Raw genomic sequence first — 144,179 nt, forward strand, 5'->3', positions numbered from 1 at the left:
TGTATGCCCTGGCCAATCGTACTCTCTGTCAGTATATATGAAGAATGCGGACATTCAGCAGCATTTTCTATCCGTCCATTTTCCGGTTACAAGGAAGCCACCTAGCGAGGGGACCCGATTGATATTTGATACTAAGATGAATCCCGGGGTTTCCGTGCCTGACTGAACGGATGGGATTTTTTACGCGTGTGAAAATTTCGCACATGTCTCTATGCGGAGCAGTGGATGTAGGGAAGTGCGTGTAGGATTATCAAAACTCGATCCGACTTATCAGGTTTCCTTCGGCTCTTGGGCGGACTCTGGTAAGGCGGCAGTTTCACCTGCTCATTTCAGCCCTCTCTTTCTCATCTCAGCGAGCCCTCGTCTCTTCCGTGACTCTCAGTAGCACTCGAAACGAAGCTCCATCACAAAGAAGAAGAAGAAGAAGAAGAAGAGAGAGAGAGAGAGAGAGAGATACACACAAAGAAAGGAAGAGACGAAGCCACAGCAGAAAAGGTAAGTTCTGAAATCCCATGAAAATTCTTAAATTTGTATGGGTTTCTTCTTTCCAAGAAGGAATTTGGATTTATTTTCTTGTAATTGAAATAACCCAATGCTAGAATCTCGTATCTTGGTTGGTATTAGGTTTTCGGTATTTGATTTTTTTTTTTTTATAGTCTCAAGAACTAGAAATCCAAGTTCAATACACTTTCTTTCCGATTCTCCATGAGACGAGGTGGATGAAATTCATCTTGGGATTGATTTCTTGGAATTACAGCAAAACATGGCTTCTTCTTAATCCCGAAAGTGGTTTGCGCGTGAAAGAATGGCAAGGAAATGAGGCGATCTTCGGAAAGTAAGAAACCCAAATGGAATAAGTTTCGACCGGCATTTGTCCGTGTGGTGGCAATTTGTAAATAGAATTCTAAGAAACTGGGCAGTTTATTTTCTTCTTCCAGAGTACAGAATGCCAGGGGAGTTTGAGGATGCCAGTTGTGAGCAAAATGAGGGGATTGTCTCTTTAGGGCAGTATCATAATAGGCGAGTAGAGTATGTGGGAGTTCAATAGGGGGATTTTCTTTAACTTGGTAAATTACGACTGTGTTTGGATACTCAATCAAATCGAATTGCAAAACAATCTGATGATGGCCAGTATTGGGGCTGGCCCTACTATGTTCATATGCTGGACAAGCCTCAAAATTTCAACTATGATTGTTTCCTCTCCAACTTGAAATGTGGGGGATTGCAGTGAGGAGTTTGTTTTATTATTATAATTATCAATGGTGCCATCACGACTTTTTCATTTCCTCAATGATGAGTGAGTCGCAATTCAGTTCAGTCTATAGCTGTACTAAGCTCGAAGTGAAGCGACAACGGATTTGGGTATGGGAGCAAGAAAGCGTCTGTTTCAAAATGTTAGCAAGTATAAATGGCTAAGAAGCGGGATTGGGAATGGAATTCTGAAGTGTGATTTGAAGCGGGAGCGGCACTAGATTCAAAGGATCATCCGACTAAGTTTGGTTGAGCATCCAATAAGACCCTATATGCATTTTGGATGTGTTGTCTGCCACAGTCTGCTATCTTTCTCTATCTCTCTATTGTGATTCATGCATAATAGTGCATGTTGAAAAATGTGGGTGTGATGGTTCGCGTGGTTAGCTTTGAGGATTGGTTGAAGAGTAACTCATAGTCTCTGAATATGAATATGAAGCACTACATCTATTTTATAGGTTTCATACATTCATGATTTAAGAATTATTATTCACAATACAAATGATGATTTTAAGTACATACAAACAGCCCTAAACCTTGCTGCCATTGATTTTCTTAGGTTGATTCCTACTCGTCTATAGTATCTTTGTTCAACAAAGTGGCTGTTGTTTTTGATAAAATATGTCAGTGTGCTAATCCTTTCTAATGTTAGCATGTTGCCAATTATCACTGTGCTAGATTTGGAACGTACATTTTTCTTTTTTAAATGGATAATGAAGAATTTTTATCGAAAGAAGATTAGACAAACAAGGCAGAGAATGAAAGGGTCACTCGTGCCTCAAAATGCTGATTAGCACACCTCCCATCAACCTATATGACAGTGTATAATGATAAGATAATTCCTTTTGACTCCTTTGGTAAGGTTGTCAACTTCTCAATTTGCTTCATGGTGCACATGAGACCATGGTTCTGAATATCGGTATCGGGGAGTGTATCGGTCTGGCCAAAAAACAATACGATACGGTGTCGCGTATCTATATCAGTCCTTATCAGACAATATCAGCCTGTATCGGTCGATTTTTTTAAGCCAAAGAATTAAAGAAAATAGCAGAAAAAAAAGAGAATGATAGGATATTCAAGACTCAATCTCTTTTATTTTTTAAAATATTTTGGACATGCATATGATGGTGTATCGGAGCATTTTTTGATGAGAATGTTGTCTGTTTGTTTGACTTGTTGAAGGTCAACTAAATTGGTGTAGGATGTGGCACAAATACATTCCTAGCATATGATTGGACCAAAAAATGGCCAAACAGAAGCGGGAGTAGTCCTTCAGGTTCAAGCCCAGTCTTACGTAGGGCATGATGTAATTGGGCCCTTGACGCGTCCAGTTCGAAGAAATTCAATCTAGATAGAGAGAAATTGCCATTTTAAGTGTGGATCGTAAATCAGCCATATCTTTTGATATGGGCATTGTTATGGGACATACGACCTATCAATCTTTACCCTAATAAGTGATCCGGGGTCAACCTACCCACATAGTGGGTCGCATCTGTCCGTTTCGCGAGAAAAAGCATGCCTCCAGTTCAAAATCGAGATTTTACCAAAAAATTACTATTTTTAGCAATTTCGATTTTTGTTGCATTTCCTTATTTTTAGAGTTTTAGATTTCCATCATTTTTGGAAATCACTTCTGATCTTGCTAAGATTCCTCCGCTAAGGTTTATTTGGACCTTTTATTTTTGCCAAATTAGGCTTTAGATGAATTTTACTATTTTGGGTAATTTATATTAGGGTTAGAATTTTGCTATTTTGGGTAATTTCAAATTAGGTTCCCCCCCGCCCCTTTTATTAGTGGTGTAATCGAGAAATCATAAAATTAGACATTAGATTTTTTTCAATAAAACTATTTGAGTTTTCTCTCTTTTTTCTTGTTGATTCAAGAAACTATCTTGTGGATTCAAGGCCTTTACTACTCAAGTAGGACGGTAATATTCTTCATTGTATTTTCACGCGCTTCTTGGTGTTATAAATGGGCCCCAATTGAACGAAAATCAAGCATGATTTGGTGGACTAGGGCCCATTACATTGAAATACAACAAAAGAAGAAAATATAAAAAAGAAAGTGAAGGTTTACCCCTCTTTTCGATTTTTCACATAATGGTCCACTTCGTTCAATTTGTCCAATCCTATTCAAGTAATTTGTTTTGATCCCAAAATAGGTCTTGATCTAAGCTTCAAATGAGTTTTGAAGCTTCTTCCGTGATTTAAATGAAAAAAGAAGAGGAGACGAGTGAAATTTTGGAAAACATTGAAAATTGGGCTTTTCGTATAGGTGTCGATATGGCTCGAATTAGCCAATACAGGCTGATATGGGTTAGTTGTTTCGTATTGGGCTGATACCAATGTTTGAAATATCGGTATCACTTTATGTATTGCACCATTGGGATACGGATACGTATCGGTTATCACATGGGATATATCGGCTGTATCACATAATGTATCACTATTGTTGGAAACATGGGGAAACATTGGGTAATTGGTTGAATTTTTCAATGAAACTTCAATGATTGTTAAAAAAGACACCAATACACACTTATAAATTAAAACATTACAAAAAACAAGTGCACATGATGGGTTTTCTTTGTATGGGGTCCTAATTTATGCGTTGTCTAACTGAATTAATGCAAGTATATTCAAAGTCTATTCATATAATTTATAAATGTAAGAAGACATGTGGAAATAAAAGCAATACATTTAAAAGCAAAAGAAGAATCATTAGATCATGTTACATACATGTTTGATTTTATGTTTGGACACAAAGATTGCAACCGATTTGATAGAAATTGGGATTTTTTTTTCAATTTTCCGCAATTCGGCCCATCTCCTCCAAATCTCAAAATTGAAGCTCTTAATTCATGATTTTCCATGATTTTTCATGTTTTATGAAAAATCATGGATTTGTAACAATTTGACACTAATTTACCATGATTTACAGAAAAAGGGATAAAAAATCCTCACCAGATCGAACATGTGGGATATATCCCACTGGTGCATTTTGTATCGCATCGGTGGGATACAAGATATATCGTGGGATATATCGGCCGATATCGTCGATACTTAAAACACCGGCTAATACAACCTCGTATCACGTGTCGTCTTTTGCCAATACATATATGATAAAGCTTTGTCGACCGATACGATTCCGATATTTCATATCTATGCATTAGACAAAGACTTCGAGATTGGCACTTAGACCCCTTAACTCGGCTAGTTTACGACCCTCCATGAGAACATACCGGTCTTTGCCCACTGAATGATATCAATTGGATCCCCGTCAACTACAAGTGGGCTTAGCTGAAGATAATGATTGTAGCTCTTTTAAACAAAGTGGAGCCCTCTGCAAAACAAGAGTCATAATGGACAATCAGTCCTGAAAATTTGAGGATATGTGTGTAAAGCTTCCTTGAAAATCACCAATTTAGCTTTCATTTCTGAAAAAAAGAAGCTATTGTCCCTTTCAAGTCAGATGCATTACAACATTCTGCTTGAAGAGAGTTTTCAGATCAACTTGTCGATGGAGGAAGTGGCACCATTTAATGCATGGGCATTTTCACACTGGGATCGAGTGGGTTGGCCTGTGGGATGCGGGAGCACACTCGGAGTGGGTGGCCTGTGGAACCCATGTGAGGCGGGTGGCTTGTGTGAGGTGGAATTCATGTGATTTGGGGCTCATGAGGGTACGAAATCCATGGATTTGTAGCCCATGAGGAGGGTTCGACTGATGACCTAACCCATGGATGAGGGGCCTGGGCTATATGAGATAAAGGGATTAATTCGCCATGCTCTATCAGTTTGAGCTTTTAGAGCAAGTGGTTAATTGTCATTCATCAAATTGGTATCAGAGCAAGAGGTCTCGTGTTCGAGACTCCTCACCAGGGTGATTAATGCAGGGGCATTTTCACACTAGGCTCGAGTGGGGTGGCCTGTGGGATGCGGGGGCACACTTGGGGTGGGTGGCTTGCGGAACCCATATGATATGGTAATGCGGGGGCATTTTCACACGGGGCTCGAGTGGGGTGGCCTGTGGGATGCAGGGGCATGCTCGGGCTGGGTGGCCCGCATAACCCATGAATTTGGAGCCCGTGGAGGTGGGTGGCTCGTGTGAGGCAGAGCCCATGGATTTGGGGCCCATAAGAGGGCAGAACCCATGGATTTGGGGTCCACGGGGAGGTTTTGGCAGAGGACCTAACCCATGAATTTGAGGCCTGGGCTATGAGATCAAGGGATTAATTCGCTATGCTCTAACAGTTCGAGCTTTTAGAGCATGTGGTTAATTGTCCTGCATCAAATTGGTATCAGAGCGGGAGGTCTTGTGTTTGAGACTCCTCACTGGGGGTGATTAATGCGTGAGCATTTTCACACCGGGCTCGAGTGGGGTGGCCCGTGGGATGCGGGGGCACACTCGGGCTGGGTGACCCGCATAACCCATGGATTTGGGGCCTGTGGAGGCGGGTGGCTTGTGTGAGGCAGAGCCCATGGATTTGGGGCCCACGAGAGGGTGGAACCCATGGATTTGGGGCCCACGGGGAGGTTTCAGCAGTGGATCTAACCTATTGATTTGGGGCCTGGGCCATGAGATGAAGAGATTAATTCGCCATGCTCTAACAATTTGAGCTTTTAGAGCAAGTGGTTAATTGTCCTGCATCATATAGGGCCTGTGTGAGGCGGGTGGCTCGTGTGAGGCATAACCCATGTGATTTGGGGCCCACAAGGGGGCGGAACCCATTGATTTGGGGTCCACAAGGAGGGTTCAGTCGAGGACCTAATCCATGTATGTGGGGCATGGGCTATGAGATAAACGGATTAATTCGCCATGCTCTATCAGTTCGAGCTTTCAGAGCAAGTGGTTAATTGTCTTGCATCGTCATTCCACCATCCAAATCTTGGAGTCTTCATAGAACTTGGGATCACCCGCTGAATACGCAAAAAATTAAAAAGAGACAGTCTCTTCCTCCATGAGGCATGTTGAGCATCGGTTGGGAATATGGTGATGCTGTGGGGGTGAGCCCTACTTGCAAAGTTGCAGTTTGGTTTTTTTCTTTTGCATGGCCATTTATATTTAAAGCATGGTTGACTTGATTAGTTTCTCTCTCTCTCTCTCTCTCTCTCTCTCTCTCTCTCTTTAATTAAAATTTTTATTTTCTTCATTGCCTTGCTTTGAGATTCTTTGGAACTTTGTTTTGGTAAAAACTTTTGACTAAGCTTTTGTCTTTGGTTGGCAGCAGGGCAGCAAGGACAAACTGGTTTTTTCTCGTCCTATATTTCGTTAAAGAATTTTCAATGGCCATTATACCATTTGGAGGCACATGGGTTGCACAGTGGGGGGTTCAACCTCAAGTAATGTCAAGACCATCTCCACGAGCCATGGCATGTTGTGTCACAAATAAGTTCCTGACATCCCAATTTGGGTGAGCATTTCTCTCACTACTTTGCCACCTAATATGTTAATTTATATTGCTTGATTCCGCCCCTAATTTGCAGTTATCTAGATGTTGTATATCTGGTTTGGCCTTTTTATGGTTCATTTTCTTGGTTTTTGTCCTTCATGCCTTGTCTCATTGAGCGTGGTAATACAAGTTTACTGGTTACCATTTCTGTAGTGTGTTCTATGCAGATATCCTTTTTGGTCGTGGATACTTTTAAAAGTAATGCTTGCTTTTGTAGTTTCTCGTCGTTCTAGGTTATTGAAACATTTCGAGTTTAATCATCTACTTAGTACTTGGGTCTTATTTGGGTGTTGTTTTTAAACATGTTCACTAGTTCTTTTTTCGGTAGGTGTGTCACTTTTCCTATTGCATTGTTTTCGGGCCTATTGGTATGATATCTAAAAATAATTTAGTTTCATTATGGTCAATGGTGAGAAATTTGATAGTCCGTGTTGGAAAAGTTGAGCAACTGTTCAGATTCACACCATTATTGTGGTCCACCTGAAAAGTGGACAGTTTGGATCCTCTGCATCTGTGAATCATTCGCATTGTGCTAGCTAGAAAATATTGCCTCCCCAAATTGCTTGTGCACAAAAGAGTTGAGAGCTATTTATATAGACAATGCCAACTGTGGATTCAAGGGTATCACTCACAGTGTTTAAATTGTTTCATTTTCTGTTTATTTTTATTTTTTACTTTTGAGAGGTAACATGAAAATTTTTAAAAGACTCGCGGAAAGGCGAGAAAAGAATAAAGCCCAAGACTAGACAAAAAACGGAGGAATGATCAACAATTTTTGCTGCTTTCACGTATGCAGCCCATTCCACCACTGCTTACAAATAATCCCTTCCACAGAGAAAGCCTTGTTCTGAAAGTACCGATCATTCCGCTCCTTCCATAAAAACCACAGAATTTCCATCATAATAAGCCTCCAAATTGCTTTAAGAGACTTTCCCATACTACTTCCGTGCCAAGCCCATAAGAGGTCAGCAACTGAATTTGGCATAGCCCAAGAAACATGAAAGAACGCTATGAAGTGATCCCAAATAGTGGAGACGAAGGGGCAATGAATGAAGAGGTGGTCGATCGTCTTTGCGTCTTTTATACACATCAAACATTTATTAGGGAGGATGAGAGATCTCTTTTGCATGTAATTGATGGTTAAAACCCTTTTCCTACCCACGAGCCAAATGAAAGCTGCTACACTAGGAGGAGCGCCATAAGACCAATGGTGGTACTGAATAGAAGTTGAGTTGGGAGGCTTGGAGAGCAGTTGTAAACAGATCTAACCGAAAAGATACCTGGACTGTGAACTCTCTATACAATCGAATCTTCATCGAGAGGCAAAGGAGAAACAAATTTTAGATATGATTTGGAGATTTCGTTATGTAAAAATGTGTTTTGGTAATTTATTATGTAAATGTGTTTTGATAAGTTATTCCTTGTTGAGTTGCTTTTCTATATCATTTGTTGTCTTAGTCACCAACATTCAGAAATGGAACAGTAAATATTGGATAGTTTAAATCTTTGAGACAATGATCTTGTTGATTTGCCCTCGTCCTTTAAAGGTTATGTTTTATTTCAAGTCAATCTCATTTTCTAGATGAAGTTCCATACTATAGATTTTATCTAAAGTTGTGCACTCATTATTGTACTATGTGCAGCTTCTCAAGCAAGGAAAAATATTTGGCATCATCGTTTGCGAGCATATATACTCAAGATTCTCTACATGCCTTGTTTAATATGGGATCATCTCAAAATTGTCATCGCCGTAGGGGAGCAAGACTAGTTGTTAGAGCTGACAGTGTGAGTAAATTTGTTTTGTTTCTCATATGCCTTTGGATGGAAACCTTGATTGTGGTGTTGTATGTTTAATACGGATGCAACTCGGTGGGTTGCGTTGAGGCTTAAACCGACCTAAAGAGGACCCAACCGCAACCTGACCCAACACGAATTCCAACATGAGGTTCCTGACCTGAACCCCACCTGAATTCCTATATGCTCAACCCTAAACTGACCCAACCCGACCCAGATACATGTGATTATTCCAAACCCGACCTAACTTGACCCGAATTTGCTCAACCTGTACCCAACCCGATTTCAAATTGAGTTGGAGTTGTCCAACCCTAACCCAACCTGAGCACCGTGACAACCCGACCAACCCTACTGGAACTCGGGTTAGCTTGGTTGGGTTCGGGTCAACCCGAACCCAAGTTGCAGCCCTAATGTTTAATAGTCAATATATTTGTTGTTTCAACTTTGGATATTGGAATGCTCACTGTATCTTACAACTTGTGATCTCAAGTAGTATTGTTTGCTTTTCTGATGGGCTGGAGTTATCCGACCCTAACCAGTGCGAGGATCCTGATAACCTGACCATAACTTAGGTTGGGTCAGTTGGGTTCAGCTTGACCCAAACCCAAGTTGCAGCCCTAATGTTTAATGGTCATTGTTTGTGTTGTTTCAACTTTGGGTAGTACTGTATAGGAATGCTCACTGCGTCTTACAACTTGAAGTAATGTTTGAATGCTCACCGCGTCTTACAACTTTTCTGATCTCAAGAAGTAATGTTTGCTTTTCTGATGCACAGGATTACTATTCTGTCCTTGGTGTGTCAAAAAATGCTAGTAAATCTGAAATAAAAAGTGGTAAGTGCTTCCCCCCTCCCCCCCTTTTCCCTTGGTTCTTTTATGTTCTTCAAAGGTTTCATCTATTTTCCCATGTTATTTCTACATATTGAGTTATTCTATTGCCAGTTAGATTTATTACTCTTATTTCCACTAGTTAATTGATCTAAAATATTTTCCTGGGGAGAAAATGCACAGTTGTATCAACAACAATATGGTGCCCACTTGCTATCTAAAGGTGCACACATACAGTTGTACTGTTTGTGCACATTTTTCCTCTACTTCAACTCTCGCTTTCTAGATTATGTATTACTTCTTACATTCAAGTCTGTGTGTGTGGGTGTGGGTGTGTGTGTGTGTAACACCCCGTACTTTCCAATAGTCGGGTGTTACCTTTTAAACCCACGATTATTGAAACTCAAGACCAGTTAACCACATTCAAGTCTGTGTGTGTGGGTGTGTGTGTGTGTAACACCCCGTACTTTCCAATACTCGGGTGTTACCTTTTAAACCCACGATTATTGAAACTCAAGACCAGTTAACCAAAATGACTTAACACGCACAGGGTAGGATTTCCAAGCGACGTTGAGACAATCCGCCATGACCCTGGAGACTCAGTTTACACTCCACACCAGTCAAGGAGGTAAGCATGATCGAATCACTTAGGTCCAATCAGTTTCTAAGACGACTTGTGTTAGCAATATTCTAAAAACTCAATCCACGGAAGTCAGTGGGTAACCAACAAAGTATCCCCGTGTTTTAGACACGTATTTAACCATTGGAAACAAATATCGAACCCATCTGGCCGTCAGATCGCGTCATATGGGCCAAATACAGCCCCAAGAGGTGTGTAGCGGCCCACTTGGGCCTCACATGTGCCCCAAACTGGGTCGGGGCCCCTATATAGGGACCCCTAAGTAAATAAACGGTGTAGATTTATCACGAACATCACAGTAGACCCCACATGCGATGCATGTGCAACATGTACTACCACGCGTGAGGTGCGCCTAGCCAAGCTTACTCGGTCAAATAGCTTTGACCGAGCAACAACACAAAAAGAAGAAAATTTTCAAAAATCCTCCCGCCATTTGAAATTTCAAACCGGGAGATTTTCAAACCCCAAAGTGGACCACCTTGGCCACTTTCCAAAGGATCCAAACCGTCCATTTTACTCACGTGGGTCCACTGAACAAAATGGTATAGGGTCCTTGACCCATGCATTGAAACAACAAAGATCAGCCCCAACCGTCTATTTCCTTCATGTAGGGCTGAGATTTAATAAGAGGGGCCATCAGATGGCTTGTTGGGCAAGCCAACATCCCATGGACCAGAGGTTATCAACACTTCTCTTTGCTAGCTGAGAAGAGTCTTCTCACAGCCCAAAAATGGCTGACAACTAAGAAGGAAGAAAAAAGAGAATTTCTCCTTTTGGTTAGCAATGGCCGTCACGCTTGTGACCGTCCAATGGACCACGTGGCTTCATCTCAGCCCTCCCAAGTGGAAGGTACGAGATGACATAAGTAACTCTCTCATCTCATGAGATAGAAAGGAGAAATCGGAAGATTCTCATGAGGTGGAGCCAAGCATCTCTTGGGTTCGAAAAGTGGACCCCACACCACTTATGGGACCCATCCAGACCGATCAAACGGTCTGGATTACCCTGAGAACCCCTGAATAAAAATCCAGCATTGTTGTGTGAGTCATCTTCCTCAAAAACCCACCCAACCACCAACTTAAGATGGGCCCCACCTGGCCTAGAAGTTGTACCTATAGGTAGCCCTGGATGCCACCAATGCATCCCCAAACGTGGATGGGCCCCATGCAAGCTCTCTCTTCAATCCCAACCATTGAGTGTGGAGAGTTTTTGCCAACCGTCGGCCTCTCCTCTCCCTGCCTATAAAAGGGGAGGTTCAGCTCTCCCAGATTTACTTAGAAAGTGAGGGGAAGGAGAGAAGGAAAGAAAAAAAAAGAGAGAAAAGAGAGAAAGAGAGTGAAGGAGTGGATGTGATCAGCCAGGTAAAACAGCTCAACTCCGTTTGTGTTCTTCTATTTCTCCTTCATTTTTCTTATGAATGCCATCCATGATTGATGGGCCACGCACGCGTGGACCCCACGTGATGTGTGGGATTTATCTTGACCATCCATCTGTGTGGACCCCACGTGAAGTGTGTTATATCTCAACCGTCCATTCTGTTAACGCCAGCGAATTCTGTGGGACCCACCGCACGATGTATATGCTTCATCTATACCGTCCATCAATGGACCCTATGACGTCAGCAAGTTCCGTGGGACCCACCAGATGTATGGGTTTCATCCACGCCTCCCGTCCATCTGGACGGTGGCCAGCAGGCTTGGACGCTATTAAAAAAAATGATATTAATAATATATATATATATATATATATATATATATATATATTATATTATATTGGGTCCTACGTGGAACCCACCTGTGAAGAGGTTGGCTGGTGTACGTATACACCAGCTATATAGCAGCTATGGTGACGTCCCAAGTTCTGGGGGTCCCACGTATGTTGTATATGCTCATCCCTGCCACTTGGGGCCACCTTGAGGTGTGTGTGAGACCAGTGGGCCACACCGTAATGTATATGTTATATCCAACCGTCTATCAGGTGGGCCGCACCACAAGGCTGTGGGCCACACTGTATAAGCAGGTGGGCCACAACATACGTGTTGGTGGGCCACACACTAACAGTAGGCGGGCTGCATAAAGCAGTAGGCCGCACCTGAGTTTTGAACCTCAGTGGGCCCTGCTGTAAGCCACAGTGGGCCTCATCTTAGGTCAGCATGGGCCGAACCAAGCCCAGACTTGGGCCAGAGACGGCCCGGTCCGGCCCAAACACTTGGGTTTAATTTGGACCCAACAATTGGGCCAAAACAGGCCCAATTCAGCCCATAGTTGATGATGAGCTTGAGCCCAGTAGGGCCACCTTGTTTGGATAAGTATATGATGGGCCTGGTCACTTTAATTCAAGCCCAAATCTCCCCCATAATGAACCCTATAAGTCTTATACACTTTCAATGAATTAGGAACCTTGAAACACTTATCTGATATGGGCCGTTAAATCGAAAATGACAACCAGGAAATTCCTTGCTTGGTGTTGGGCCGCTAGACGCACAAGAGAACTTGGATCAAGAACGCGAACACAACCCTACAAGTGATGATTCTTCCCCTTGAGCTTTCCATTTTCCCATTAGCTTAAGTTATAGTTTTTATTTTAATTTATAGTTGATATCTCCATTTCATAGTCACATGTGTTAATTGTTGGAATTGAATTGCTACATTACATGCTTAATGTTTATCCTGCATATTTATTCATGCATGCGGATTATCTGTGGATTGCTTATGGAACTTGAACTGGTACATCAGTGGGAAACCCCCACTTATACATGTACACCCATACTTGAGATGTAACCCGACTGGTTGTGACTGAAATGGACCTTCGGCTTAGTGGTTATTGAATGGTGGTTTAAATTGACCATTGATGTGGGCCTACTATCCAGGGTTGTTGTGTCTAAGTGACTTTCAAGGATGGTCTTTTATCGCATGGTTTTGATACTCGCCCTATGTGACCTATTTTGATAATTGCCTTATGAGGCTTTGTTCTGGTATTTTCCTTATATGAGTTCGATGTTTTTATCGTGTAACCCTGCAATGGTAAGCCCCATATACTGTAATATGAGGCTACCATCTTAGGATATTTAATGGAACCCGTCAACTAGTGGCCAATCATATTACAGTATATGGGGCTTACCATTATAGGGTTGCACGATAAAAACATCGAACCCATATAGGGAAAATACCAGAACGAAGCCTCATAGGGCGATATCAAAACAAGCCACGTAGGGCAATTATCAAAATAGGCCACATAGGGCGAGTATCGAAACCATGCGATAAAAGACCATCCTTGAAAGTCACTTAGACACAACAACCCTGGATGGTAGGCTCACATTAATGGTCAATTTAAACCACTATTCAATAACCACTAAGCCGAAGGTCCATTTCAGTCACAACCAGTCGGGTTACATCTCAAGTATGGGTGTACATGTATAAGTGGGGGTTTCCCACTGATGTACCAGTTCAAGTTCCATAAGCAATCCACAGATAATCCACAAGCATGAATAAATATGCAGTATAAACATTAAGCATGTAATGTAGCAATTCAATTCCAACAATTAACACATGTGACTATGAAATAGAGATATCAACTATAAATTAAAATAAAAACTATAACTTATGCTAATGGGAAAATGGAAAGCTCAAGGGGAAGAATCATCACTTGTAGGGTTGTGTTCGCGTTCTTGATCCAAGTTCTCTTGTGCGTCTAGCGGCCCAACACCAAACAAGGAATTTCCTAGTTGTCATTTTCGATTTAACGGCCCATATCAGATAAGTGTTTCAAGGTTCCTAATTCATTGAAAGTGTATAGGACTTATAGGGCTCATTATGGGGGAGATTTGGGCTTGTATTAAAGTTACCAGGCCCATCATATACTTATCCAAACAAGGTGGCCCTACTGGGCTCAAGCTCATCATCAACTATGGGCTGAACTGGGCCTGTTTTGGCCCAATTGTTGGGTCCAAATTAAACCTAAGTGTTTGGGCCGGACCGAGCCGTCTTTGGCCCAAGTCTGGGCTTGGTTCGGCCCATGCTGACCTAAGATGAGGCCCACCGTTATGTGGTGTGTCCTACACTAAAATGCACAGGGCCCATTGCGGCTTGCAGCAGGGCCCATTGAGGTTCGAAACTCAGGTGCGGCCTATTGCTTTATGCAGCCCGCCTACTGTTAGTGTGTGGCCCACCTGCTTATACAGTGTGTGGCCCACCTGCTTATACAGTGTGTGGCCCATAGCCTTGTGGTGCGGCCCACCTGATAGACGGTTGGATATAACATATACATTACGGTGTGGCCCACTGGTCTCACACACACCTCAAGGTGGCCCCACGTGGCAGGGATGAGCATATACAACATACGTGGGACCCCCAGAACTTGGGATGTCACCACAACTGCTATATAGCTGGTGTATACGTACACCAACCAAACTCTTCACAGGTGGGTTCCACGTAGGACCCACCATATATATATATATAGTATATATTAATATCATTTTTTTTAAAATAGTGTCCAAGCTTGCTGGCCACCGTCCATCTCGTGGATGAAACCCATACATCTGGTGGGTCCCACGAAACTTGCTGACGTCATAGGTTCTACTGATGGACGGTATAGACGAAGCATATACATCGTGCGGGGGGTCCCACAGAATTCGTTGGCGTCAACGGAATGGACAGTTGAGATATAACACACACTTCACGTGGGGTCCACACAGATGGATGGTCACGCGTGTGTGGCCCATCAATCATGGATGGCATTCATAAGAAAAATGAAGGAGAAATGGAAGAAGAATACAAACGGAGTTGGGCCGTTTTACCTGGCTGATCACGTCCACTCCTTCACTCTCTTTTTCTCTCTTTTCTCTCTGTTTTTTTTTTTTTTTTCTTTCCTTCTCTCCTTCTCCTCACTTTCTGAGTAAATCTGGGAGAGCTGAACCTCCCCTTTTATAGGCAAGGAGAGGAGAGGCCGACGATTGGCAAAAACTCTCCACACTCAATGGTTGGGATTGAAGAGAGAGCTTGCATGGGGCCCATCCACGTTTGGGGATGCCTTGGTGGCATCCAGGGCTACTTATAGGTACAACTTCTGGGCCAGGTGGGGCCCATCTTAAGTTGGTGGTTGGGTGAGTTTTTGAGGAAGATAACCCACCCAACAATGGTGATTTTTTATTTAAGGGTTCTCAGGGTAATCCAGACCGTTTGATCGGTCTGGATGGGTCCCATAAGTGGTGTGGGGTCCACTTTTCGGACCCTAAGGGATGCTTGGCTTTATCTCATGAGAATATTTCGATTTCTCCTCTCTATCTCATGAGATGAGAGAGTTGCTTATCTTATCTCGTACCTTCCACTTGGGAGGGCTGAGATGAAGCCACGTGGTCCATTGGACGGTCACAAGCGTGACAACTATTGCTAACCAAAAGGAGAGTCTCTTTTTTCTTCCTTCTTAGTTGTCAGCCAATTTTGGGCTGTGAAAAGACTCTTCTCAGCTGGCAAAGAGGAGTGCTGATAACCTTTGGTCCATGGGATGTTGGCTTGCCCAACAAGTCATCTGATGGCCCCTCTTATTAAATCTCAGCCGTACATGAAGGAAATGGACGGTTGGGGCTGATCTTTGTTGTTTCAATGCATGGGTCAAGGACCCTATACCGTTTTGTTCAGTGGACCCACGTGAGTAAAATGGACGGTTTGGATTGTTTGGAAAGTGGCCAGGGTGGTCCACTTTGGGGTTTGAAAATCTCCCAGTTTGAAATTTCAAATGGCGGAAGGTTTTTTAAAAATTTTCTTCTTTTTGTGTTGTTGCTCGGTCAAAGCTGTTTGACCGAGTAAGCTTGGCTTGGTGCACCTCACGCGTGGTGGTACATGTTGCACATGCATCGCGTGTGGGGTCTACTGTGATGTTCGTGATAAATCTACACCGTTTATTTGCTTAGGGGTCCCTATATAGGAGCCCCGGCCCAGTTTGGGGCACATGTGAGGCCCAGGTGGGCCGCTACACACCTCTTGGGGCTGTATTTGGCCCATATGACGCGATCTGACGGTCAGATGGGTTCGATATTTCTTCCCAACGGTTAAATACGTGTCTAAAACACAGGGATACTTTGTTGGTTACCCACTGACTTCCGTGGATTGAGTTTTTAGAATATTGTTAACACAAGTTGTCTTAGAAACTTATTGGACCTAAGTGATTCGATCATGTTTACCTCCTTGACTGGTGTGGAGTGTAAACTGAGTCTCTAGGGTCATGGCGGATTGTCTCAACGTCGCTTGGAAATCCTACCCTGTGCGTGTTAAGTCATTTTGGTTAACTGGTCTTGAGTTTCAATAATCGTGGGTTTAAAAGGTAACACCTGAGTATTGGAAAGTACGGGGTGTTACAGTGTGTGAGTGTGTGTAAGTCTCTCTGTGGTTTACTTGCATTAATTTGTTGTGTGTGTTCATGCTGGGGTATTTTGGGCTGTCTTTTTTTTTTTTTTTTGGGTGCATTCGGCTCGCTTCTTGTTAAGTTTTGCTTTGTCTTTTGTGGACGTTGTGTTGGTGTTTCAATATCCACCTTTTTGTTTTTCTATCCTTTTCGTTTCTTTAATAAATTTTCATTCCTCATAAGAAAAAAGAAAAAAATTTAAAAAAAGTGCACCATGAAGAATTTGCTCCATTTAGCCTAAGCCATTTGATTTTTGAGCACCATCAATGCTTGAGGAATATCCTAAAATGTTTTTCTATTTTGTGATAGCTCTCACCATATCACTGCTACTGCCTGTTATTTATTTGTTTTTCTTTTTTAAACTTACTCATGCTAAATAGCCCTATAAGGATTTTTATCTCAATGCATTTGTCACGAATCATGGAAAGCTGCTATCTGCTCACTTCACAGCAGTACTAAAGTTTTAGCAAGAGCTTCTCAAATTCCTTACATAAAGCAATGGGATCCTACATATTGCGTTTTATATTCCATTTTTGGATGTGCATATTGCCTTAATGTGATTGCTTGTTACATTCACTACTATTTTTTTCTTTTCCTTCTTTCTGGTTTGGTTTATTTATTTATTTACCTTATTCACTTTTAACTTAGAAGGAAAAAAGCTATTTTCAAGCTACAATATTCATTTGATTAATAAAATGTTGATGATATTTTATCTTTTGTTGGATCTTCAGCTTATAGGAAACTTGCGAGGAGTTATCATCCAGATGTCAACAAGTGAGTTGGAATTTGCAATATTACAATTTTTGCTTAGATCCATGCTATGGCTTTCTAATCATGTAATAAATGCTGGCTTAACAATGCCAATAATCTCAGTCTTAAAAGAGGTTAATTCTCATGCTTCTTTATATTAGGAACAAATAGACTAAGCAATTCTACTTCACATTTTCTGTTTAGTTGAATCTGCAATTTTATTTGACACATTTAGTACCTGTTTGGTAGATGCAAAATTGTGTTCATCTCATTTTAGTTAACAATAATTATGTATTAGAGATTGTTGTCTATATTACATAATCACTTTTAACATGAACTCATTATCTATTAGAGATCAAGATCGCTAATGCATAGTTACTGTTAACTAAAATGAAATCAACTCATTTTTTAGGTGTCTACCAAACAGGGCCTTTGGTGAGTTGATATTGTTTGTTTGGAGCAGTAAACAGTATGCAAATATCTTTTTCTATTTTTAAATTAATCAATTTGAAGCTTTCTTTGTGCAAATATCTTAATGGCCATGTTACACTTTCCTTTCGTCCAGCTTTTGCATGGGTATTTACAGATTTCCAACACTTCATCATTTTTGACTTGCCATCTGCTAGTATCTTAAACCGGTGAATCATTTTTTATGTTTATTAGGAAGGCTTATGTTCTAACCATGATTGGTTTGGTACATCCTCAGTAAATTGGTTCCATTTTCTGCTTTGAATTTCTATCTGATGGTGAAATACTTGTCTTGGGTTTCAACCGACATCTATACTTACATTACATTAGTTGGTTCTGATCAACTGCAATGTTGATCCAATAGTATGCTAGAAATTTCCACAACGGATTAATAGTTGCAGGAACTCTACCATAAAATCAGCAAATAAATTAAAAATCTAGCGGCTTTAACCAATTCCCTGCAACTTTATCACGATTTTTAAGTATCCCAATGCAAATCCAATACCTCAACACAGGTTCTGGCATCTATAATGGTTTTCCTGCAATATGGAATAATTTCCAGCAACCATGAATTGATTCCCAAATCCCATTGCTCGAAAGTAGGATTAGTGATCAGATTTATCCATTCCACAAATAGGAAATGCACACTTGATTATCATGTGCTTACACCTAAGTGGATAGAAGGATCTTCAACAAAGAAATATGAGGGGTTTACAAAGCCTGAACTCCCAAAAACGTCTGAAACTGTCTTCCAAGAGGAAACTTCGTAAGATTCTCTGGCCTGTGGCTGCAAACCAATCCTTTTATATCTACTAAAACTATAATTTCCAATATTGGGTTGATTTGGTTTTAACGCTTGGCCGAATATTGTCAGCCCTTATAATTCCCTTTAAAATCAAGACCCTAATTCAAGCTAAATTAACCTCAAGTAATTCTTTGCCAACACAGTGGGATCCATGTGTTAACCAATGAGGAGGCTTAGAGCCTTCTAGAAGACTACCAAACAAGCTCCTCTTTCTAGAAGACTGCCAAACAGGCTCCTTTCTTTTTTGAGATACTGATGTCAGCACTATCCGGTGCTTCCAATTGATTGTACCAGATGTCATTTTTTTCAAAGCTATTGATATACCTCTGCTCTTGGGCTGTGTGGTCTGTTTTGGGCCCACTTCTGTTCCACTTTCTTCTCAGATTTGGGCACTTTCTTACTACCTTGTCTCTTCTTCTTCTTTATCTTCACATATGCAAGATCTCCTCTTCAAAAGCTAGATATTCACCCAGGGCAGTCGAAGCATGCAGAGCTACACGAGTTCATGAATTGATGGCATGTGTTACATACATACAATTGGAGAACCAAGCTGTGGTGAGGGAAGGGGGTTATGGTCAAGACTCCCAATCATGGAGGAGTGGGCCTTGGTTGTTTCAAGTGTAACATATTTGGGCATCATTTGCACTGGGTCATTGGGTCAGGATAACCATTCCTATCCTGGTCTTGGTCTGACTTGGGTCACAAGGAAGATTAGAAGTCTAGTAGGAGGATAAATGGAAAAACCATGCTCCCATCCCTAGAGATGAAATCTAACTAGAAGCATGAAGATTTGAATGCCACAATGTACCTCCAATCAACTCAATAATCAGCAAAATAAGTAATAACAGTAAAAGAAAAGAACAAATATGCAGAATCACTCCACTTGAAACCCAATGGAGTAGGACGAAAGGGGTTCTAGAGGCATTGCACCACTAAGGTTTTGAATCCCATTGCAGGAAACAACAAAGAAAAAAAAAGCCCTTTCAACATTATAATCATCAGAGTCTCTGAAATCAATGCACATTGGCTATGTGTATAGCCTTTGTAATTTGGATACACGTCAAGAAACCAAGGCTTGAACCTATTAGTTCTTAACTTTTTGACCCAGCAACTGTGTCAGGAGCAGTGTTCGAGTTGTCGGTATCGCTACAAGTTTCGCTCGCCGGAGATAAAGATATAATATCATTATCGCCGATAACCAGAAATGCAGGGAAAAGGGGGGAAATATGGGAAAAATGGTGGAATTTTTCAGTGAAACTTCAGGACATGCCTAAATATACATATTTACATATTCAGGAATGAAAATTTTACAAAAAGAATGCATTAAATTAGACGTTTCCATTTAATGGGGGCCAAAAAGTATGCGTTGTCATAAAAAATTACTCAAATAGTAATCAAAATTAATTTATATAATACAAATGCAAGCTTACAACAATTAAGACATGCAAAAGTAAATGAATTAAAAAAATACACATTTCTAGCCATGTTTCATCCTCACATAGAGTGACGAGGTGGCTCGTAATCATTGTCCGGATCTCGTGGCAGTTGAGAGTAGTACTGCTGCCCAACATATTGGCAGCACTGTTCCCAGGTCATCCTCTGCTCGTACCAATTGAGGAACTCTCTTATGTACCTCTGATAGTCATCCTCCCCAAACTGTATGAGTACGCCTAGAAGTGGGAATTGCGTGACATACATCGATGGCATTTCCTGACCAGGGTACTGAGGGAATAGATCAAGTCCAACCCCAACTCCTTGATAGTATTGCTGCCAGTCATACTGGTACTCCGAATATCCTCTTCTCAAAGGGTCATGACTCGAAGAACTATCTTCCGGCTGCCTGTACCCATGAGTAGATGAGCGTGACTGAATGTTAGAGCTGCTATGGTCATACCCGTGATATCCCCCATGAGCATAAGGTGGGAGAGAAGTGGAGCTCCCCTGATCTGAACTTATGTCCATAGATGACAAGCTGCGTGTGAGAGTATCAGTCGCGGCGCGTCCGGCTTTCTTCTTCGAACGACGCTTGAACATATATCTGGGCTCTGATGCTTTCGCCCTGGGTGGTGTACGAGATCCATGATCCTCGTCCTGAGTGGCATGGTCAAAGCTCTGCTCCTCAGTGAACTGGCCAACGGATCGTTGGCTCTGAGCCGTCGTGTACCCCCCACCACTGCCATCCCCACCCCCACTAGTATCACCTATACTAGTGTCGGTGCCTCCGTCCCCTCCCTCATCAACGTCATCGTCGTCGTCGTTCCCAGGACTAGTGTCAAGTGGGGGTTGAGTCTCATCATCATCATCACTCATTACGACTTGATGATGAGGAGGGGGTCGTGAAGATGCTTCCTCACCCTAATCGGAATGTGCCGAACTCCTCACCAAAGGATCAAAGGAGTCTGTATCCGCCTTCTGTTCCTCTACTACTTGATCGACATCGATACCCAGAGCCGCTGCTCCCTCGGCTACCTGTGGAGCAAGGCCTCCCTCCGCATCATCTAAATTAGCTGATTTGACCCACTCATAAAGTGGGTCCTCATCATCATCACCTATCTGTGCCATGTTACCTATAAACAACAGGTTTAATGGGTCTTGATTTTCGTCCATGTCTCGGTCTACCCGCAATTGCCTCTCTTAACTTCATATTGTAATGGCAGTAAACGAGCTTTTGTAGCTTCTCATATGCTAGTCTGTTCCTCTTGCTGGTGTGTATGAGTGACCATGTGATCCAATTCATCTCACACAGTGAGGAGGATTCAGTCTGTACGAGAACACGGACTGCCAATAACTGCAGCGCGGGCGTGTCGACTCCGTACATTGCCCACTACTCACCTATATATCCATGAGGAGCTTGTTTTAGTTTGAAGTTTAAACGAAAAATGCAATTACCTAATTATGTTACCATACTCACACGACATCATCGTTTCAGTTGATGCTTTTGCTAGTGCGGATGAGAACGTACCCCTCGCATCCCTAAACCGCAACAACTATAAACACGGATTCACAAGTCATTATTTTTAATCACCCATATTTCTAGAGGCTATAAGGAAGAAATTTTATTGCATTACCTGGTAACCAAAATCTGCTTACGCTGTTGATTCTGAGAACAATCGTTCAAACGCCTCGTGGACGGCCATCGTCAAATCTTGATTCTCATGGAGCCGACGTTTATAATGAAATTTGGGATTCAGGTAGGATGTTGAAACCCAAATATTAGTTACTCAGTTGTATTAACATACAAACAAAAGTGATGCTTAAAGTACTCAGTTGTATTAACAAACTTACCAGCTTGGTGGAGTGGATGCTCGAGAGTCTTAGTCCATCGACGATCGATGATATCGATCACCCACTGATACGAAGTGGGGATTGCAATCATTATCCCGTCTCATAATTCTCGTAAGTTCATATATTGACCCCATCGAAGGCCACATCTCATTATCTACGGCTCGTAAGACCCTGTACATCGGATGCAGGAAGGAAACGACGTTGTGAACTTTATCCCAGAAGGAATCGGAAAGTACTATATTCGAACAGGTCTTTACACCCTCAGTCTTCTTCTGATTCCACTCCATGTATCTCTCAGATCTGAACAAATTTCTGAGACCCACGCGGTGCCTGTATAAGCTGTTAAGTGCAATGAAGTTCGTGGCGAATCGTGTCGCGTCTGGTCTAACGATGTCCTCTCCACAACACTCACGCATTGCAACCAACAACCATGAGTAATTGTATATAAAGTTTGTCACTTTCCTCGCATCGTGGATGGTTTTCCTGACAGAATCCCTCTGTCCTATCTCCTCGAGCATTAAATCAATGCAGTGTGCCGCACACGGGGTCCAATAAAGATTGAACTTCTGCATCAATTTCTTCCCCGCCTTAACGAACGCACTGCCATTGTCCGTCACAACTTGGACAACATTCTAGGACTCAACCTCTCTAACCACTCCTTTTAGGAGAGCATATATGTATTTGTGATCTTTTATTCTGGCCAATGCATCAATGGATTTGAGGAAAACCGGTTGTCCTCTACAGTACACCATGAAATTGATAATGGACAATTTCGTGGGTCCTGTCCACCCATCACACATGATTGTTACCCCATACTGCTTCCAGTTCGGCTTGAGTCCACGTACCCAAGCCTGCATCTCCTCGTGCTCCCGATCGAGGTAGGCACTAAGAATCTCCTGTGGCGTGGGAGGCTTCACGCCGGGCCCGGCACGCTGCACCTTCTCAATCATATTTTTGAAGTGAGGACTGGCTGCTCCATTTGCTGGTACATGACTCGAGATGAACCACCTAGATATAGCGCCACCCACTCTCTCTGAGCCCTTTGCTCCACATATTTTTTAATCTTTTTTGATTAACGCCTGCGATGGGTGCATCTGGGACACGAGTGCTTTGCGTGCGTTGTAGGCCATGCCCGCTGCCTCCCTCAAATTGTTTGCTGTTCCCACCAGCCTTATGTCGGGACGTCTCAAACGATGGCCTACTCTCATCAATCTGTCTTCTTTGCTCCCCCTCCCACTCTAAAGCCCGAGACTCATGAATCACTTATCTAAAATCACTCCTTTCTCGAGTTATAATACAGTCATTGGGGTACACGATCCCCTCATTGTCGTCATCATCGTGCTCGTCGATAGCACCTAGGCCCCGTCCAGTGCCTCGTAGCTCCTCCCTCATATCCCTCTCCCAATCCTTTTGCTGCAGCTTGCGTGACTTTGCTTCAGTCAACACTCTTCTCATCTCCTCTCTCACTGGCCTTGTTACACTTAGACAGTCTTTTACATTCTTGTATACCCTTGCCAAATGTTCCTTTAGCCTAGACACTCCCCCACTTCGTATCACTTGGCCACAATAGTTGTATATGGCCCCATATTTATTCCCCTCCACTGGCCGTCCATGTTTCTACCCAATGTCCCTTGCTCCTCCTTTTCTCGATCCAGACGACATTTTACTCCCTAGTAGTATACAAATTTACAATAATCGACAAAAGAAAAAAGTGCATCGGCTCGTATTCAGTGTAATAAGCCCAAATCATTTCAAGGGCTAAGATGTTAGATCAAATCAAAATTTCATATAAATTACAATTGAGGAAAGAGTTTGCAGATTACATAACAAGTAAACTTTATGGGGCCTATTGTGATTTATACGTACAACATGATGGGCCATGTAAATAAAGGGTGGACGTTATCTCCCAACTTGTTCCCTCTGGTGTGGCCCATTTATTTAACTGATCATCCTGATTTTTGGGAATTTGATGTATTTATTCTACATCCACCCCATTCATCTGTTTTTGTATTTAATTATAAAATGATGTAGGTTGTCCACGGTGTATATTTTGTATCCATGCCGTCCATCCATTTGGATAGATCATTTTAGGGCAAGATCCAAAGAATGAGTTAAATCCAAATCTCCAGTGGACCCAGCACAGAAAATAGTGGGGCAGTAACGCCCACCATTAAAAACTTCTAAAAGGCACAAGAGTTTTAGATCAACCTGATATTGGTGTTTTCCCTTCTTTCATTGCTTTTTTAACTTTTGAACAGGTTGGATTTCAAATAAACATTATGGTGGGCCGTAGGATAGTTTCAACGATGGGAATCACTCTCCCCACTGTTTTCTGTGGTAGGGTCCACTACAGATTTTTATCTGCTTCATTTTTTGGTTCATACTCTAAAATGATATCTCAAAATGGATGGACAGTGTGGATACAACACATACATTATAGTGGGGCCCACAGAACTTGGTGACGTCACTTTAGTAGCCAACTCGCTACTTAACCTGTCAGTATCTAATCCGCATCCGTAGTTAGCATAGGACAGATTATGTACTGAGTAAGTCAGCGTGCTGTAGCGTGCTGAGTAAACTCTCTAGGGCCCACCGTGATGTATGTATCTTATCTACGCTGTCCATCCTGTTTTACCACTTCATTTTAGAGTAGAAGTTGAAAATTGAAGCATTTTCAAAGATCGAATGGACCACACCACAGGAAACAGTGGGATGATGACGTCCACCGTGGAAAACTCCTGAGGGCCATGGAAGTTTTGGATGAAGCTGATATCTTATAAAATGATGTAGGAAAATAGATGGACGGCATGGATGAAACACATTCATCATTGTGGGGCCCATAGAACACAGACCACTAGCCATTAGCGGGTGGCAGGGGCCGTAGCCAGTCCGTTTCTTTTGGCTACCGCTCTTGTTAGTAGCCAATCCACCCCAAATCGCATTACGTACTGTGTACGCTCTTATTGTGCTGAGTAAACTCAGTTGGGCCCACTGTGAATTTATCTGGTTTATCCACACCTTCTATACGTTTTTCCATCTCATTTTAGGCGTTGAGCCCAAAATTGAAGCTTATACAAATCTCAAGTGGACCATACCACTGGAAACATTGGAAATAATGATTTCCACCGTTGAAACCTTTCTATGCCCTAGAGTGATGTTTATTTTTCATCCAAACTGTTCATAAGATCAAACAAACATGGATGAAAGGAAAAAACAAATGTAATCTTGATCCAAAACTTCTGTGGCCCCTAAGAATTTTTCAACGGTATAACTTCAATTCACACTGTTTCCTGTGGTGTGGTCCATTTTAGCCCTATATATCCTTCGGTTTTGATTTAAGGCCCTAAAATTATCTGGTAAAATGGATGGACAGACTGGATAAAATACATAAATCACGGTGGACCCCACAGAGTTTACACAGTACGCTGTACTGAGTACGCAATCCGCTTCCATCCACCCCCTTTCGACAGCAATGCGGGACTCTTCCTTCCTGCGCTGCAAGCTCAGGCGGGGCCCACTGTGATGTTTGTGAAAAATCCTCCCGTTCATCTGTTTTGTGAGTTCATTTTAGGACCTTATGCGAAAAACGAACTGTATCTAAAGCTCAAGTGATCTTAAAACGTGATAATTAAACGTCCACAGTTGAAATATTCGTGGGGCCACAGAATTTTTGATTCATGCCAATATTTTTGTTTTCAGTTCATCCCAATAGTAATGACTTTATTAACGGTACATATGGCTTCTAAACATCATTGTTGAACCCAGGAAGGTTTCAACGGTAGGAATTTCCCTAGCCACAATTTCCTTTAGTACGGCTCACTTGGGCGTTGGAAACGGATTGGCTACTCCCTTGCCATGCTTTGTGGGCCCCACCATGAGGTATGTGTGTCATCCATGTCGTCCATCTATTTTTATAGATAATTTTATCTTATGGAAAAAAAAAAGAGGTATATCCCAATCTCAATTGGACCACATTACAAGAAACAGTGTTGAATGAACTTTGACCATTAAAAACTTTTTGGGGGGCCATAAAGGTTTTGGAACAACCTGATCTTTGTTTTTTCCCTTAATCTGGGTCTATATGACCTAATTAACAGATTGGATGTCAAATAAAGTGTACAGTGGGCCTTAGGAGGATTTAAATGATGGATATCCAATTACTATTATTTTCCTGTGGTGTGGTCCACCTGAGATTTTTATCCATCTCAATTTTGGGATAAACCCCTACAATGATCTGTAAAAATGGATGAACGGAGTGGATAATATACATACATCATGGTAGGGCCCACATACATCATGGCTGGACCACACCGCAGGAAACAGTTGAATTGCACGTCTACCGTTGAAAAATTGTTGGGGGCCACAGAAGTTTTGTATATGCTTCAATTTTGGGCTCATCCCCTTGAAGTAGATGGAAAAATAGATGGACGGCTTAGATAGACCACATACATTCAAAGTGGGCCCCGTTGAGTTTAGTCAGAACGATAGGAGCGTTCTTCGCACCAGTGCATCCATACCCTTTTCCTCCCACGGCGAGAGAAGCTTTCGCATTCGCAGGGTTTTCGCGAGAGGGATTTTCATGCGGCGAAATCCGATTTCCCGAGAGCAATTTTCGTTCGGTACGAAATCCGATTTCCTGGCGTGAGAAGGATTTTCACTCGAAGAGGGAGATGGTGAAATTTCTCTTACCTTTGGCATATGCGTATCGGCTTTGTCGATCGAGAAGCTCCGGTTCCGACTTCCGATTAACCAGGTACTCTGAAATTTATTTTCCCCGATATTCCCGATATTTATCAGAGAAAAGAGGGGTAGGTAGCTACAGTTTTCTCGTAGGGTTGGTGGCTACAGTCGAGATTTTGAAAATATTGGACGGACGCCGATAATATCTCCCGATATTTCGTCGATAATGGAGTATGAAATGGCTTTCGCCGATAATATCGCCCATCTAAAAAAAAATTGCCGATTTTTCGCCAACAACTGGCAGAGAAACGAATTTAGGGGGTTTGGGTGTCACAGCGCTGGCGACACCGATATTATCATCGACATTATCGAAATTTCACCGATAACTCGAACACTGGTCAGGAGTAACTCTGAATGTATACATAGCAGGTGTGAAAAAAAAAACAACACACGGAAGCCTTGGCGGAAGTTAATAAGAATGTACCGGATTTGAATCCAAATTCCCACAGCTAAGCCACATGATTGAAAGATAGTATGGAAATAAGGGAATGTTGGTGTAAAGTGAACAACCTATGAGTACAAAACTAGTACATGTAGGCCATAGAAACCATATTCATGAAGAGAAACGTCTAGATTTTATTTATTTCAATAAAATCAAATAGTGATAGAATTCCATCATTTAGGAGTTGGTTTGAGTTGAAGGCTCTATAAGGGCAAGGGGAAGGCCCAAAAGGACATGGGAAAAGAGTTGATTACCTATGCTGTAACGGAGGATATGGTCATTGATAGTGGCATGGTGAGACATGATTCGTATGGCGGATCCCAATTAGTTGGGATAAGGCTTAGATGATTATGACGGTGATGCAGGACAATTAACCACTTGCTCTAAAAGCTCGAACCGTTAGAGCATGGCGAATTAATTCCTTTATATCATAGCCCAGGCCCCACATCTCATGGGTTAGGACCTCGGCCGAACCCCACCTCGTGGGCCCCAAATCACATGAGTACTGCCTCACACGAGCTGCCCACCCTGAGTGTGTCCCCGCATCCCACAGGCTACCCCACTCGAGCCTGGCGTGAAATGCCCATTAATTACTCCCGGTGAGGAGTCTCGAACACGAGACCTCTCCCATGGGTCCCGCACACCCCAAGTGTGCCCCTGCATCCCACAGATGACCCCACTCGAGCCCAGTGTGAAAATGCCCCTGCATTAGACGGCAGTGATGAATCATCAAGTGATCCATAAGTTTGGCCACCTTGCTTAATATAGGCTATAGACTCTCCCTTGAGAAGATTCTAGCTCCTGCGCTCTTAGTGCATCTATAAATGTTTGTCTAGAAGAATCTAAATCTTGCTCTCTTATTACATGCATAAACAACTAACGGGCTATAAAGAAACAGTCTAAACAAAGAAACTAAATATTAGGATATAAAATGTTTGGGTCTTATATTTTAACAGAACAAGTGATGTTCATAAGAACTGCAATTTCCTGATTTTTTTTTGAGAGACTACAAATTCTTGGGATGATTATCCACATTTCTTGATGTTTTGCTAATCAATTATTTCTTAATTTAAACTACTAGTAATTTGTTTCTATTGGAACTACGTGAATGTTCTTTCCAATTTCCTTCATATGTAATGTTTCATTGTTTTATTGATTTAAATTATTATTCATTTGTGTATGGAAGTGTCCTTGTGCCTAGATTTTTGAAGTTTTCTTGCCAGACAATTTAGGACACTTTGGCACTTTGCACCCGTGCCACGTGCATAGGTAACATTGGTGATGCAACCAAGTGGCCATACATGCTAGTTGATCTAATATTTGATCAATCCAACCGTTTAAGTTGTCTTGATTGATGATCTGGACCAAATCAAGGGTCTTAATGATCAATTAGATGGGATTGGCGGTCAACTTAAATTGTGGGGCCCATCGGATCAATCATATGATTATCAATTTCATAGGTTTTATTTATTTAATTAGTCTTTAGAGTGAGTTTGATTCATGATCTAGTTAATAAACTATCTTTTATATTTTCGTCACTTTCTTGGCGGGCCACTTTTAGGGCACCAAACAATGTCCGAATGACACAACATTGGTCCCATTTGATAGCTTATTGAGTAAGCTTTTAAACGAGCTCAAAATCATGCAATTCTGGGGCCATTTGGGCCTATTTACATAAGACCCATATGGTAGCGATAGGATTTAGTGCCACTTTAGTTGTTTTCTATTATTAATGATTCTCCTTTTAAGCCCATATAAGGCTATGTCACGGAGGTGTAATGCATTTTGATTATGAAATAAAAAATTCAGTTTTTATGTTTCTTTGGTTTTATTTGGTAGAAGATTTGGAGAGGGAGTTTTTTTTTGCAGTCTTTACCATTCACCTAGAGGCAGTGTTCGAAGTATCGGTATCGCTACAAGTTTCGCTGGCCAGGGATACGGAAACAATATTGATATCGCCGATTATATCGCTGATAATCGGAAATGCGGGGAAATATGGGAAAATGGTGGAATTTTCAACGAAACTTCAGGAGATGTTAAAATGGACATATTTGCATATTTAGAAATTAAAAAATTGCAAAAAGAATGCATATATAACAAGTTTCAATTTAATGGGGCCTTAAAAGCATGTATTGTTGTAAGAAATCAGTCCAACCATCCCATACGCCATATTTAACTATCCAATCTTCCATCCAAACGTACATTGATATTGCAAAATATCAACAACACATGATATTTCTTCGAGAAACCATCAACAATTGGAAAGGAAACGAAAGATTGTGGTCTCAATATTGTGCATGTTGCGATATCGAGATATTATCAATGACAAATTAAACACTACATACAACCATGTGCCCATGAAAAAAAAGTTGAAAAAAAAATTTACTATTGAAATATCGTCAATACACTTATGATACAAGCATTACCTAGAATTTACATAGTCGAAAATATTGTCGATTACATTAGTGAAATTGATACGTTGGCGTTACTTAGCGATGCATTGCTAATACCTGGAATTTCTGATACTACCAGCATTATCGGTATCGCTACCAGTGTTATCGGTATCACTGAGCTGGAGATAAAGATAATATCGGAGATAATTCGAACATTGCCTAGAGGATTGTTTGGTTCTTTCTTACAATCTCTCTCTTTTTCTTTGTTCTATTTGCATCTCCTTTTGGGGTTTGCATTAATTGGTATCAAAACAAGTTTCTTCTTTGGGAAACTAGGATTGGGTAATTTCTGCATCTCAATCATTCCTTTTCATCTTTCCATTTTTTCTCTCTCTGTTCCCTTTTCTTTTCATTTCCTTTCATTTTCCCTTACTTTCTCAAATCACCAAACCCTAAAGTCTTTGAACCCTAATGGTACCCGGTTAAAATAAGAAAAAAATAAAAATTCAAACACCTCAAACCTCAACATACCCACTTCCAACCCTACCAAATCCTATTCTTGTTCCAACCAGTAACTGCTAGCAAATCCGAAGAATAGGATTTGGTAGGGTTATGCACAAGTTGCTTGTCAGTTGTGCAAGTCTCTACTAGTAATTGCTAGCGAATCCGAAGAAGACGCACTACAAACGATGATCATCACAAGAGATTGTGAGTACCAATTCGAACTTGAGGGAGAATTCTTTTCGAAGCTAGGGGGAATTAATGCAACCAAGTGGCGACACAAGCTGGTCAATCTGAGATCTAATCAATCCGACCGTTCAGATTGTCTTGATTGATGATTTGGATTAAATCATTTGTCTAATGATCAATTGGATGGATCAATGGTCAACGTAAACTGTGGTGTCCATAGGATCAATTGTATTGTCATTATAGGTTTTATTTAATTAATTAATCTTTAGGGTGAGATTGAGTCATGATTTGGTTAATAAGTTTTCTTTTGTATTTTAGTCATTTTCTCGGTAGGCCACTTCTAAGGTAATGAATGATTTCTGAATGGCATGAAATTGGTCCTGTTTGATAGCATAGTGAGTAAACTTTCAAATGAGCCCACGATCATGCAATTCCATAGCTATTTGGGTGAGTTGTTATCCATTTTCGTAAAGCCCATATGGTAGTGACAGAATTTAGGGACAATTTGGCCATTTTTTACTATTAGGGACTCTCTATCATGGTGTGCCGTAAAGGCCGTTACGTAAAGGTAACGGTAGCAACTGTTACATGTTACGGGGTTGTAACAGCCATAACAATTGTTATGGAAAAAAATGACCCATAATTGCCGTTAATAGCATGTTACATTCCCTATAAAGGCCATAATAGCCCTGTAATGGTCTATTATGGGACATATACAGGTTTTTCATACTTTTAATCAACATTACGGGGCATATATAGGTTTTTCGGGAGTTTATTCAATAAAATAAAAAAGAGAGACCGTAATGACCGTTAAGGGGCCGTAACAGCCGTTATGCCCCGTATCGTAAAGGTAACGGTGGTGGCCGTTACGACCACTGTTACCATTATGGAACACCTTGCTCTCTACTTGGTTTCAAGTCTATATATGGCTATATTATGGAAGTGTTATGCACTATTATTATGATTATGAAATAAAAATTCAGTTTTCAGGTTTCTCTCTTTGATTTTATTTGATAAAAGATTTGGAGAGGGGGTTTTGCACAGTCTCTAGCATTCAACCAGAGGATTGTTGGGTTCTTTCCTACAGTCTCTTTCTTCTTTTCTTTGATTTATTTGCATCTCCTTTTGGGTTTTGCATTAACTGGGTAAGCTGGATCTTAAACTTGAACGGTTTATGGGTCTAATATGATGTCTAGTCCTTTCGATGGACCTAATTTGGTTTGATCACCCAATCAGCCATATTTGGACCTTGATTGGATGGTCAGGTGGCCTGGGTGCATTAGTGTTGATGATTCATCTTTCACATGGATAGGAAGTGCGGAATAAAAAGGAAAACTAACTTGACTTTTGGGTGCCTAGGTGCATCACTTTTCCTAATTTGACTTCAACTCGCATGGCAAGTGGTAACAAAAACCAAAACAGTCGTAATGGAGCTATCCAATTGAGAGTCTTTGAATTCTATTGCTACGTGCAAATCTAACCTCTCCAATTGTATGGCTCTTATAAGTTGTATGGCCGTATAACTCCATAGAATAAGGGCCCCACAGTCCAATTGGTTTCAGTTTGGGTCATCTAAATATCTGATTGGATTTGTGGGTCCCACAGCCCAGTCAACCCGTTGTTTTAGTCCTGAATACCCATTAGGACTGTTGATATGTACCTAATCTTCCATCAGTTCAACTGGACCTTTGATAATGTAGGGGTATTTTCATACCAGGCTCGAGTGGGGTAGCCCGTGGGATACGGGGACACACTCGGGGTGGGTGACCCATGTGATTTGGGGCCTACGGGGGAGGTCTCGTGTTCAAGACTCCTCACCGGGGGTGATTATTGCGCATTTCACATCGGGCTCGAGTGGGGTAGCTCGTGGGATGCGGGGACACACTCGGGGTGGGCGGCCGATGTGATTTGGGGCCCACGAGGGGGGTTCGGCCGAAGTCCTAACCCACGAGATGTGGGGCCTGAGCTATGAGATAAATGGATTAATTCGCCATACTCTAACAGTTCAAGCTTTTAGAGCAAGTGGTTAATTGTCCTGCATCAAATTGGTATCAAAGCGGGAGGTCTCGTGTTCGAGACTCCTCATCGGAGGTGATTAATGCAGGGGTATTTTCACACCGGGCTTGAGTGGGGTAGCCTGTGGGATGCGGGGACACACTGAGGGTGGGTGACCCATGTGATTTGGGGCCTACGGGGGAGGTCTCGTATTTGAGACTCCTCACCGGGGGTGATTAATACACATTTCACACCGGGCTCGAGTGGGGTAGCCCATGGGATGCGGGTACACACTCGAGGTGGGCAGCCCATGTGATTTGGGGCCCATGAGGGGGGTTCTGCTGAGGTCCTAACCCATGAGATGTGGGGCCTGAGCTATGAGATAAAGGGATTAATTCGCCATACTCTAACAGTTCGAGCTTTTAGAGCAAATGGTTAATTGTCCTGCATCATTTGACGTGGTCTATATTTCGATCTTGACATTTGATGTCTATTCTTCAATTAGGATGGTTTGATCTTAAATTAGGACCCTTGGATGGGCCAGATCTTCAATCTATCAAGAATGGAGCCACTCTTGCTCTCCAATCGGATGATCATGATCATGATGAGCCGCCGATGATCTGTTGCTATGATCTACTTTTGTCTCACTCAATGGAATTTTGATAGAAGCTGCTGATGAAGGGCTGTGTTTAGATCGGCATATATGAGCATGCATTTGTGTGCAGAAATGGACACCGTGGGAGGGGAAATTGGAGAAACACGCATTCATATTACTCTCGTACAATATTATAACATGGTAGATACATGCATATGCTATTGTGAATGTAACAATGAAAGCACACTTCATTTATACGTATGTATTTACATGTATATTCATAAGGCATCATCATGATCATCATAGCCTTGAACAAGCTATTAGGGGGTTGGGCTCATTTAAAACATAAATGCCCAAAATATAATACCTTTGGTTGTGTCTACATTGTGTGTTAGAATAATGTGAGGTGATCAAGGTCATCATCATCTTAGTCCCAGCTTTGGTGCTGGCTGTTTTTTTTTTTTTTTGAGAGGAAACTTGCAATTTCATTAAAAGGAAGAAAACAAAACAAAACAAAACGGGGAGAGAAGAGCCGCTGAGAAAGCGGCAAAGCAAACTCTCGCCGTGAAACAAACTACCAACAGCAAGGAGAAAAATAAAAAACAGCCCATTTGGTGATGTAGAAGTGGACTTTGGCCACTATAGATCCCACTGAATTGGAGGTTCCTTTGAAACATCTCTCATTGCGCTCTTTCCAAATTGCCCACCAAACTGCAAGCAGGGCCAATCTCCAAAAATCAGATTTTTGCTTACCAATGGAGACCCCATACCACTCCTTTAAGAGCATACCCGTAGAGTTTGGGAGGCACCAAGAAACGTCGAACCAGGAGAAGACTGAGGCCCAGATCTGAGAGAGGATGGGGCAGTGACTAAAGAGGTGGTTAACTGATTCAGCGTCGCCCATGCAGCAGAGGCAAATGTTGGTTATCATCATTCCTCTTTTCTTCAAGTTGTCAACTGTTAACACCTTAGCCTTTCCTACCAACCATCCGAATGCGGCTATTTTCGGGGGAAGCTTGTATTTCCAGATCTTGTCTGTCATGGAAGGAGTTACGGAAGCGTGCGCACTTCTGATAGAATGGTAGAGGGACTTAACTGAGAGCCTACCCGATTTGTCGAACTTCCAAAGGAGGCTATCAGCCGCAGAGAGATCAGGCTTTACTGTGCTGAGACGATGGAGGAGCTCGATGTACTCATCAGATTCTGGCTGTTGAATGGTATATTAGCAAAAGCTTTAAGATTGGCTGCCAACGAGACATCAACCTTCCTGTTTAAGCTCAAAAAAATTTCGTGTACTGTGATTTCTGGAGCAAAGCTCGGGTTCCATGTTATGTGATAAATTAAGGCTGCATCTGTGCATGCCACAGTTCTAAAACTCAGTGACTTGACTCAAAACACGGCCAAGTCAACTCGACTTGATGAGATTTCAAGCTGTGTCATCGGGAAACTTGCCGGCTAGCTCTACTCGGTTGGGACTCGGCCGGACTTGTTGATTCGGCTCGCTGACTCGGTCGACTTGAGTTGAGTCACCTGCTGGGTGATCGCTTTTCATAATAAAATATGAAAGTTTTTTAGAGTGAGATTTGGACCCCTGAACTATTTGGGAGAGTCAGGCAACTCTCCCAAATAAGCCATGCACTTCCATGTTGATTTTTGTCAATTTTATTTTTATATTCATAGCCTACTAAATAGCTATTGCCCAAATATTCTTATTAATTTAATAATTAAATATCAAGTTGAGTTGAGTCGAGTCGAGTCTTTGAGTCAACCCGACCTGGCTGGACATTGATTCTACTCAGGTTTTTGGTTTTTGAACGATGTTGCATACTGCATACTCCTATTATTTAGTAGATGATCTAGCAGGGTATGTAGTGTACCTTTCGATGTCCTATGGTCGAACTGGCAAAGTGACTAATGAAATGAATGATGCTTGCATGCTCCTTCCGAAGAATCCGATAAGATGGTGTGGATTGGAAGGTTGACAATTAGGGGTCTGTTTTGGTCAAATCCTTCTATTCCCTTTTGCAAAGGGGTGGGTTCCAAAGTGAGGCCGGGCCTACCAAATTTGTTTGGTGTTACGAAGTCCCTCCTAAGATTGCGGCATTTGGGTGACTAGTGGGAAGAAAGAAAGTCCTTACGGTTGATAATATCTGGAAAAGGGGTCTGGTGATTCCCAACATTTGTATCTTATGCATGAGGGACGAGGAGACAGTGGATCACCTTTTCATCAATTGTTCTTTTGTGGAGTTGTGGGCTGATCTCTTGGGTTGCTTCCAAGTCTCGTGGTCTTCACTGGGATCCATCTGTCATTTGGAGGATGGCTTTGCTTTCAGCGTGGAGGGCTGTTTGGGAAGAAAGAAATGCTAGTTGTTTTAATACTGGGAGGAAATCGGTGGAAAACACGTCCCAAAGGGCTTGGACGCTCATCATCGAATGGGCCTCTTGTGTATCTAAGTTGAGAGATTGTAATCTTGATTTCCTCGGATAGTTGTTGGGTCGCCCTCTTGGCGCCCCCATCTTTTGTATGTTTTGTTTCTTTTTAATAAAATTTGCATGATCTCTCCCAAAAAGACCGAAAAAAAGAAAAAGAAAAGAGAATGATGCTTGCAACCTCACACTGCATCCTAGCTTTTTTGCAAGGTATGGGTGAACGTATACAGGAGGCTAAGGTAGGGGTGAACGTATACAGGGGGCTGGGGGGCTCCAGCTCATATTCCATTGACAGTAAAATCACATAGGGAGGCCAACGTGTGCCTCTCTCTCTTGATTGCCTTCTTAGCATTCTCACTTCTGATATCTCTAGCTGTTGTCACCAAAACCCTTCCAATTGACAGGGCCCAGAAATCAGGCTAGTTAACTCATCTTGTTGTCATTTACACGAATGGACAGTAAAAATAAAAATAAAAACTGCCGATGTCCGCATTGAACCCACATGTGGCCTGCCCGATGAGTTGAATGGTCTGATATTTGGGCCAGGTCATCTACAGGGGGTCCACCCGATGCACAGATATCCCACAATTATGCCAGATTAGCATGTGGCTGTCTTTCAATTTTGGTTGTGATGAGATGCATAATTCTCAATTATTCATGAATTGAAACTTGGGGTGAGGACTCAAAATCTGTTCATATTTTCTGTTTTCTAGGGAACCTGGAGCAGAACAAAAGTTCAAGGATATTAGCAATGCCTATGAGGTAATGAAATTTCGTGATTACTGTTTTTCAAATCATGATTGAAATGGGCAGTTTTATAAATAGCGAGCTCGCTACATGCGTCTTTTACTCATGCCGCTAATGGGTGGTATTTGTGCAGGTGTTGTCGGATGATGAGAAGCGATCCCTATATGATAAGTACGGAGAGGCTGGACTCAAAGGTGCTGGTATGGGAATGGGGGTGAGTTCCTAGTGAAGTAAGAACAGTCTGTTCTCAAAGTTGGGTAATGCTTGGTGTTTGGAGGTCAACATTCTAAAATGCTTGGTGTTTGTAGCAGCATGAAACCCCTGATCAAGAGGGCTAGCATTTTCCAACTTCTGCTCCAAATCATGATTGAGATAAAAACTCGATAAGTCCTGTTATCTCACCATGATTTTGATGCCATGCATCATCTTACCCTCCATCCATTCTTCAAATTTTGTATAACAATCACAACTATTTAACTGTAGAGATTATCTCCATATGGCAGGATTTCAGCAATCCGTTTGATCTCTTCGAGTCGTTATTTGAGGGCATGGGTGGAATGGGCGGCATGGGTGGTGGCCGAGCTGCTAGAAACAGGCCGATTCAAGGTGAGGATGAGAGCTACAATCTCGTTTTGAATTTCAAGGAAGCAGTTTTCGGCGTGGAGAAAGAGATCGAGATCACCCGGCTTGAGAGTTGTGGCACCTGTGATGGGTCGGGTGCCAAACCTGGGACCAAGCCGACTAAATGTAGCACTTGTGGGGGCCAAGGCCAGGTCATCACATCTGCAAGGACTCCATTGGGTGTCTTCCAGCAGGTGATGACATGCTCGACTTGTGGTGGGACCGGGGAATCAGCCACACCTTGCAACACATGTGGTGGGGATGGCCGTGTGAGGAAGACGAAGAGAATTAGTCTCAAAGTTCCAGCTGGCGTGGATGCTGGTAGCCGACTGAGGGTCCGATCAGAAGGGAATGCTGGTAGAAAAGGTGGCGAACCTGGCGACCTGTACGTTTTCATTGATGTCCTCCCTGACCCAGTGCTCAAACGGGATGGGACCAACATCCTCTACACGTGCAAGGTGTCCTACATTGATGCGATCTTGGGAACAACGATCAAGGTCCCAACGGTGGATGGCACAGTAGATTTGAAGATCCCAGCTGGGACACAGCCAGGAACGACACTGGTGATGGCAAAGAAAGGGGTACCATCGCTCGACAAGCGGTATCCTAGGGGAGACCAGTTGGTCCGAGTGCAGGTTGAGATTCCAAAGAGGCTGAGCGGCGAAGAGAGGAAGTTGATCGAAGAGTTGGCCAACCTCAACAAGGCAAAAACTGCAAACAGCAGAAGGTAGTTGGGACAGGTTGGTGCCTTTGTGGTAATCTGAATCTTCTTTTGGCATGCCTTATTCTTTCTATAATTTTGTGGGTGTCATATTAGACTGTTAATTGGCAGCATCACGATGGGGGAAATATGAGACTGATTTCTCTCAATCAGGTTTGTTAGGGGCACTTATCCTTGTAGTAGTCTACAACTGTGTATTTTTCCCTGTTGAGAAGGAATGGAGAGAGGAAAGAAGAAAAATGATAGAAAATAGATGCCTCTCCCTATTTTACTTGCCTGCGTTTTTCTTGTTTGTTTCTGGTAGTTTCCTGGTGGTGAGCGCTTGTGTGGCCAACTTGTACAGCTGAGGCTGGTATTATATGAATCGCAGGAGGGAAAAAGAAGAAGAAAGTGCCCACATCCATTGCAGCTGGACGATGATTGAGTACTGCCCTTGCCTGGACCGAGCTCCCTCTGCCCCTGACGTGGCGGGATTTGATTGGATGGTAGGTTGCTGTTGGAGATGTCAGGAGCCTAGCCAAATTCGTGTTTCAAACATGCTTTGCGGGGGCTATTTTTTGACAGCAGCCTGCTGTCGAATCAAATCCTGCCATGGCAGGAGCAGGGGGAGCTCGGTACCTAATCCGCCACCATTGGAGCTGTATCTGGATGTGTTGGTCCCACTGACCATGTCCATCAATCAAATGGCGTACATGCACCTTTTCCCCTGCACGTGCTTTCAAGGAGAGTAAATTTATATGATCCTTTTGGGTGGGTTTATATCAAGAAATTTGATGATTTTTCTTCATGATATTTGGTTCGACCAAACACACCCTTAGCCAAGAATGTGTACATTATACATTAATTTTTAAGCGGTATAAAATGTGACCATAAACATTAATTTGTGAGCTTTACAAGTGTGGCCCATGGTCCAGTTATCCAGATCCAAAATATTTGGGTTCTTAAGATGATGGACCGTGCCTGAAGAGCTTGATGGGACCATACTAGCTTTTCAAGTTGAGGCCAACTGATGGTTGGGTCCTTCCAGATCAATCCATTTAGTAACCATGTCTGGGTTTCAGCCACAGACCCAATGCATAAGAATGTATGTCTAGACCGGGTTCCAAGTTCAGTTTTTGCACGGGTCTACCTCAGTTTTTGCAATTTTATTTTATTGTCTTAATTATATTAATTTATAGAGTCCAAAATTAGTAAATAGGAGCAGCAACGAGGAAGTATTTAAGATTGTTTGACAATAAGTATCATACCAAAATCATCACTTTTGGATATTTTGGATCGATGATTCATGTGTGTAGAGATTGAAAAAAGATGTTGCCCATGGAATTCAAGCTAGGTCGAAGCAATGAAGATCTGGGTCTAGAGTTTTACGTGATCAGTCAAACTGAGAGAGAGGAAATTTTATAGGATAGCTTCAACACCAGCCATGCTTGATCTGATGTTAGACAGTTATGGAATAACATATTTATAAAATGAGTGGAGCTAGAATAAGGATGTTGAGATGGATGAGTAGCAAGATGAGGAAGGATAAATTTATAAACGGAAACAAGGGAAATCAAGAATAACACTAATAACTAATATGATGGAAATTAGACTTAACACAGAGAGAAAATTGTGCTGGTTAGGAAGGAGTGTGTGCAACCTGATGGCTATTGAAAGGCAAAGAAAGGCTAGAAGGGCTTGAGTGGAGGTAGTAAGAAAAGACTTTGATGGCTGATGGTCTAACTAAAGTCATGTCAGAACAGGATTCAGGTAGCCGACCTTGATTAGTCGGGATAAGGCTTATATGATGACGATGAAATATGTTAATTGAAAGGAATTTAAGGATCAGTCACAAATCGTTTAGGCTTGGGTTGAGCCTCCTTTTGAGTTGACAAATCTGACCCATTTAACAGTCCGATTGAATTGAGTCCAGTAAAAGTTGGAAGGGTTCTTGACCTGACCCATTTCATAGATGGGGGCGGTATCTCGGACCCAGGGTTCGGCTCCAATCACCTCTTTGTATTCAGTGTGAGGGATTTCTCCAATTGTATTGTTTGCCTCTTATGAAGTAGAAATAGAAAAATGTGTCAAAATAGGATACAGGTGGACCGTACCCCTAAACAAATAGATTGGAGGGTATGATGAAAAGTAAAAAAAAATTTGGGGTGAGAGAGGCTCGAACTCTCGACCTCAGGATCACTCAGAAGCTATGAGACCTACGCGCTAGCCAACTGCGCCACCACCCCTTGATTTTACAACAACTTATATTTGCATTAAATATATGATTCCATCTCAGCCTTCCTTTTTGTGGCCTTGCTTTAGGTTGTGCCATCCGTTTGAATGTCACCATCAAGACCTATCCACAGTATGAACCACTTCTTGAATAGCGAGGAGTTTAATTTGGGGCAAATCATCAAAACTTCAAAGGTAGTCATTCCCTTTCTCATTGTTTCCTTGTTGTGGCCCACCTGACCAGTGGATCGGTCAGAGTTTTGGATTCCAGAAATAATATCAGGTGATGCACCAGATGGGCGGATTGGATGACACACACACATACACACAACATGGTGAGTCCCATAGAGTTTGGGCCTTGTACCGTGCCTGGTGTTAGTATTTTGGTCCTTTGTAAGTTGGGCCTTATCAGGTGGGTCATCAAGGCTCGAAATTCAGGCTCAGGTACGTGTGCAAACAGGTGGGGACCCGACCCAACCCAACCCATTTAAAAAATGGGACAGAATTTTGGACCCATATCCAACCCGCTAAAATTTGAGTAAGGTCTTGGACGTGTACCAATAAAAAAATAGCTGACCAATTTATTTAACAGGTCTGGTCTGCGTATATGAGTAGCCAAACCCAATCCATTTATTGCATTGTGGTTTCTAGGTATGTTAAAGAATTACAATTGATTTTTTTTTTTCAAACAAACAATATTTCAAGTCATTCAATTGGTGGGGGATATCAATTCTGATGATAAAGAATAAAACGACAAGCAGTCCAAATTGATAAAGAATAAAATGGCAAGCAGTCCAAATTCAATTAACAGAATCAGATAGGCTAGTCATAACACCATCATCTTTTATATATTCTCCACTAACAATAGGGTCCACAATTTGGTTAGGCTAAATTATCATATGTAATGAATGAATGATTATGTTTTAGAAAAAGACTGGGAACCGGTGTTATAGTCTAAGTCTAACAAAGAACAAGAAAACTAAAAGAAAAAAGATATAAAATCATATCATCGACAATGTTGGATAGAGACAAAAGCATTAATAAATAGACGAGTTAATAATTAATTTGATATACATCACTTAAAACATGGGCTTAACCATCTATGAAGCAATGGTTAGGATAAAAAACCTCTCGACCTGATTTTCACCAGGATACATCCATTCAAATGATTGTTGTTGACGACCCTGTTTGGGCATCCTATCTTCATCTATTCTTCTATTTTTGAAGTTATACTTTAACTATATTTACCTAATTAGATGATAATTATAACAAAAGCGAGCTATGCAGATACATCCAATGGCTCGAAGTTACAAGACAATGTGTTTAGCCAGATGGGATGCCCTTTTTTTGCCAATTTTTCTACCATGGTTGATGAAAAAAGATTCATCATTATATATATATATATATATATATATATATATATATATAGAGAGAGAGAGAGAGAGAGAGAGAGAGAGAGAGAGAGGCACCTGCGCACCTTTGCAGACGTGTCATATATGGGTGTCTAATCCGAACTGTCCATGTGATGCGGCATCCCATGAAACCCAAAGTGAACAATTTTTCACTGTGATCCAAAACTCTGGCGAGCCATAGCAAAGAGATGCAAATCAAAGGAGGAAACTGTTTTATTTTTCCATAGCCCACCAAGTTTTGGATCAAAGTATAAGTTGGGCTCTAGGGTTTCATGATGTGCTGCATCACGTGGACAATTCAGATTTGGGACTCACATCACCTATAATGATTTCTCAAAAAGTTCACACGAGTTCAGAGTAGCCGAGCATTTGGATATATATATGTGTGTGTGTGTGAATACTTCATTTGAATTGTGTTTTGTGGAGCTTAAACCAAAGTGGGTGGTCGATGAATGTAGTTGAAATATTTGTTTAATAGTTATTTATCTGCACCAACTTTTAAATAATCTTAATAAAGGATGGTTAAGCTTGTCCTTGTACTCTAGACCGGCTTCAACAAACAGCAGGCATGCCCTTCACGGATTAATAAGGCTTTAACAAGTAGAGGACTTGTCTGACCAAGACAGCATTGACCTAAGCAGACAAGACTAGGATTATTTAGGCTTCAACTTTTCCTGCTATCGAAGTGGCCCTTGGTTAGCTACTTTTTGTTAGGTTTGGGTCCTTTTTTATATGGCTTAAAAATTGGACCCATTGAGAAAAACTGGGTATGGATCCTTTTAATAATTTGAGCTGTACCTTCTAGGCCTAGATCTGTCCTGTGGGTCCAAATTGTGGACCTTGAATTACCTGTTTGTTGCAATGTGATTGGCTGGCATCCTCATAGACTGCATTTAATGTAGCAGCGGCAGCAACATCAATGATGATGAGTACCAATTACAATGCAGGAAAATAAAAAAACAGCAAAAACATGTTGGTGGCAAGTAGGGGATGTATCTTTTTTATCTACCTTGTCTATTTCTTTTATCAAATCATGTTAAAATATGGTCCCAAAAACTGAGGCAGATCCAACGCTCCAGTGGACCACACCAAATAGTAAGCTCAGGTTGTAAGAGTCTCCCCGTGTCAGGATTGGGTAATTTGCGTGCTGCTTCCTTCCTTGAATGTGGTAGTCGTTTCTCAGGCTCCCTCTCCGAAATCGAACGCTAATTCTCTGTCACCCATCACCGCCATAGTAGGCCACTATCCTACGATCAAAAGTTGATAGGGCAGAAATTTGAATGAAGCACGAGGGCTATGTAATCCATCAAGTTATCATGAATCATCAGAGCGATGGGAAAGCCCACTTCGACCTTTTATCTTCTATGGTATGGTCCATTAGAGCGTTGAATCTGCCTTATTTTTGAGCCCATATCTTAACATAATCTGAGAAAAGGAATGGACGATGTGGATAAATAGATACATCACGGTGGGCCCGTAGGACGTTGTTGGGTCCTACTGGAGTTGGACGCAATCCACCTCCGTTGACCTGACGCATTTGCATCCTCCGGCACAGGTCTGGCATGTGACTGTTTAGTATAGGCTCGCAATTCAACTCAAATTCGAGTGAACAAGGAACTCAATACTTCAGGATCACAGGAGGCACACCTTTGGGGAGGAATTGATACTTGTAGATGAAGAATGTGGTACACTTGGGAAATCAGGGCCGTCCACTAGGTGGGCTATACCACTAACATTCACAGGCACAAAAAATCACATTTGGAGGCTAATCAGGGCCGTTCACTAGGTGGGCTATACCACTCTCCCTATCCCTCAACCTCAGATTCAGTCATATTCTAAGGGAAGGTAACTCAGTGGTGAATTGTCTTGCCCACACAGCCAACAGCGACGCCCTAGATCAAGTCTTCTGACGGGGTTTTTCCCTATGCTTGACCGGTTGTGAGCCTTACACGATCGGTCGAGGGCTGGTGCACGACCAGTCGTGGAGTCGAGTCCTGACTCGACTCAAAGTCCAGCGACCGTGGACTATTTTTTCCGGGGGTGCTCGATTGGTCGAGGGTGGTGCTTGACCGGTCGTGGGTGGCATTCGACCGGTCGTGGTCTCGACTCGACCGGTCGTGGTTACGCAGATTCGTTCCGCAATTTTGCGGATTGCGGAAATCTGAGTCCTTTTGCAAGGAAAAGAGTTTTCTAAAACTATAAATAGGGGTTCCTAGGATTTTTCTGTACATATGAAAAACACAAGAGGGCTATCAAAGGTGTGAGGGAAAGAGAGAAAGAGAGAGAGGAAGCTTGTAGAAGGGAGATTATACTCGTGGAGGTTATCTACTGTGCAACTTATATCTCAGCGCTTCCACATCCTCGTAATCGGTGAGATCTTTTCGTTTTTCTTTTATTCTCTCATTATTTATCCACTCCTGCGTGAGTGAAGACGGTTGTAATGTTCTACTTCATAGTGGATTGTTGATCTGGACGAGGTCCCATGGTTTTTACCTCTTTACGGGTTTTCCACGTAAAAATCTCTTGTGTGGTGTGTGATTTATGCTTTGATTTATTTCATTGCTTTATTATCCATAATTTTGGTTTGTTTCGGGAGGCTAGATCCTAAGGTTTTGTGCAAGGCCCCCAATAAAGTGGTATCAGAGCCAGGTTCATTGAATGGGTAGGATCGGTTTTTTGAATTATGGAAGGTGGCTCATCAATGATGATCAGCCTCAATGGTTATAACTGGACCATATGGAAGGCTAAGATGGAGGACTTGCTTTATTGCAAGAACGTATATTCTCCAATTTTAGGCATATCAGTAAAATCCAATGATATGTCTGATGATGATTGGAAGAAGATAGACCGAAAGGTGGCGGAATTTATTAGACAATGGTTGAATAATTCTGTGTTCTACTATATATCTACGGAGACCTCAGCCGCTAGCCTATGATTGAAATTAGAAGGGCTGTATGAGAGGAAGACAGTCGGTAATAATTTTTTTTTGATAAGGCGACTTGTGAATTTCAAGTTCAAGGATGGTGGTTCTGTGGCCGAGTACATGAATGAGGTCAGCAATATAGTGAACCAGCTCTCTGCTATGAAGATGGTCCTGGATAATGAATTGCAGGCTTTACTATTACTTAGTTCATTGCCTGACAGTTGGGAGACATTGGTGGTGTCTCTAAGTAACTCCGCGCCAGACGGAAAGATATCCATGGAACAGGTGACCAACTGTCTCTTCAATGAGGAGACAAGGAGGAACTCTCAGGGGTCTACACAGCAAGAGGTCCTTGTGACATAAGAACAGGGGAGAGGAAAGAATAGGAAGGGCGGGAAGGCCCGAGATAAATCAAGAGGCAAGTCGAGTAACAGAAAAGATATTGATTGCTGGAATTGTGGCAAGAAGGGTCACTACAAGCATGAATATCGTGGTAAAAAGAACGATAAGAAAGGAAAAGTAAAGGAGAAGGAAGATGAATCAGATTCCACTGCGGTCGCTTCAGATGGCGACATTGTAGTTATTCTTTCAGTAGATCACGATGTATGTCTAACGACTACGAGTCAAGACACCGACTGGGTGATAGACTCGGGAGCCTCATTTTATGCGATTCTACATAGGGATTTCTTCATAAGTTACAAGTCAGGTGACTATGGGACCGTGAAGATGAGAAATTCTGGCGTATCAAAGATCGTAAGAGTCGGTGATATTTGTGTGAAGACCGATGTGCGCTGTGCATTGGTTCTCAGGGATGTGAGGCATATCCCAGACCTTGGCCTCAACTTGATGTCGACGGGAAGGTTGGATGATGATAGCTATGAAAGCCGGTTTGCTGGTGGGCGTTGGAAGCTCATCAAGGGTTCATTCATCGTAGTCAGAGGAAAGAAGTGTTGCACCCTTTACAAGGCAAGTGTCAGTGTGTGTAAGGGTGGGTTGAACGCAGCGAAAGATTCAACTATTGATATGTGGCACATGCATCTAGGCCACATGAGTGGAAAATGACTTCAACTACTAGCGAGGAAGCGACTCCTTCTAGACGTGACATGTATGTCTCTCAAAACCGGTCTTGATTGTTTATCAGGGAAACAATATAGAGTTTCATTCATCAAAACTGCTTCTTATATTAATAAAGTGCATGTATTAGATATGGTTTATTTTGATGTTTGTGGTCCTGTGAGGACAAAAACCTTAGGTGGGGCATTGTATTTTGTCACTTTTATAAATGATGCATCTAGGAGGGTTTGAGTTTATGCTTTAAAATCCAAGGACGAAGTCTTTGGTGTGTTTAAATTATTTCATGCTATGGTCGAGAGAGACAGGTAGATCATTGAAGTGCATCTACATTGACAATGGTGGTGAATGCATTGACGACTTTCATGAGTACTGCAAGTCTCTAGGTATATGGCATGAACAGACGGTTCCCAAGACCCCCCAGCATAATTGTGTAGCTGAGCGAATGAATCGCACCATTGTAGAGAGAATCAGATGCATGTTATCCCATGTGAAATTACCCAAGATGTTTTGAAGAGAAGCAATGCACATGGTAGTGTATCTGATAAACAGGTCTCCATCAGCCCCGTTGAATGGAGAAGTATCCGAGAAGGTGTGGACTGGACAAGATCCATCGTACAGTCATCTCAAGGTGTTTGGATGCAGGGCATCCATTCACGTACTAAAGGACGAAAGGTCCAAGCTCGATATGAAGATCAAGCAGTGTGTGTTCTTAGGGTACAGTGATGAAAAGTTCGGTTGCAGATTGTGGGATCCGACCGAGAAGAAGCTCGTAAGGAGCAGAGATGTGGTTTTCTTTGAAGATCAGTGTATAGAAGACATTGGTAAGCCAGAGAAGAACCAACCTAGTTCAGGTGAGCTAGAAGATATGAATTCGATTATTCCTCCCCTGGTGCCTGATGACGGGGGAGTACAATAAGGTGCAGAGGACGAGATAGTTCCTTCAGAAGATGGACTAGGGGAGCAGCCCCTACTTGATCCATCTATTGAGCCACAGGTGAGGAGGTCATCTAGGGACAGACAACCGTCCAAGAGGAACTCGCCGCATGAGTATATTATGCTGACTGATGGGGGAGATGCAGAAGATTATTCTGAAGCCCTAGCCGACAAGCATAAGACGGAGTGGTTGAAAGCTATGCAAGAAGAGATGAAATTCTTGCATAAGAACCACACCTATGATATGGTGAAATTGCCTAAGGGCAAGAAAGCTTTGAGCAACAAGTGAGTGTTCAGAAAGAAGGTTGAGCAGAAGAATTCACAAACAAGGTTCAAGGCCAGACTTGTGGTGAAAGGGTTTGGTCAGAGGAAAGGTATAGACTTTGAGGAGATATTCTCACTAGTGGTGAAGATGACATCCATATGGGTGTTGCTTGGGTTGATGGCTAGCATAAATCTAGAGATAGAGCAGTTAGATGTTAAAATTGCCTTTCTCCATGGTGACCTGAAAGAAGAGATCTACATGCACCAACTAGAGGGGTTCGAAGTCAAGGGCAAAGAGCATATAATGTGTAGGCTGAGAAAAAGCTTGTATAGGCTGAAACAAGCTCCACGACAATGGTACAAGCGGTTCGACTCGCTCATGTTACAACATGGGTATGACAGAATGGAGTTGGACCACTGTATGTTCACGCGCAAGTTCTCAGATTGTGATTTCTTAGTTCTGCTGTTATACGTTGATGACATGCTCATCATGGAAAAAGACATTAAGAAGATCGACAGATTGAAACAGGAGTTGGGCAAGTCTTTTACGATAAAAGACTTGGGCCCGGCTAGACAGATCCTAAGAATGAAGATAACTCGTGACAGAAGTAGCAGGAAACTTTAGCTGTCACAAGAGCGGTATATTGAGAAAATCCTAGAGTAGTTCAATATGAATGCAGCGAAGCCGGTCAGCACTCCATAGGATGGTCACTTCAGATTGAGCGACATGTAGTGTCCTAAGACGAAGGCAGAGGTGGAAGAGATGCAGAAGATACCCTACGCGTCAACTGTAGGAAGTTTGATGTATGCTATGATGTGTACACGCCCAGACTTAACATATGCGGTTGGTGTTGTCAGCCGGTATCTTGCTAATCCTGGCAAAGAACATTGGGTAGTGGTTAAGTGGATACTGCAGTATCTAAGAGGCTCATCTAGGTTGAGCCTATGCTATGATGATGGAAAACCTGTGTTAGAGGGCTATACAAATGCAGATATGACGACGATATAGACTCTAGGAAGTCTACCTCGGGGTTCATGTTTACGTTTGCAGGGGGAGTAGTTTCTTGGCAGAGCAAGTTACAGAATGTCGTAGCATTGTCGACGACAGAAGCCGAGTAAATTGTAGTCACAAAGGCATGTAAAGAGATGCTTTGGATGAAAATGTTCTTATAGGAACTTAGCTTGAAGCAGGAGGAGCACGTGGTCTATTGCGATAGTTAGAGTGTTATAAACTTGAGCAAGAATCCATGTCAGCATTCCAAGTCAAAGCACATAGAGATTCGGTATCACTGGATCAGGGATACTTTGGAACAAAAGGTGTTACAGCTTGAGAAGGTTCACACGGACGATAATGAGTCAGACATGATGACCAAGGCTTTGCTCAAGGGCAAGTTTGAGGTTTGTAGAAACCAGACTGGCTTCAAGAAGGTAAATCCCTCCTAAGTCAAAAAAGGGAAGATTTGATGGGATTTTTTCCCCGTGCTCGACCGGTCGTGAGCCTTACACGATCGGTCGAGGGCTGGTGCACGACCAGTCGTGGAGTCGAGTCCTGACTCGACTCAAAGTCTAGCGACTCGACTCAAAGTTGGACTATTTTTTCTGGGGGTGCTTGATCGGTCGAGGGTGGTGCTCGACTGGTCATGGGTGGCATTCGACCGGTCGTGGTCTCGTCTCGACCGGTCGTGGTTATGCAGATTCGTTCTGCGATTTTGCGGATTGCGAAAATCTGAGTCATTTTGCAATTGAGATGCGAAAAGGAGTTTCCTAAAACTATAAATAGGGGTTCCTAGGATTTTTATGTACATATGAAAAACACAAGAGGGCTATCAAAGGTGTGATGGAAAGAGAGAAAGAGAGAGGAAGCTTGTAGAAGTGAGATTATGCTCGTGGAGGTTATCTACTATGTAACTTATATCTCAGCGTTTCTAAGTCCTCGTAATCGGTGAGATCTCTCCGTTTTTCTTTTATTCTCTCATTGTTTATCCACTCCTGTGTGAGTGAAGACGGTTGTAACGTTCTACTTCGTAGTGGATTATTGATCTGAACAAGGTCCCGTGGTTTTTACCTCTTTAAGGGTTTTCCACGTAAAAATCTCTTGTGTGGTGTGTGATTTATGCTTTGATTTATTTCATTGCTTTATTATCCATAATTTTGGTTTGTTTCGGGAGGCTAGATCCTAAGGCTTTGTGCAAGGCCCCCAACATCTTCCTCAACTTCACTGATCTCCCAAGGACTGCTAGAGGCTCATTGGTCCTAGACACATCAGGGGTGGGCCAGATTCAGCACTGTCGGTCCAAAAAAGGGATTGGTTAAGCTATCCCTGCCTTGCCTTGTCTAGCCACCTCCCGGCCAGCCTATGAGCAAGTTCCCTCTTTCATCTAGGCCATTGTCCTCCCTGGCATTGTTGCCGCTGATCTCGCTGGCTCTTCTATCGGCCAGAGCGCTTTCTCAGCTGCTGCTTGCTTTTTGTGGCTGCAGCTGGCCCATGCTGCTGTTGGCCTTCCTCGGCCCCTTGTCTCCTCTCTCAGTTTTCCTTCTTGTCTCCCTTCTTTTGTCTTTCATCCGATAGGCTAGCCCGTTCTTTTTGTTACTGGGCATGCCCGAATGGTTGTATATTTTGTCCATCTAATATACAGTTGGTGGCATGTTCCACCTTTTGCCCAAAAAAAAAAACAGAAAAAAGGCCTAAGGATGTGTTGTACTCCAAAAAAAAAAAGAAGGTAGGCCCCACATATGCATCAGATGTTTGGTGTAGATAGTAGCCGTAAAAAATGTGGGCCACACATGATCAATGTGCCATTAGGTGTAATGTAAGTTCCTCTTTACACTTCAGATAATACAATAGTAGAAAGTAGTATAATTGTATATTTAACAGGTATGCCCATAAATACTAGCACCCATGAAGAAAACACTTTCAAATATAACTTGGAATAAAAGCTGGTTTTGTTCTCAACAATATCAAATAAGAAAATACACATTAAAAAAAAAGAAGCAAATAGCTAACGTTTCATAACCAACAAATCATTCACCAATGTATCAAAACTAATGTAAGAAGACCCTCCAACTTCAACAGCTTTTCTAGCTTTCTTCTTCCATTTCATTGCATTCTTTCTCATCTCCTTCCCTTTCTCTCCTTCCATCAATTCCTTAATAACACCCTCTACTTTCTCTCTCTTCACATCACCATCAATCTCCATTCCATTCCCCCAAACAGTGCATGCGTAGCGGCAATTCATCTGTTGATCTGCAAAGAAAGGCCAGCACAGCATTGGAACACCACTATGAATGCTCTCCAATGTCGAATTCCATCCATTGTGTGTTAGAAACCCGCCCACCGAAGGATGATCTAACACTTGCTTCTGTGCACACCAACTCGCTATCACACCCCTTCCTTTTGTTTCCTCCAGGAACTCTGGATCCAAAATAGCTGATCCCCCAGATACAAGATTGGGCCGGATGATCCACATGAATGGATGGTTGCTATTAGCCAGCCCCCATGCGAACTCTTTCAACTGTTCCGGTGTCACAATAGTAACGCTACCGAAATTCACATAAACAACTGTACCATCACCTCTCTTGTCTAACCACTTAATAAATTCCGTCTCTTCTTTCCATAGATTCGACTTAATGGAATTCAACTTGGGATTTGGAATCTGATTACAGAGTGCGAATAAAGGACCTATAGCATAAGTTCGTTGCAGCTTAAATTTATGCTTGGCGGCATCAATTATCTCATTATCCAATTCTTCAAATGTATTGAGAATGATTGCTGAAGCCTTCAATGAAGTCTGAACCGCCTGTCTGCAGACGTCGAGCAAGAAATCATTGGGGTCCACCGTTCTGATCATAGTTGGAAGATCCTTAAGACGTATGTCTGGCATTGCCGGAATCCAGTCGATATGAGTGTCGAGATATCCGTTGGTTGAACAATTGGCATCTATGGATAATAATTTTAAAAAAATGGCATTAAGACTATCTAACATTGGGTTAAGGTAATAGAAATGTAATGGTAATGTTTATTATGAAATATAAAAAAAGGGCCACATTCGTTTTTAAAACTGAAGTCATCGGTTCAAGTGCTCACGTGGAGTGTGCTATTAAACACTGATGTCATGGGTTCAAGTGCTCATGTGGAGGTGTTGTGCAAGTCTGTTTAAAAAATTAAAACGAAATAAATACAGTAGGGAAAAAACATTTACCATAAAATAAAACCATTGACATTAAAAGAATGGGGATTCATATAGTGGGCCAAATGTAGGGGAACCTTCCCATGAATATAGTTGCATTGCGACTCATCATCGTCCACATCACCAATCAGGGCTGCCCATTAGTTTCAATCCACTTGTCATGGGCTGCCTTGAAAATAATCATATCAGTCAGATGTTCACACCACCCAGTCGATGGAATGCAAAAGTGGATGGCCAAGATCATTCACAAAAGATAGTTTCAGTCATGGAACCATCAGATCACCTTATTTTTGCATGGTAGATGAAGCGGACCTAATGGACGGTATTTTCTCGATCTTTCCTTCTCCAGTGTGTGCTTAATAAAGTTCAAGGAAATAATATCGTAGTAACATCTTAGAATGGATGGCCTTTGATGGTCAATGATCTATCGGTCAGGATTATCTGATAAGTGTAGCACTTTACCCATGGCCCCTGCCCAAAATTTTAAGGGATGGATTGAACTATATGAATGCTATGTGTACATCAGGTGTGTGCATGAGCATGATGCAACCTAAACCCACCATACATGAGGTAAAAACAGGAACATACAATGCTTTGTCGAGCTTTTATTAGGCCCAACAAATTGTACATGTTGGTCCCACCTGATGGTCCAAATCATTCACGGGATGGCCCCCTCAGTGGTTGGCGACCACCACAAGATCCTCCATCAAGCATTCCCAACCATCCGATTTGGCCCCTTGCAGATGGCTAGGATCAACAGAGGTCCTCGCTCTTGCTCCGGTGGTAGACTCTCGGGAGTTTCAACACCTGGTCCAGGGTTCGAGTACCCATAGGTGGTAAAATCCCACTAGAGTGTAGAGCTGGGCAATCCTAACCTGATCAGGTGGATCTGACCCGTTCTGACCCGATCCAACGGTCTGGATCAGTACGAATGGGGTTGATTAGGTTAGATCCGAAATCTTTTCGGGTCGAAATCGGATCCACGCCTACCCGACCGACCCGGCCCATAAACCGATCCGATTGGATCCGAACCGACCCGATTCGGATGTATGTGTTTCATTCATTCTGTTCATTCATTTTTAAAGTTTAAGTTATAGCTTGGTAGCAAAAATGAGAGTAATATAGATCTCAGGTGGACCACACCACACGAAAACAATAGGGGTTGGATATCCAACATTAAAATCCCCCTAAGGCCTACTATATTGTTTATTTGATATCTAAGGCCTACTATACTGTTTATTTGACATCCATTCCGTTGATTAGGTCATACAGTCCCAGATGAAGAGAAAAAACAAAGAACACCTAGATCCAAAACTTTTTTGGCCCTCAACATGTTTTTAATGGTCAGCTCTCATTCAACACTGTTTCCTGTAATGTGGTCAACTTGAGAATTGGATATACCTCATTTTTAAAATTATATTGTAAAATGATCAATAAAAATATATGGACGGCATGGATGAAACACATACATCATGGTGGGGTCCACTTAGCACCGACTTATGTCATGGAGAGTAGCCAGTCCGTTCCCCTCTCCGTACGCTCAATGATCTGACATCCCCTCTCGTCTCCAGCTATATTTAGTTACGTGTCGTGAGAAGACGAGCACTAACGCTCCTCGAGCTCCCACTTGTATGAACGGTTCAAAGGATATCAAAGTTGCGTGGCCCACTGTGATATATTTATTATATCTATACCGTTCATATATTTTTAGACATTATTATAAAACATTATCCAAAAAATAAATAATATCTAAAGATTATCTGGACCACGCCACAAATAGCAGTAGAGAATGATTTTTACCATTAAATAATTCGTGTGGTCCCCACAATAGTTAGATCTGTCTTATTTTTTTGTTTCAAGCATTAAGATTAACTCGCAAAATGGATGGACGGTTTGGATATAACACATACCCCATTATTAGCAGGTGACGTGCTTTCATACGGCAAGTGTTATAAACAGCTGGCGTGAGAAGTACGGCACTGCACTTGCCTCAGTGCAGGTAAACATGGTAATACACATGGGAAAGCACCCATATCATTTTTTTAAAGTTACGTGGGGCTCACCTGGCTGTATATGTTTTATTTAAGCCGTTCATCTATTTTAACTTATCATTTTAGGCGTTGTGCAAAAAAGATGTAGTATATTCAAAGCTGAAGTGGGCCACACCACATAAAATAGTTAAATTAAATTTAAACTATCCGAATCCTGTCAAATCCAATCCGACAAGGTTTCTCTAACCGAGTCGGAATCGGTTCGGCTCAGTCCCACCATCTATCAGACTTGTCCGAGTCAGCTGACTCGGACTCGGTCCCGGATCTGTCCGAGTTGGCATCAGGGCATAGAGATTCGGGTCTGATCGGGTTTTACCCAATCCGATCCAATCCCGACCGATGCCTAGCTCTACTAGAGTGTGTGGTTGTGTGTGTGTGCGCGTGTGTAAAAAAAATAAAAAAAATAAAAAAAATAAAAAATAAAAATAAAAATATGAAGGAATGACCCGGACAGGATCAGCTCGCTCTAGGACCCGACCCGACCCATATAGACTGCTCTAAAATCATCCAAGTGAGCCAGTTCATTCACGTTTTGGTCAGGTGTTTAGACCCATGGATTAGCTTTATTTTCAATTTGTACAAGTTGGGTCCTTGGTTGAACAATCCAGACCATTGATAGTTCGGGCCCATATTGGATGGGTTGTTATCCTGAACAGAACAATCATATCCTTTCAATATATGGCCAGTAACTTCAAAGTGCAAACATATGGTTACAGTATCTTCCAGTCTTGGGAACTTGGGGATGGGTTATCCAGATGGGGCAATACAAATTAATGGTCTGGATCACTTAGACATAGCTCCATTGGTCCAAACTGAAAAACTCAAAAACAAATGTATATCCTATGTGAAGGAAACTACAATATACCTGACTGTTTGGGAGCTTGGAAAATACTTCCCAAGAAAGAATTTTTCTTGACTAAGCTTGCTCTCTGGCGCAAAACATTTTTCAAGAATATGTTTTCATAGGAATAAGATCTATAATTTTTCCCAGCGTTGCTTTTTTTTTTTTTTTTTTTCTTCTCTAAATGTTTTCTTTTTGTAAAATTACTTCCAAGACAAAAGTCACTCTTTCTTCTTTATTTTTGAAGCTCCCAAACAAGTCCTGAAGAGATAGGGAGAAAGATAGTACCTTTGAATAAGTACCCTCGCTGTATGAGCTCATCAATATGGAAGAATCCCATGAAACTGCCACCGCACATGGGCCAAAATGCTACATCAGGGATCCCAAACTCGTCTCCGATTGGCTGAGCAACACTCACGAATGCATCTCTCATCATGCAACTCACTGGTGGGCCACCTTGAGTGTCCCCATTGATTCTCCTTATAAGTTCAGCCAAACCGTGTTTGGATATTGCCGAGGTGGATTCCGTAGGGTCTGGGGCTACATTGGCATCCTCAGGCACAGGTAGGCCATCAGGGATGGCCTCAAAACAGAACCCTTCAATCTCAATCGCTGGATCGATGGCACCGGTCCGGATGAGACGTAGATGGCTGAACTCGGTGTGGACGAAGGTGATATGGAAGCCTCTTGAGTGGAGTAGCTTAGCAAGGTGCATCATGGGTATGATATGGCCTTGGGCAGGACATGGGATGCAGATTGCGTGTGGCTTTTCCATTTTCTCGGAAGCCATTTCTTTCTAATTATCGCTTGCGATGAAATAATGTTGCAGAGACCACATATTTAAGTAGGGCTGCAACTTGAGTTCGGGTAAAGCTGAACTGATTGACCCAAATGGAGTTCGGGTTGAGAAATGACAGCGTTGAGCAAATTTGGGTCCGGTTAGCTTAGGTGGGGTGGGGTTGGGTGAGTATAGAGGAATTTGGATTGGAATTTGGATAAGTTCAAATAGTGGGTTAGGACCTCTTGAAGTTGGGTTGATCCTCTACCCCACCCAATCTACTCAAGTTGCACCCTTGAAAAAAAAGAAGCATGGTCATGAGACTTGGATGAGTCTGGTTCGGATATTCAGTCAACTTGGACATTTTAATTAGTCAAATTAGTCAGATTTTATATATTTCAATATTTCCTTTAATATGTTTTTTCAGCTTGTAATTTTCTGCAATTAATTGCCTTACATCACTTATGTAATCTATCTAATTTTCAAGTCATGTTTTTATGCGGTGCTTTAATCTTTTCCTCCATGGATACTCTCCACTGGCTACTAATTATAGATTCACATGCCTCTCATTACGAATAAGGCCGGCAATACTCTTCTATCATGCAAGCATAACCCGTAATAAAATTCTTGATTTAAACAGCATGTTTTGTATCTCTCTTTGGCTGACTTTTATTACATTGAATTTCAACAATTAGTATTTCATAAAGAGTAATTTCTCCACATGTCATGAAGGTATGCATGAGCTTGTGGGGTGGAAAGTATGGCACTTTGCTCAATTGGCGGGACTATGCATGGTTTTTATGGTTAGAAAGAAATAATAAAACTTTGAGGAATTAGTCGGGTCAAGTTGAGGAAGTGTTTTCTAAAGTTAAATTTCATGTAATACAATAGGCAGTTGCCACAAAGATTGTAAATCGATTTCCGGCCAGTTGGGTAGAGCTTTAAAGGCCTTTTCGGTGGATGTAAATTTTTTCTTTTTGATATATTCTACCTTTGACTTAATTTGCAACAAATTTTGTTTTAATCGCTGAAAAAAAAATAGTATTTCATCTTCAAGTTGTTTATCAACTTCATCTTTAATGGTATTATTAATTTGTACTTATTCTAAATTAGTAAGTTGATTTTAAGCATCGTATGAAAATTTCAAAATTTCAAAATTTCAATTATTTCTCATGACTCTGAGCTTAGTATTTCCTTATCTTTCTACATTGAATGTTCATAGAAAACCACATATCAATTGATCACTAATTATGGGAAGTAGATCCCACAATTTGTATCCAATTATTCCATTTACATAGTTAAGAAAAATGCACTTTTTGGACCTCGCATTTACTTTAATCATTTGCTATTTAGAAATTCACACATAAGTGTCATAATTAAAAGTACAAAAGAAGGAATAATTAGAAATTCACACGTAAGCGTACAACAAAAAACACAAAGAATGAATAATTAATAGATTTTTCAGATAATACCTCTTCAAAGATCTTGCAATCTAGTGCAATCGTAAGAAAATCATTTACCAAATAATAAGTCACGTTAATGGCTTTTGCCCAAAAACACCACTCAAGCATAACTGAACTCATGATGCTTCTAACATGATTCATAAGCATACAGTTTATATATTCAACGATTTTGTTCTACTATAAACTACTAGGGTTTTGTAATTCCCTTCAATGCTATATTATAAATTTTTTTGAATTCGTTTGAAGTATGCCTTCTTTCATTGTTAGTTTTGAAACACTTAGTTTTTATTTTCTTTTAGTTTTCAACCAACACTTTAAACATGATAAAAAAAAGATGAAACATCACTCTTCGTTTTCAACACTCAAACTCATATATTTTTGAAAAAAATCATCAATAAAAGAAAATAAAAATACTTCAAACTTTTCAAGGATTCATCGCGAGCCTTATAAGTGCCAAAATGAATTAAATTTAAGACATCATTATTTTTAATAGTGAAAAGGAAGAATTAAATTCTATAGAGTTTTTCAAATAAACAATTCACATTAAATTCTAAATTAGTAAACTTTAAATTAGAAAATATATTTCGATTAATAAGTATCTTTTGTCATTACTTTCTTATAATGTATATGTTATATCCATGCTGCTCATTTATTTTTTCAAATCATTTTAGGGCATAACAAAAAAATAATACAATGCAAAAGCTCAAGTGGACCACACTACAGAAAATAGTAGGTTCAATGGTGGATCACGCCAGAGCCAAAGCTTTCTCAACGGTTGGAATCTTGTAGATGGGACCATGACATTCTCCAACGACAGTCCGACATAACTGACTACACTCTTTAGGTGAAAAAGAACAAAATAAACCGTTTATTTTGCTTTCAGTGATCGATTGTGAGTTTTTTCTTTTGTTTGATTTGCACCGATATTCTAAAAGTCCTTTCTTGTGAAAGGCATTAAGTAATCCATCTTCGGAGGAAGAACCTCACTCTTCGATTATCGCCGGATCATTATAAACATTTGTAAGTGGCTGAGTAAGTAACCTGTCTTCTCATAATCTGGTTATATACATTCATATTGGACCTATTTACTTATTTTGGCGCTTGGGATCAAAGTTAATCGATTTGGATTGAGTTGCTATATTGATTCTCGCACACAACATATTCGTACCTCAACCATTTGATTGTAAATAGATGGAGTTGGTGAAGACATACACCGGATAGATTTCCTCAGCATCCTAAGCGTACTCACTCTCCCTCTGTCATGTGGACAATTTGCTTGCAAATGTCTCCTACAGTCACGGACGTGACTTGCCGGTGCCTCTTTGCCACAGGAAGTTGCCGTAGTAGGAAGCTATGTGGGGCCCACAAAGATGCCGGTTACAAACTATTCTATCCATCAATTTTTCAAGATCACAATAGGAGGGGAAAAAAAACAATTAGATAGATCCACTGATGCATTTTTGTCATACACTCTCAGATCCCATGAATTTTTTTGTCTTGCATGGCACTCAGGTCAGTCTAGCAGCAGGAGATGGGGTCCCATTTCTGACCGCAGCACATGGCACAATAAATCCTGTCACATTGAGTCATTTAGGTAGTCAATGGTGGCATAGTGACCGCGTTCCGACCGCAGCACATGGCACAATAAATCCTGTCACATTGAGTCATTTAGGTAGTCAATGGTGGAAATCTTGTCACATTGAGTCATTTAGGTAGTCAATGGTGGCATAGTGACCGTGTTCCGACCGCAGCACATGGCACAATAAATCCTGTCACATTGAGTCATTTAGGTAGTCAATGGTGGCATAGTGACCGCATTCCGACCGCAGCACATGGCACAATAAATCCTGTCACATTGAGTCATTTAGGTAGTCAATGGTGGCATAGTGACCGCGCAATCTGCATTGGTTGATCTCATGACTCGTACTGAGTGCCAATGGGACAAGCATGCATCAGATCCACCCCATCCATCAGGCACGGCATCACCTTTTCACCATGGGTCCTAACTATCAGTCTAATAAAATATTAGGTGGGCCACATCATATGGCAAAATGTAAAATCATGCTTAAAACTTCTAAATTCACGTGGTGTGATCCACATGACTCTTGTAATGTCCTTATTATTATTATTTTTTTTAAAAGAATCCATTAATCCTTGTGTAGCACATTAAATGAGTGGATTAATTGGATCGAATATTAAAACTATGATGGACCGCACACACTATAAACAATTTTAATTGTGGGACTTCCTACCTCAACTCTTTCCCATGGTGTAGCCTACTTTGAGCGTTGAATCAGCCTGAATTTTGTGCCCTATCCAAACACAGGTGGGGGTCCTTCATGAATGGGCGCCACCTGAAGGTCATGCATGCACGGTTCTGCCTAGCTAGCCACGCAAGTGTTTTGGCAGGGAACACACTAGTGGAAAGCTCTTGAGCTTGGGTTGCTTTGACTAGTGCATTGTAATGAATTTAACGTCTATAAAATCTACAAAGTCCATCAGGTTGACCACATCTTATTTGGCTTTGATACTAAAATTCAAGTTGATTCAACACTCAGGTGGACCGCGCAGTGGAAAATTATAAAAATGAAAACTTCTAAATTCTTGTAATATGGCCTACCTAAGTCATGAAATAGTGTGTTTTTTTTTTTTAGTAGTTCTTTAATCTGATATGACAATTCACATCATATGAATAGATTGGATGGCATGTAAACACCAAGGTAGGCCCTACACAAAACTATTGTAAGCATTACATCTCAACTGTTTCCTATGGTGTGGCCTAATGGTGCTTTGAATGATCATGATTTTTGAGTTCAATGGTTAGCATAATACAGACACCTAAACTGGGCGTTACAATCCCACTGGGTATGCTAAAAACCTGTTAGTGCTCGACTTGCAGTTCTTGTCACATAATAAGAACTGCAAATCCAGCACTAACAAAGAGCTCATTTAGTCATATAGTCATATGTAAAATTGCTACCAAAACTGCCAAGTTCAAAAGGTGTAGTCAGCCTGACCTAATTTTCAAGCTTATTGTTGTAATTTTGTATTTATCATAATGAATAAGACCTGATTAACGGGTTTGATAAAGTTACACACCATAGGAGCCGAACACACAACTACGGTTGGCATCCCATCTCCATTACTCTACGTTATATGGCCCATCTGAGCTATGGATCTATTTGGTTTTGGAATCAGGAAATGATATGATCACGGAAGCTTAGATGGGTGGATTTTACATATAAAACATGATGGGTCCCACATGCTCATGCATGTTTACGCACTACTTAAAATAGGCGTGTACATGATTCCAGGCCCACCACAACACATATGGGTGTCAATGGGCCGGGCTCCGGCCTGAAAAATGAGAATTCTGATTAGGCCCGGCACAAAACAGCCCAAAATCTGGCGGAGACCTACCTCAGGCCCGGCCCATTGACAGCCCTACCAAGACAGCCGTACCAATACCATTCCTTCCTGAGGAATGTTTTAGGGTTTCGGCATTTAAAGGAAAGGAGGAGCTCTTGATTGATCAAGCCTCAGCATAACTCAGAGGCTATGAGACTTAATTAGCCATTTTCCAACAGCCCCTTATGTTTGGTTTTCAAGAAATAATAATTTTTGACCACTCAATCTCAGCCATCCCATTTGTGGCTTTGCAAGTTTTAGCCATCCGTTTGAAGGTTGTCCTAAAAATCTATTCACTGCAGGAACCATCATAGGTGGGAAGGAGTTCTATTTGGGGTAGGTCATCAAAACTTAAAGGTTAGCATCACATCTCCCATTGTTCCCTGTGGTGTGGCGCATCTGAGTAGTGGATCAATCAGAATTTTGGGTCCATGATGTAATATAGAGTGATGCACTTGATGGATGGATTGGATGACACCCACACAACATGGCGGGGCCCACACAGCTGGGGTATTGACACTCGCTTAGAACAGGTGGTGTAGAGGATTTTTGGTCTTCTATCAGGCCCGGCCCATTGACAGCCCTACCAAGACAGCCGTACCAATACCATTCCTTCCTGAGGAATGTTTTAGGGTTTCGGCATTTAAAGGAAAGGAGGAGCTCTTGATTGATCAAGCCTCAGCATAACTCAGAGGCTATGAGACTTAATTAGCCATTTTCCAACAGCCCCTCATGTTTGGTTTTCAAGAAATAATACTGAAATTCAACTCGGACGCAAGCGAGCAGTATGTTACAAACCCTTTGGGGAGGAATTGCTATACGTGTACAAAATCAGAGCCGTTCGCCAGGTGGACTCTACCATTAACATCCGCACGCACAAAAATCAGACTTGCCTGTTCATCAGGTGAGGTAGAGAGGCAGCCTCCCCAACCACCAACCACTAGCAGCACAGCTCTTATAACAAGCATACAAAAACGCAGCCCAAATGATGTTTCTTAGCACATGACTTTATTCAACGTAGATCGTGGTTCTAAAAGGTGGGCCACACAGCTGGGGTATTGACACTCGCTTAGAACAGGTGGTGTAGAGGATTTTTGGTCTTCTATAAACGGGGCTTTATCGATGACCATTGGTAGGTGGGTCCATGTCTCGCATAGTAGCATGGACCAACCGTGATGATAGGATGTAAAGGAATGGTTGGATTCGTTCCAGGCCCAGAAAAGCCCAAGCTACTTACTTTTGGGCCCAATACATCACCATCAATCTCCATTCCATTCCCCCAAACGGTGCATGCGAAGCGACAATTCATCTGTTGATCCCCAAAGAAAGGCCAACACAGCATCGGAACACCGCTATGAATGCTCTCCAACGTAGAATTCCATCCATTGTGTGTTAGAAACCCACCCACTGAAGGATGATCCAGCACTTGCTTCTGTGCACACCAACTCGCAATCAAACCCCTTCCTTTTGTTTCCTCCAGGAACTCTGCCTCCAAAATAGCTGATCCCCCCGATACAAGATTGGGCCGTACGACCCAGATGAATGGATGGTTGCTATTCACCAGCCCCCATGCGAACTCTTTCAACTGTTCTGGTGTTACAGTCATAACGCTACCGAAATTCACATAGACGACTGTAGCATCACCTCTCTTGTCTAACCACTCTATACATTCCCTCTCTTCTTTCCATAGATTCGACTTAATGGAATTCAATTTGGGGTTTGGAATCTGATCACAGAGTGCGAATAAAGGACCTATAGCATAAGGTGGTTGCAGCTTAAACTTATGCTTGGCGGCATCAATTATCTCATTATCCAATTCTTCAAATGTATGGAGAATGATTGCTGAAGCCTTCAATGAAGTCTGAACCGCCTGTCTGCAGAAGTCGAGCAAGAAATCGTTGGGGTCCGCTGTTCTGACGAAAGTTGGAAGATCCTTAAGACGGATGCCCGGCATTGCTGGTATCCAGTCGATGTGAGTGTCGCATTCTTTCTCATCTCCTTCCCTTTCTGTCCTTCCATCAATTCCTTAACGGCACCCTCTACTTTCTCTCTCTTCACATCACCATCAATCTCCATTCCATTCCCCCAAACGGTGCATGCGAAGCGACAATTCATCTGTTGATCCCCAAAGAAAGGCCAACACAGCATCGGAAGCTAGCAAAAATAAAAAAGTAAATGCAGATGGTCGGGAATTGCTGCAGATTACTGGGTCTGGGTCTGGAGGAATCCTACTATGGTACTCTGTCTCTGGCATAGAATGTTCTGCATTTTGGGCGGCACCAACCCGCTATCAAACCCCTTCCTTTCGTTTCCTCCAGGAACTCTCGCTCCAAAATAGCTGATCCCCCAGATACAAGATTGGGCCGTACGACCCAGATGAATGGATGGTTGCTATTCACCAGCCCCCATGCGAACTCTTTCAACTGTTCTGGTGTTACAGTCATAACGCTACCGAAATTCACATAGACGACTGTAGCATCACCTCTCTTGTCTAACCACTCTATACATTCCCTCTCTTCTTTCCATAGATTCGACTTAATGGAATTCAATTTGGGGTTTGGAATCTGATCACAGAGTGCGAATAAAGGACCTATAGCATAAGGTGGTTGCAGCTTAAACTTATGCTTGGCGGCATCAATTATCTCATTATCCAATTCTTCAAATGTATGGAGAATGATTGCTGAAGCCTTCAATGAAGTCTGAACCGCCTGTCTGCAGAAGTCGAGCAAGAAATCGTTGGGGTCCGCTGTTCTGACGAAAGTTGGAAGATCCTTAAGACGGATGCCCGGCATTGCTGGTATCCAGTCGATGTGAGTGTCGAGATATCCATTCGCTGAACAATTGGCATCTATGGGTAATAATTTTAAAAAAAGTGGCGTTAAGATTATCTAACATTCGACTAAGATTTTGGAAATGTAAGGGGAATGGTTGTTGTGAAATAGAAGAAAATAGACGAAAACGGAATGCATAAGCTAGCAAAAATAAAAAAGTAAATGCAGATGGTCGGGAATTGCTGCAGATTACTGGGTCTGGGTCTGGAGGAATCCTACTATGGTACTCTGTCTCTGGCATAGAATGTTCTGCATTTTGGGCGGCTATACCGAAAGTAATGGCTTTTTGCAATAGTGGTGGCAGCTGGAGTTACGGGTCTTTGGCGTCTGATGTAGAGTGGGTCGCGGACAGTTTCATGGTCAAGTTGGATCAGAAAAGGCCCGGTCGACGATAGAAGTGATCTGGACCGTTGGACTTTAGATCGGGCGTATCTCACAATCCGGAATGAGTTATCAGGCGTAAAATATATGATTTTGGGTAGAACGAGCTACTTTAGCCAACCAACCCTGCTACGCCGGGTTGCGCAAGCTGGATTTGCGAAATATCCCTGGATCGACGGCCGTTTCCCTGTTTTAATTTCATTTTTATTATAAATAGTAAGTTTTAGTTTGATTATAACTCTTCATCCGTCAGGCTTTAGGAGTTGCGCCCAACGTGAAAAGAGTTTAGAATAATTAGGAGAACGGTTTGGTGAAGCCAAATAGGACACTTACTATTTTTGGCTGAAAACCTTGCGCACTAGTAGACACCATGACCGTCTATAAATAATAAGTTTACTATTTATCCATTGCTTGGTACTCCTATTTAAAGGGTTGTGAACTCGTTTTTATTGATTAATTAATCAATTTTGAATTTATTAGAATTTATTTTTATTTTCTACTTTCTTTTCTCGTGGATTTGAGAAGTCTCTGTGAGGAGTCCAGAGAAGCTCTGTGGATTCGGAGTAGCTATCTTCATCACGTTCATCCCTGCGTCCGCGTCTAGTGGTGTTTCTTGTTTTCCCAGCCTTCTGTGTTCTCTCTTCTCACATGCTATGTCGTGCAGCTCTGAATTTCGATGTGGATTTTTATGAGCTGTGGGAAGTCTCTGTTTATTTATTTATTTAATTGTATTTTATTTCATGGGGACATTTGATATACATCATTTAGATTTTGATGTTGGGTATATGATAGGTGAGGCACCCCTTCTTGGGGGGTGCTTGCCCAAATCTGATGTAGATTTTATATTGAATGATAACAAAATTACAGGTGGGTGTACTATCACTTTTTTTCAAAAAGATAAGAAAATTTATTAAAAAAAGTATGCAACATGAATAAAACTATTGACATTAAAAGGATTGGAGTTGATATAATGGGCCAAGTGTATGTAACCTTCCCATGAACATATATAGTTGACTCATCGGCTTAACATTGTTATTTGCACAGACAATCCTACACTATCAGTCAGGATTATCCGGTGACCGTAGCATTTTACCCATGGCCCATGCCCCAAATTTTAAGGGATGGATTGAACTATATGAATGTCATGTGTTCATCGGGTTCTTACTCTTACTCCAGTGGTACGTCAGTGTGTGGTGGTGTGTGTGCGTGTGTGAAAAAAATAATAAAATGTCACGTGTTCTTCAGGTGTGCAAGAGTGTGGTAGAGAGGCATGAGACGGAAAAGCAAGACCATACAATGCTCCGTCGAACTTTAGTAAGGTCTAATAAATTGTATATGTGGGTCTCACCTCATGGTCCAAATCATTCATACATGGTGTGCGCATGCGAAGTGCAAAGTGTCTCATAATACTATAGCCACAATGTTCACATTCGAGCCTGAACATGCGCACCGGAGCACACAATTCGAACATCTCAACCTCCAATACCTGAGTAATAATACATCCCATTATAAAAGATAAAACTTCTTTCATTCTTTTATACTCAAGTACGAATACTATACACATACAATTATAAAGCACAAAACTTCTTTCATTCTTTTCAACATGGGACTAAAGAAAATCGCAAACTTTCATTTGAAAATTTCAACATCATTTTGATGGGAAAATAAAATTTTCAAAATATTATTTATTGTTAAAAACCAAAATTTCAACACCATCTGATTTGGCCCCTTGCAGATGGCTAGGATCATCTGAGAGGGGATATTTGAAGGAATGACAGGACAGGATCAGCCCACTCTTGGACCCGACCCAACCCAAGAGAGCCAGAGCTGTGTCCAAGAGCAGCCCCACTCACGTTTTGATCAGGCGTTTAGATCGCGTGGATTAGCCTTTGTTTTGATCAATTTGTACAAGTTGGGTCCTTGGTTCAACAATCCAGATCATTGGTAGTTTGGGCCCATGTTTTGATGGGTTATTATCCTAAGCAGGACAATCCTATCCTTTCAATTTATGTCCTGCAACTTCAAAGTGTAAACATATGGTTACAGGATCTTCCAGTATTGGGAACTTGGGGCATGGTCATCCACGGTGGGGTAAAACAATTTAATGGTCTTGATCACTTACACATGACTCTATTGGCACAGACTGAAAAAATCGTGTATATCCTGTCTGGGAGTTTGTAAAATAATTGGGATTTTGACCGTACTCGTTTCTTGTATGGTAAAATTCCTGAAAGAGGTCGGGGCCTTCGAAATATTATGAGAGTGGACTATTGACAAGCTTTTGAAAATTATTCAGACCAAAATACCAAAATAATATCCAAAAAGGTTAGTTTTTCTTGACCGGAGGATTGCTCACTGGCCTAAAACATTTTTCAAAGATACGTTTTTATAGTAAGATGGATCAGAAAAGGCCCGGTCAACGACAAAAGTGATCTGGACCGTCGGACCTTAGCTCGGGCGTATCTCGCAATCCGGAATGAGTTATCTAACGTAAAATATATGATTTTGGGATAAAACGAGCTACTTTAGCCAACCAACCCCACTATGCCAGGTTGCGCAGCCCGAAATTGCAAAAAACCCCTGGATCGATGGTCGTTTCCCCATTTTAATTTCGTTTTTATTATAAATAATAAGTTTTAGTTTGATTATAACTCTTCATCCGTCGGGCTTTAGGAGTTGCGCCCAACGTGAAAAGAGCTTAGAATAATTAGGAGAATGGTTTGGTGAGGCCAAATAGGACACTTACTATTTTTGGCCGAAAACCTTACGCACTAATAGACATCACGACCGTCTATAAATAGTAAGTTTCTATTTATAGTAAGTCATGATTCTAAGAGTTTGAGTTGTAGTTTGATTAATTTCTTTCCCATTGCTTGGTAGCCCTATTTAAAGGGTTGTAAACTCGTTTTTAATGATCAATTAATCAATTTCGAATTTATTAGAATTTATTTCTATTTTCTGCTTTCTTTTGACAAGCTTTTGAAAATTATTCAGACCAAAATACCAAAATAATATCCAAAAAGGTTAGTTTTTCTTGACCGGAGGATTGCTCACTGGCCTAAAACATTTTTCAAAGATACGTTTTTATAGTAAGAAGTTATAAAATTTTATTTATTTATTATTTATTTTTTCCTCTCCAAATTCTTTATTTCTTTTGACAAACAACCTTGAAAGAAAAAGTGACTAATTCTTTTTTATTTTTCAAGCTCCCAAACAAGCCCAGAAGAGAGAGAGATATGAAAATGGTACCTTTGAAGAATCCTCGTTGTAAGACCTCATCAATATGGAAGAATCCCATGAAACTGCTACCAGCTATGGGCCAAAATGCTACATCAGGGATCTCAAACTCGTCTCCGATTGGCTGAGCAACACTCATGAATGCATCTCTCATCATGCAACTCACTGGTGGGCCACCCTGAGTGTCCCCATTGATTCTCCTTATGAGTTCCCTAAGAGGAGCCAAACCGTGTTTGGATATTGACTTGGTGGATTCCACAGGGTCTGGGGCTGTATTGGCATCCTCAGGCTGTGGGAGGCCATCAGGGATGGCCTTAAAACAGAATCCTTCAATCTCAACTGTTGGATCAATGGCGCCGATCCGGATGAGGCGTTGATGGTTCGACTCGGTGTGGACGAAGGTGATGTGGAAGCCTCTTGAGTGGAGTAGCTTAGCAAGGTGCATCATGGCTCTGATATGGCCTTGGGCAGGACATGGGATGCAGATTGCGTGTGGCTTTTGCATCTTCTTGGAATCCATTTCTTTCGTATCGCTTTCGAAGAAATAATGTTGCTGAGACCACAGATTTATAGTGAGTAGGGCTGCAACTTGAGTTCGGGTAAACCCGATCTGATTGACCCAAATGGAGTTTGGGTCTGGTTGGCTTCGGGTTAGGGAATTGCTAGGGTTGAGCAAATTTGGGTCCGGTTAGCCTAGGTGGAGTGGGGTTGGGTAGCTTCGATTCGAATTTGGATACGGTCAAATAGTGGTTCAGGACCTCTTTAAGATGGGTTGATCCTCTACGCCACCCAATCTACTCAAGTTGCACCCTTGAGAAAAAAAAAGCATGGTCATGAGACTTGGATGAGTCTAGTGCCGATGGTCGAGTCAACTTGGACATTTTAATTAGTCAAATTTTATATATTTCAATATTTCCTTTTATATCTTTCTTCAGTTTGTAATTATCTGCAATTAATTGCCTTACATCAGTTGGGTAATTTATCTAATTTTTAAGTATTGTTTTTATGCATTATTTTCATTTCCTCCTCTATGGATACTTTCCACTAGCTAGCACTTATAAATTCACATGCCTCTCTATATGAATAAAGCTCAAAGTTCTCTTTTGTCATGCAAGCATAAGACACAATATAATTCTTGATTTAAACAGAAGATTTTGTAGATATCTTTGGCTGACTTTTATTATTTTGAGCTTAAACAACTAGCATTTCATGAAAGGTAATTTCTCCACATGTGGCATGAAGGAATGCATGGACTTGTGGGGCGGAAGGTATGGCACTTTACTCTATTAGAGAGACTATTGTTCTTATGGTCGGAAAAAAATAATAAAACTTTTAGGCATCAATCAAGTCCAATTGAGGAAGTGTTTTCCAAAGATAAATTTTATGTAATAGAATAGGCAATTGCCACGAAGATTTTAAATGCATTCCGACCGTTGCTTAGAGTTTTAAAGGCCCTTTTGGGTGGATGTACAATTATTATTATTATTATTATTATTAATTTTTTAAAATTTAAAATTTTAATTTTTTAATTATATATTCTAACTTTGGCTTCTTTGATAATAAAATTTGTTCTACTCGCTAAAAAAAAAAAAAAACTAGTATTTCATTTACAAGCTCTTTATCAACTTCATATTTAATAGTATTATCAATTTGTTGTTATTATAAATTAGTAAGTTGATTTTAAGCATCATTTGAAAATTTTAATATTTTAATTACCCTTGTAATTCTAAGTCTAGTATTTCCTTATCTTTATATATTGAATCTTCATAGAAAACCATATATTGACTAATCACTAATTTATAATTAGTAAGTCCCACATTTTGTATCCAATCATTCTATTTACATAGTTAAGAAAAATTTACTTCCTGGACCTTGCATTTACTTTAGTCTTTGCTATTTAGAAATTCACACATAAGCTTTATAATTAAAAGCAAGAAAGAATGAATAATTAGAAATTCACGCATAAGCGTTACAACAAAAAACGCAAACAAATGAATAATTAATAGGTTTTTTCGAACCATACCTCTTCAAAGATCTTATAATCTAGTGTAATTGTAAGAGAATCATTTTCCAAGTAATAAGTCACGTTAATGGCTTTTGCCCAAAAACACTAATCGAGCCTAACTGAACTCGAGATGCTTCTAGCACGATTCATAAATATAAGGTTCACATATTCAATGGCTCTGTTCTATTATAAACTATAAAGGTTGTGTAGTTTATCTTAATGCCATATTATAAAAATTCTTGAATTCTTTCGAGATGTATTTTCTTTCGTTGTCAATTTTCAAACATTTAATCTTTATTCTTTTTAGTTTCCAACAAACAATTTAAACTTGATTAAAGAAAAAAGAAGCAAAAACATCACTCTTTAATTTCAACATATAAATCCACACTTTTTTGAAAAAAAATCATCAATAGAAGTAAAGATACTTCAAACATTTCAATGATTCAATAGGAGCTTTCTAAGTATTGGAATAAATTAAATTTAAGACATCATTACTTTTAATAGTGAAAAAGAAGAATTGAATTATATAAAGCTTTCCAAATAAACAATCCTCATTAAATTATAATTTAATAGACTTTAAATTAGAAAGTAACTTTCGATTAATAAGTATCTTTTGTTATTACTTTCTTATATGGCCAACCACCCATGTCAGATTGTAACAAAGTGTCATGGCATTAATAACATTAGCATCACCAAACATGGTATATTTGCTCAAACAATGTAAATTGTCCATCAACTCTCCATTCGCCACTACCATTGCTCCTTTTATAATCTTCGATCGACTTTTTTCTCATCAGAAAACTTATAGTCGTTTTCATCAAACTTTTTAATGATAGAAGATTCTTTTGCATATCTAGTACGTACCATACACATGAAATAATGTGCGATACCATCAAGCATAATGACTCTGACTTCTCCCATCTTGACAATTTTATACTCTATCATTGCCCAAAAGGAGAGAGTGAGAGAGGTATGAACAAGGACTCTCTTGATGGCAGACATTATTATTGATATGATTACCATTTGCTTCCAAGTCCACCAATCATATTGTACACTCTTGTACTTGAACAAACTTATAATTTAAGGGCTTATTTGATTAGAAGTAAATGGCAATAATTAGTGACAAAAGTATAATCATGTTTTTTCTGGCTGTGGAAGAGGTGGAATTCCACCTTAGAAGACTAGATAAAATTCAACATCTTTTCAAGGAAAAATTCTATGGGCCCCAACATGATATATATATATATATATATATATATATATATATATATATATATATATATATATATATGGGTCATGCTCACCTGCGCACCTACGCACGTGCGCACCTTCGCACATGTGTCATGGGTGTCGAATCGAATGGTCCATAAGATGCAGAATCCCATGAAACCATAGGAGGTGAATTTTCACCATGATCTAAGATTCTAGTGGGCCATAGCAAAGAGAAATTCAAATCAAGGGAAGAAACTGTTTGCATTTTTCATAGCCCACCAAAGTTTCGGATCAAAGTAAAAATTCGTACTAGTTTCATGAGGTTCTACTTCATGTGGACCATTCAGATTTGCGAGATTCATCAGATACGATGAGTTCTCAAAAAAGTTCGTATGAACTACGTTCGAACTGGTTCGCAGGTGAGCATTTCCGTGTGTGTGTATATATATATATATATATATATCCATGTTGTTCATTTGTTTTTTCCTAATTATTTTAGGGCATGACCCAAAAATGACACAGTGCAAAAGCTTAAGCGGACCACATAATAGAAAATAGTAGGTTCAATGACAGACATTATTATTCTCATTATGGTCACTTGAGATTTTGACGCAGGGATGAACGTGATGAGGTTGATCACCGTCTTCCTCAAGGATAATTACTCCGATTCAACGGAGCTTCTCTAGACTCCTCATAGAGACTTCTTGAATCCCACGAGAAAAAAAAAGAAGCAAAACATAAATAAATTTTATAAAATTTGTAATTTGATTGATGATTGTCTAATATCTATGTACCTTACACCACTAATATAGGAAAAAAAAAACTCAAAATTCGTAATTACCAAAAATACTAAATTTCTAACTCTTAATAAATATCTTAATTATACTAAAACTCTTCTAAAGCCTAATTTCTAAAAATAAAAATTTCAAAACTTTTGTTAGAGGAATCCCAGCATAATTACAAGCTATTTCTAAAAAAAGAAGAAAATCTAAAATTTTAAAAATAGAAAAATATTAAAAATTTCGAAAATACTAAAAATAGTAATTTTTTCCTAAACAATTATTTTTGACCTGAAAGCGCGTGTTTTCTGACAAAACGGACAGATACGACCCATCATGTGGGTCGGTTCACTTCAGATGGCCCGTTTCAGTAAAAATTGATAGGTTGTGTGCCCCATAACGATACCCTTATCAAAAGTTATTGTCAATTTACAGTCTACCTTCTTTTGACCCAACCATGATATGAACGTATCTGTAACACTTTCTACATCAGATTTGGATATGCGTCATTATTGTGCTCATTCTTTGAACTGAAAAACTAATGTACAACATGGCTGAAACACATACATCATCATGGTGGGGTTTACATAATTTTACCAAATAAAATGGTATCCAACCTCACATAAGAGGAGAAATGAGATTTGAAAAATAAATGCATAGCATGGATGAAACACATACATCATTGTGACAAGGTTGATAAAATTTTTCCAAATAACATGGCATACAACCTCACATAATAGGAGAATTGTTAGTATGGTTAATAATTATTGCTTAGTTACCTTTGACATTTGTAATTACCACCTATCCCTAAGGGCCCGTTTAGATACCACCAAATAAGTTGCTTTTTTTACTTCTAGCACTAGATATCTGACTTATTTCATATAAGTAAGTTTGATTTAAGATTACCTATAAATAACTTTTTTTTAAATACTTAGAAGTACTTACTTCATTTAATTTGTTTTAGCTTTTCTACTTTTCATAAGTTGTTGAAGAGATGCAAGGGAGTGTCAAAAGAGAGGAGAAATGATAAGTATGTTGTTTACTAAACATACTTATCTTTTTAATAAGTATAAATTAAATTAAGCTACTTGCTGCATAATTACCTAATCTTAAGCCATTTACCATCCAAATGGCCTGAGGGCCATACCACCGAATAAGATACTTTTTCTACTTATAACATTAGATAAATAACTTATTTGTGATGTGACCCGCCGGATGCATGATTGACTCTACTAAGTTTCGGTAGGTTTATGTCATTTTCAACCGTGACTTTAAGTGACAACCTTTAACACATCTCCTAGTTTGTTTTGCCTTCCGCGGCCTCAGGATTCAGTGTGTCTTGCAACAAACTTCGACTCGCATGCTGAGATGATCTGATGATGTGGATCATTCATGTTCTCGTTGAGACCCTAAATGAGCTAGTCTTCAAGATCATACTTCAGAGATGATCTTGACAGTTGATTTTTAGAGTTGAAGGTGAGCCATTGAAATTTGTTTGTCAATGTTTTAATTCATCTACAGATAGGGCTCGTCGCAATATATCATAGATTTCACAACGTGGACAGTTCCGATCATTCATGTGGGCCCCAGTGGTCAGCCAAATGCTGGATCCTGAGTTGCTGCATACGCAAAATGCACTTTACATTCGCACAGATACCGAAGATGAGCGATAAAACTTTATACTCTAACACACTATGTTGGATGATACACAGGCACTTAAAAATTGGATACATGTCATGCAACTTATTCAAACAAAACTTTCCAGTTCTCAGTTTAAATGTGCCATGAACTAAAAATTCACTCCTTTAATTATTTTACAATCATTGATAGACATTCATTAGACGGTTAAAAATGAAAATGATCCAATGATCTAATTTCATCAAGTATCCACCAGTCAGTGGTTAGGATTGTTCAATCATTCGGATAAAAGAACGAAGCTCTCTGTTGCTCATAATGACATTAACGTTATTTGTCTATTTTAAATTATTTTCTCTGGTGTGGTCCGTCAATAATGATTTTTGCCCTCAAAGTTGAGTCAGTGACATAAAATTAAAACTCCGATTATTTGGATGGGCTGGATTTACTTCATATTATGGGGCCCTGCCATAAGAGGGACGTTTGCCATTTTTCTTTTCTTTTTCTTTGTTTTCTTTACAGGAGGAACCACACCAGAGCCAAGCCTTTACTAAAGGCAGGAAATGAATGATCGATAAAGCATGATATTACAGTCACAGCTTCCATAAAGTAGGGAAATGTTAATGATCGATGAAGCATGATATTACAGTCACAGCTTATATAAAGTAGGTATAAGAACATGAGCGGTTTAGATAATATCTTAAGATGCGACCAGCTGTCAAAACCTATTACCGTACTGTCGACGGACCTTGTCGTGTAAAAATCTGCCGACCACTTGGTCCATTGGACGTCTTCTCTCAGTTGATTTTCTTGATAGATATGCCCTTTCTTTTCCACCGCCGGTGATACAGGACAATGGAATTAATACATGAAATTAGAAGGAAAATGTTAATGGGTGTATCAGCCAACCAGGGTGGGCGTAGATGTCCGTTCGCTCCTTGTAAGGACTCATGTTTCATTTGTTTCCTGGATGGTTCACGTGCGAGCACGGATCTGCATGTCCTTGCAAGCATGGACTATTCAAATCATGGACTCCAACTGGGGTTGGAAGCTAGTGTCCCATTAAATGGTTGGAAGTTAGGTATGGCCCACTGAGATGACGGTGAGAACTCCACCCTCTCCATCAGTTTCTCCAACTCTTGTTAGGACAAAAAAATAAGAAAGATCAAACTCAAGTGGACCACGCTACAGGAAACAAGGGGTTAGAATGCCATGGTTAAAACCTTCATGCAACATTGTTGTACCCTATTTCTGGTCATTTTGGAAAAGCTAATAGGAGGATGACATGTAGCATGCATGAGAAATTAGAACTGGATAAATAGATCTTAAAAAATTTGGAATGCTTTTTGCATCTTTATAGATGGCGTAAGTCAAATTCTACACATCAATGGATTGTTAACAGAATATTACAGTCCACGTAGAAGAATCGTGGTAAGTTATTTAAGATATAAAAGGTCACTGATGACAACCAAAATAAAACCTTGGTTGACGAAAGTGAAGCAAGCGACTAAGAGGCGATCGTAAGAGAAACGGTCAGGAAAAAGAAATGTACCAAAAGAAGGATGTGGATGAAAGAAGGATCTAGAAATTTTTTTCGACTACTGTAATAATTACAGTAAGGAAAGAAGGATATAGAAGAATAAATTGCAACAAAGCTCTATAAATAACAGATGATTGCAACACAGAAGAGTAACCTACCAAATTCAACAAAACAAACAAACTTATCTAACAAATTACTTTATCTTAGCTTATCTTAAGAGTAACAATAATCAAGTAGCGATAATTCTTAATTATAATATTTACTTTAGGGGTGTACATCGAGCCAAATAGAGTTGAGCTGGCCTCAACTTGACTCGGCTCGGTCACCAGGCAGACCTAGCTCAAACTCGGCTTGGCTCGGTGACCGAAGTAGCATCTCCAGCTCAACTCAGCTCGGTCATCAGATCGGACCAGTTCGAGTCGAGTACGAGCCAAGTTTGAGCTCAAGCTTTCCAGCTGAATTCGTGTTCAACGAGTAGAGAGAGAGGCGGTAGGGAGCTAGTCGCTATATAAATTACGTGTGTTGTATTTTAAATTATTTTAAAATAATTTAGTGTTTCAAAATATCCGTCGGGACGAACCATGATTGTGGCCATAAGTGCGCATGTGCCCTATGGATGTGTCTTTTCACTGAAAGGTTATATCTTTTCATATTTTATTTTGAAAAGTTGTATCTTTTGAAGCCTAAGAGTCACACCACTTGGGTTTAAACCCAATAGTCACAACCCTTTGTGAAAGGGTGTCTTCACAAAGTCTATAAATAGACTTTCTCTCATCTGTTTTAAAAAAGTAAGAAAAAGTTTGTTTTATATTAAAAGTACGGTTTAAGTGTTTTCTAGTTTGGGTTAAGACTACAAAGTGATTTGAGCCCATGTACAGTGAGTGCACCGCTTGGACCGGGTCATAGTCATTGTATCCAGGAGGTTGATTGCTCTGGAAACCTGTTGCACTTGGGACGCTGTCTGAGGGGAGTAAATTCGATTTCAAGCTGAGTGACTCATGTCACGCATCGACTTGTATAAACCGATAAGTTTTCTCTTTTTCTCAATTTAAATTTATTTTATTTAAATAGTTTTTCAAACTCCATATCCCAACAATTTTGAAATCGAAATTTGTTTGAAAAACTATATAAGAATTACGGTTGCATCTATTTGATTGAAATAGCCCAAAATGAAACTACACCAACCCGATTTGTGGGCCATGACTCATATAATATAGAGTTGTCATATCTCACCTAATGGTCAAGATCTTATAGATATTTGTTATGTAAGTTCTTTGGACCATATGTAAAAAAGTGAACGTATGCACCGACTGAGAATAGTTAGAGTACTTTAGATCTTGATATCTATAAATGAGAATGATTAGACTATTATCAAACATATAAAAGGCCTAGATTCCTGAACAATTAGTCGGGTTCGTTGTAACCCTCGTTAGCACAAAGTATGATCCTCAAGTTGTCAGATAGGTCGGGCTAAGGTTATGTTGGGTACTAGAGGTATAACCTACATATGGTTTTTATGTCCAAAAGACATGTCATTATATCACACACAAGTAAAATCTAAGAAATCTATAGTGCCTACCTCTTGGATAATGTCAGGTCCTGTTCACTCATAAGAAAGCCTGTATTTAGTAGATTTTCTCAAAATCATGATATGACATTAAGGAGCATTTATTTTTAGATTTCAAAATTTGTGATTTATTTTCTTATAGCTTAAACCAACGTAACATTCACATGAAAATAAATCAAACTATTGAACTATACTGAGTAGGATATACACTAATTTCAATATTTATGTACAATAAAGATTAACCCAAAATGCATTTCAAAATGAGATTTTGTGTTGGGATTCCCATCATATTAGGAATTCTTCTTTCTAAACCACCATACGTGGTTAAAAACAAAGAGAACTTTGGAAAGAAAAATGTGAAAGAAACTTAAAAATGCAATCTTCCAAAATATCTTCTAAAATGGGCCTAATAGGTTGATGGTGTGGTCACTATCTCATAAGTTTGCTAGTTGCTCACATGCGGATGAGTAACATTCATTGTACAGTCAACTGGCAGATAGATCTAAATCCGTTACGTACGTGCCAGAAATAAAATTCTTATGAAAGATTTCTCTTAACTCTTGGTTAATGGTTTTATCAGGTGGGCCATAGATATATCTATTTAAGCTAAATATGAAATTGTGGGGGTGCAATTGGATGCATTTAGATAAACCACTTAACTCATGGAATATAAGTTTAGTTAATAAGTATTTGATAAATGAGTTGACATATATAAAATTGAAAATTTGGAATAAGGAAACTATATGTTGAATGTTATGGATCAATATGTACATGTTTTATGTTGACATGTAGATCTTTGAGACAAGGTGTCTGAAATTAAACATATTGTATGTTTTAATGATCAAATTGGTAGCCATCAAATGAATGGTAGAAAGAATATTGGTAGCGGTCTGAATTCATAAGATGATTGTTGGATCAATGAGATTTTTAGACTATATTCTATTCTCATTGGAGGCTAGATTTAGACATTTGAGATTGGTATTCATATGAGACTATAAGTTTATGTAATGAACTGTGTTGTTTTACTATTAACAAATGTATCTAATGGCCAAACGAATGCACATATAGAGCTCATTGTTCAATCCATCGATCAAGATACTTGATAATGAATTTTGACATTTCTCCTCCATATTCAGTTGCCAAATATCCATTGATTGTATTGAATTCTAATCACTAATTGATAAATTGTCACGCCCCAGACTCAGTAATTGGACTCACAAGGAACCCAATGGCCGATTCTGGCCGCAACAGCCACCGTAGTACCCCATTCTCGGCTCCTGAGGTAGGTTCCGTTCCTAGGATCCTACAATGAGGATTTTCATAACAGTATAATCATTTCTAATGTGAGCATACCCAAGATTTCAGTAAGTGCATCTGAGAATAACAAAAGCACACATCGAAAAATGCACTATAAATTTAAACTTTTACAATCATCCATAAGGTCCAAAAGGACATACATGAGATAAAAAGAAAAAGAGAGAAAGGTCGGCAACACCGGAGTCCTCAAATGCTCAACTTTACTACATGCTCTGCTGCTACAACGCCTGCCTAGAATCTCCTGCACACATCAATCGTGCATAAGCTTATAGAAGCTTAGAGGGTGGTGTAAGTGTGTGATAATGGTGCACAGAAGAGTAGTAAGAGATACAAGGAGAGAAGCATGATCAATGAGAATATTACTAGCCTTACCCAGACTTATCATGAATATGATGCAATGAGTACTGGACGCCATACCAAGGCAATGCATGAAGAGGCTTGTATAGCCAATGCTAATGCGATGCAAGTAATGCCAGTGCTCATATCCAAACCACAAGTCAAGTATATTTCCAATCATAAGAAAATCACCGGGGTCCATTACACTGATGAATGACTGCCGCTCTACAGACCTCGCACAGTCAAACGAGCGTAAGAGACCTCACTACCCACCTGTGGACAGCCAATCACCAGCAAGGCCTGACGGTAGCAGACCCATTTACGAGCTGGTCAGACTCAGCCTAACAATACCTCCTCACTTCAGGCAGGTAAGGCCATACCTTTATCCAACCGACTACATGACGGTGGGAGTTGCGGCCCAACGGTATAAGGCCCTCGTGCGCTCATGTATTCCACCTGGTCATGACGTTGGAGCAGATCCTTAGTATCATGAAAGTTTTGAGAATTTCACCCATGGGCATCCTATGCACCCGGTATCCTCAACTAATATTTTTGGTGTCCACACATACGGCCATCCACGAATATTCCTGTGGAGGCAAGGCCTTGATGAAGCAAGGGCAGATATCCACATGCTATGCAAATGTTGGATGCATGAATCACACAATCACCCATGCATTAATCCCAAGCATCCATCCTACTCCAGAGGGGAAAACTCCACCCCTCGGGGAGATACCAACATGTCCTACACAATGACACAACTATGGCCAATCATTCCTCAACCAAGCATGCATATGATGCCTATGAGAGTGGGCCATGAAGATGATTAGGGGTGCCAATGAGGTGAAGATAAACTCTCTACCTAACTATGAAGGGTCTAGGTACTTAAGCAATTCCTCATAAGGAATACAACCTCTAGTGGGGGCCATTTACCTGGGGTAGACCACGAGACTAAAGAGAATAATGGTATGGGCCTAAATAGATGAAACGTGCCTAGCAAGGGTCTATGGTGGGCCTTTAACCACTCATAGAAGCTCATGGACATACCTTTGGGCCACCAATGTGGACATCCAACCACAATTGGTCCTCAAGAGGTAGCTCATCTCTAATTGATTACGGATCAAGGCCCAAGGCCTATGAAACATTAGAAATAAGAAATGGGCAGCCACAATCATACCACATACACTCACGTTGGGCTTTAGAAAGGCGGCCCAAGGCCTACCCAAAATATGGGTCCAAGGGAAATACACATAACCCAACCCATATATACCACTATGGGCCCATAAGGGAAAGGTTAAGGCCCAACATAAAAGCCACTAATCCTTTATATTGTGGTGGCCTAGTGGGTAGCCCATTGCTCAAACCACATAAGCAAATGTCATGCTCTAAGTCAAGTAATATTGGGCTTACAACCTGGCCCAAGTATAAAGTTGATTTGGTGGGCAACCAAGGGCCCATCTACATGTGTAATCCGACCCACTAGCCGAACACAATAGTATGGTAAAAATGGCCCAAGAGTTCAATGGGCCTATCTAGAAAGTTTCAGCCCAATTGGGCCTAAAAAGTTCAACAACTAGCTACATTCATGGACCCAATTGAATCTAATTGTGGTGGGCCTCAAAAGTGCATTTATTAAGCCCAACATTTAAGGGACTAAAGGTGTAAATTTTTCCCTCTAAGATCCTCACAATGTGGTGGGATATACAACACATCTAGGTGGGCCCACAAGGCAGGCTGGAGGGCCAGCCAAGGCTAGACGCCCCAGCCTGGGAGTCCCTGCCTAGTGGGCCACTCCCGGCCACACCACGGCCAACTAAAATGTCCGTTAGGTCTGAAATTTTGTGGAATGATACTTCCATATGTGGGCCACACCTCCACAAAATTTCAGAATTTTTGAATTTTTCTAAGTATTTTAATTAATTTAAACAAAACAGTCTGTCCAGAAAAATTGGACAGACCAGGATGTCCCAACATAGTGGGCCAGTCCGGACCTCGCCACGGTGTACACAGGGGTCCATTGGATCTGAAATTTGGTAGATGGGTCCTACCATGAGTGGGACATACCTCCACAAAATTTTAGAATTTTTGGACATCTATAAATATTTTAATTGATTTAAATAAAACAATCTGTCCAGTGTGAAGTATTGCTGGAATGTAACTGGCCTGAATTTGAGCCATCCAATGGGTGGGCTTTTGGGCCTCCAAAATTCCTGAAATTTGGACCCAAGGTCCCTCATCAGGTATACAACAAGATGGAGTCCAGAAAAGTGGCCTACCATTATTAAAATAATTTATGAATTTCAGTTTACAACAGTCTACATTGCTGGACTGCACAACAGAAAATCAGGCTGACCACTCCTCTTGGCCCACCCTTTTGGATAATCAAATGGAGTCAGATGGGGCTAAAATTTGGCATGCTTATTGGTGGGGTCCACACCTTTAAGAAAAATATATTACATAAGACCAAACACCACTCCAAATGTCCAAAAATCTGGCCTCAAGATAACCTAAAAATCTGTCCAGAAAGTTCTGGACAACAACATATAACTGAAAACAAATAAATATGAACACTATTTAAAAGGAGATTTAATCCAAGAAAATCATAGTATGGACCACCCCAGTGGGCCCCACAAACATCCAGACCCTTTCCATTACAAAATATCCCTTGCATGTGCCCCATATAGGTGGATTAGGGGGCTCTAACGTCCAAGGGTGAACTATCATAGACGTCCACCCTCCATCACTACAAGAAAAGGGGGTTTTAGCCTCTGTTCAAAACTGTGGCTAAAAAGTTTAAAAATTGAGGCTAAAATCTTTAGCCTTAGTTTTGCCTCAGTTATCCAAACTGAGGTTGAAACCCCCGTGGCTAAAGGCTTTAGCCTTAGTTTTAGTAACCGAGGCTAAAATGACTTTTATAGCCTCGGTTCTTCAAGTGAGGCTAAAAACCTTTTTAGCTTCGATTTTCTCAAAATGAGGTTAAATCAAAATTTTAACCTCCATTGTTTTCAACTGAGACTAAATCCAAATTTTAGCCTCAATTGCCTTCAACCGAAGCTAAATCTATTTTCAACCTCGGTTCTCAACAACCGAGGCTAAAGCCTTTAGCCATGGGAATTTCAGCCTTGGTTATCAACAACTAAGGCTAAATTCAAGCCTCAGTTACAAATTGAGGCTAAAAATATTTTTTTATTTTTTTTAAATATTTATTTAAACTACTAATCCATTCATTCAATCCACTCATAAAACAATCAATCATGAAAGCCACAATACCAACAAAACAGTTAACAACAGTCTATTTAAAGTTTAACTCAATCAAACTGTTATACAATATTAGGTTCCACAAATAATACAAAGTCATGGTTGCGCCCGTCATCACCGGTGCCGTCGTGCTTGGCGGACCCTGAGATAACACTGCCCATCCATCTTCTGTTGCTTCCAGGCCAACATCATCATTGTCTCCACCAACATTCTCCATTCGAATTGTGTGTAGCAGGCCTTGCAACCTCAACAGGTAGCTCAGGCCTGCTAGCTGCAAGACATGAAATGAAAACTCTCAAACAAGAAATGAAATGCAGATGGATGTGTGTAGGGAAAGGAAAGAGTAGAATTGAGAGTTGAAAGTGCTGGAAAGGAAACCCAAAAGGAGGATCCGTTAATGAATGAGAAAACAGACAAGATGTGGATTATAGTACATTCTCATTGACCCAGATTTGCTTAATGCGGCGGACCTCATCAGGTCCATGTTGCAGACTCTCAGCCTGTAGAAATTGATAAAAACCAAGATGAGGCAAGGGAAATAAACTTATGCATTGTAACATAAGGCTTTTATCCTATGAAAGACAATGCATCATAAGATTTTCAATCTTCAAAAGCAATTGATATGACCTTCTTTTTCTAATCCAAGCTATGCTTTTCACAATAAGCCTTGTGTTGAAAAAACTTGCCTCCACCAGTCTTTACATCCATGTGCAGGCCAACACGTTTAGCACAAGTAGGATGAAATGCAGTTTGACAGTCATCATGATTACACTGCAAGACAGTTGAAGGTAGGGTGAAGCAAAGTAAACAACATAAAGTCTACCTCTCATTTTTGGAGTCAAACCTACAAAATTTTAAAGAAGAAAACAAATGATTAAGCAAGCCAAACCTTTATGCAGACACCGTGTTTGCGATGGCAAATGCAGCAAACAAGCAGGTCTCTTTCCTTTGAAATGGTCTCCTGAGGTGAATCATTTAATATAGTGTAGATATTACATGAGAATGTGTAATGTCTTCAAAGTAAATTAAAAAAATAATAATTGCATGAGCAGTTAAAACTTCAAATTAGAACAGTTCTACATACAAGAACAATGGCATATGAAACAAACTTAAAGTAAATGAAGGAAGCAGCATAAAAAAGAATCTTTTGGGAAAGCAGCGTTAAGTTTAAAAACACAGTTACCATTCCCCCAACAGGATTTGGTTGTCCCCTTCTAAATATTGACTCTAGCACCCACTACAATAGACCAAATTGTTCAGTCTTAGGTCAAGTCGTAACTCGCCCTGTGTTGAGGGTGATGCATCATATAAAATCGGATCAGGTCTTACCATGTATCAGGTACTGTATTGTACATCACTGATATAGCAACCTGGATCGGGTTGTTTTGGGCCGATACAGCCGTATAATTAATGGGCAATACCAGCACATATCAAGCAATACGTACCCATTTCGGATGATACTTGTAACCTTGATTGCACGGGACTCAGCTGAGTCCTAAAACCTTGCTACGAACACATGTATGCAATTAGTGGATGGTGCTTATATGCATACATGCTACTTGTACAGATATGCATGGATGGTGCATGATGGGTACAAATCATGGGCACATGAACGGAGAGAAAAAAAAGAGTTTCAGTTGTACCGGGAGGAATGCCAACATATAGCTCGCCTTCGATGTTGAGTGGGTGAATGATTGCTTCTTCCAGGATCTCTTGAAATCTCTTCCCAGATGAATGCTGTTCCACCCGAATGCATTATCATAAAAACACAAACACACACACACAAAAGTAACTTGAATTAACTAACTAGCCAAACTGAGAGCCGAGGATGGGAAAAGACACCAAGAAAAGAAATTACTAGAATATCTCAAATCAATGACATGGGAGCCTTAAAAAAAATAAAAAATAAAAAATAAAATAAAAAATACAGGAGCCTAACCATTGTAAATACTCCCATAGTAATACTTCTATTGTGATTTTCTTATCATTTGGAAGTTCAGGAGTTTTTCAACTTTCTTCTAAGAAACCATAAGCATTGTCATATGGAAGCAGGTATGTATAATCCTTTTGATCCATATACCCTTACTTTCTTCATTGTTAATAGAATAGTACACTTCAGAACTATTGCAAGACCAAAAGCGGGAAGAAAGGATGTCTATATATATATATATATATATCTATATCTATATATATATATATATATATATATATATATATAACTATTGCAAGACCAAAAGCGGGAAGAAAGGATGTCTGTATATATATATATATATATATATATATATATATATATATAAAACGGGTGTACATGCCATTTCCCTTCATGTTTGCAAACCAAAATTGGGCCTAATTAGAAATCCTTTCTAATTTGAAGAATTGACATTATGAAATTGCAAAAGAATCGAAGGTAAATCTTCATACAATTTGAGCATGCTAAAGTAAGAAGAGGAGATTACCTCTATAATTCCACCACAAAGCCAACCAAAAGACAAGTAGTGATACAGTTGCTCGCGCCCAGGTTCAGTTTCAGGGGTTTCTGTAGCAATACGATTCACCATTGAAATTCAGGTTCCTCAGCAATTTAAAAAGCTTCTGCTTTTCCTCGACAGATCGTGCTCCATAACCCTAGCAATTATGTTCAAATTTAAGATAAATAAAATAAAATTAGAAAAGGAGAAATGATATTCCAGTTTCTGGGTTAATTTAGAACCATCATCAAATTTAAAAGGGTTTATAGCTATGACAGGTAGAGCAGAGGCATGCCCACCCATCATTCAAATTGTAGAACACCTGTGTCAATGCTAGAAATGCTAGTAGATGCTGTCAACTAGAAGCGGCAAGGATAGCAACATGGCTTACAATACCATCCCGTATCACACATATCCACATTGTCAAAACGGTACAATAAGTATGAAATTCAAACTGATACCAAGTACACACAGTGTATCAACCTGTACATGCCAAAACACATTGGTTACAAAACGTTCTGACATGTGCAGCAAACAATAAACATTCTGATTCAATTAAAGCGAGTATTCTGCTACCAAATTCCTAATTGAGCCAAAATTCCTATTTTGAAGTTCATGTAAAACCAGCAGTGCACTCAAATGGTCCTATAATCATGAAAGGTGAATATCTGCAAGCATAGTAATCCAAATTGCAGAAGAATGTGCAATGAAACAGTAAGGATAGCAACATCAACATCAAGCACACAAATAATTCTAGAAAATAATTAAATAAAAAGAGACAGATCACATAAATGATGCAGCATGACAGCAAAACCATAACCAACCCATCAATGAAAATTAAATTAAAAACCAAATAAATTCAATAATTCCATAAATCTAGGGGGGAAAAGGAAGAGGAAAATGAGGGGAAGCGTTATACCTACACGAGGAGATTGGGAAGGAGGCGATATTCGATCCCAGTCGAGGCCAATGGAGAAGCCAGATGCTGCAACCCTGCGGACTGGAGCCACCGTGCCATGATCGCATCACCTGTGTCACTGCTCGCAGGCCCCGCATCGTACAGAGCGGCTGCCACTGCAGCATTGCTCTGATGCATCTGGCCACCCATGTGGCGCTGCTGCGCCCGGTGTTGCGGCGCCAATTTTCAGAAATCAAATGAAACCACTGTAAAAATTCAAAAATTAAAAAATATTCAAAATGAAAAGGACGAAAAAATCTCAGATACAGCAAAATCGCGACGCGATACTCACAAAGGAGATGAGAAATAAGAGATCGAGCAGAACAACAATTTCTCTCCAAAACCTCGAGATTTAAACCCTCCACATCTGCAAATCCGATCCAGGAGACGGAAATGTAAGAGATTTGATTCCAATCTAGTCCTAATCCAGAAACAAACAAAAATGCACACAAAAGAAAAAGGATCGGAACCATTCTAAAGAAAAACGTTACCAGATTCTCGTGATCGATCGAAGTATTTTCAGAGATCTGTGAATCTTCAAGAATCTGAAGCAGATCGGAGAGAAATGCGAGGAAAAGGGAAAAGAAACCCTAATTTCACTGAAATGCAAAGGGTTTTCGATCCTCTTTCTTTCTCTCCTTTGCTCTCTGCAATTTCTAGAGAGAGGATTGCAGAGCCTGCACGCCGGAGTAGGCCCTGATATAATAATATCCTTTGTTTATGTGAGAAAGAGGGGGGGATAGGGAACAGATTGGCTACTCCCCCTGACACCGGCCCTTGGGCTGGTGGTCAGTGCTCTGTGGGCCCCACTATGATTTATGTGTTTCATCCATTATGTTCATTCATTTTTAAAGATCATTTTAGGGCTTTATCCCAAAAATGAGAGGTATATAAAACTCAGTGGACCACACTAGATGAAAACAATAGTGATTGGATATCCACCATTAAAATCCTCCTAAGGCCCACTGTACAGTTTATTTGACATCCAATCTGTTGATTAGGTCATACAGGCCCAGATGAAGGGAAAAAACAAAAATCGGCTTGATCCAAAACTTTTATGGCCCCCAAAATATTTTTAATGGTCAACACTCATTCAACACTATTTCCTGTAATGTGGTCCAATTGAGAATGGGATATACCTCATTTTTGGTCTCGTACCATAAAATGATCTGTAAAAATATATGGACGGAATGGATGAAATACATACATCATTGTGGGCCCCACAGAGCATCGACCACCAGCCATTGGCCGGTGTCAGGGGGAGTAGCCAATCCGTTTCCGGAGGGATATGAGTTTCTGGGATTTGATATTTACACCCTCCAAAATGGTTGGTTGCACCACTTCTTCTGCAAGGGTAATTTTGTCATAGAGGGGAATTATTTGATACTCTGGCAGAGTATGGCACTTGATACACATGCAGTACGGGTCGCGTACATTAACTCAAACTAAAGCGAATGGACTGTGGATCCCACTGAGAAATCATAAACTATGATTCGTGGAAACTTGTTCGTTAAAATAGGATTAATGGATATTTTCATTTTTAACTGTCCATTAAATGTCCACTAATCTTATGGTCAGGTTACCAAAAAAGCTTATTTTTTTGTTCATGATATATCTAAATAGGGATCCTTGATTTGGATGGTTTACTTTGAATTAATTATACGCCATGTCGTGATTTCTAAGTACATGCGTATTATCCATTGCACTCTGCCAGAGTATTAAAGTATTTCTCCATGAAGAATTGTACTACGCCGAGAGAGGCGTGACATGAGATTCACCAACAAGGCCAATGTAGGCGCGGCTGGGATCCACCAAGGTGGGTGGATCCTGACTGTGGATCCCACTGTGATGTATATTCCTTAAATCCACGCCGTCCATCCGTTTTTAAAGATCATTTTAGTTGGATATCCAAAACATGAAGAAGACAAAAATCTCAGGTGGACCACACATTGAATTTGCCTAATTTAATTGGACCAAGAAAAGAGCTAGAACGGTCTAGAACATTGTGATTTTTGAAACCTGGCCCATTCATTATTTGATCATGAAATGGGTGGTTTCAATTTGATCAGACGGAGCAATGTCTAGCGGAACGTGGCTCATTCATAAAAAATTAGACCTTTCGCTTCGGTTTCTATGCAAATGAGGTTAAAATGTAGACTTTTGGCCTAGGTTCCTATGCAACTAAGGCTAAAAATTAGACCTTTCGCCTTGGTTCGTATGGAAGTGAGGTTAAAAAGTAGACCTTTTGCCTCGGTTCCTATGCAACTGAGGCTAAAAAGTAAACCTTTCGCCTCGGTTCCTATGCAATGGAGGCTAAAAAGTAGACCTTTTGCCTCGGTTTCTATACAATTGAGGCTAAAAAGTAGACCTTTCGCCTCGGTTCCTATGCAATTTAGGCTAAAAAGTAGACCTTTCACCTCGTACAATTGAGGCTAAAAAGTAGACCTTTCACCTCGGTTCCTGTGCAACTGAGGCTAAAAGGTAGACTTTTCGCCTCGGTTCCTATGTAACTGAGGCTAAAAGGTAGACTTTTCACCTCGGTTCCTATACAACTGAGACAAAAGATGTACTTTTAGCCTCAGTTCCTTAGCAACCGAGGCTAAAAGACACATTTAGCCTCCATTTTTTCAACTGAGGCTAAAAAAAACTGTAGCTAAAGGCCTATTTTCTTGTAGTGCATGGATGGTCTGGATATTTGTGGTCCACAAGGTGGGCCACACACTCATGATAAGAAGTTTATCAACAAAGGAAAAATAAAGATTCGGCCACAAGGGAAGGGTCACCGTCATATTAAGGCCCTTCCCCTCATCACTCATGCACACATATTCCACTATCACAAGATATACAAGATTTACATGATCATAGGATTTATACTTAAGATCTATGGTGGGGATGCAATCTCCACTAAGGATCAAGGGTCTAGATGACCTAAAGATCCCTGATCAAAGAGAAAAAAAACTATGTAGGGGTTCATGAAGAATGACCCCTTACATGAAACATGCATGCAAGTAAGATGGGCTATGAGCCCCATCCATGAAATCTTAAGGGCCACCACCATCATTTGATGGGCCCCACAAGCTTTAACATGAAAGAAAAAAGGAAAAACAAGTAAAAGAATGAAAGAAATCTGAATTTGCAATTACATGCACACTCGCCTACAAAGTCTTTAAGCAAACACCTCCAAGATGGTCTTCAAGCTCCAAGGAAAGAGGTTTAATGGTCAAGATGCTAGACTAAGGGCTGGATTATGGGGTAGAAGGGAGGATGAAGGGTTGGAAAATGGGTGAAAAATTGCTGGAGAAGAAGAGAAGAGAGAGGGAGAGAGAGAGAGGGAGAGAGAAAATGAGAGGTAAAAAGAGAGAAAGGGGATTTCAAGGCAAGCAATCATCTCTCTCTTGCCTTGGATAAAGAAGAGCAATCATAACAATAGGGAGTTAGAAACAATGTTGTAGGGTTAGTAAGCTTTTTAAGTTAGTGGGTGGTGTTCTGAAGATGGGTGGTGTAGGGATAGGGCCTAGGTAGTGTGTGTTGGAGGTAGTGCCAAGAGATGAGACCTACTTAGAAATTCATGCACACGACCCCTAGGTGGGCCACATGATCATGATCAAGGGCTAAGAAAATGAAATGCACACAATTTATGATCTACATGCCGGATGGACGCACAAGACATGGCGTCGGAACCGCAACGACAAAGCGGTCGCAATGGCATAAGTCTTAACTCGATGTGAGTCGGGTTTTCGTGACTGGACTTACGAATGACCGCAAACACTATCCAAAGGTCACAGGTTACCGAGACTTGACTGGTAGGACCGCGGGACCAAGGTGGACGGAATGCATACTTATACACACATACACACATGCGAACTCGGGTCGGGTCTCACATAAATTGGCCAACCTTTCATGTGTTAGGGAATATATGATAATATGATAATGTTGCGATATGATTACATGAAAGTTATACTTTATTTTAGTTGTCATATGTCTATGCATGATAGATTACTCTAGCCTCTTTGTATTGCAGATACAATAAGGTCGATTGACTTTACCACTAGTTAGTTGAATGGTGGGCTAGTGAAGTTTCTTGAATTGTAAGAGTATATTTAAGGTTAAGAAAGTTGGTTGTATTCAGAGCCGGTGATACAACAACTATTATAACAAAAGTGATGCTCAGTATCTGTTACTTGATGGAGTCATAATTGTTGAATCTGTGAGGTTAGAAATGAGTTCAGTTTGCTTTGGCATGAGATATGAATAATCAAAGATATTGTAACTGACTGCTAAAGACTTGATTGAGGAGTAAAAGGAGGAATCAGCCTAGGCAGAGGCTCATTTATGAGTAGTTAGTTGGTGAGACAATAACTTGCCAATACGATGATCCCTAGCTGATCTGAAAGGATGATTAGCCACAATGGGACTAAGACATGGCCAAATTCGTATGGGAAGAAAGCCTGACGGAGCAAAGACGGGTGGAGATAAAAGGCCTACAGGTCATAAATCCTCTGACCAAGTGACTATCTAAAAGATTAGTCAATGATACATCGAAGGGAATGAGGCTGAGCCTAATATATGAGCTACCAGTGTTGGCAACCCAACCTACACGAGTAGAGATCCTATTAGATAGATTCAATGGGTAAACAACAAGACACGAGGTAGACGATTGCACTGATGTAAATGAGACCCTTCTATGGTGTACAGTGCGAGCAGCAATGAAGAAGGATGAGTTTTTGAACTCTTAATGAATCCATAGCCATATATTTGGTGGTGTACCCAATTGCTGCGTACACTTGATGAAATTTACCTATATGGGTGTGGAGGTGGAGGCCGCTTCCTATGAGAATCTAGGCGAATTTTCTAGAGTACTCATGAAATTCAGGTAGTGGTGTATGATCGAAGCGCACCGAACCGCAGAATCACTTGTAGTGGAAAAATTGTGTGAGTGGCATGTACTTGCGATCTACATCAAAAGGAATCAGGTTCAAGACTATAATGTCACCTGATTCTTGTAGCCTGTCATGTTTACTCTAATGTCGGGTCAAGTCTATGGTGACATTGGCACCATTGCACAACTCTTCCATCTTAACCCGAAATGTCAAAAATTTTAAAACATGTGGGGGATTGTTGTATTTTAAATTATTTTAAAATAATTTAGTGTTTCAAAATATCCGTTGGGATGGACCATGGCTATGGCCATAGGTGCGCATGTGCTCTACGGATGTGTCTTTTCACTGAAAGGTTATATCATTTCATATTTTATTTTGAAAAGTTGTGTCTTTTGAAGCCTAAGGGTCACACCACTTGGGTTCAAACCCAATAGTCACAACCCTTTGTGAAAGGGTGTCTACACAAAGTCTATAAATAGACTTTCTCTCATTTGTTTTAAAAAAATAAGAAAAAGTTTGTTTTATATTAAAAGTACGGTTTAAGTGTTTTCTAGTTTGGGTTATGACTACAAAGTGGTTCGAGCCCGTGTACAGTGAGTGCACCGCTGGGACCGGGTCATAGTTGTTGTATCTAGGAGGTTGATTGCTATAGAAACCTGTTGCACTTGGGACTCTGTCCAAGGAGAGCAAATTCGATTTCAAGCCGAGTGACTCATGTCATGACTCGACTTCTATAAACCGATAAGTTTTCTCTTTTTCTCAATTTAAATTTATTTTATTTAAATAGTTTTTCAAACTCCATATCCCAACAACGTAACGCCTCGTTCTTTTCTTTGATTAGAAAGATGAAAGAATTTCTATCTATTGATGTAAGTTATTAGGAAGCAAGCGAGCTAAGAGGGTACATGAGCCTTCCCCCGTTTACGGTAAGGGGAAGGCGAGGCACGAGGCGAGCGGCTAAACCCCGAGCCAACGATAATTATAGAAAAATTTAGGCGTCAGGTCATGACGATGAAGATAGCAGAAAAGAGCCGTATGGGAGGAGGATGCGGATTTCCTGCGAAAGCCTTTCGCAGGAAGTTCCTGCGCAAGATTCTGCCTGGGGCCCACTACGATGTTTGTGAGAAAGCCACTCCGTCCATCTGTTTTTCGAGTTCATTTCAGGACATGCGACCAAAAATGGAGATGATCAAAAACTCAAGTGAGCCACACGAGAGGAAATAGTGGGGATTTAGTGACCACCGTTGAAACATTTATATGGTTACAAAAGTTTTGTATTGGTTTAATTTCTTAGATTTTTCACTTCATCTCAGTGAAAATGACCTTATAAACGGTTTGGATGGAATATAAACATCAAGATAGATCCTGGGAAGGTTTCAACGGTAGGAATTCCTTTCCCCACTGTTTCATCTGGTATAGCCCACTTGAGTTTTGGATCCTAATCAGTTTAAGTCTCATGTCCTAAAATGATCTCAAAAAACGGATGGACGGGTTGGATTTCTAACAAACATCACAATGGGCCTCATCCTGTATCCTTGCGCAGGAACTTCCTGCGAAAGGCTTTCGCAGGAAATCCGCTTCCATGGGAGGAGAGGTGGAAATGCCAGCTGGCCTGTCAGCGGTAGTGGGAATTCTCACGTTCCCTGGTCAAAGGAAAAGTTGGGGATGGGTTACATTATCTTCCAGTCTTGGGAACTTGGGGATGGGTTATCCAGATGGGTCAATACAAATTAATGGTCTGGATCACTTAGACATGGCTCCATTGGTCCAAACTGAAAAACCAAAAACAAATGTATATCCTATGTGAAGGAAACTACAATATACCTGCCTGTTTGGGAGCTTGGAAAATACTTCCCAAGAAAGAATTTTTCTTGACTAAGCTTGCTCTCTGGCGCAAAACATTTTTCAAGAATATGCTTTCATAGGAATAAGATCTATAATTTTTGCCAGCGTTGCTTTTTTTTTTTTTTCTTCTCCAAATGCTTTCTTTTTGTAAAATAACTTCCAAGACAAAAGTCACTTTTTCTTCTTTATTTTTGAAGCTCCCAAACAGGTCCGGAAGAGATAAGGAGAAAGACAGTACCTTTGAATATGTACCCTCGCTGTATGAGCTCATCAATATGAAAAAATCCCATGAAACTGCAACCGCCGATGGGCCAAAATGCTACATCAGGGATCCCAAACTCGTCTCCGATTGGCTGAGCAACACTCATGAATGCATCTCTCATCATGCAACTCACCGGAGGGCCACCTTGAGTGTCCCCATTGATTCTCCTTATAAGTTCCCTTAGAGGAGCCAAACCGTGTTTGGATATTGCCAAGGTGGATTCCGTAGGGTCTGGGGCTGCATTGACATCCTCAGGCACAGGTAGGCCATCAGGGATGGCCCCAAAACAGAACCCTTCAATCTCAATCGCTGGATCGATGGCACCGGTCCGGATGAGACGTAGATGGCTGAACTCGGTGTGGACGAAGGTGATGTGGAAGCCTCTTGAGTGGAGTAGCTTAGCAAGGTGCATCATGGGTATGATATGGCCTTGGGCAGGACATGGGATGCAGATTGCGTGTGGCTTTTCCATTTTCTTGGAAGCCATTTCTTTCTAATTATCACTTGCAATGAAATAATGTTGCAGAGACCACATATTTAAGTAGGGCTGCAACTTGAGTTCGGGTAAAGCGATTGACCCAAATGGAGTTCGGGTTGGGAAATGACAGGGTTGAGCAAATTTGGGTCCGGTTAGCTTAGGTGGGGTGGGGTTGGGTGAGTATAGAGGAATTTGGATAAGTTCAAATAGTGGGTTAGGACCTCTTGAAGTTGGGTTGATCCTCTACCCCACCCAATCTACTCAAGATGCACCCTTGAAAAAAAAGAAGCATGGTCATGAGTACTTGGATGAGTCTGGTTCGGATATTCAGTCAACTTGGACATTTTAATTAGTCAAATTAGTCAGATTTTATATATTTCAATATTTCCTTTAATATGTTTTTTCAGCTTGTAATTATCTGCAATTAATTGCCTTACATTGCTAAAGTAATTTATCTAATTTTCAAGTCATGTTTTTATGCGGTGCTTTAATCTTTTCCTCCATGGATACTCTCCACTGGCTACTAATTATAGATTCACATGCCTCTCAATACAAATAAGGCTCGCAATACTCTTCTATCATGCAAGCATAACCCATAATAAAATTCTTGATTTAAACAGAATGTTTTGTATCTCTCTTTGGCTGACTTTTATTACATTGATTTTCAACAATTAGTATTTCATAAAGAGTAATTTCTCCACATATGTCATGAAGGTATGCATGAGCTTGTGGGGTGGAAAGTATGGCACTTTGCTCAATTGGCGGGACTATGCATGGTTTTTATGGTTAGAAAGAAATAATAAAACTTTGAGGAATTAGTCGGGCCAAGTTGAGGAAGTGTTTTCTAAAGTTAAATTCATGTAATACAATAGGCAGTTGCTACAAAGATTGTAAATCGATTTCGGCCGGTTGGGTAGAGCTTTAAAGGCCTTTTGGGTGGATGTAAAATTTTTCTTTTTGATATATTCTACCTTTGACTTAATTTGCAACAAATTTTGTTTTAATCGTTGAAAAAAAAAAAAGTATTTCATCTTCAAGTTGTTTATCAACTTCATCTTTAATGGTATTATTAATTTGTAGTTATTCTAAATTAGTAAGTTGATTTTAAGCATCCTTTGAAAATTTCAAAATTTCAAAATTTCAATTAGTTCTCATGACTCTGAGCTTAGTATTTCCTTATCTTTCTACATTGAATGTTCATAGAAAACCACATATCAATTAATCACTAATTATGGGAAGTAGATCCCACAATTTGTATCCAATTATTCCATTTACATAGTTAAGAAAAATGCACTTTTCGGACTTCGCATTTACTTTAATCATTTGCTATTTAGAAATTCACACATAAGTGTCATAATTAAAAGTACAAGAGAAGGAATAATTAGAAATTCACACATAAGCGTTGCCACAAAAAACACAAAGAATGAATAATTAATAGATTTTTCAGACAATACCTCTTCAAAGATCTTGCAATCTAGTGCAATCGTAAGAAATCATTTACCAAATAATAAGTCACGTTAATGGCTTTTGCCCAAAAACACCACTCAAGCTTAACTGAACTCATGAAGCTTCTAGCATGATTTATAAGCATACGGTTCATATATTCAACGATTTTGTTCTACTATAAACTACTAGGGTTTTGTAATTCCCTTCAATGCTATATTATAAAAATTTTTGAATTTGTTTGAAGTATGCCTTCTATCATTGTTAGTTTTGAAACACTTAGTCTTTATTTTCTTTTATTTTTCAACCAACACTTTAAACATGATAAAAAAAAAAGATGAAACATCACTCTTCGTTTTCAACACTCAAACTCATACATTTTTGAAAAAAATCATCAATAAAAGAAAAAAAAAATACTTCAAACTTTTCAAGGATTCAACACGAGCCTTATAAGTGTCAAAATGAATTAAATTTAACACATCATTATTTCTAATAGTGAAAAGGAAGAATTAAATTCTATAGAGTTTTTCAAATAAACAATTCACATTAAATTCTAAATTAGTAAACTTTAAATTAGAAAATATATTTCGATTAATAAGTATCTTTTGTCATTACTTTCTTATAATGTATATGTTATATCCATGCTGCTCATTTATTTTTTCAAATCATTTTAGGGTGTAACCAAAAAATAATACAATGCAAAAGCTCAAGTGGACCACACTGCAGAAAATAGTAGGTTCAATGGTGGATCACGCCAGAGCCAAAGCTTTCTCGACGGTTGGAATCTTGTAGATGGGACCATGACATTCTCCAACGACAGTCCGACATAACTGACTACACTCTTCAGGTGAAAAGGAACAAAATGAACCGTTTATTTTACTTTCAGTGATTGATTGTGAGTTTTTTCTTTTGTTTGATTTGCACCGATATTTTGAAAGTTCTTTCTTGTGAAAGGCATTAAGTAATCCATCTTCGGAGGAAGAACCTCACTCTTTGATTATCGCCGAATCATTATAAACATTTGTAAGTGGCTGAGTAAGTAACCTGTCTTCTCATAATCTGGTTATATACATTCATATTGGACCTATTTACTTATTTTGGCGCTTGGGATCAAAGTTAATCGATTTGGATTGAGCTGCTATATTGATTCTCGCACACAACATATTCGTACCTCAACCATTTGATTGTAAATAGATGGAGTTGGTGAAGACATACACCAGGTAGATTTCCTCAGCATCCTAAGCGTACTCACTCTCCCTCTGTCATGTGGACAGCTTGCTTGCAAATGTATCCTACAGTGACGGACGTGACTTGCCGGTGCCTCTTTGCCACAGGAAGTTGCCGTGGTAGGAACCTATGTGGGGCCCACAAAGATGCCGGTTACAAACTATTCTATCCATCAGTTTCTCAAGATCACAATAGGAGGAGAAAAAAAACAATCAGATAGATCCACTGATGCATTTTTGTCATACACTCTCAGATCCCATGAATTTTTTTGTCTTGCATGGCACTCAGGTCAGTCTAGCAGTAGGAGATGGGGTCCCATTTCCAACAGCAGCACATGGCACAATAAATCCTGTCACATTGAGTCATTTAGGTAGTCAATGGTGGCATAGTGACCGCGCAATCTGCATTGGTTGATCTCATGACTCGTACTGAGTGCCAATGGGACAAGCATGGATCAGATCCACCCCATCCATCAGGCATAGCATCACATTTTCACCATGGGTCCTAACTATCAGTTTAATAAAATATTAGGTGGGTCACATCATATGGCAAAATGTAAAATCATGCTTAAAACTTCTAAATTCACGTGGTGTGATCCACATGACTCTTGGAATGTCCTTATTATTATTATTATTTTTTAAAAGAATCCGTTAATCCTTGTGTAGCACATTAAATGAGTGGATTGGATGGAATATTAAAACTATAATGGACGGCACACACTATAAACAATTTTAATTGTGGGACTTCCTACCTCAACTCTTTCCCATGGTTTAGCCTACTTGAGCGTTGAATCAGCCTGAATTTTGTGCCCTATCCAAACACAGGTGGGGGTCCTTCATGGATGGGCGCCACGTGAAAGTTATGCATGCACGGTTCTGCCTAGCTAGCCACGCAAGTGTTTTGGCAGGGAACACACCAGTGGAAAGCTCTTGAGCTTGGGTTGCTTTGACTGGTGCATTGTAATGAATTTAACGTCTTTAAAATCTACAAAGCCCATCAGGTAGACCACATCTTATTTGGCTTTGATACTAAAATTCAAGTTGATTCAACACTCAGGTGGACTGCACGGTAGAAAATTATGAAAATGAAAACTTCTAAATTCTTGTAATATGACCTACATAAGTCATGAAATAGTGTGTTTTTTTAGTAGTTCTTTAATTTGATATGACAATTCACATCATATGAATAGATTGGATGGCATGTAAACACCAAGGTGGGCCTGGCACAAAACTATTGTAAGCATTACATCTCAACTGTTCCCTATGGTGTGGCCTAATGGTGATTTGAATGATCATGATTTTTGAGTTCAATGGTTAGCATAATACAGACACCTAAACTGGGCGTTACAATCCCACTGAGTATACTAAAAACCTGTTAGTGCTCGATTTGCAGTTCTTGTCATATGACAGGAATCGCAAATCAAGCACTAACAATTATGTACACGAGTGGATCTGAGTCGAACTAGGCTCAACCCGGCCCGGCTCGGTCACCAGCCACACCCAACCCGAACACATGTCCAGCCCGAACCCGGCCCGGTCAACAATTAGGCGAGTTCGGGCCACTTTCGAACCCTACAACAAGTTCATGAGAAGGGCTTTGGCAGGTAATCCGCGTCCCATTACAAGGCCCTCGAGTATTCATTTTTGTATTTGGATGAATTTAGGCCGTTCAAGTTATATGTCCGTGAGGTGGATGAGTTACTGTCACTTCAAAGATGAGCGGTGAACTATCCCAGAAGGGTAAAGGGGAAAGGGATAGGTAGGATTTTGAAATACACACACACACACACACACACACACACACACCACTTGACCGAGTCGGGCCGGGTTGGGCCGAACTGGGACCTATCCGAACTCGGCCCGAACTCAGTTTCGGGTTGAAGAAAATGGCCCGTCCCGACCCGTACTCAGTTCCGGGTCGGGCCGAGTCGAGCGAGTAAACCGGTCTAGCCCGGTTCGTGTACAACCCTACTAACAAAGAGCTCATTTAGTCATATAGTCATACGTAAAATTGCTACCAAAACTACTAAGTTCAAAAGCTGTAGCCAGCCTGACTTAATTTTTAAGCTTATTGTTGTAATTTTGTCCTCATCGTGATGAATTAGACCTGATTAACGTGTTTGATAAAGTTACACACCATAGGAGCTGAACACACAACTGCGGTTGGCATCCCATCTCCATTACTCTACGTTATATGGCCCATCTGAGCTATGGATCTAGTTGGTTTTGGAATCAGGAAATGATATCACAGAAGCTGATAGATGGGTGGATTTTACATATAAAACATGATGGGTCCACATGCTCATGCATGTTTACGCACTACTTAAAATAGGCGTGTGCATGATTCCAGGCACACCACAACACATATGGGTGTCAATGGGCCGGGCTCCGGCCTGGAAAATTAGAATTCTGATTAGGCCCGGCACAAAATTGCCCAAAATATGGGCCGAGACATACCCAGGCCCAGCCCATTGATAGCCCTACCAAGACAGCCGTACCAATACCATTCCTTCCCGAGGAATGTTTTAGGGTTTCGGCATTTAAAGGAAATGAGCTCTTGATTGATCAAGCCTCAGCATAACTCAGAGGCTATGAGACTTAATTAGCCATTTTCCAACAGCCCCTCATGTTTGGTTTTCAAGAAATAATAATTTTTGACCACTCAATCTCAGCCATCCCATTTGTGGCTTTGCAAGTTTTAGCCATCCGTTTGAAGGTTGTCCTAAAAATCTATTCACTGCAGGAACCATCATAGGTGGGAAGGAGTTCTATTTGGGGTAGGTCATCAAAACTTAAAGGTTAGCATCACATCTCCCATTGTTCCCTGTGGTGTGGCGCATCTGAGTAGTGGATCAATTAGAATTTTGGGTCCATGATGTAATATAGAGTGATGCACTTGATGGATGGATTGGATGACACCCACACAACATGGCGGGGCCCACACAGCTGGGGTATTGACACTCGCTTAGAACAGGTGGTGTAGAGGATTTTTGGTCTTCTATAAACGGGGCTTTATCGATGACCATTGGTAGGTGGGTCCATGTCTCGCATAGTAGCATGGACCAACCGTGATGATAGGATGTAAAGGAATGGTTGGATTCGTTCCAGGCCCAGAAAAGCCCAAGCTACTTACTTTTGGGCCCAATACATTTTCAGGCTCATCATCAAGGCCTGAAATTCAGTCACATGCCCAGCATGTGATTGTTCAGAACGGACCTGAAATTCAACTCGGACGCAAGCGAGCAGTATGTTACAAACCCTTTGGGGAGGAATTGCTATACGTGTACAAAATCAGAGCCGTTCGCCAGGTGGACTCTACCATTAACATCCGCACGCACAAAAATCAGACTTGCCTGTTCATCAGGTGAGGTAGAGAGGCAGCCTCCCCAACCACCAACCACTAGCAGCACAGCTCTTATAACAAGCATACAAAAACGCAGCCCAAATGATGTTTCTTAGCACATGACTTTATTCAACGTAGATCGTGGTTCTAAAAGGTGGGCCACACATGTTAAACAGGCCATTGAAAAAAAAAAAAAAAAAAAGACAGAAAAAGAACAAAGAAAAAATCAAATAGCTAACGTTTCATAACCAACAAATCATTCACCAATCTATCAAAGCTAATGTAAGAAGACCCTCCAACTTCAACAGCTTCTCTAGCTTTCTCCTTCCATTTCATTGCATTCTTTCTCATCTCCTTCCCTTTCTGTCCTTCCATCAATTCCTTAACGGCACCCTCTACTTTCTCTCTCTTCACATCACCATCAATCTCCATTCCATTCCCCCAAACGGTGCATGCGAAGCGACAATTCATCTGTTGATCCCCAAAGAAAGGCCAACACAGCATCGGAACACCGCTATGAATGCTCTCCAACGTAGAATTCCATCCATTGTGTGTTAGAAACCCACCCACTGAAGGATGATCCAGCACTTGCTTCTGTGCACACCAACTCGCAATCAAACCCCTTCCTTTTGTTTCCTCCAGGAACTCTGCCTCCAAAATAGCTGATCCCCCCGATACAAGATTGGGCCGTACGACCCAGATGAATGGATGGTTGCTGTTCACCAGCCCCCATGCGAACTCTTTCAACTGTTCTGGTGTTACAGTCATAACGCTACCGAAATTCACATAGACGACTGTAGCATCACCTCTCTTGTCTAACCACTCTATACATTCCCTCTCTTCTTTCCATAGATTCGACTTAATGGAATTCAATTTGGGGTTTGGAATCTGATCACAGAGTGCGAATAAAGGACCTATAGCATAAGGTGGTTGCAGCTTAAACTTATGCTTGGCGGCATCAATTATCTCATAATCCAATTCTTCAAATGTATGGAGAATGATTGCTGAAGCCTTCAATGAAGTCTGAACCGCCTGTCTGGAGAAGTCGAGGAAGAAATCGTTGGGGTCCGCCGTTCTGACGAAAGTTGGAAGATCCTTAAGACGGATGCCCGGCATTGCTGGTATCCAGTCGATGGGAGTTTCCAGATATCCATTCGCTGAACAATTGGCATCTATGGGTAATAATTTAAAACAAGTGGCGTTAAGATTATCTAACAGTCAGGCTGAGAATTTGGAAACGTAACGGGAATGGTTGTTGTGAAATAGAAGAAAATAGACGAGAAAGGAATGCATAAACTGTTGGAATATTTGGTTGAATAGAATAAACTATTTAAAGTTAAGAACTAAAAAGAAAATAAATAAATAAATTTGAAATAGAAAACTTATATATTTGATTCGAGGTGTGACTGAGTAACTCGGCTTGAAATCAAATTTACTCCCTTGGACATCGTCGCAAGTGCAACAGGTTTCCAAAGCAATCGACTTCCAGAATACAACGACTATGACCCAGTCCCAGCAGTGCAGTCACTGTACGCTGGCTCGAACTACTTTTTAATTCGAAAGTACTAAGTTGACTCAACGACAAACTCAACAATCAAAACTTGTAAATCAGAAGACGCTGGAATAGAACCAAACAGGTATGACCAGCGAAATAGTTATATCTCTTTAGTTTAAAATGAAAAGGTGCAAGTGCGAGTACACTCTCGCAAATAAAGTCTCGCGAGTACCCATACATACACATTCACGTGAGTACACCCGCACCCACGTCGTGCAGTCTTGTCCTGCGCGCACATGGACTCGGCTTGGCACGGCTCGGTATGTGCGTGTGTGGTCGATGGCATAAATTAGAGTTATTGGCATAGCCCTCCACAGGACCAAATTCAAGTGCCCTCTGAATGAGGCTCAAGTTCCAAGGCAAAAATCCTATCTTATGTATAAGACGTTTTTCTTTATAAAATCCAATAGGGGACAAATCCACAACTTAAAAGCACAAAAAATTTAAATGTGGAAAAAAACCAAAATAATTGAAATTTCATTTTTAATATAAATTTTGAAACAAAATACAACATAAGCTAGTAAAAAAAATATAAAAATAAATAAAATGCAGATGTTCGGGAATTGCTGCAGGTTCCTAGGTCTGGGTCAGGGGGAATCCTACTATGGTACTCTGTCTCTGGCTTAGTAGATGTTCTACATTTTGGGGCTGCTAGAGAGAAAGTAATGGCTTTTTGCAATGTTGGTGGCAGCTGGAGTGATGTAGAGCGGGTCGCAGACAATTACATGGCCAAGATGGATCAGAAAAGGCCCGGTCGACGACAGAAGTGATCCAGACCATCGAACCTTAAATCGGGCGTATCTTGCAATCCGGAATGAGTTATCTGACGTAAAATATATGATTTTGGGGTAGAACGAGCTACTGAAGCCAACCAACCCCGCTACGCCGGGTTGCGCAGCCCGGAATTGCAAAACCCCTGGATTGACGGTCGTTTCCCTGTTTTAATTTCGTTTTTACTATAAATAGTAAGTTTTAGTTTGATTATAACTCTTCATCCGTCGGGCTTTAGGAGTTGTGCCCAACGTGAAAAGAGCTTAGAATAATTAGGAGAACGGTTTGGTGAAGCCAAATAGGACACTTACTATTTTTGGCCGAAAACCTTGCGCACTAGTAGACATCACGACCGTCTATAAATAGTAAGTTTACTATTTATAGTAAGTCGCGGATTCTAAGAGTTTGAGTTGTAGTTTGCTTCTAATTTCTTTCCCATTGCTTGGTAGCCCTATTTAAAGGGTTGTGAACTCGTTTTAATTCATCAATTAATCAATTTCGAATTTATTAGAATTTATTTCTATTTTCTGCTTTCTTTTCCTCGTGGATTCGAGAAGTCTCTGTGAGGAGTCCAGAGAAGCTCCGTGGATTCGGAGTAGTTATCCTCATCACGTTCATCCCTGCGTCAATTGGTATCAGAGCGAGGATTTCCCTCGGGCCGATGGCAAACAACGAAGGTATGAATCAAAATCCTGTGGACGGTGATCCAGGGATTCGTTATCTTTCGGAAAGAATGGAAGCTTTCCACCGGAGAGTCAGTTGACCATGCAAGGGCTGCAGACAACTCTCAACCATCTTGCGAATGCGGTGCTCCACCACCCATGGTGGCTCCACCACCCATGGTTGCTGTACGACACAATCCCGATTTTCGTAGAGCACTACCAGTGGCAAACCGTAGGGCTACACCAGATGATTCAAGTTCTAGCGACGAGGACCTTAATGAGGGTTTTGCTCGACGACCAATCCATGGAGGTGATCATCTAGATCGTGCTGAAAGAGACTATCGAGGTAAGGCTGAACTTCCTAGTTTTAATGGTTTATTACGTATAGAAGATTTTCTCGATTGGCTAGCCGAAGTAGAGAGATATTTTGATTATATGGACGTGCCAGATCATAAAAGGGTAAAATTGGTAGCGTTTAAATTAAAATTTGGTGCTTCTGCATGGTGAGAACAATTACAACTCTCACGAGCCCACCAGAACAAGGCGCTCATCTCATCATGGCCACAGATGAGACGTCTTCTTCGATCACGATTTCTCTCTAATGATTATGAGTAGATATTATTCCAGCAATATCAAAATTGTAGACAAGGAAATTCAACCGTCACAGATTACACTGAAGAATTCCAACGGTTGGCTACATGAAACGATTTGTCAGAATCTGAGTCACAAAAGGTGGCACGATTTATAAGTGGGTTGCGACCGACAATTCAAGATAGAGTTCAGATGTACCCAGTCGGGGCCGTGGATAAAGCAGTTCAATTAGCAGGTAGGGCAGAAATACAACTTGCAAGAGCTCCTGCTCATCCATATCCTTCAACTTGACCCCCTATGACAGGTCCCATGCAGGATCCAGTGCTGCCACGAGAAAAAGATCCAGTACCTCAACTTCCTATAACCGCAAACCATAATACGGGGAGCGGCTCATCCAGACCTCAGCGTGCAGCACCCACAACAGCGGATCCTAGTAGGATTTCAAATCCTTATGCTCGGCCAAGGTCGAACAATTGTTACCGCTGTGGTCAACTAGGTCACTTATCAAACACTTGTCCTCAACGTCCCGCAGCGCACTTGACTATAAACGAAGGGGGCACTGAAGATGAGGCTGCAGAAGAAGACCATCACTTTGATGACCATGAACAAACCACTGAAGAAATAGTAGGTGGCGATGAAGTGACGGGCGATGATCGGTGCACCGTCATCCACAACGACACAACATATTTCGTACTCGGTGCACCGTCAACGGAAAGGTCTGTAATGTGATCATAGATAGTGGTAGTAGCAAAAACATCGTCTCAAGAGTAATGGTGGACAAGTTGCGGCTACCAACGATGAAACATCATTCCCCATACTCTATTGGCTGGATAAAAAAGGTGAATGAGACCAAGGTAACTGAACAATGCACTATCTCGTTTTCAATTGGCAAAAATTATAAGGATCAAATACTTTGTGACGTGGTCGATATGGAAGCTTGTCATATGTTACTCGGTCGACCCTGGCAGTCGGACCGTGATGCGACCCATCGGGGACGAGATAATGTCTACGTATTCGTCAAGGATAGTCGAAAAATAATCCTTGCCCCTATGGCACCAGAGAACCACCCTGAAGCCTCTAAAGTGGAGGGGAGTTCCCTCTTGACCATTCGGGATTTTTTGGAAGAATCCAAGGAAACCGACGAGGTATACGCTGTAGTAGTGAAGGGCGAGGAAGAGGAACCCTCAAACATCCCTCCAAGTTTAAGACTGTTGCTAAACGAATTCAAAGAAGTCTGGCCTGAGGATTTACCTGATGGATTGCCCCCCATGAGGGACATCCAACATCACATAGACCTCGTCCCTGGGGCTAGCTTGCCCAATCGCCCTCATTATCGGATGAGTCCGAAGGAGTGCGAGATACTTCAGGGGCAAGTGGAGGAATTGATCCGTAAGGGTCTCTTGAGAGAGAGCATGAGCCCATGTGCCGTACCAGCATTATTAACGCCAAAAAAAGAAGCTGGTGCATGTGTGTCGACAGCCGAGCAATCAACAAAATTACCATCAAATATCGGTTTCCAATACCACGGTTGGACGACATGCTTGATATGTTAGAAGGGGCCAAGGTGTTCTCTAAACTAGATCTAAGGAGCGGGTACCATCAGATTCGTATTCGACTCGGTGATGAGTGGAAAACGGCATTCAAGACCAAGGAAGGGTTGTATGAGTGGCTGGTCATGCCCTTCGGCCTATCAAACGCACCAAGTACTTTTATGCGTTTAATGAATCAAGTTCTAAAACCGTTCACTGGCCGATTTGTGGTAGTATATTTTGATGACATATTGATATATAGCCAGGATGAGGCGGAGCACAGGAAACATCTCAGGCAGGTGCTACAAGTCCTACAACTTAACAAGTTGTACCTCAACTTGAAGAAGTGTAGTTTTTTAACTGACAGCCTATTGTTTCTAGGATTTGTTGTAACGTCCACAGGCATTCGTGTGGACGATGAAAAGGTGCGAGCTATTAGGGAATGGCCGATCCCAACAAACATTCATGAGGTGAGGAGTTTTCATGGGTTGGCGACTTTCTATCGTCGATTTGTGCGAGATTTTAGCACCATAGTCGCGCCTATAACAGATTGCATGAAAAAAGGACCGTTCCAGTGGACCGATAAAGCTGATAAGAGCTTTCATGAGATCAAGCATCGTTTGTCTACAACACCGGTCTTGGTGCTTCCTAATTTCGACAAATTGTTTGAGGTTGAGTGTGACGCTTCATACGTCGGAATTGGAGGAGTATTATCACAGGAAGGCAGGCCGGTAGCCTTCTACAGCGAGAAGCTCAGCGAAGCCCGAAAGAAGTGGTCAACTTATGAGCTTGAGTTGTACGCAGTTGTTCAGGCACTGCGACATTGGCGGCATTATCTGATTCAAAGAGAGTTTGTTTTGTACACTGACCATCAAGCATTAAAATTTATTAATAGTCAGACTAACGTGAATCGTGTGCATGCTAGATGGGTTGCGTTTTTACAGGAATTCACGTTCGTTCTGAAGCACAAGTCAGGGCAGCAGAACAAGGTGGCTGATGCACTTAGCCGTCGTGCATCACTACTAGTTACAATGAGCAACGAGGTAGTCGGCTTCGACTGTCTCAAGCTGTATGCTGAGGATGAGGACTTCAAAGATTCTTGGATGAAGTGTCAAGACGGTCACCCCAGTGACCTTCATATACAGGACGATTTTCTCTTCAAAGGGAATCGATTGTGCATCCCCCAAAGTTCTCTGAGGGAGCAGATTATTCAGGAGCTACATGGAGGTGGCCTTGGTGGACACCTGGGGCGAGACAAGACGCGAGCTCTTGTGGAAGAGCGGTATTACTGGCCGCAGTTAGTACGTGATGTGGGAAAAGCCGTACAACGTTGTCATGTTTGTCAGACCTCCAAGGGGCAGTCTCAGAATACGGGCCTCTACACCCCGTTACCTGTTCCTGACGGTCCTTGGGAGGATTTATCAATGGACTTCGTGCTTGGTCTCCCACGAACACAACGTGGCATGGATTCGGTGTTCGTGGTGGTAGATCGTTTCTCTAAGATGGCACACTTTATCCCATGCAAGAAGACCCTCGATGCAACACACGTGGCGAATTTATTTTTCAGGGAGGTCGTACGGCTACACGGGGTCCCCAAGACCATTACTTCCGATCGTGACACGAAGTTCATTAGCCACTTTTGGCGGACTTTATGGAATCGATTCGATACACAACTTCAATTCAGCAGTGCTTACCACCCACAGACTGATGGGCAGACCGAAGTTGTGAATCGCACGTTGGGAAACCTCCTTCGCTGTATTTCTGAAGCAGTGGGACTTGGCCTTGTCTCAAGCAGAGTTTGCATTCAACAACATGGTGAACCGCTCAACAGGGAGATCACCATTCCAGATTATATACGGACGAGTGCCTCGCCACACACTTGACTTGGTCCCTCTGCCCAAGCACCCAGGCACGAGCATTGCAGCAGAACATATGGCAGACAAGATCATGGGCATCCATGCAGAAGTGCAGACCAAGCTAAATGCCTCGAACGAAAAGTACAAGGAACAAGCGGACAAGCATCGGCGACAAAAAGTGTTCGAGGTGGGCGACCGCGTTATGGTCCATCTGCGCAAAGAGAGATTTCTGACGGGGATGTACAACAAGTTGAAAAATAAGAAGATTGGACCCGTCCCAATTATTTGAAAGATCAATGATAACACTTATGTTGTTGATCTTCTAGATGACATGGCGTTCTCACAGACTTTCAACGTTGCGGACCTAACCAATATCATGAACAAGAGCAGGATGAGAACTCGAGGACAAGTTCTTTTGAAGTAGAGGAGATTGATGTAGAGTGGGTCGCAGACAGTTTTATGACCAAGATGGATCAAAAAAGGCCCAGTCAACGACAGAAGTGATCCGGACCGTCGGACCTTAGATCGGGCATATCTCACAATCCGGAATGAGTTATTGAGCGTAAAATATATGATTTTGGGGTAAAAAGAGCTACTTTAGCCAACCAACCCAGCTATGTTAAGTTGCGCAAGCCGGATTTACGAAATACCCCTAGATCAACGATCGTTTCCTTGTTTTAATTTCGTTCTTACTATAAATAGTAGGTTTTAGTTTGATTATAGCTCTTCATCCGTCGGGCTTTAGGAGTTGCGCCCAATGTGAAAAAAGCTTAGAATAATTAGGAGAACGGTTTGGTGAAGCCAAATAGGACACTTACTATTTTTGGCCGAAAACCTTGCGCACTAGTAGACATCACGACCGTCTATAAATAGTAAGTTTACTATTTATAGTAAGTCGTGGATTCTAAGAGTTTGAGTTGTAGTTTGCTTCTAATTTCTTTCCCATTGCTTGGTAGCCCTATTTAAAGGGTTGTGAACTCGTTTTAATTCATCAATTAATCAATTTCGAATTTATTAGAATTTATTTCTATTTTCTGCTTTCTTTTCCTCGTGGATTCGAGAAGTCTCTGTGAGGAGTCCAGAGAAGCTCCGTGGATTCGGGGTAGTTATCCTCATCACGTTCATCCCTGCGTCATGGAGTTACGGGTCTTCGGCGTCTAGTGGTGTTTCTTGTTTTCCCAGCCTTCTCTGTTCTCTCCTCACATGCTATGCTGTGTCGTGCAGCTCTGAATTTCGATGTGGATTTTTATGAGCTGCAGGAAGTCATTATTATTATTATTATTGTATTTTATTTCATGGGGCCATTTGATATATATATATATATATCATTTAGATTTTGATGTTGGGTATACGATAGGTAAGGCACCCCTTCCTGGGGTGCTTTTCAAACCTGATGTAAATTTTAAACTGAATGATAACAAAGTTACGGATGAGTGTATTATCATTTTTTTCAAAACAATAAAAAAATTTATAAAAAAAGAATGTAACATAAATAAATCTATTGACATTAAAAGGATTGGAATTGATATAATGGGCCAAGTGTATGTAACCTTCCCACGAACCTATATAGTTGCATTACGACTCATCGGCTTAACATTTTTATTTGCACAGACAATCCTACACTATCGGTCAGGATTAGCATTTTACCCATGGCCCATGCCCCAAGTTTTAAGGGATGGATTGAACTGTATGAATGTCATGTGTACATCAGGTGTGTGCAAGAGTATGATGCAACATAAGCCCACCACACATGCATGCGTGGTAGAGAGGCGTAAGACGATTTTCCTGCTTTTTTTCATCTTTTGCTGTATACTGATTCGCCGCCTCAGTCGGCGATGCATTATTCAATGCATTACACTGTCACACGGTGCAACGACCCCAATTTTGCTGCTGGACGAAAACAGAGGATCCGTATTCGACAAAGCTCCGTCCAACTTTAGTAAGGTCTGACATATTGTACATGTGGGTCCCACCTGATAGTCTAGATCATTCTATTGTAAAAATGCAGTTTTGAATGTGCATGTACCAAGTCCAAAGTGCACAATTACACTATAGGCATAATGTTCACGGCCTGAGCATACGCACTGGAAATAATCCGAACATCTCAACCACCAATACTCTAAGTAAGAATATCACAATTTTTTATTTAAAAATTTTAACATCATTTTTATGAGAAAACAAAAATTTCAAAATATTTTTTATTGTAAAAAACCAAAATTTCAACACCATCCGATTTGGCCCCATGCAGATGGCTAGGATCATCTGAGAGGGAATGTTTGAAGGAATGACAGGACAGGATCAGCCTGCGCTTGGACCCGGCCCGACAAGAGAGCCAGAGCTTGGTCCAAGAGCAGCCCCACTCACGTTTTGATCAGGCGTTTAGATCGGGTGGATTAGCCTTTGTTTTGATCAATTTGTACAAGTTGGGTCCTTGGTTCAACAATCCAGATCATTGGTAGTTTGGGCCCATGTTTTGATGGGTTATTATCCTAAGCAGGACAATCCTATCCTTTCAATTTATATCCTGCAACTTCAAAGTGTAAACATATGGTTACAGGATCTTCCAGTCCTGGGAACTTGGGGCATGGTCATCCACGGTGGGACAAAACAAACTAATGGTCTGGATCACTTACACATCACTCTACTGGCACGGACTGAAAAAATCGTGTATATCCTGTGTAGAGGAAATCACAATAATATCCTGTTTGGGAGTTTGGAAAATAATTGGAATTTTGATCGCACTGGCCTCGTTGGTTGGTCAAATTCCTAAAAGAGGTTTCACCGTCCAAATACTCTGAGAGTGACCTTCTAACAAGCTTTTGAAAATTCGGACCAAAATCCCAAAATAATTTCCAAAAAGGTAAGTTTTTCTTGACTGGAGGATCGCTCACTGGGCTCAAACATTTTTCAAGAATACGTTTTTATAATACGAAGTTATAAAATTTTATTTATTTTTCCCTCTCCAAATTCTTTATTTCTTTTGACAAACAACTTCGAAAGAAAAAGTGACTCCTCTTTTTTTATTTTTCAAGTTCCCAAACAAGCCCAAAAGAGATAGGGATATGAAAATGGTACCTTTGAAGAATCCTCGTTGTAAGACCTCATCAATATGGAAGAATCCCATGAAACTGCTACCAGCTATGGGCCAAAATGCAACATCAGGGATCCCAAACTCGTCTCCGATTGGCTGAGCAACACTCATGAATGCATCTCTCATCATGCAACTCACTGGTGGGCCACCCTGAGTGTCCCCATTGATTCTCCTTATAAGTTCCCTTAGAGGAGCCAAACCGTGTTTGGATATTGACTTGGTGGATTCTATAGGGTCTGGGGCTTCATTGGCATCCTCAGGTTGTGGTAGGCCATCAGGGATGGCCTTAAAACAGAACCCTTCAATCTCAACTGTTGGATCAATGGCGCCGGTCCGGATGAGTTGTTGATAGTTCAATTCGGTGTGGACGAAGGTGATGTGGAAGCCTCTTGAGTGGAGTAGCTTAGCAAGGTGCATCATGGCTCTGATATGGCCTTGGGCAGGACATGGGATGCAGATTGCGTGTGGCTTTTGCATCTTCTTGGAATCCATTTCTTTCTTATCGCTTTCGAAGAAATAATGTTGCTGAGACCACGGATTTATAGTGAGTAGGGCTGCAACTTCGAGTTCGGGTAAACCCGATCTGATTGACCAAAATGGAGTTCGGGTCTGGTTGGCTTCGGGTTGGGAATTGCCAGGGTTGAGCAAATTTGGGTCCGGTTACCCTAGGTGGGGTGGGGTTGGGTGAGTGTAGAGGAATTTGGGTTGGGTAGCTTCGATTCGAATTTGGATCAGGTCAAATATTGGTTTAGGAACTCTTGAAGTCGGGTTGATCCTCTACCCTACCCAATCTACTCAAGTTGCACCCTTGGAAAAAAGAAGCATGGTCATGAGACTTGGATGAGTCTGGTGCGGATATTCGAGTCAACTTGGACATTTTAATTAGTCAAATTAGTCAGATTATATATATTTCAATATTTCCTTTAATATCTTTTTTTGGCTTGTAATTATCTGCAATTAATTGCCTTACGTCCCTTAGCTAATTTATTAATTTTTAAGTCTCGTTTTTATGTAGCGTTTTCTTTTCCTCCTCCATGGAGTGCTTACATTCCTTCCTCCATGGATACTCTCCACTTGATAGCACTCATAGATTCACATGCTCGTTGTTATGAACAAGGCTTGCAATACTCTTCTGTTATACAAGTATAAGATAATATAATTCTTGATTTAGATATAAGATTTTGTAGCTATCTTTGAGTGACCTTTATTACTTTGAGTTTTAACAATTAGTATTTCATGAAAGGTAATTTCTCCACACGTGGCATGAAGGTATGCATGGGCTTGTGGGGCGAAAAGTATGGCACTTTACTTTATTAGTGAGACTATGGTTCTTATGGTTGGAAAGTGACGTAGGGATGAACGTGATGAGGTTGATCACCGTCTTCCTCAAGGATAACTACTCCGAATCCACGTAGCTTCTCTGGACTCCTCATAGAGACTTCTCGAATCAATAAGGAAAGAAAGCAAGAAGAATACAAATAAATTCTAATAAATTAGTAATTTGATAGATGAATGAAATAAACGAGTTCACAACCCTTTAAATAGGGATACCAAGCAATGAGAGAGAAATTAGAAGCAAACGACAACTAGAACTCCTAGAATTCACAACTTAATATAAATAGTAAACTTATTATTTATAGACAGTCATGATGTCCACTAGTGTGTAAGGTTTTCAGCCAAAAATAGTAAGTGTCCTATTTGGCTTCACCAAACTATTCTCCTAATTATTCTAAGCTCTTTTCATGTTGGGCGCAACTCCTAAAGCCCAACAGATGAAGAGTTATAATCAAACTAAAACTTACTATTTATAGTAAAAATGAAATTAAAATAAGGAAACGACCGTTGATCTGGGGGTATTTCATCAAACTTTTTAATGAAAGAAAACTCTTCTATAGATCTAGTACGTACCATACACATGAAATAATTTGTGGTACCATCAAACATAGTGATTCTGACTTATCCAGTCTTCACAATTTTATAATCTATCATTGCCCAAAAGGAGAGAGTGAGAGAGGTATGAACAAGGACTCTCCTGATGGGAGACGTTAATATCGATATGATTACCACTTGCTTCCAAGTCCACAAATCATATTGTATACTCTTACTTGAACAAACTTATAATTTAAGGGCTTATTTGATTAGAAGTAAATGGCAGTAATTAGTGACAAAAGTATAATGATGTTTTTTTCTTGCCCTGTGGAATATGTGGAATTCCACCTTAGAAAACCAGATAAAATTCAACATCTTTTCAAGGAAATACTCTATGGGCCCCAACATGATATATATGTTATATCTATGTTGTTCATTTTTTTTTCCTAATTATTTTAGTGCATGACCCAAAAATGAAACGGTACAAAAGCTTAAGTGGACCACACAATAGAAAATAGTAAGTTCAATGATGGACATTACTATTCTCATTATGGGTCACTTGAGATTTTGACGCAGGGATTAACATGATGAGGTCGATCACCGTCTTCCGTAAGGATAATTACTCCGATTCCACGGAGCTTCTCTGGACTTCTCACAGAGACTTCTCGAATCCACAAGAAAAAAAGAAGCAAAATAGAAATAAATTCTATAAAATTCGTAAGTTGATTGATGATTGTCTAATATTTATGTACCTTACACCATTAATATAGGAAAAAAACTCAAAATTCATAATTATGAAAAATAGCAAATTTCTAACTCTAATAAAAATCTTAATTCTACTAAAACTCTTCTAAAGCCTAATTTCTAAAAATAAAAATTCCAAATAAACTTTTGCTAGAGCAGTCCTAGCATAACTACAAGCTATTTCTAAAGAGAAGAAAATCTAAAACTCTAAAATTATAACAATATTAAAAAAATTCAAAATTACTAAAAATAGCAAAAAATTTTCCTAAACAATTGTTTTTGAGTTGAAAGTGTGTGTTTTCTGACGAAACGTACAGATGCGACCCACTATGTGGGTCAATTCACCTCGGATGGTCCGTTTTAGTAAAGATTGATAGGTTGTGCGCCCTGTAACGATACCTAGATCAAAAGTTAACGGTCAATTTACGGTTCATCTTCTTTTGGTCTAACCATGCTTGGAATGTATCTATGACACATTCTACATCAGATTTGGATATGCATCATTTTTGTACTCATCCTCTAAAATGAGAAACTAAATGTACAACATGGCTGAAACACATACATCATGATGGTTGGGTTTACATAATTTTGCCAAATAAAATGGCATCCAACCTCACACAATAGGAGAATTGAGATTTGAAAAATAAATTTACAACATGGATGAAACACATACATCATCAAGATAGGGCTCATAACAATTTGCCGAATAAAATGGTATCTAACCTCACATAATAAGAGAATTGTTAGTATGATAAATCATTATTGCTTTGTTACCTTCAACATCTGTAATTGCAACCTATCCCTGAGGGCTCGTTTAGATACCACCAAATAAGTTACATTTTCTACTTATAGTACTAGATATTTGACTTATTTTAGATAAGTAAGTTTGATTTACATATGATTACTTATAAGTTTTTTACTCAAAAGTACTTAATCACTTCATTTGATTTGCTAAGGGTAAAAATGGATTGATTTGATGTACAAACTCGAAGACTATAGATTGCTTGAGGGCCAAAAAATAATCTTAACCTCGGAGGTCGACCTCAGCCAAAGAACTCGACCTGGAAAGTCGGTCTCAATTACCAACTTTAGAGGTCAACTTTGGATATCGACCATATTAAAATATGATACGATTATCTTCTGAAATATTCCCCGAGGATCTCGAAAAATCAATCATGACACGTCCGGAGGAAGATATTTTCCGTAATATGCATTCACCATTCAAGAGGCATTGCCATATACGCTACTGTCCTCAAAATGTTATAAATACATCCGCTAACATGAGTAAAGGTACGTAAATTAAATCTCTCACCCAAAACCTCTCAATAATATCAGACCCAGATTCCCAACCTGACTTTAGCATCCGAGGGTCTCCTACATTAGCCCGGGTCTCCTTTGTCTTTTTGTTATGCAAGTAATTAAGGTCTTAAGAGGGTGGACCAAAATTTTGCATCATCACTACTTAATCCCTTCAGCTTAATGACTATGTACTAAGACATGTGTAGCTTAAATAACGCACCATTAAAAGAAAACACTTTTAAGGGCAGGCACTCAATCTGACGTGACCTGCTGGATTATTGAGTCCACTGACTTTCAGTGGTTTATGTCATTATTGCAAGCATAACTTTAAGGAGCATTTGGCGCAGGGTATTAGATGAGATTAGGTGGCATAGAATTGCATTTGGTCCCGTGCAATTCCATCCAACATTTAAAGAGGATGGGAAATGTTGGGATTAGGTGGGATGGAATTGCATTTAGTCCCATGTAAGATTTCCATGGATTTTGAAATCCACTACATGTGTGGGCCCCACATTGATGTTGAGTTTATCTATGCCATCCATCCATATATACCTGGTTATATATGTGTACAAGTGAAAGACATCAATTGTGAATTTGGTTGCAATTTCGTGTTTACAAAACATGATTTAGCTTAATCCATTGTTTTCCAGCAACAAAATTTTAATCCCAAACATGGGATTGGACTGGTACAATGTTGGAATATTTGGTTGAATTAAATAGACTATTAAAAAAAAAATCGAGAACCAAAAAAAAAATTGAGAAAGAAGAACTTATTGAATTGAGTCGAGGCGTGACTGAGTCACTCGGCTTGAAATCGAATTTGCTCCCCTTGGACAGCGTCCCAAGTGCAACAGGTTTCCAGAGCAATCGACCTCCAGGATACAACGACTATGACCCGGTCCCAGCGGTGCACTCACTGTACACGGGCTCGAACCACTTGCAGTTTAATCCGAAAGTGCTGAGTTGACCCAGCGATGAACTCAGCAGAAAAAATGCTTAAAACCGAATATCAGAGAGTGTTTTATAAGAGAAGGATTTTTCATATCTTTGAAACTGGAATCGGATGTCTTTTTATAGACTCCGAAGTGGTGCATAAGCACCCTTTTCAAAAGGTTAGGTCCGTTGGGTTTAAACCCAACCGAGGCGACCAACCGGAAGGGACGCATCTCTTTGGTTTAAAACGAAAAGGCGCAAGTGCGAGTACACTCCCGCATATACAGTCCTGCGAGTACCCATACACACACCCACGCGAGTACACACACACCGCACCCGCACCCGCACCCGCACCCGCCCACGCCCAGCCCAGCCCAGCCCGTCGCGTCGCGTCGCGCACGCGCACACGGACACGGACACGGACACGGACACGGACACGGACTCGGACTCGGACTCGGACTCGGCTCGGCTCGGCTCGACACGGCACGGCACGGCTCGGCTCGGCTCGGCTCGGCGCGCGCGCGCGTGTGTGGTTAATGGCATAGATTAGAGCTATTGGCATAGCCCCCCCACAGGACCAAATTCACATGCCCCCTGAAAGGGGCTCAAGCCCTAAACAAAAATACTATCTTATATACAAGATAGTTAACTTTGTGAAATCCGATGTGGGACAAAACCCCAAACTCAAAAGTACTACAATTTCAAAAATGGAGGGAAATTACCGAAAATTTAAAAATTCAAATTTTACTACTATTTTAAAACAAAATATAACAATCCCCCACATGTTTTAAAATAAAACCCTTTCGGATTAAAGCGTAATAGTTGTGCAATGGTGCCGGTGTCACCATAGACTTGAACCGACATTAGAGTAAGCAAGACAGGTCTACAGGAATCAGGTGACACCATAGTCTTGAACTTGAATCCTTTTAATGTAAATCGCAAGTACATGCCACTCACACAACTCTTCCTCTGCAAGTGATTCTGCGGTTCGGTGCGTTTCGGCCATACACCATTACCTGGATTTCATGAGTGCTCTAGAGAATTCGCCTAGATTCTCATAGGAAGCGGCCTCCACCTCCACACCCATATAAGTGAATTCCATCAAGTGTATGCAACAACTGTATACACCACCAAATATATGACTATGGATTCATTAAGAGTTCTAACAACTCATCCTTCTACGTTGCTGCTCGCACTGTACACCATAGAAGGGGCTCATACAACTCAGTGCAATCGTCTACCTCATGTCTTGTTGTTTACCCATTGAACCTATCTCATGGGATCTCCACTTGTATAGGTTGGGTTGCCGACACTGGCAGCTCATATATTAGGCTCAGCCCCATTCCCTTCGATGTATCATTGACTAACCTTTTAGATAGTCCTTTGGTCAGAGGATCTGCTAGATTCTTTTCTGACCTCACAAAGTCAATAGATATGACTCCATCACGCAACATATGTTTCACTATGTTGTGTCTGAGTCTAATATGCCTGCTCTTTCCATTATATATTTTACTCTTTGCTTTCGCTATAGCTGCTTGACAGTCACAATGAATAGATACGGCCGATATAGGTTTTGGCCACAATGGTATATCAGCTAAGAGATTTCTAAGCCACTCGGCTTCTGTTCCAGCCTTTTCTAAGGCAATAAACTCGGATTCCATAGTAGACCGAGCGATACATGTCTGCTTGGTAGACTTCCAAGAGACTGCTCCTCCACCTAAAGTGAAGACATATCCACTCGTGGATTTTGTCTCATCTGAATCACTAATCCAATTAGCATCACTGTATCCTTCTAATACAGCAGGAAAACCATTATAATGTAAACCATAGGCTATACTGCCTTTTAGGTATCTCAAAATCCTAGACAAAGCATTCCAATGCTCTTTTCCAGGGTTATGTGTATATCTACTTAGCCTTCCTACTGCAAAAGCTATGTCTGGTCTAGTGCAGTTTGTTAGATACATAAGGCTACCAATTATTCTGGAATACTCTAATTGAGACACACTATTTTCTGTATCCTTTATGAGAGTCACACTATAATCATAAGGAGTACTGACAGGTAAACAATTAAAATGGTTAAACTTTCTCAATATCTTCTCAATGTAATGAGATTATGATAATATAATAACACCATTTTTCTAGTTACTTCAATACCCAAGATTACACTAGCCTCTCCTAAGTCTTTCATGTCAAACTTAGATGACAAGAATTTCTTAGTTGTATTAACTAATTTAATATTAGTTCCAAAAATAAGCATGTCATCAACATAAAGGCATATAATAATATAATCATTTCCAGAAATTTTACTATATACACATCTATCTACATCATTTATATGATAACCATTTGATTTTAAAACACCATCAAATTTTTCATGCCATTGTTTAGGAGCCTGTTTTAAACCATATAATGATTTAATTAGTCTACATACTTTATTTTCTTTTCCTGATATCTTATAACCCTCAGGTTGTTCCATATATATTTCTTCTTCTAAGTCTCCATTTAAGAAAGCTGTCTTAACGTCCATCTGGTGTACCACCAGTTTATATATGGAAGCTATCGCTATTAAGACCCTGATAGTTGTGATTCTAGTTACAGGAGAGTATGTATTTAGAAAAAGCATCTAAAGCTTCGTCTTTGTTCCTTAACAGATAGACTCTAGTGAACCTAGAGTAATCATCTACAAAAGTTATGTAATATCTTTTTCCACCTCTAGACATGTGATTTCTAAAATCACCTAAGTCACTGTGTATTAACTCTAATAGAATAGATGATCTTTCTATTTGTTTAAAGGGTTTTCTAATGAATTTTGATTCGACACATGTTTCACATTTGTCAAATTCTTCATTAGATATATTAGGTAATAAACCTAATCTTTTCATTTTCTTCAATGATGCTATATTCACATGACCTAATCTAGTATGCCATAGATAAAAAGGTTCAACGATATAAACAGAACTGAATGTCTTTTTATTATTATCATTGGATACATTTATAATGAATAAGCCATCGCTACAGTACCCCTTACCAACAAAAGTTCCATTCTTAGTCATTACAAGCTTATCTGAATCAAAAACTAACTTAACACCAGCCTTATTGAGGAGTGAACCAGAGACCAAGTTTCTTCTAATGTCGGGCACATGTAGGACATCATTCAACATCAGAGTCTTTCCGTTGAGTTTGAAGTACTTTCCTTTCCTACAATCGAGACGTTCTAAGATTACACATGAACACATGTTCATCATCCCCTGAAGTAAGAGGTAAACATGCTACGATCCTTGCACACATGCTTCGTTGCACCAGTGTTCAGTACCCACTTCAAGTTGTTTATAAGGAAGACTTCTGATACCATAACTACTACCATGTCAGATTCATTGCCTGTTTCTGTAAGATTAGCCTACAACTTATCTTTGTTTTTCTTAAGCCTACAGGTTTTAATGTGATGCTTAGACTTTCCACAGTTGTAGCAGTTTCCTTTTTTCTTGAATTGATTGTTTGCATTCTTCTTTTTGAGCCTGCATTCATTTGCATAATGTCCAGGTTTTCCACAGTTAGGACAATTGTCTTTTTTCTTATTATTTGTCCGACTTAATTCCACATGATGGCCTTTGAATCTATCTCATTTTTATTTTCTTTTTGGTCCCTGATTCTATTGGCCTCCTCTATTCGTATGTGTACGATAGTGGTTTCCAAAGAAACACCGTTCTTTTTATGTTTCATTCTATTCTTATATTCTTTCCAGGAGGGCGGTAACTTTTCTATTAGTGCTCCTGAAAGAAACACTTCATCCAACTTAATTCCTTCTGTCGATAGTTCGTGAACTAGACTTTGAAAATCATGAATCTGATTTGTGACAGGTATATCGTCTGTCATTTCATAATGAAGGAAATTAGCAATTGCATGTTTCTTAGCGCCTGCATCTTCTAATATGTATTTCTTTTCCAAAATAGTCCATATGTCTTTAGCAGACACGTAAGAAGCATACACGTCATATAGTTCGTTGGATAAAGAATTTAGAATATAATTTTTACAATTATTTTCATCTGTTACTTCATTTTGATTTGCTGGATCTATAGTAAATGATTCAGATAATATGTATGAAACTTTCAGAGTGGTCAGAGCGAACATCAGTTTCTGTTTCCACCGTTTAAATGATTGTCCAGCGAACGGTTCGATTTTGGCTAACTCAGTAGAAGCATTTACTGTTACTGTAGCCATAGTCTATGTAATTCAACAATTTTCGATTTCAAGATTGTTGGAATATTTGGTTGAATTAAATAGACTATTAAAAAAAAAATCGAGAACCAAAAAAAAAAATTGAGAAAGAAGAACTTATTGAATTGAGTCGAGGCGTGACTGAGTCACTCGGCTTGAAATCGAATTTGCTCCCCTTGGACAGCGTCCCAAGTGCAACAGGTTTCCAGAGCAATCGACCTCCAGGATACAACGACTATGACCCGGTCCCAGCGGTGCACTCACTGTACACGGGCTCGAACCACTTGCAGTTTAATCCGAAAGTGCTGAGTTGACTCAGCGATGAACTCAGCAGAAAAAATGCTTAAAACCGAATATCAGAGAGTGTTTTATAAGAGAAGGATTTTTCATATCTTTGAAACTGGAATCGGATGTCTTTTTATAGACTCCGAAGTGGTGCATAAGCACCCTTTTCAAAAGGTTAGGTCCGTTGGGTTTAAACCCAACCGAGGCGACCAACCGGAAGGGACGCATCTCTCTGGTTTAAAACGAAAAGGCGCAAGTGCGAGTACACTCCCGCATATACAGTCCTGCGAGTACCCATACACACACCCACGCGAGTACACACACACCGCACCCGCACCCGCCCAGCCCAGCCCAGCCCGTCGCGTCGCGCACACGGACACGGACTCGGCACGGCTCGGCTCGGCTCGGCGCGCGCGCGCGTGTGTGGTTAATGGCATAGATTAGAGCTATTGGCATAGCCCCCCCACAGGACCAAATTCACATGCCCCCTGAAAGGGGCTCAAGCCCTAAGCAAAAATACTATCTTATATACAAGATAGTTAACTTTGTGAAATCCGATGTGGGACAAAACCTCAAACTCAAAAGTACTACAATTTCAAAAATGGAGGGAAATTACCGAAAATTTGAAAATTCAAATTTTACTACTATTTTAAAACAAAATATAACATACAATTCCATACTATTTCCAAACCGACAATCATTATACAATAATGATGTTAATCCCATCTAATACAATCCAATAACATTCAATTCCGCAAACCAAACACGCCCTAAAGTTACCTCCTTATCTCCGAGTTTGTTTTGCCTTCCGCGGCCTCAGGATTCAGCGTGTCTTGCAACAAACTTCGAATCGCATGCTGAAATGATCTGATGATCTGGACCATTCATGTTCTCGTTGAGACCATAAATAAACTAGCTTTATTTTTAGAGTTGAAGGTGAGCCATTGAAATCTTTTTGTCATTGTTTTAATTCATCTATAGATAGGGCTTGTCGCAATCGTCCGTTCATAATAATTTCTTATGGTGGAGAGTATAGCATAGATTTCACAACGTAGACAGTTCCGATCATTCATGTGGGCCCCAGTGGTCAGCCAAACGCTAGCTGGATCCTGAGTTGCTGCAGACGCAAAATGCACTTTACATTCGCACAGATAGCGAAGATAAGCGATAAAACTTTATACTCTAGCATACTATATTGGATGATACACAGGCACTTAAAAATTTGATACATGTCGTACAACTAATTCAAACAAAACTGACCGGTTCTCAGTTTAAATGTTCCATGAACCAAAAATTCACTCCTTTAATTATTTTACAATCATTGATAGACATTCATTAGACGGTTAAAAATGAAAATGATCCAATGATCTAATTTCATCAAGTATCCACAAGTCAGTGGTCAGGATTTTTCAATCATTCATATTTAAGAATGTGATTCTGCCACAGTGGGAATCAAGGATTTTTCAATCATTCATATTTAAGAATGTGATTCATATTATTTTTTTATTTTTCACAGGATGGAACCACACCAGAGCCGAGGCTTTACTAAAGGTAGGAAATAAATAATCGACGAAGCATGAAATTACAGTCATAGCTTCTATAAAGTAGGAAAATGTTAATGACCCATAAAACATGATATTATAGTCACAGCTTCTATGAAGTAGGAAAATGTTAATGATGGATAAAGCGTGATATTACAGTCACAGCTTCTATAAAGTAGGGATAAGAACATGAGCGGTTCAGATAATCTCTTAAGATGCGACCAGCTGTCAAAACGTATTACCGTACTGTTGGTGCGGGACCTTGTTGTGTAAAAATCTGCCGACCGATTGGTCCATTGGACGTCTTCTCTCAATCGATTTTCTTGACAGATACGCCCTTTCTTTTCCACCGCTGGTAATACAACACAATGGAATTAATACATGAAATCAGAAGGAAAATGTATGTTAACGGGTGTATCAGCCAACCAAGGTGGGCGTAGATGTCCGTTCCCTCCTTGTAAGGACTCATGTTTCATTTGTTTCCTAGATGGTTCGCGTGCGAGCACCGACCTGCATGTCTTGTAAGTATGGACTGTTCAAATCACGGGCCCCACTGGGGGTGTTGGAAGCTAGCGTCCCATTAAATGGCTGGAAGTTATAAGGTATGGTCCACTGAGTTACGGTGAGAACTCCACCCAGTCCATCAATTTCTCTGGCTCATGTTAGGACAAAATATGAGACAGATCAAGCTCAGGAAACAATGGGTTATAATGCCATGGTTAAAACCTTTATGCGACATTGTTTTACCTGTTTCTAACAATGTTGGAAAAGCTAATAGGAGAGTCACACGTGGTATTATATGAGAAATAAAAAGTGGATAAAAATATCTTCAAAGATTTTAAGTGTTTTTTGCAGGTTTATAGATAGCGTAAGTCAAATTCTACACATCAATGGATAGTCGACAGGATATTACAGTCAATATAGAAGAAACGTGGTAAGCTATTTAAAATATAAAGTGCAATTGATGACAACCAAAATAAAACTTTGCATGACAAAAGTAACTGAGAGGCGTTTGTAACAGAAACAGTCAAGAAAAAGAAATGTACTAAGGGAAATATGTAACTGAATGAAGGATTTAGGAAGTTTTTTCGACTACCATAATCATTGCAGTAAGGAAAGAAGAATATAGAAGAATAAACTGTAACAAATCTTTATAAGTAGCAGAGAAATGCAACATAGAAGAGAAACTTTCATAATTCAACAAAACAAACAAACTTATCTAACAATTTACTTTATCTTAGCTTATCTTAAGAGTAGCAGTTAACACCCTAATTCATAGCTCAAGTGGTAGACTGAGTGAAGATACTCTCGTCTCAACACTGAGGTCTTGATATCGATTCCCTACCCAGTGGAGGTGGCTAACAGTGGAGTGTGTACTAACAAACTAACCTTTAAAAAAAAAAAAAAAAGAGTAATAGTAATCAAGTAACGGTAATTCTTAATTATAATATTTACTTGTAATCTATGTATTTACTTATGTATCGTGAGTTTTTTCTTTTATTTGATTTACGTTGAAAATCTATTTGTAGGTAATTGAGTAAGTGACTGATCTTCTCACAATGTGGTCGACATATTTACTTATTTTGATGTTTGGGGTCAAAACTGATCAGTTTGGACCCAGCCACTACATTAATTATCGCACACAACATATTTGTACCTCGACCGTTTGATTGTAAATAAATGTAGTAGATGAAAACATACACACAGTAAATTTCCCCAGCATCCTCGGCATACTATCTCTCCCTCACGTGGACAGCTTGCTTGCACATGTATCCAGCTGGCACGGATGCGACTTGCCAGTGAATCCTGGCCACAGGAAGTTACCGTGCTGAGAAATTATGTGGGGCCCACAGTCCACAGATGCCGGTGACAAACCACTGCCCAATTAATGGTTTCTTCATATCACAGTAGGAGGAGAAAAAATCAGGAAGATCCACTTGTGCATTTGTGTCGTACCCTAACAGATCCCATAAATTTTTGTTCTGCATAGCACTCAGGTAAGTCAGTCTAGCAGCAGGAGATGGGTCCTATCTCCACATGGCACAATAAATCCTGCCACATCGAGTCATCTAGGTCGTCCATGGTAGCATAAGTCACCACGCAATCAATCTGCATTGGTTGATCGCATGACTCATTAGATCCACCCGTCCATCAGGCACAGCATCACATTTTCACCATGGGTCCTAACTATTAGTCTAATAAAATATTAGGTGGGCCACATCATATGGCAAAATGTAAAATCAGGCTTAAAACTTCTAAATTCACATGGTGTGGTCCACATGACTTTTGGAATGTACATAATTTTTTTTAGAATCCATTAATCCTGGTGTAGCACATCAGATGAGTGGATTGGATGGAATATTAAAATCATGGTGGACCGCACACACTATAAACCATTTTAATGGGGGAGTTCCTACCTCAACTCGTTCCCATACGTAAGCGTTGAATCAACCTGAATTTTTAGCCCGATCCAAACGCAGCTGGCTATCCTTCATGGATACGCGCCACATGAAAGTCATCTTTCATGCACGGTTGAGGAAAGCTCTTGAATACTGTGAAGTTGGGTGCTTGGGTTGCTTTGACTAGTGCAGTGTAAAGAATTTAAGGTATATGGAATCAACAAAGGTCCATCAGGTAGACCATATCTTTTTTTGTCTTTGATAACAAATTTCAAGTTGATTCAACACTCAGATGGACCATGGTATAAAATTATAAAAACAAAAACCTATGAATTCATGTGATATGGTCGATTTAAGTGATGGAATAGTGTGTTTTTTGGGGTAGTTCTTTAATCTGACAATTCACATCATATGAATGGATTGGATGGCATGTAAACACTAAGGTGGGCCCTAGACAAAACTATTGTAAGCATTGCATCTCAAATTTTTCCTATGGTGTGGCCTAATGGTGCTTTGAATGATCATGATTTTTGGGTTCAATGGTTAGCATAATGTAGCATACCTAATGGATGGGGTGGATCACATGAAAGATCCACCCACGTGTCTCTCAATTTGTGAAATTAATCCAATAGTCCCTACCTAGCCTGAGTGATCCTACAGAGCGACTCTCTAAATGGAGGTGTGGCTTTGAAAATTATTTTTCTAAAATTGATTAATTAACCAACCAACCTAACACACTTAAAGCTTAAAAACGTGTTTTTAATCCATAGTCACTAGACCCACTCGATGAACGATCACCTTTTCTGCCACGTCTGTAGTTGTAAGCAGGTTGTTTTGGGGAGTATACAACACCTGTTTTGCGTGATCTTTGGGTCCTACCATGTTATAAGGCCCTCCTGGTTCCTAGGCTTGGGTTTATCAAGTCTGTTCATCAGGTGTCACTTACAAAAAAGAGGTAGGGAAAACAAAAAAAAATCAGTCTCCAAAAACTCAGGCAAGCCATTGTGCATGAACTTGCACAAGTTTAGATGTTTCCATTGTTGTGGCCCATCTAATTGGGTTTAGCATTGTTGACACATAATTTGACCTCATTAGATCAAACGGTTCAAAAGACACCACATGTTAGCAATATCTCAATTAAAATATTTATAGTCATTAAAATGACAAAATCTATCGTTAAAACAGTTGATGGCAAACTATTGGGCAAAACAAATGATTTTTGGCCAACAATGGCTGATAATACCCATAATGGTTGATTTAAGACAATAATGAACAGCACTGATGGCTGATAGGCAGTGGTCATGGGCCTCATGTTACATGGCTGAAACTAACCGACAATAACTACCACAAACACGTGGTGTGATATGAGGGCCTCCATGAACACGTGACGAGATATGAGGGGCCATCACCACTTCGTGGCCTAACTTCTCCATAATCACCCATAAATAAGAGAGTGGTGGAGTAGTTCTATAACCATCCAATAACTAATAGAGTGGTAGAGCGGTTATATGACCATCCAATAACTAACGGATTGGTGGAACAATTATAGGACCATCTCATATCATTTATAAATAAAAACTAAGAACGGGGTTCTCAAAACTCAGAGCATAATTCACGAGCCCAACACAATATGCTTATTCACAAGCTTGCTAGGCAGCCACGCCACAATGCTATTACACCACTATTCCAAATTCGACATGGCTATGCTGTTACATTGCTACAAGGTTGCATTGCTACGTTGTTATGCCAAATTTTACGTGACTACGTTTTCAAGGCATGCTTCTATGTTGCTGCTTCATGTCTATGTTGCTACGTCGCTGTGCTAAATTCTACGTGACTACACTACTATGCTACTATGTTGTTATGTTGTTACTTTGCTGCATCGCTACGCTAAGTCAACATGTTGTCATGCTAGGCTATCATCTTACGCAAGGTGATCATCATCGTCCATTAAGATGGTCGTCATCCTTCGTTAGACGACCGTCTCGCTAAATGCTGCGTTGTGTTGAGTATGAAATATTGCATACCTTTTCTTTTATTGTGCATTGGTTTTATATGCATAGGTGCGTTAAATTGATCTAATTACGTTTTTTTTTTTCCCTCTATGAGAAGTGATTTAGAGAGTTAGGATGAAAATGATGATTAAAGTGATGATTTAATACTTGAAGATTGACCAAGTGAAGAATGAGAGATTAGGAAGTTAATATTTAAGAATTTAAGTGTTAAAGATTAAAAAAAAACCAAGTGCCAATTGGAGAGAGAAAAAATAAAAAAATTACACAGTCCAATAATAGAAATAATATATTGTTCAATGTTAGGGATTTGCTCAATGTTGGGGTTTTGCTCTGCGGAATCACACAGATCTAGATCTAGGATAACAATTCAATAGTAACAAGCAATCAAGAAGAACAAAAAGTTTTAACGTGGAAAACCCTTGTGGGAAAAAAACCACGGCACAAAGTGACAAAAATCCACTATGAAAAGAAAGTTACAAGAGAGAGGACTTACCCGATTCAAACAACCTTAAATCTTACCCTTGTTACACCCTTTGATAACCTTAGAACCCCTTTAGAAAGCTTTAGAATAATTTTCCATCACCTTAGAAAAAATCCTAGGGACTCCTATTTATAGTTTAGGCAACTTCCTTTCACACCTTACGAAAGACCGACTCAAATTTCCGCAGTTCGCATCAGATTCGGAAACGAATCTGCGTAACTACGACTAGTCGAGCCGAGGCTACGACTGGTCGTAGGACCCCTACGACCGGTCGAGCAATCCCTACGTCCGGTCGTGAATCCTGGACTTCAAAGAAGAGAGCTCCCTGGACTTTGAGTCAAGCGGGCTACGACCGGTCGAGACGACCCCTATGATCGGTCGAGCAATCCCTACGACCGGTCGTAGGCGGTGAAGACTTTCTGACAACAATCTCCACCAAGTCTTTAACCTTCAACCGTGTAGCACCTTTACCTCTCTTCTTATCTCTTCATCGCATCATAACTTCAATCAACGCTTCTCATGCACACTCCGTCCTTCTTTTACGCCATCACCACGCCCAGAGAAGTTGTACAGAACTTGAACTTCTCTGTAGGAACGACCTTGGTGAACATGTCTGCTGGATTCACGCTGGTGTATATCTTTTCCAATGTGATGCCTCCTTTCTTAAGCACATGTCGAATAAAGTGGTGACGAACATCAATGTGTTTAGTACGTGAGTGATAAACAGAATTTTTAGCCAAATTGATAGCGCTCTCGCTATCACAGTTAACTAGCACGGCCTCCTGCTGAAGTCCCAACTGATTTATCATGCCTCTAAGCCAAATACCTTCTTTAAAAGCTTCCGTCACTGTCATATATTCTACTTCGGTCGTGGAAAGAGCCACCACAGACTGAAGTTTCGACATCCAACTAATTGCTCCACCCGATAATACAAATGAGTATTCTAAAGTAGACTTCCTAGAATCTATACTGCCTGCGTAGTAAGAATCCACATACCCTACCAACTTTGTCCCTGTTTTCTCAAAAGTTAAGACGTAGTCTTTCGTACCTTGAATATATCGAAGTAGCCATTTAACCGCTTCCCAAGTTGCTTGTTGGGGTTTGACATGTATCTGCTCACAACACCGACTGCTTGTGAAATATCCGGTCTCGTACAGACCATGTCATACATTAAACTGCCAACCGCATTCGAATAAGGCACATGAGACATAACCTGCTTTTTCTCATTGGATTTAAGACATTGTTCTGAGGAAAGCTTGAAGTGAGCCGCGTGGGGAACGCTTACTGACTTTGCCTGATCCATCCCATATTTGATCAATACCTTTTCAAGGTATTCTGCCTATGATAACCAAAGCCTACTCTTCTTCCTGTTTCTATGAATATCTATGCCGAGAACTCTCTTCGCAGCCCCCAGATCTTTTATCTCGAATGTCCCTGATACCTGAGTCTTCAGTACGTTGATTTCAGACATATCATGACAGACGATCAACATATCATCAACATACAGTACTAGGATGATGAATTTTCCATCACTCAGTGTCTTGTAATAGACACAGTGATCGTATTCACTCCGAGTAAATTTCTGACTCACCATGAAAGAATCAAATTTTTTATACCACTGCCTAGGCGACTGTTTCAGGCCGTACAACGACCTCATTAACCTGCAAACCTTTTTCTCTACCCCTTTAACTTCGTAGCCCTCTGGTTGCTTCATGTAGATCTGCTCTTCCAATTTCTCATGCAGGAATGCAGTCTTCACATCCATCTGTTCTATCTCGAGATTGTATTAGGCAACCAACGCTAACACGAATCTGATAGATACCTGCTTAACTACCGGCACAAATATATCTGTGAAGTCGATTCCTTCTCTCTGAGCATAACCCTTCGCTAGCAACCTTACTTTGTATCTATCCTGTTTTCTTTTGAATAACCACTTATATCCGATCACTTTTCGGCCCATAAGAGGCTTCACCAGCTCCCATGTGTGATTTTTGTGCAACGAGTTCATCTCATTATCCATCGCCGCCTTCCACTTTTCTGTATCAGGCTCATCAAGAGCCTCCTGAATAGTAGACGGGTCCCCCTCATTTGTAATGAGGGTATATGTAATATTAGAGTCGTCCCTGTATCTTGCCGATAACCTGTGATCACGCGGTGGGTTCCTTCTCATAGGTGGCTGCTCCACCTGATCCTGTATCTCTATCTTCGCATCTGTCTCTGCCCGTGTATCATTTGTATCAATCTAGACGTCTACGATCACCATTTTCGGTTCCTCTTGCTCCTGTTGATCATTCTTGCGGAATAGGGAGCTTTCATCGAATCTGATATCACGGTTAGTGATGACCTTGCTTGTGACCTTGTCGAATAACCTGTAACCTTTCACATCAATGCCATAGCCAATAAAGATATACTTTTTGGCTCTATGGTATAACTTATCTCTCTCAACTAACGGTACATGAGAGTAAACCTCACAACTAAATATGCGTAGACCTGAGTAGTCGATTTTCTGACCACTCCATACTTCCTCTGGGATTTTACATTTAATTACCGTTGAAGGAGACTGGTTCACCAAATAGCAAGTCGTGTTAACGGCCTCAGTCCATAGGTCTTTGCCCAACGCAGCCTTACTTAACATGCATCTAGCCCTCTCCAGGAGAGTTTGATTCATTTGCTCAGCCACACCGTTTTGCTCAGGCGTGTAACGCACTGTATTGTGCCTGATGATCCCTTCATCCTTACAATAATCATTAAACTCAGTGGAAGTAAATTTTTCACCATTGTCAGTCCTTAAAACTTTTATTTTTTTACCCTGATTGTTTTTCCACCATTGCCTTCCATTGCTTGAATATGGTGAAAACTTTGAATTTACATTTCATGAAGTAAACCCAAACTTTCCTAGAGTAGTCGTCAATGAATGAAATAAACCATGACAACCCCCTAATGAAAACTTCTAGCGATGACCCTCATACGTAGAGGGCACATAATCAAGCACTCCCTTATAAACATGTTTTCTAGATTTAAAAGAAAGTTTAGATTATTTACCATATATACAATGCTCGCATATATCTAAATCAGAATTTTTAAAAACTGGAATCAAACACCGATCAGAAAGTACTTTCATGCCCCGCTCGCTCATGTGGCCCAGACGAGCATGCCACATACGTAGAGATGTGGAATCTGTAATAGCTGTTGCCGCTCCGCCTGCCGAAGTCCTCCCAATCAACCTGTAAAGGTTTCCATGCCTTTGCGCTCTCATAACCACGAGTGCCCCTTTTGAAACTTTAAGGACACCATCAATACCAGTGAACTTGTACCCTATAGCCTCAAGTGCACCGAGAGAAATCAGACTTTTCTTCATATCAGGAACGTGCCCGACGTCAGTCAAGGTACGCTCCATCCCATCAAACATCTTGATACTCACTGTGCCAATAGCCACAACATTACGGGCATTGTCATTGCCCATAAAAACCTGTCCACCATCGTATTTCTTGTAACTGGCGAACCAACTCCGATGATGAGTCATGTGATAAGATGCTCCTGTGTTAAGTATCCACTCATCTTTATGATTGTCGTGTAAGTGACCAATCATGAAAACAGACAGAACATCATCACCACTTGATTTTTCATCAGATGTGACCACATTGGTCTCCTTGGAAGAAGTCGCTGAATTTTCTTTCTTCATTTTAGGATTTCTACAATCCTTCTTCATGTGTCCAAACAACCCACAATTCCAATACTTTAATTTTCCTTTACCCTTGCCCTTGGATTTGGATCTAGGTCTTGAGGACCTTGTACCTCGCTTAGAATCTCTGCCCCTCGTAATCAGTGCATCGGAAGATGCCCCCATGTCACCGTTTAACTTTCTCATAGCCTTCCCTTGAAGGGCTGAGATAACGGTGTCAACACTTAGGGTTTTATTTGCTATGCACATCGTGTCCCTAAAAGACTCATATGATGTAGGAAGAGAATTCAACAATATACATGCCTGTTCCTCGTCTTTGACCACTTCCTCCATATCCAGCAATTTGCATATCAATTTATTAAAGTTGCTGATATCGGCATCTAAATCTCCACCCTCTGCCATCTTGAAGGAATAACACTGTAGCTTCAAGTGTAGGCAATTTTCAAAGGACTTCTTTATATAGATGTTCTCTAACTTCGCCCATAAACCAGCCGCAGTCTTCTCCCTCAAAATATTATAGAGAACCTCATTCGTGAGACATAAACGGTTAGAGGCTAAAGCATTACTATCAAGGTTTTCCCATTCATCATCTTTCATGGTAGATTTTCGCTTCTCAAGAGCCTTAATTTAGCCTTGCTTGGTTAACAGGCTAATCATCTTAACCTTCCATAACTCAAAATTATTTTTGCCCGAGTACTTTTCAATATCGAACTTGCCGTTTCCCATTATTACTAATCCTGCAGATTCAGATCTGTGCCCCAACGATTGCTTTGATACCACTTGTTGGGGATTTGCTCTGCGGAATCACACAGATCTAGATCTAGGATAGCAATTCAATAGTAACAAGCAATCACAGAAGAACACAAAGTTTTAACATGGAAAACCCTTGCGGGAAAAAAACCACGGCACAAAGCGACAGAAATCCACTATGAAAAGAAAGTTACAAGAGAGAGGACTTACCCGATTCAAACAACCTTGAATCTTACCCTTGCTACACCCGTTGATAACCCTAGAACCCCTTTAGAAAGCTTTAGAATAATTTCCCATCACCCTAGAAAAAACCCTAGGGACCCCTATTTATAGTTTAGGCAACTTCCTTTCGCACCTTGCGAAAGACTGACTTAAATTTCCGCAGTCCGCATCAGATTCAAAAATGAATCTGCATAACTACGACTAGTCAAGCCGAGGCTACGACTGGTCGTAGGACCCCTACGACTGGTCGAGTAATCTCTACGTCCGATCGTGAATCCTGGACACCAAAGAAGAGAGCTCCCTGGACTTTGAGTCGAGCGGGCTACGACCGGTCGAGACGACCCTTACGACTGGTCGAGCAATCCCTACGACCGGTCGTAGGCGGTGAAGACTTTCTAACAACATTCAACTCCACCTAAGGTTGATTCGGTCTAACTGAATGTGCCAAAAACAGTCTAGCAAAAAACTTGGCTGCAATTGAACTTAATTTTGTTCAACATTTTGGTGCGGCTGAAAGAGGGTTCAGTTTGACCCAAGGAAAACAAAGACTTTGGATGATTTTTGAGGAAATTCGATTGTAAATGAGAGACACCTTTACCACAATTGAAGTGATATTCAATGCAATTGAAGGATAGGGTGTTGTTAGATTGGTGTGATAGTAAGACCAGTGCTATAGAGGATTTTTAGTCCTTAATAATCTGGGCATTATGGATAGCCATGGGTAGGTAGGTCTGTGTCTTGTGTAGTAGCATGGACCAGACGCGGTAGGATGATAGGATGTAAGGCCATGGTTGGATTTGTTGTAGGCCCAGATAAGCCCAGTCTACTTTAAAGGTCAGTCATCAAGTGTATTATTAAGTTGACCACGACCCTAAAAGGTAAGGGAGGCAATAGGCCAGTCCAGCTTGGGCCGAACATGGGTTCTAGTGGGGTTGAGCTTAAAATTACAGCCCATTTTTAAATTAGGCTAAGTTTGGACTACATGTCTGAAAGCCTGTTAGCTTGGCCCAGCTCGTCGGGGTTTGCAATGGGGCAATGTTGTATTCTGTTCTATACGATGAGAGAAATACCCAATTCTTGATCCCTCTGCACCCTCTGTATCTCTCTTTCACCTCCAATGCCTCTCTCTCTCTCTCTCTCTCTCTCTCTCTCTCCCCTAGTAACTCACCACACTTTTGCAAACTCTATGGTAGGGCTAAAAGTCCGACGGGTTGGGTCAGGTTGGTGCTCAGCCCTAGCGCAACCCAAGGTTCCTATTCCTTAACCCTAACCCAACCCAACCCATCCTCGGGTTGGGAATTCTCAACCCCAGCTCAACCCAAGCGGGCCCGGCTGAGTTAGTCGGGTTGGTCGGGTGGATACATGCTAATATTTTTATTATTACATTAGTCTATTATATTTCAATGCACGTCTTATTTTTTGTACCTATGATTTTATTAATTATATATGTAGTTATTTATCGTAATGGACTTCATTTTTCAAAACGAACAAGCTAAAATATAGGACTACTTTAAAAGTCGTGTTGTGTAGCACACAATCTATTCAAGAGAGAGAAATTTGGCATATTTTTTTAGCTAGTCATCGGAAATGGTGTAGACCAATGAGACTTGATGGCACTAAAATTTTCTATGCCTTCAACACAAACGATTTGCACTCAATTATAATTTATAACATACATATCAATCGGTTCGGGTTGGGTCCGACAACCCGAGGCCTCAACCCATGCCCGACCCAACCATTATCAGGTTGATGTTTATATAACCCAATCTTGAGACCAAACCTAATACAGCTTGCCCGAGCCCAACCCGATGTCGGGTCGGTCGGTCACGGTCGGTCAGGTTGAACCTGCCCAACTTTCAGTCCTACTCTATGGGCCTAAAATGGAAGCCGATTGGCTAGTGTACCACACACCACAAACCTAGCTGGTGTGGATACGTGTAGTGCGAAGACGAGCTCTGACACTCCTCGAGTTCCGAGTTGTACAAACGGTTCAAAGGAGATCAAAGCTACTTGGGCCCTACAATGATGTATTTATCATATCTACACTATTAATCTATTTGGAGAGATAACTATAGATTTTGATTTAAAAAATGAGTGATTTCCAAGGCTCAAGTGGACCACACCACAAATAGCAGTGGGAAAATAATTCTCACCATTAAAACATTTGTAGGGCTGACGTAATGTTTACTTTCCATCCAATCTGTTCATAAGGTCACACAGATCTGGATTAAGAAAGAAAAACCAAATATCATATTGATCCAAAATTTCTGTGATCCCCAGAAGGGTTTCAATGGCAGGCGTTCAATCCCCCTTCTTTTTACAGTGTGGTCAACTTGATTTTTAGATCTGTTTTATTTTTCGGCTAAAGCCTTATGACGAGCTCACTAAGTGGACGGACGGTTTGGATATAACTCATATCTCATGATGGGACCCACAGAATTTGGTGACTTCAACACGTTGGTGGTGTGTGGTACACCAGCCAATCCGCTTCCGCCAAAAATGTAAAATTTGGGGAGAGAGAGGCTTATGATAACCCTATGATAACCTATCGGAGGTTATGAGACCTAAGCACGGGCCAACGGCCTACCGCCCCTAATGTTTGGCTTTTGAGAAATAATCACTTTTGACCACTCAATCTTAGCCATCCAATTTGTGTCTTTGCTTTAAGATTTAACCTTCCGTTTGATGGTCGCCCTAAAAACCTATTCAATGTGGGAACCATCATAGGTGGGAAGTTCTATTTAGGGTAGGTCATCAAAACTTAAGAGGTTGGCGTTACATCCTCCATTTTTCCCAGTGGTGTGGCGCACCTGAGTAGTGGATCAGTGAAATTTTTTGGTTCCATGACCTAATATAGAGTGATGCACCTGACGGATGGATTGGATGACAGCCACACAACATGGTGGCTCCCATCGAGATAGGGTGTTGTTGTGTTGGTGTGACAGTAAAACCGGTGCTGTGGAGGATTTTTGGCCTTTAATAATCTGGGCATTATGGATAGCCATGGGTAGGTAGGTCCGTGTCTAGCGTAGTAGCACGGACCAGACACGGTAGGATGATAGGATGTAAGGCCATGGTTGTATTTGTTGTAGGCCCATATAAGCCCAGTCTACTTTTGGCCTGAAACATTATCAGGTTCATCATCGAAGCCTGAAATTCAGTCACATGCCCAGTATGTTATTGTTCAGAACGGGCCTGAAATTCAACTCGGACGCGAACGGGCAGTGTGTTACAAACCCTTTAGGGGCAGGAATTGCTAAGTGCAGATGCACAATGTGGTACACGTGTGCAAAATCAGGGCCATTCACCAGATCAGCTCTACCATTAACATCCGCATGCACAATAGTTGGACTTGCCTGTTCATAAGGTGGGGCACACATTTGTTGATTAGGGCACCTTCAATCTGGTGCAAATACAGGAATTTCAATCAATCGATGGCAGCTTTGATTGGATGGAGAGAATCCTGAATTTTTCAGTATGGTCTCTTAGATAATTTTAGACATGTTTAATTGATCGAACATTAGGGCTCAATCGATTGAGATAATTCAGAAAAATCAATTTACTCTCTGAACACTTTTTCAGCATGTTGGATTCCATTGAACATGGGGTGATCATTGATCGGAGTCGAAACTGTAAGCTGTCTATCTCTTGTAAAATTCTATTCATAATGGATTCAATTGTCATCACTTGGTGCCATGGTTTTTTCCGAAAGGATTTTTTTCATATAAAATTTTTGTGTTCTCTGTGATTGTTTGAAATTGCCATTTGTCTATTATTTGTTTGATTCATCCTAAGGTTGCTTTCATTTCTGTATAACTTGTTTGATTCATTCTAAGGTTGCTTCCGCACCTAACATTTGTGGTTTGTGGTGGCTATGCACAACAACATATACATCAGATAGAGAGGCAGCCTCCTTGAACACCAGCTACTAGCAGCAAATCTCTTATAAAAAGCACAGAGAAACACAGGCCCAAGTGATTTTTCTTAGCGCGTGGCTTTATTCGATGTAGATCGTGGTTCTAAAAGGTGGGCCACACACATTAAACATTCCATTAAAAAGAAAAAAGCAAATAGCTAACGTTTCATAACCAACAAATCATTCACCAATCTATCAAAGCTAATGTGAGAAGGCCCTCCAACTTCAACAGCTTTTCTAGCTTTCTCCTTCCATTTCATTGCATTCTTTCTCATCTCCTTCCCTTTCTCTCCTTCCATCAATTCCTTAATGGCACCCTCCACTCTCTCTCTCTCTGATATCTTCACATCACTATCAATCTCCATTCCATTCCCCCAAACGGTGCATGCGAAGCGGCAATTCATCTGTTGATCCCCAAAGAAAGGCCAACACAGCATTGGAACACCGCTATGAATGCTCTCCAAGGTCGAATTCCATCCATTGTGTGTTAGAAACCCGCCCACTGAAGGATGATCCAGCACTTGTTTCTGTGCACACCAACCCGCTATCAAACCCCTTCCTTTCGTTTCCTCCAGGAACTCTCGCTCCAAAATAGCTGATCCCCCAGATACAAGATCTGGCCGGATGAACCACATGAATGGATGGTTGCTATTCGCCAGCCCCCATGCGAACTCTTTCATCTGCTCTGGTGTCAGAACCGCAAGGCTACCAAAATTCACATAAACAACTGTATCATCAGCTATCTTGTCTAACCACTCTATGCATTCCATCTCTTCTTTCCAAAAATTCGACTTAACGGAGTTCAAATTGTCATTTGGAATCTGATTACAGAGTGCGAATAAAGGACCTAAAGTGTAAGTTCTCTGTAGCCTAAATTTATGATTGGCAGCTTCAATTATCTCATGATCCAATTCATCAAATGTATTGAGAATGATTGCTGAAGCCTTCAATAAAGTCTGAGCCACTTTTATGGAGAAGTCGAGCATGATATCATTGGGGTCCACTGTTCTGATGAAAGTTGGAAGATCCTTAAGACGGATGCCCGGCATTGCTGGAATCCAGTCGATGCAAGTGTCGAGATATCCGTTGGTTAAACAGTTGGCATCTATGGGTAATTAGAAAAAAAAAAGTGGCATTAAGATTATAAAACAGCAGATTAAGGTTAAGAAAATGTAATGGTAATGGTTATGAAATAGTAAAATGGCCAAAACAGAATGCATACACTGCTAAAGTATTAAAAAACAATAATTTATATATACATGAACATGGTTGCATTAGGACTCAGTGGTTGGCGAATACCACAAATTCCTCCATCAGGCATTCCCAACCATCCGATATTGCCCCTCGCAAATGGCTAGGATCATCAGAGAAGGAATATTTGAAGGAATGACCTAGACAGGATCAGCCTGCTCTAGGACCCGACTAACCCACAAACGGCTTCAAAGTCAACCGAGCCAACATGAGCTTGGTGCAAGAACAGACCACTCACATCTTGATTAAGTGTTTAGATCCGTGGCTTAGGCTTTGTTTTCAATTTTTACGACTTGGGTCCTTGTTACATTAATCCAGATCATTGGTAGTTTGGATCCACATGGATGGACTGTGTTATCCTGAAAATGACAATCCAATCATTTCAATTTATGGCCCGGAACTTCTAATTGCAAACATATGGTTACATGATCTTCCAGTCTTGAGAACATGGGGCATAGTTATCCAGTAGGGCAATTCAAACTAATGGTCTGAATCACTTGGACATGTCTTCATTGGTACAAAATGAAAAACTCAAAAACCCCGTGTATGTGGAGGAAACTACAATACGAGCCTGTTTGGGAGCTTGGAAAATACTTTCCCAGAAAATTTTTTCTTGACGGGAGATCACTCTCTAGGAAGAAGTTTTAATTTTTTTTTATCCAAAGTTATCTTTTTTTCTTCTAACCTCTCCAAATGCTTTCTTTTTGGAAAACAACTTTCGAAAGAATAAGACTCTTCTTTTATTTTTAAAGCTCCCAAACAAGTCCTGAAGAGATAGGGATGAAGACGTTACCTTTGAAGAGGTACCCTCGTTGTATGAGCTCATCAATATGGAAGAATCCCATGAAACTGCCACCACACATGGGCCAAAATGCTACATCAGGGATCCCAAACTCGTCTCCGATTGGCTGAGCAACACTCATGAATGCATCTCTGATCATGCAACTCACTGGTGGGCCACCCTGAGAGTCCCCATTGATTCTCCGTATAAGTTCCCTTAGAGTAGCCAAACCGTGTTTGAATATTGACATGGTGGATTCCGTACTGTCTGGCAATGCATTTGCATCCGCAGGCTGCGGTAGGCCATCAGGTATGGCCTCAAAACAGAACCCTTCAATCTCAACTGTCGGATCGATGGCACCGGTCCGGATGAGATGTAGATGGTTGAACTCGGTGTGGACGAAGGTGATGTGGAAGCCTCTTGAGTGGAGTATCTTGGCAAGGTGCATCATGGGCATGATATGGCCTTGGGCAGGACATGGGAGGAAGATTGCGTGTGGCTTTTGCATGCACTTGGAAGCCATTTCTTTCTTATCACTTGCGATGAAACAATGTGGCTGGGACCGTCCATATTTATAGTGAGTAGGGTTGCAACTTGAGTTCGAGTAAATTTGTTGGCACTAGGTTTGGTACATGTCACGTCCGGTGTGTACGTGTGTGCCAGAATCGATATATCAGCTTGATTCAAACCGATCAACTTTGAGCCCAAGCAATTTATTTCCGTCCAATATAAATGTATGTGACTAGAATCTAAGAAGAATTCCATAACGATTAGGTGACAATCAGAGAACGGGATTCTTCATACAAAATTGGGTTGTACTTTGACTTTCATAAAAAATGACTTTTCAGTATACTAATGCAATCAGAGAAAAAGAAAAACTCGCAATCAATTATTTCAGCGATACATGTTGAATTTATTTATTTTTAACATGGTGAGACATGACGCAGGGATGAACGTGATGAGGTCGATCAGCGTCTTCCTCAAGGACAACTACTTCGAATCCACAAAACTTCTCAAATCAACGAGGAAAAAACAAGGAAATTAAATAGAAAATAAATTCTAGAAAATTCTTTTACACCCCTTTAAATAGGGATACTAAGCCATGGAAGAAGTTTCAGAATCAAACTACAACTAAAACTCCTATAATTCGCAACTTATTATTTATAGATGGTCATAATTCCTACTGGTGTGCATGGTTTTCGATAAAAAGTAGTAAGTGTCCTATTTGGCTTCACCATGCTATTCTCCTAATTATTCTAAGCACTTTTCATGTTGGGCACAACTCCTAAAACCAAACGGATGAAGAGTTATAATTAAACTAAAACTTACTATAAATAGTAAAAATGAAATTAAAACATGATTTCAACCGTCGATCTATTGGTATTTCATAAATTCGGCGTGGGTAACCTGACATAGCGGGTTGGGTAGCTAAAGTAGCTCATCCTACCCCAAAATCATATCTGGTACATCTGATAGCTTATTCTGGTTTGTGAGATACATCCGTTTGAAGTTTTGATGGTCCGGATCACCTTCACTTCCAATCGGGCCTTTTTAATCTATCTTAGCCATGAAATTGTTCGCGACTTGCTCTACATCAAGACATTTTTTAGAGGTATTCATCTATAACTTTTCTGTCTTTGGTTCTTCCTTCAATGAGTGCCTTGAGCACTTGAAATTAGTGTTGAAGAGATGTAAAGAAAAAAACTTAATGCTGGATAGGTAGAAATGTCATTTTATGGTTCAAAAGGGAATAGTCATTGGACACATCATATCGTCCAATGGAATTGAGATGAATAAAGTCAAACTTGACTTAATCTCTAACTCACCACTACCTAAAAGCATATGCGATGTGTAATTTTTTTTTAGGACACTCCAAATTCTATCAAAGATTTATAAAGGACTTTAGTTTCATCTCTTGTCAATTTTGCAATTTTCTTCAAAAGAAAACTCCCTTCAAGTGAAGTGAGTAATATCAAAAAGCTTTTACCAATCTCAAAGGCATGTTGACGAGTGCTCCTATCATGCAACCACCCAATTGGAGTGTATCTTTTGAAAATATATACAATGCAAGTAACTATGCCTTTGTGGTGATGTTAGATCTAAGAAGAGAAAAAGCCTTATGTCATTTACTGTGCGAGTAGAACTCAAAACCCTGCCCAGGTAAACTACTCCACTATGAAAAATGAACTCATAATTATAGTATTCACCTTAGACAAGTTTAGATCTTACTTGATTGGATCTAAGTCTTTACCGACAATTTAGTTTACTTTGATTCAAGTATTTGATTTGAATGTTGAATAATTCATTGATAATTGGTTTAAATGAAGATTTATTTCAAGTTTATTTTGATCCATTATCGACTTCGGTTACATTAGTTGTTTAGGAAGGCTATGAGCAATTTTATTTTATTTTTAAAAAAATTTATTTTGCAAGAGATTGATCTGTAAAATCCATTGATCTATCATTGAATATAGGAATGATAGATGTTTTGAATTCCCTATAATCCGTACTTTGATACTTAATGTGAGAACTAATTCAATTGAAGTTCAAATCTGTTTTGACTTATGAGTGATGATTTAACCACTCTATTATCCGGCTCGATAGGATAGGACTTCAATTTCGGTTGAGTAATCTAATTGATTCAAGTAAATCAACATTAAGATATAACTATAAGTGGATTCTTAACGCTTTAGTGTTTTATCCTTAATAGTTTCTCTCACAATTACTCTTTAAAGCAAATTTCATTAGTTAGTTTAGCTCTATTTCTAATTTTAGTTTTAAAGTGTTCTAAAAATTGCACAATCATAAATTCCTATGGGTACGACCTTAGTCTTACCAAGTTATTACTACATCGCAACCCTGCAATTGAGGTTTGTTCGATTACTTGTTGGGTGGTGGGGTCGCTACCTACCTCCCACTCGGATAGAGTGAAAGGGAAAAGGAAAAGGGAAATGGGGGGTGGGGTTGAGTCGGGTAAGGTAAATAAACACTATCCCTATAAGCTTTGCTTATACATATATATATATATATATATATATATATATATATATATATATATATATATATATATATATATATATATATATATATATATATATAAAATTTGAGCGAGTTGGGTTCAAGTTAGGTTTCGACACTTGATTTTTTTAAGCTATATGTTTAGGTGCTCGGATTAATCCAAACTAGTCTGCGATTTGAGTCGGTTTGAGATTAATCGAATCGGTTCAATTGAGTTTTCCGAGCCAGTTCAACTAGTGTTCAACTCTTTTTACTTACAGCTCATGCCACCCTATCTCCTCTCTTTTTGGTGTAGTTATAAAAAAAAAATAAATTGAAAACTACCAGCAACTCATGTTGCATTCTCACTTTTTAGAATGAAGAAAATATAAAGAAACTGGAGCTCTTCAAACGTGTAGCACCTTATAAAGGAAAAATCAATTAAGTATCAACCTACCATGTACTCTCTTTGCTTTGCAGGAATTTTCAACCTACTACCTTTACATGTTGTCGATTGCTACATGCAATAGCCTCACATGTGTGTGTTACATAGATGATTGTAACATGTGGCTGTGAAGGACGGCTAGATATGGTGGAGTGGGTGTTGAGGGTTAAATATTGCATATCAGACCCTAGTTATTGCCTGAATTTACGAACATTGTACTATTTAACGGCTCGATTTAATCGTGTTTGTGATGCAAGGTGTATTTACGAGCTTGGACTGAAATAGGATGCTAAAAGCATGGATTTAATACTCATGAGTCACCAAGGCAAGGGACGGACCCCAGGGGACCAAGATCGACGGATTTACATGCCAGAGATCCGAGAAAATCGAGAAACTGAAACTCCAGTGGCCTGAATTTAGTCAGAATGCAAGATCATAAGGTTTCCACCATCTGTTTAGCTCGAAACTTCATACATGGCTTAAGGACCATAAATGAACCGTACGCGTCAAATTTGAGCCATTGGATCCCTATGGAAGCAGGCCACTAGGATTTGGGCATGGTTGAGCTTTGGCCACAGGGATCCGATGGCTCAAATTTAACATGTACGGTTCATTTATGGTCCTTAAGACATGTATGAAGTTTCGAGCTGAACAGATGGTGGAAACCGTATGATCTTGCATTTTGGCTGACTTTCAGGCCACTTGAGCTTCAGTTTCTCGATTTTCTCAGATCTCTGGCATGTAAATCCATCGATCTTCGTCCCCTGGGGTCTGTCCCTTGCGTTGGTGACTCATGAGCATTAAATTCATACTTTTAGCATCCTATTTCAATCCAAGCTCGTAAATACACCTTGCATCACAAACATGATTAAATCGGGCCGTTAAATAGTACCATGTTCGTAAATCTAGGCAATAACTGGGGTCTGATATACAATATTTAACCCTCAACAGTGGGCAGGTTATATGGCATGGATCTTTAGTGAGAAGGCAGAAATTGAATTTATATAGGTTACTGGATGGACGGTTTGTTTGAATGGCCACACCAACCCTTTATATTTGTGACCTCACTCAAGTTAATGTCCTACAACAACACCCAAGGTTACAACTCACGTTCGCATGTATGTAATTTCATGATACTACCGTATCTCCTCTCTTTTCAATATAATAATAATAATAAATTTCAAAACTACTAGTAGCCAACCAGCGATCCAGAGTTTTTGCTAAGGCTGCTGCCCTCCCTCTCCCCACTCGTGGGGAGTTAGTTCTAGATAGGACTGGCCTGCTCCGTGTGTATTTCTTAGATGATCTGTTAGCTTGGGTTTGTGTTTTCCATATAGTTTATTAGATTCCATTTGTGTAGCTTACGATAGGTGGTCCTAGTCTTTTTGTATTGACTCACCCGAATGGTTGTACATGGTTTTGATGAATGAATTCTGTGGCAAGAGCCCCTTTTGAAAAAAAAAAAAAAAACACTCATGTAGCATTCCCACTTTTTAAAAAGAAGAAAATATAAAGAAACTACAAATCTTCAAACGGTTAGCACCTTACAAAAGAAAAATCAATTAAATATCAACCTACTATGCTACTCTTTGTTTTGCTGGAATTCAATCTACTACCTTTGCACGTTGTTGATCGCTACATGTGATGGCCCCACACGTGTGTTGCATGGATGAGTGTAACATGTGGCTGTGAAGGACGGCTGGTTATGGTGGAGTGGCGCAGGTTAGACGGCATGGATCTTTGGTGAAAAGGGAGATTAAATTTGTATAGGTTGGATGTTTTGGATCATCCTGGATGGACGATTAATATGAATGGCCACACCAACCCTTTATACAACAAAAATTCATTGCCATATCCTCTCACACGTGTGAGAGAATTCAAGACTTCTAATACACCTTCGTCACGCGCCATTACCTACTTTCTAAATAAAAATAAAATAAAATAAAGGAAGAGTCACTGATTTTAGAGAGTTTCTAAAATAATATAAAATATATGTATAGCAACATCTAATGTTATACACGTCGGTTTCTTCCCTTGCTCTACACGTGATTACTCCCTTTGTTCGAAAAAACTGTATAAGGTGCCGTCTGCAAAGATGTACGTCATACACATGATGCATGGTAAAGAGGGTTAGCTGATGGATAGTTAGACGTCATTTTTCACGAGCCTTGTTTCTGTTTCTATGCCATCAAGATTGTAACTTCAACCTTTCATCAAAAGAGTCAAATATATCTTCAGATACAGGTTGCTTACAACTTTGATGCAGATTTCAAAAAAATCTTTTTAATAAAAATAACCAAGAGTTAGCTAGATATCTCAATTATAGACATGTAATACTTCCATGAGGATATCCCATACAATGTCTCGAGTTTAAGACAGTAAATTATATTACTTCTATGTATCCCGTCGGATTAAATTAGGTCTTCCCTCTGATTGAGGGCTAAATTTTCTATTATCAGCTTGATTATCAAGAGAACACAAGCATGATGGGAATGATATCAATCTTTACTGAGTGAGAAATCACGGTGCCTGAGTACCGGAAGAGGATAAGGTCGTCAAGAGGTGGATGATTCCTTCATCCTTGCACCAATAAGATTCATTAAAGAAGGAATCGTTTATCTGATTGGCAGGCTGGGCCCCACCTTAGAAGACCAAATGAGTAGACCAAACCTAGCTAAGCTACCCGATGTGGATTCAGGTAAGGGGCAAGAATTTTCCCTTATTGATTGGACCACGATCTTAGTCCTACTCGAGCCGGAAGAATTCGAAGAGTTGCAATGCATTAAGGGTAAGCTGGAAAAAATCACATTCGAACCAACTTGGAGCCCGGTCTCAAAGTCATCATGATGCTTGGGCATGGACAACAATAAGGGCCCACCTATTGATCCCTCTAGCCCTGCCTTATGAGGAGAGAGAGTAAAGAATAATTGCAGGTTTGCAATTACGATGCACAATAAAAGCTGAATTAGGCAGCCCCTGGTTCAACCATCCCATTTTGACCCTTGCAGATGGCTAGGATCATCAAAGAAGGGATATTTGAAGGAATGAGCTGGACAGGATCAACCCGCTTTGGGACCTGACCAACCCATGGACTACTCTAAAAGTCAACCAAATGAACTTGGGCTTGGCCCAGGAGTAGCCCACTCAAGTTTTGATTAGGTGTTTAGATCCGTGGATTAGTCTTTATTTTCAATTTGTACAAGCTAGCTAGATCCTTGGTTCATTAATCCAAATCATTGGTAGTTTGGGCCCACATTGAATGGGTTGTTATCCTGAAAAGGACAATCCTATCCTTTCAATTTATGGCCTGCAACTTCAAAGTGCAAACATATTATTATAGTATCTTCCAGTCTTGGGAACATGGGGCATGGTTATCCACGATGGGGAAATACAAACTAATGGTCTGGATCACTTAGACATGGCTAATGAATAACGATCTGGAGGTCTCCGAAGAAACTGATATGGAGACCCTTCAGGCCGTTCTTCTAAAATTGCAGAAGAACAAAAATAAGTTCACCCCGGTCATTAACGAAATAGTAACAGAGATAGAAGTGGTCAAGTGAACCAGGGATTATTGAACGTAAATCTGTGCATGAACCTATTCTCTTCTCTACTAAACTAACCACTCGAGCCAACTCGAGAAACGTTTCAATGTTCTCGTCGGAACACGCGGGTGTACTCCTTGCTTATGGGGACATTGATCTGAAGCTCGAGTATGGTCCGTGTGCGCACCAGTCTCATATGAAGTTCTTGGCTTTTGAACTCGTCAGTTGGTCTTTCTTTCTGTGTACGTAGTCTTGTTTGTCTTTCTCGTTTGCTCGCCTATCATCTTTTTAATAGGCTTCTATTTTTTTTAATAGTCTCGTCTGTTCGTCTTTCTCGTCTGCTCGTCTTTCAAATAGGCATTAAGTGGGGCCCACAACAGTGTGGTATATACATTATCTATTTAGGCACAGGAGCACTAGAACCTCTTAAGTTAAAAGAGAAAAATAGTTATGGTTCTCTCTCATGTGGGCGAGATGTATGGATGTAACAAAGTTGGCGGCGTCTTTCGATGGGTAGGACTCAGCTGCAGACTAACACCTTATAAAAGAGTCACTTGGTTCCCAAGTCTTCTTGTACGAAAGGAGCAGTTTTCCCATCGTAGTTGTGTGAGGAAGAGGACTACCCAATTCCCATGGCTCTACTCAGCTTCTTTGATGATCTACATCACCTATGGTGGATAGCTTTGATATGGTTTTCAGACCTTTTTCTCTTCATGGAATTGACATTATAGTGTTGCAGAAAAACGCCAGGCAAAGAAAATTCACAAATGAAAAAGGAAAAAAAAAATTCAAAAAAAGAAAATGACAAGAGGTACAGGAATTTATATGGTTTAACAATATGCCTATGTCCACCAGGTAGTAACAAAGAGCATTAATCTTCTTCACTAAAACAATAAAAATAAGAAGCATAAGACTTCTCTTTTACTTGCTCACTCTTCTTTTGTACAAGAACATATCCCAACCTAAGGAGTACCTAAGAAGATGATGAATGAAATACCTCTCTCTACTTGTGCTCCGTATATATATCACACCAGGGGAGAGAGAGAGAGAGAGAGAGAGAGAGAGAGAGAGAGAGAGAGAGAGAGAGAGCAGGGCATACCGATCAAAACTGGAGAAACACCCGGGCGAGTGTGGCTTGGGCTCATAATGGACCAGGTTGGCCAGCAGGCTTCTAGGCCTGGCCTGCCTCGAGCCGAACTTGGGCTGGTGTGGCTTGGCTCATAATTAAAGCCAATTTCTAACATGGGCTACACTTAGACTACACTTTGAAAGCCCGTCACCCCGGCCCAGCTCATTAGAGCTTGCAAATAATCATTTATTTTAATCGATGAAAGCCTCCCCAGTCAATCTTAGCCATCCAATTTGTTGCTTTGCTTTTAAGTTTTAGCCATCCGTTTGAAGGTCGCCGTCAAAACCTATTCATAGGTGGGAAGGATTCTATTTGGGATGGGACAAAACTTGAAGGTTGGCGTACCCTACCCCATTGTTCCCTGTGGTGTGGCCCACCTGTATAGTGGGTTACTCAGAATTTTTGGTTCCATGTGTAATATAGAGTAATGCATCTGATGGACGGATTGGATGAGAGCCACACAAAATGGTGGGATCCACAGAGCTGGTGTTTTGGCTTGATCGTACGAACAGGTGCCATTGAGGATTTTTGGTCCTTTATAAGTAGGGCTTTATCGATCACCATTGGTAGGTGGGCTCGTGTCCTGCATAGTAGCATGGACCCACATTGATGATGCGATGTAATTCCATGGTCGGATTTGTTCCACGCCCATCTAAGCCCAGACTGCTTTTGGACCTGACACATTGTCAGGCCCATCATCAAGGTCTGAAATTCAGTCGCATGCCCACCATGTGATTGTTCAGCACGTGCCTGAAATTCAACTCGAACGCTAGCGGGCAGTGTGGTACACAACATTTGGGGAAGAAATGCTACTTGCGGATGCACAATGTGGTACACAAGCAAAATCAGGGCCGTTCACCAGGTGGGCTCTACAATTAACTTCCACATGTTAAAAAATAGGCTTAGCCGTTCATCAGGTGGGGCACACATATACATCAGACGGAAAGGCAGCCTCCCCAACCCCAATCTGATCTAGAGCGAACAGCAAAGCTCTTATAACAATCACAAGGAAAAGGTGGCCCAAGCGAGGTTTCTTAGCCCATGGCTTTATTCGATATAGGTCGTAGTTCTAAAAGGTGGGCCACACATGTTAAACAGGCCATTTTAAAAAAATGAAAAAGAAAAAAGAAGAAGAAGCAAATACCTAACGTTTCATAACTAACATATCATTCACCAATCTATCAAAGCTAATGTAAGAAGGCCCTCCAACTTCAGTAGCTTTCCTAGCTTTCTTCTTCCATTTCATTGCATTCTGCCTCATTTCCTTTCCTTTCTCCCCTTCCATCAATTCCTTAATAGCACCCTCCACTTTTTCTCTCTTGACCACTTCATTATCAATCTCCATTCCATTCCCCCAAACAGTGCACACAAATCGGCTATTCGTCTGTTGATCCGCAAAGAAAGGCCAGCACAGCATCGGAACACCGCTATGAATACTCTCCAACGTAGAATTCCATCCATTGTGTGTTAGAAACCCTCCGACCGATGGATGATCCAGCACTTGCTTCTGTGGACACCAACTCGCTAGCAAACCCCTTCCTTTCGTTTCTTCCAGGAACTCTTGCTCTAAAATAGCTGATCCACCAGATACAAGATCGGACCGGATGACCCACATGAATGGATGGTTACTATTCGCCAGGCCCCAAGCTAATTCTTTCAACTGCTCGGGTGTCAGAACCATAATGCTACCGAAATTCACATAAAGAACCTTACCTTCACCTCTCTTGTCTAACCACTCCATACATTCCATATCTTCTTTCCATAGATTCGACTTCAGGGGACTCAACTTAGTATTTGGAATCTGATCACAGAGTGCGAATAAAGGACCTATAGTGTAAGGTCGTTGTAGCTTAAATTTATGCTTGGTGGCTTCAATTATCTCATACTCCAATTCTTCAAATGTATTGAAAATGACTGCAGAAGCCTTCAATAATTGCTCAACCGCCTGTTTACAGAAGCCGAGCATGAAATCGTTGGGGTCCACCGTTCTGATGAAAGGTGGAAAATCCTTCAGACGGATGCCTGGCATTGCTGGAATCCAGTCGATGCGAGTGTCGAGATATCCGTTGGTTAAACAATTGACATCTATGGGTAATTAAGAAAAGAAAAAAGAAGTGGTGTTAAGACTTTCTAATTGCCTAACAGGGTTATGGAAATGTAATGGTTATTATTAAAAATAAAAAATTTAAAAAAAAAACATTGCTGAGAATGGTTTGCTATTCTATGGATTCCAATGACCATAGATTTACTGAAAGTATGGTTTTAAAACTCGATAGTCTGGTGTGACTCATTCGAGTTGACTTGGAGTCAGTTGGACCCAATCTGGTCCAATGACCTGAGTCAGCTTCTGACTCGAGCCAATCACAACTTGACTTATAACTGAACAAGTCGGTTCAAGTACTTGCCGGCTATTTGATTGAACCATGGTTGAGAGCTTTGATAGCTACCGATGCACCCTAACCACATATACATTTCCATGCAAGATCTAGGCTGGTTCGCTTATCAGATTGCACATTCCTGTACTAAAACAAACGTAAATTTTGAAGATAAATGTGCATGTGTGGCCTAACTGATGAGTGGGCCCCACTGATTTTTTGCATATATTCATATTGACCACACTTTTACAAGGTTGGCACATGTGCTCCGGGCAGAAGTGCATTGGCTCCTTATCTCCAATTTAAGGCAAAAAAGGCTTCCACGTGGACAAATGCACTACCATAGAATGCCAATAGGAGTGGACCTCTTTCCAATAATTATTGGACATATCTGGAAAACTGTTTCATAAAAAACTAAACAAGTCCCTTCAATGAATTGAAAACTTAAAATCGTCTGTCATTCTCACTCGAAGATCAATGAAGAAGAATGACTTGTTTATTTCAGATTTGGAAATACTTGAATAAATTATTGTTTTCATTTTCATGCCCCGAGGGATCAATGGCTATAAGCATGTGTGAGCATGTGGGAATGACTACATTTCTATGGACGAATCAACCAGCCAAACACAATATAATTAAATAATGGCATCAGCGTTATGCTCAAGATTACTTGACCTTGTTGTGGGGAACCTAAATCTTCATGAGCCCACCATGTATGATCTATATGTGAAATCCAATCTGTCCATCACCTGATACAACTCAGTTTAGTAAGTTGGCCTGAAAATTAGGCCGATCCAAAACTCAAGTGGGCCACACCACAGGGAGCCTTGGGCCACCCAAGTCCTGGATAAAGCAGATAGATGGTTTTTTTTTTTTTTTTTTTTTTAAAAAAAGAAAACCTTCGGCCTCCATGTTTCTCACCTTATGAATGGGCTGGATATCATATAAACATCACATTGGCCCATTGCAAGATTTCAAAGGAGAACATCTATTCATCGTTTGCCTATGGTGTAAGCCCACTTGAGTTTTGGATCCACATTAATTTCGAGCTCTAAAATGGGCCGGGCTATCTCAGGTGAAGGGATTGGATGTCAGATATACATCATAGTGGGCCCATGGAGAATTATGTTGCCTGCTGTGATCCCTGTGATGCAATTCTCTCAAAGCTGTAGCTCATGAGCTGTGATCACTAGTCATCTTTAGAATCTATTCAACACAAATGTAATGTATGTTAGGTTTGATATTATTTACTCCAACATAAGGGCATGCATCCAAATATGCGCTGTTCTCTGGCATAGGCTCTTCATTACATTCCTTAGAATTTTTATTTTTATTTTTATTTTTTATTATTTTTTATTTTTTTTCAAATAGTGAGAACTCATCACTTGTAACTCAGTTGATTTGAAAAGGGCTGTAAATGATCTTGGGTAACTTACAACACCAATCAGAGAACACTTACAATTCAAAAGGGGAAGAAAACAAAATCCTTGCTTAAAAGGTAAAAATCAGGAAAAAGTAACTTGTTGAATGGTATTGAGCAGCTAATGCAAATGATATGTAAAAAAAAGGTTGCAATCTATGGTAATTCACCAAAAATCAGTTTCTTGAAAAAAATAATTTAACACTTTTTTAGGAAAACTTTTTAAGACTATTTTTTTATGAAA

At 40.6% G+C, this 144,179-nt stretch overlaps 6 protein-coding genes and 1 non-coding gene across 20 annotated transcripts in view; 1 reads left to right on the plus strand and 6 right to left on the minus strand.

The window, feature by feature from the left end:
- The first annotated feature begins 288 nt into the window (after positions 1-288).
- LOC131233855 (chaperone protein dnaJ A7A, chloroplastic-like) lies at positions 289-37,320 on the plus strand. 3 transcript variants are annotated; one of them, XM_058230677.1, is made up of 8 exons: positions 289-495; positions 6,477-6,662; positions 8,345-8,486; positions 9,271-9,328; positions 17,093-17,135; positions 35,668-35,716; positions 35,835-35,915; positions 36,205-37,320. In XM_058230677.1, the coding sequence occupies exons 2-8, from the start codon at positions 6,535-6,537 to the stop codon at positions 37,051-37,053; spliced, it is 1,350 nt and encodes a 449-aa protein (XP_058086660.1). In that variant the 5' UTR covers positions 289-495; positions 6,477-6,534; the 3' UTR covers positions 37,054-37,320. The 3 variants fall into 3 exon arrangements, with proteins under 3 accessions (XP_058086660.1, XP_058086668.1, XP_058086675.1); XM_058230685.1 differs by having other exon boundaries at positions 6,480-6,662; XM_058230692.1 differs by having other exon boundaries at positions 6,485-6,662.
- Positions 37,321-39,183: 1,863 nt separating this feature from the next.
- On the minus strand, positions 39,184-39,268 carry TRNAM-CAU (transfer RNA methionine (anticodon CAU)). The gene is given in 2 exon segments: positions 39,184-39,219; positions 39,231-39,268. It is a non-coding gene; the product is annotated as a tRNA-Met (tRNA).
- Positions 39,269-48,760: 9,492 nt separating this feature from the next.
- Positions 48,761-89,611, minus strand: LOC131233871 (7-deoxyloganetin glucosyltransferase-like). Of its 2 annotated transcripts, none has more exons than XM_058230704.1 (2): positions 89,073-89,611; positions 48,761-49,797 (listed from the first exon to the last, which is right to left on the minus strand). In XM_058230704.1, the coding sequence occupies exons 1-2, from the start codon at positions 89,581-89,583 to the stop codon at positions 48,860-48,862; spliced, it is 1,449 nt and encodes a 482-aa protein (XP_058086687.1). In that variant the 5' UTR covers positions 89,584-89,611; the 3' UTR covers positions 48,761-48,859. The 2 variants fall into 2 exon arrangements, with proteins under 2 accessions (XP_058086687.1, XP_058086694.1); XM_058230711.1 differs by lacking the exon at positions 89,073-89,611 and adding an exon at positions 53,228-53,794.
- On the minus strand, positions 78,693-82,843 carry LOC131233883 (uncharacterized). 10 transcript variants are annotated; one of them, XR_009165406.1, is made up of 9 exons: positions 82,601-82,843; positions 82,402-82,476; positions 82,071-82,315; positions 81,140-81,308; positions 80,327-80,420; positions 79,573-79,644; positions 79,311-79,454; positions 79,130-79,183; positions 78,693-78,954 (listed from the first exon to the last, which is right to left on the minus strand). XR_009165406.1 is itself a non-coding variant. In XM_058230726.1 (7 exons), the coding sequence occupies exons 4-7, from the start codon at positions 80,342-80,344 to the stop codon at positions 78,718-78,720; spliced, it is 381 nt and encodes a 126-aa protein (XP_058086709.1). In that variant the 5' UTR covers positions 80,345-80,420; positions 81,140-81,308; positions 82,071-82,315; positions 82,601-82,843; the 3' UTR covers positions 78,693-78,717. The 10 variants fall into 10 exon arrangements, 3 of the variants coding, with proteins under 3 accessions (XP_058086709.1, XP_058086702.1, XP_058086718.1); XR_009165407.1 differs by having other exon boundaries at positions 78,693-79,183; positions 82,075-82,315; XR_009165409.1 differs by having other exon boundaries at positions 78,693-79,183; positions 79,311-79,379.
- A 6,078-nt stretch (positions 89,612-95,689) lies between the features above and the next one.
- On the minus strand, positions 95,690-106,163 carry LOC131233917 (7-deoxyloganetin glucosyltransferase-like). 2 transcript variants are annotated; one of them, XM_058230783.1, is made up of 2 exons: positions 105,626-106,163; positions 95,690-96,704 (listed from the first exon to the last, which is right to left on the minus strand). In XM_058230783.1, exons 1-2 carry the CDS (start codon positions 106,131-106,133, stop codon positions 95,821-95,823), a joined length of 1,392 nt encoding a protein of 463 aa, XP_058086766.1. In that variant the 5' UTR covers positions 106,134-106,163; the 3' UTR covers positions 95,690-95,820. The 2 variants fall into 2 exon arrangements, with proteins under 2 accessions (XP_058086766.1, XP_058086756.1); XM_058230773.1 differs by having other exon boundaries at positions 95,690-96,758.
- Positions 106,164-130,033: 23,870 nt separating this feature from the next.
- LOC131233925 (7-deoxyloganetin glucosyltransferase-like) lies at positions 130,034-132,586 on the minus strand. Its single transcript, XM_058230794.1, has 2 exons — positions 132,037-132,586; positions 130,034-131,097 (listed from the first exon to the last, which is right to left on the minus strand). The coding sequence occupies exons 1-2, from the start codon at positions 132,545-132,547 to the stop codon at positions 130,151-130,153; spliced, it is 1,458 nt and encodes a 485-aa protein (XP_058086777.1). The 5' UTR covers positions 132,548-132,586; the 3' UTR covers positions 130,034-130,150.
- Positions 132,587-140,972: 8,386 nt separating this feature from the next.
- LOC131233932 (7-deoxyloganetin glucosyltransferase-like) overlaps positions 140,973-144,179 on the minus strand; it is a 4,659-nt gene continuing 1,452 nt past the window's right edge. The window contains exon 2 of the mRNA XM_058230807.1: positions 140,973-142,225. Coding sequence (XP_058086790.1) covers positions 141,285-142,225 — 941 coding nt within the window. The 3' untranslated portion in view covers positions 140,973-141,284. The remainder of the gene's footprint in view (positions 142,226-144,179) is intronic.

The sequence above is a fragment of the Magnolia sinica genome, chromosome 2 (assembly GCF_029962835.1).
Source record: "Magnolia sinica isolate HGM2019 chromosome 2, MsV1, whole genome shotgun sequence".
Taxonomy (NCBI): Eukaryota; Viridiplantae; Streptophyta; class Magnoliopsida; order Magnoliales; family Magnoliaceae; genus Magnolia; species Magnolia sinica.

Coding starts and splice junctions, on each gene's coding strand:
- LOC131233871 (XM_058230704.1), bottom strand. CDS start 89,583: ATGGCTTCCAAGAAAATGGAAAAGCCACACGCAATCTGCATCCCATGT. Junction 49,798..89,072: donor GCGAGGGTACATATTCAAAG/GTACTGTCTTTC, acceptor TATTATCCATAG/ATGCCAATTGTTCAACCAAC.
- LOC131233925 (XM_058230794.1), bottom strand. CDS start 132,547: ATGGCTTCCAAGTGCATGCAAAAGCCACACGCAATCTTCCTCCCATGT. Junction 131,098..132,036: donor ACGAGGGTACCTCTTCAAAG/GTAACGTCTTCA, acceptor AATTACCCATAG/ATGCCAACTGTTTAACCAAC.
- LOC131233917 (XM_058230773.1), bottom strand. CDS start 106,133: ATGGATTCCAAGAAGATGCAAAAGCCACACGCAATCTGCATCCCATGT. Junction 96,759..105,625: donor ACAACGAGGATTCTTCAAAG/GTACCATTTTCA, acceptor TATTACCCATAG/ATGCCAATTGTTCAGCGAAT.
- LOC131233855 (XM_058230677.1), top strand. CDS start 6,535: ATGGCCATTATACCATTTGGAGGCACATGGGTTGCACAGTGGGGGGTT. Junction 6,663..8,344: donor TTCCTGACATCCCAATTTGG/GTGAGCATTTCT, acceptor TACTATGTGCAG/CTTCTCAAGCAAGGAAAAAT. Junction 17,136..35,667: donor TATCATCCAGATGTCAACAA/GTGAGTTGGAAT, acceptor TCTGTTTTCTAG/GGAACCTGGAGCAGAACAAA.
- LOC131233883 (XM_058230726.1), bottom strand. Junction 79,184..79,572: donor AACACGGTGTCTGCATAAAG/GTTTGGCTTGCT, acceptor CAATTTCTACAG/GCTGAGAGTCTGCAACATGG. Junction 78,955..79,129: donor GCCGCATTAAGCAAATCTGG/GTCAATGAGAAT, acceptor CATGTCTTGCAG/CTAGCAGGCCTGAGCTACCT.